This window comes from Lepidochelys olivacea (genome assembly GCF_965140295.1).
Source record: "Lepidochelys olivacea isolate rLepOli2 genome assembly, chromosome: 10".
Classification (NCBI taxonomy): Eukaryota; Metazoa; Chordata; order Testudines; family Cheloniidae; genus Lepidochelys; species Lepidochelys olivacea.
In genome coordinates, this window is record NC_140420.1 from 17155772 (window position 1) to 17272849 (window position 117078).

Here is a 117078-nt window from a genome sequence, read left to right on the forward strand (position 1 = left end):
AGGAGCAATACTGCCTCCAAAAGGGGTGGACTTAGGTATAGGACCAAGTCACTGCAGCAGCTTGTTAGGCATTGGTGGCTAGGTGGAGTTGTAGAAGACCAAGGGGAACTTGAGGCAGACCTGCTGCCACACCCCACTGCATCATGAAGGGGCACTTCAGGGCAGTGTATTTTGCTACTCATAGATGTGAATTTGACTTTGTTGGATGAAATTCAGAAACCCATCCCACAATGTTATTTCACAGTCTGGTCTCTGATTCATTTCTGTAATGTTCTGCCCCCATCCCTGTGTGTCATGGGTTTTCACCCCACATGTTCCCAGCAGCAGATGGCTTTTTACATACTTGGCACCAGCTGTGGGGCATTTCCCAGCTAATAATTACTGAGGAATAACTGTCCTTATGGACTAGAGCCAGAGAGGAGGAAGGAATCTGGCTATCCAAACCAGTTCGTTATCCTGAGAGGTGCCCTGTCTGTTGCTCCTATAGCAGCCCTTCAGGAACGTGGGAACGTGGGAATAATGTGGGAAGCCAGAACAGGGAGAATGCAAGACTGATGAGGAGAACTTGGTTGGGCAAAGGGAGGATGAAGTGAGGTCTTGAGGGCTGAACCTTCTGTTAATCCTGCCTTTCCCCTGTTCCCTGGCCTCGGATTCCACTTATCTGCCTCCATACCTCTGACTCTTCAGTCCTCTGAATAGCCTGGCAAGATGGAAGTTTGAAGAGCCAAGAAGGCACACAGGGGGTAGGGGGAGGAGAAAGCATCCCAGGGAATGAAAAACTCCTTCCCTCCTGCATGGGGTATAACTATTCCCAAGAGTCAAAAAACAAGCCAAAATTAAATTCCCAGATGAAAAGCTCTCAAGATAGTTACTGATCTGCACCGTCAGCTGTATGTTAAGAGTTAACTAAACTGCAGGAATGTAGTAATGATTGGGAAAACATGCATTAGCAGCCCAGGAAATGTAGAATTAAAGTAAATGGAAGAGACTCAAACGTTTGAAAGCATGAAAATACCCAATTAAATTAAAACCCAAACAACCTTCACTCTGCCCCTGTAGTGAGGCTCTGGGGAAAACTGATTTTGTTTTTTCCCCCTCTAAGCAACCATTTAATTTCAGCAGGAAGCAGAGACACTAGAATGTTTTCCATAATGAAGAGTAAACGCCAGCCATTGTACATCCCTGCACTCACTGCAGAAAAAGGATATATTTAACCAGGTGATGGGCCACATTGTGTTCAGCTACTGTGCATTCTGAAAAGGAAGGTGGGGAGAAGACAAAAGGTCTCTTCCCTTCCACACCTGTCCACCCCGGATGCAGCAACCCAGTGCAATCACAAGCCCTGGGCTGCTTGAGCATAAGGATGGCATGAGGCTTGCACCTACTGTGTCACTAGTCTCTCCAGAGGGGGTGGGGAGAGCAGGTCCAGGCCCTGCCTTACTTCCACACCATCCACCAGTCCTAGCCAGGGGCTGGAAATAGAGCATGCTGCATCCTAACACAGGATGGCGTGGTGGCCAAGCTCCCTCCGTATTCAAGAGACATTGTGCCTGCCTGATTCTCCTGGGATGACCCTGGTGCAGGGTAGTGCTTTAAAGGTCCAACTGAGCATTTATCCACCTGCGAATCTCCATTGTATCCTGTTATGAATCCGCATACAATATAAGAATTGCCATGCTTTGTCCTGACTTCACAAATTAATCTTCATGTTGCATCTCACTCCTTAAAAGCTGTTACTTTTATTGATGTCAGTGGTTGAATCTTAAATACAAGAGTTTCCATACACTGAATCAGCTAGGCTTGTGGAGTCAGGAAGAGTAAGTGACTATCAAGCACACACTTTCATTCACAGTTGCACACACAAGCCATGTCTGCCTTGCAGTTCGTGATAATATGCACCACACTTTGACAGTGGGTTATGAAACTTCATCGTAGGATCTCAAGTAGGCTGGCTTGGAAAGCTTCCTCAGCTTTTCTTGGTTTCGAAATGTACGACCACGTTGTGGGGCGAGACCCAGAGGAGGCAGATGAATCTACACACACAAAAATAAAGCTAAATGTTCTTGTGCAGGCTGATAAACTGAAACCCCACTCAGAGATCAGGAGACATTCTGATAGCGGGACTCTTGCAGTGTTTTCACTCACACTTGGAAACCATTTCCTCCCATGTTGGAGAGAACAGATACCTAACCACCAGGTTATTTACTTATATTTCTATCAGAGCCTATTTCCCAGTTGATTACTATTACATTTAACTTTCAAGCCCTATGTGTTTGTTGTAGGCATAGAGCCTTACCAAATTCATGGTCCATTTTGGTCAATTTCATGATCATAGGATTTTTTTAAAATAATAAATTTCATGATTTCAGCTATTTAAATCTGAAATTTCAGTGTTGTAATTGTAGGGGTCCTGACCCAAAAAGGAGTTGAGGGGGTCGCAAGGTTATTGTAGGGGGGTATGTGGTACTGCTACCCTTCTGCGCTGCTACTGGCAGCTGCGCTGCCTTCAGAGCTGGGCAGCTGGAGAGCGGCAGCTGCTGGCCGGGAGCCCAGCTCTGAAGGCAGAGCCACCGCCAGCAGCAGTGCAGAAGTAAGGATGGCCTGGTATGATATTGCCACCCTTACTTCTGCGTTGCTGCCTGCAGAGTTGGACCCTCAGTCAGTAGCCGCCACTCTCTGGCTGCCCGGCTCTGAAGACAGAGCTGTTGCCAGTAGCAGCGTAGAAGTAAGGATGGGATGGTATTGCCACCCTTAATTATGCATTGCTGCGGGCAGGGTGCTCAGTGCCCAGCCAACAGCTGCCGTTTGCTGGCTACCCAGCTCTGAAGGCAGCGCAGAAGTAAGGGTGGCAATACCATGACTCCCCAATATAACCTTGTGATCCCCCTGCAACTCCCTTTTGGGTCAGGATCCCCAATTGGAGAAGCACTGGTCTCCCCCATGAAATCTACATAGTATAGGGTAAAAACCCACACAAGACCAGATTTCACAGGGGGAGACTAGATTTCATGGTCCGTGATGCATTTTTCATGGCTGAGAATTTGGTAGGGCCCTATGTATACAATAGCTAGGTACCCAGTCTAGTCCTTTAAATTATAACCTTTTGTCGCATTGTGTTTTATAGTTTCACATCAAATGATGATACATCATTTGCTGAAATAGTACTGAATAGGATATTCCAGTAAAATGGTTTTATAGGATCCAGATTTACAGTTTTATCAGAAGAGTTGGGACCAAAGTATAGGATCACAAACCAATAGAGAAGGAAGTACGATATATACCATAAATTATAAAGGTGGTTAAGTGGTTGTGTTTTGTTACTAACCACGTAGCAAACAACAAAGCAACCCCAAGCTGTACGTACTCCATCTACTACCTTATTGCTGATTCGGGTTTATAGTGATAATATACACCATATGAAAAGCCCAATTAGTCACTGAGTCTACAAACAGAGAAATGGGTGACAGTCTTTTAGTTTTGAAAGTCTTTGTACCTCAGAGGTAAATATAAAATTGTTAGTGGGAACCATATAGCTAATCCCCTGCCCCCACAATGATTGAAAGAGGTAGGTGTAAATAGCCAAACGTTCCTGTCTGAGGATGAAAGACTTAAAGATAGCTATTAAAATGAAAATATTAGTAAAATCACTTAGTGAAGCAGCAATATTCTTAAAATTTATACACTCTCTAAAGATCCTCTAATCTATATGTATCAGAGCTTTTCTAGGGCTTGATCCTGCAAGGTGTTTGATCCCCTAGAGAATATAAATTTCAAAGCCCTCCCCAGGTTCAGCTAAAAAGGGATATATTAGGGGATTATTAAATTGGATTATGATTTTCTTGAAAGGAAAGAGACCTATGAAGGTGAAATGTAATGAATTGGAATGGAGGGGAAGTCTCTCTGGATGACAAAGGAAAGGATGAAATAAATGAATGATACACAGAAAACACCATTGCACAGTGAAACAAAACACAGGACCCTGCTACAACTCCTTGTTTAAACAAGTCAACAAGCAACCTCAACGTTTAAACAAGTCACTTCCATTAATGTATGATTTCCAGAACAGCAGGAGGAGGGGTGGAAAAGGACCCACAGATACACCAGCCCTGCCTCCCAACAACCAGACTTGATCTAATATAACCAGGATTCAGTGTAGGCTACCAAAAAAACCCCCAAAAACAACCCTATGATATTTACGCATTTGCTCAAAAGTTGACAGGCCAACTATTTCTAATCTTTCATCTGGAAAGATTTTTAACCACTAGATTTGTTAGACAGACAAGATGGGTGAGGTAATATCTTTGACTGGACCAACTTCCGTTGGTGAGAGAGACAAGCTTTGGAACCACACACAGCTCTTCCACTGGTCTGGGAAACAATGAGGGTCACAAGGTGGCACAGATTATTTAGCGCACATTCTAAGGGACCATTCAAGGCAGAATGGCCTGTTAACACCTCTGCATTCATAAGACAAAAGGAAGTTAGTGGGTTACTGATTGTTGTAATAAGCCATAAATGCAGTGTCTCTCTTCAGTCCATGATTTTTAGTGTCTAGCAGAGTTATGAATGTAACCTCCCAGGCTTGTCTTTTCCTTGTATTTAGTGGTGACACTCAAAGTACCTTTCCCAGATATGTAGATGAGCCCTCCATGGTTCCAATAAAAGATATTACCTCACCCACCTTCTCTCTAATGTCCTGGGACCGACATGGCTACAACTACACTGCATACACTAGATTTGTTGTCATTACCAGTTTATGAACACTCATCCAGAAGTCAAAACTGCCTTAACTAAAATATCCACTGCTTGCTGAATAAGGGACTAAATACACACTGTTGTAGACGTTGTCTGGATTCACACTCACAGGTCTTGGGTAGGGAATGTGATAGTGAAGTCCGATTTCTACTCTTGCCTTGCATTCTTCTATACACTGTTTAATCAGCTCTGGATCTGTTAGCTAATCAAACAAATAAATGTAAAAAGGGAAAGTGTAGAAATTAGTACTTGTGAATTAGAATCATGCACATCTACATGATTTACTTTTTTGGTTTGTTTTGTTTTTATTTTTAAAAGTAGGACATTGATTTCCTTGTCCCTAGAAATATAGCTAGAATGATTCTCCAGTTCATTGCCATGTCATACTAGTCCCAGAGATCATGGGACAATCCCAACACTTTGGGAAAGCCTGTGCATGCATTTACTTATCTTTATGTCCAGAGAAGTCATTAAAGGTAAAATTCCCCTCAGATCCATCCAGCAGTTCTTGACTCATATGGCTGACAGCTAGGGGCCTCGAGGAGGAGCAGGATATCAGAGTTTAGATTTACTGTAAGGGTCTGAGGAGATTTTTACTCTAACATGTTAATAAGTATCATCTGTAAAAAGAAGATGCACGTGTACATCAATACACTTATGGAAAGAACACTAGTGGTCAAAAATAAATTGAGCCATTTACATATATCTATATAGGAGCTGGAGAAAAATATAAAACATTTAGGGCCATGGCCTGCCATCATTCCATGCATACAACTCCTTCTGAAGCCAATAAAGGTGTTGTGTAAAAAGTTCAGTGGTAAAATATAGTCCTAAACAAGATCTAGAAAGTGAATGCAAGTGGTATCAATTCCCATATAACAATGGGACTCTAATATGATGAAGGCGAAAAAGCATCAGTTCTAACCATTGAAGTCCACATGTTTGTGCTCTCTGTACAAGGAAGGAGAGGTTTTAAATTCCAAATACTGTATTACTTAAAAACTTTGTGCACACTTTCTATAGAAAAAAAACCTTTTAAAGAAAGTGCCAATAATTACTGTATGATCAGCAAAATCAGCAGGTGAAGGCGCTACGGAATTCTGCCTGCCAGCAGTTCAGAAAGCTAGACAAAAGCATCAGGAAAGATCCAAAGCTGCTTCAGACAACAATTCCACAGGCAGTATACTTGCAGATAACTTTTTTCCTCCTCCTTGGCAATTTCTTGTAAGGTCTCTAGACCTTTCTAACCTCCTAAAGTAACTAATGAAGAAAACTAGAAGGATTCAAGATTTCTTCTTTGGGGAGGTTTGAATTAGATCTTGCATGATGAAATTCAACAAAGACGAGTGCAAAGTACTCCACTTAGGAAGGCAAAATCAAATGCACAGCTACAAAATGGAGAATACTGGCTAAGCAGCAGTACTGCAAAAGAGTATCTGGGGGTTATAGAAGATCACAAATTGTATATAAGCCAACAGTGCAAAAAAGGCTAATATCATTCTGGTTGTATTAACTGGAGTGCCATATGTAAGACATAGGAGGTAATTGTTCTGCTTGGCACTCGTGTGGCCTCCGATGGAGAACTGTGTTGAGTTTAGGGTACCACAGTTTAGGAAAGATGTGGACAAACTGGAGAGTGCAGAGGAGAGCTACAAAAAAGTTAAAAGGTTTAGAAAAACCTCATCTACAAGGAAAGGTTTAAAAAAAACCTGGGTATGTTTCGTCTTGATAGAAGAACAGGTTAGACAAACACCTGACAGGGATGGTCTAGGTGTGCATCAACTCCTGCTGGGGGCTCGACTCGATGACCTCTCAAGGCCCTTGTGATGGATATTGCCACTGCATGCAATATCGAAGGGAACATATTGTATTAAGTTGTTGGGGGGAAGGTCACCACACCTCCTCCAAGAAATAAAAATGGGGGTGGGGGGATTAAGGTGCATCACTCAGGCTGTAAATATCTCCAGAGGTACCACCCTTGGGGAGGCTTGCACTTACTGGTTCAGACGGGGTTTTCAGAGACCAGCAGACAAAGGCCTTTTTGTATAAAAAGCCTGAGTATAAACGGACACTGGACCTTTTGATTCAGTAAGTGGACAGGACCCTGTGTCAAGGGGGGTTCCCAGCCCTTACAGAAGGGTTGGAAGGATTGACTGACTTACCAGGACCCCATAAGACTGATGGCTGAGCTCTGGTAAGCTTTTAGCATGTGTATAGGAACTAGGTTTTTATATGTTCTCTTTGCCTGACAGGTGACTGCTGGGAGCTTAGGTGGGTGTCCTTAAGGAGGACCAGGTCAGGGGTCAAAAGGTGCAGTTAACCCTGAATCTGCAACAGTCCTTCCAGCCCTACATTTCTATAAATTTCCAAACTGGAGACCATTTTGGGAACTCAACTCTCTTGTAAACGTTTTTCCAACCATTGAAACAAAACAGGGTGCAAAGAATGAATCACAGACTAACTCTGAAAGCCAGACAGAGATGCACTTACATCTTTGTTTTTTTGGAATAAGGTTTTGGCTTCATTTATAATGTACTGTTTCTCTTTAATAGTGTCTTCCATCTGTCCTGATGCAGACTGCCATTTTTTGGCTATTCTGAATATCCTGCGGTAAAGGCCAAGAACTTCTTGTCGTGCAACTGATGTCATCTTAAGAAAAAAACAGAAAAGAAACATATGCATAAACATTTGGGTTTATAAAAGGCCACCAAACATATGTATATCTTTCACACAATCTTTAATTAGTTTTACAAATATTTCCTCTCTCTGAGATCTGCTGAGTAATGTGAAAGGAAGTGGAATAGCTGTAAACAATGGTTACCTGCCAACCCTTGGGAACATTCACACTCTATATAAGAAAGGAAAAATGCCTACTCTCTAATGTCCCAATCCAGCAGAACATTGAAACGTACTTAAGCCTGTCCCTATTCAGCAAAGAGCTTAAGCACATGCTTAACTCCCACTGACATCAACAGGATTTATACATGTGCTTAAAGTTAAGCACTTGCCTATGTGCTTTGCTAAATCAGGGTCTTGGATCCAGGACACCTGGGTTCTATTCTTGGGTCTTACTTTGGACAAGTCACTTAAACAAGTCTCATCTAAGTCCTCTCTGTAAAATGGGTATAATAATGCTTACCCACCTTTGCAAAGCATTTTGAGACTACAAATGAAAAAGCACTGATGTTGTGGAAGGCAAGATGTTTCTCACGTGTTCATAACACCATTTCTGATGATGTATTCCAATGTGGCAATAATTAGATTAAAGATAACAGAGGTAGCATGGCGTGAGCACTGGACTAGAAGCTAGAAATTTCTGAGTTCTAATCCTGGCTCTGCCACGTCTGCCTCTGTGGACTCTGACAAGTCAATTATGACCTGATTGTCAAATGGCTAAGCAGCCATGCTGCCCATTGAACTGAACAGAATATGCAGCTACTCAGGACTTTTAGAAATCAGGGCTGAATTCCTAGCCCCGCTGAGGTCAATGGGAGTTTTGCCACTGACTTGAACAGAGCCAACATTTCACCCACGCCAATAACCTCCAAATCCACTGCTGATCAGATCTTCAGGAATAAGACTTCAGCTTCAGGAATTCCAAAACTCTGAGTTGCAAAACTGTCAAAGATACTTTAGTGTCCAAAAATGTAAAATGCTGCAACATGATGAAATGAGTATGTGAAAGCAAAGGCTTATGATGAATACATGGAAAAACCACTATCAGTGGGGAGACATTAACTGTCAGCATCTCGGGATACATTTGATGACCAGGTAGCTCTGTGACTGACTCTACCCTGAAGTCAGAGACCTACACTCTGGTGAGTATGTTCCCACCATGTGTGACAGACTGGTATTTTGGAGAGCAGGAGGATATTCTGAATTACTTTAACTTGCCCATGAGATCTGAAGTGGTTGAGCTCTCCACATGAATATTAGCTACACTGTCAACTAGCTTTTATCAACAATTTTCCAGTGCAACCAAACTGTGCCCTCAAACATGCACTTACTGAGCTCTCTCTCACTGAAATCAATGGGTGCTACACACATTAATCTGAAAGCAGAATTTCACCCTCGGATACTGTTGCCCAGTGCTTTGTCTTTTTATGCTAACAATTTCTGTGAACTAAAGACTAACTTTTTTGTTTCATGACTTGTCAGGGATTCTCAGGAATACAGACATAATGGTGTCTTTCTAATGTTCCTCCTCTTACTAGAGACTATTTTTTTTTGAAGGAATGGATGTAAAATGTTTAACTAGTCATTTTCTCTTTGATTAGAGAGAAAAATGATTCTTTTTGCACAACTAAAAGTTTTTCATAGAACGTCTCGCTAAATATGTGTTTATGCTAATGCTAGAAAACAAGAACACAGATAATATAGGCCTCAGTTCTGCAAACACTTGCATACATACTTAGCTTTATGCACATAAATAGTTCCCATTCAGTTAATGGAAGCACTGATGGTGTCCCTAGCCTCCGTTTGCCAGAAACTGGGAATGGGCAACAGGGAATGGAGCTCTGGATGATTACCTGTTCTGTTTGTTCCCTCTGGGGCACCTGGCATTGGCCACTGTTGGAAGACTGGACACTGGGGTAGATGGACCTTTGGGTCTGACCCAGTATGGCCATTCTTATACTGTAGTTTGTATTAGTTTACATAGGACATGAAAAGACTAGTTACCGTAGTGCATTAAGGCAACGCAGAGCCATAGGCTTATCCCAGCTGGGAGCCCCTCTGCTGTGGCCCCATGGCCTCATCTCTGCTTGTAGGTAGCTGAAGGGTCACCCATGCAAGAGCTATTGGCAGGCTGTGGAGGCCTATCATTGTATTGGATACACTCTGATCAGCTTGTCAGAGGTTATCTTTGTTAGCATGAGGGCTAGAAACATACTTGGGGGCAAAGGGAGGGCAGGAAGGAGGGAGAAGTTGTCTAATTTCATCATGTGACTCCAGAAGCTGGGACCCTAGGCATATACCTTTAATACATATGCTATAAGCTGGCCCTACCAGCTATTATTTTGCACACTGTAGTTTTGGTTTTAGTGTACTCCCAAGTTTGGAAATCTCTTAGCTGTTTACAAACTAATTTCTCTTTCCACTGATTCTAACTTTTTTCATTTAACAAACAATGAATTTTTTCTCTTTTCTGTTTCACATGGAGTTGGAGTTAACACTGTTCTACTTATTTCCTTGTTTATGCATTGTCGGAGTAGAAGTAGGCTGTCGTGTTAACATATGCAATGAAGAAGGCAGAGGAAGGTAGTAATATAAAAGTGTCCTGTAAAAGTCACTGGCCAGATTTGCAAAAATGGTCATTAACCAGCAGCTCCCACTGTTAATCTTAAGCAACAGTTTCTAACAGTTAACAGCCAGATTGTACCCAGCTCCCTGCAGAGATATACAAAATAGGAAGTTGATACTGTACAAGGAAGCCCCTCCCACTTCCCAGAGCAGTTATAAGAACAAATACACCAAAATCCAAACTATGGCTGGATTCTGATTTGAGTAACACCAATGTAAATCTGAAGTAACTCAATGATGGCAAGGGTTAATCTGAATGTACACCACTGTAAATCATCCCAGAATCTAGCCTCAGGTGTAAGAGGGTCCAACCCTTATGAAAGTCTCATAATGATGGGTGTAATTTGGTCAAAAACTAAGACCGAGTGGTCAAGTAATGTAACTTGCACTGATCTAGGATTCAGTGGATGTGCAAAGTGCATTTGTTATACACTGAGTGGATAGAGAGAAACAGCAGGAAAACCACTAACAGGAGAGTGTAAGATAATTGTTTGTAGTGTTATAACCATGTTGGTCCCAGGATATTAGAGAGGCAAGGGGGGGTGAGGTAATATCTTTTATTGGACCAACTTCTATTGATAAAAGAGACAAGCTTTCCAGCTACACATAGCTGAGGATAAGCCTGTCTCTTTTACCAACAGAAGTTGGTCCAATAAAAGGTCATGTAACCTCTTACTCTGACTAGGTGGGTGCAGTAAGGGGACCCTACCTTATTTTACACTTCCTGTTAGTTGCTACTTAACTTCTACTTGTCTCCTTGGTGTGTAAGTCAGAAGTGTTTTGCACACCCACTGTATGCCAAGTGGGAGGAGGTAACACCACTGTACCACTAACACACCTTTTGTGATAGTTACAACCACTTTTTAACTTACACACCATTTACTTCTTTGCAGAATGTGGCCCATAAAGGATAACTACAGGCATGTGTTTTCAAAGTTTATGGCCCCTTGTTGTTTTGGCTGAACTTTATAATAGCAATACAAATCTCAGGTGATGTTCACAAAAAAAGAACCAGGAAAAGTGAGTGTGTGTGTGTAAAAAGCACTAATAAAATGTTGAGTTGCAGGCCAGACCTGATCTGATTCTGTGTCTTTGGAGATGCACCAAATATGTCAGCATGCAGTTTCAAGAAAGAGTTTGTTGGGTGCTGTGACTAGCAGTTTTGAAAACAACCTTGTAAGACAGAGATATTGGGCCATATCATGCCTGTGATCAGTATGCAAACTCCCATTGTTATCAGCGGGCAGATCAGGCACATGAGATGGTCCATTGTATCCAAAACTGCAAAGAAACCTTGAGTAGTTAATGAATTACAGCATGCTGAAAATGTAAACTTTTTTGTTGGCAATTAAAACAAAGAATCTTGTAGATCTTAAAACCTAAGAATACATCTTTCAAAAACAAATACAGATTCCTTTGAGGGTTTAGTACAGTTGACCCTAAGTTCCAAAATTAAATAATACAGTGAAATCTTCAAAGTTTTGCCATGAGTAGAATGCCATGGAATTTAGATGAAGTATTGTATATAAATACATGTAAAAACCCTGTCCTTGAATTGCCCCTATTGCATAGAGCCTGAGCCACACTAGGGGCTAGGGAAGAGGTGCAGGGATGACTGAGGCCTCTCAAATGCAAGCAGCCAAATTACAACTACCTCCTGGGTAACATGCTTGGAGGGAGAAGATACTCTGCATCTTCCTACTCCCCACAATGCACCTGTGTTAAGACAGCCATAATTTAGCTGTACATCTGTTTACTTCTGTCCATCCTTATTAAGTCAAAGATCATCTACTGACTTTAAGTATCAAATCTGTATCAAATCCAGCATGTACCTAGGATTTTAAGAAAGGAAGGGTGTTAAGTAGTATTTTAATAAGAGGAAATAGAAACTTTAACAATGGATCTCTTCTTCTACATCCTTTTTAACCTGGATGCTCATTAATATTGCACAAACGCTTGATTTGGTGCTGACACTATATTTGTTTGGGGAAAAAGTATAACTCTATAGGGAACAGTTTAAAACAGCAGCTTTGATATTGTCAAATATAATGTTTACATTGAAGAGCAGCATAGCTTCTCTTTCACATCATCAGCTATTTGACTGTTTGCTACTGGCAAGGAGTTCTGAAATTATTTAAATAAATTATTCAAGTCAAATAAATTATTTGACAGTCTATTGGATCAAAACTGATCAGATGTCTATAATGGAAATAAATCATTTATTTCAACATCCTATACAACATTGTTTCTATCCAGGTTGAATGTGATGGCTTCTTGTACCACTGTATTTTTAATACCACTCTTGGGCTACTGTTCATTTAAAAAATGCAAGAACTGTGTATCAAGCTTTTTATTTTAGAGCTCAGTGATAACACTTAGCTAAGTGGTAACCCACAATTTCTCTCCAGCTGGTAGATGTGACATGCAATCATTCACTCCATTTCACAGCTATCCATGGTAACAAAGTCACTAAAACAAATTCATCCCTGGTCTAAGTGTATTGAAGTAAAGCCCCTGGATTTACAAAAGTGTTGAATTGGCTCATAATTTCCATAAGGGACAACAGCTGTAACAGTTAGCTCCTGTAAGTCTGTGAGAAGAGGAGAAATCAGATTCTTGGGATGACTGAGAAGATGGCATTCCCCAATAATGTTAATCTCAGAATCCAGCATTCACGTCCTATCTTTCTTCTCCAAAAAAATCAAACTGATTTAAGATTCTCCCATCTAATCTTTTGCATTACAAACATTGTAGGATAGCCACACTGTAAGTGGCTGCATCAGCTGGGTAAAAACAATGCATTCAGCTGGCAACTCAGATGGGTTTTCACTTTTGAAATGTCTCACTCCTTCAATTTTTTTTATTTTCATCCAATCTCCAAATTTACAGCAAAATTCAAAGCCACCAAGTTCTGCCTAGTGCTGGGTGAAAGCCAAACAAAACCAGAGGCCTAAATCCACCCCTATTGTAACCCCATTTACTTTATCAATGGTATAACCCTGTTGACTTCAGTGGGGTTACTCTTGAATTTGACCCAAAAGTTTGTCATGGTTTCCATCTACAATAATACATTTGTGTATTTTTTTGGTGTGAAAATAGCTTAAGTAACCAGTTTGTAATGAAAACTGGAACATGGGCAGTTTTGCCTGGTTTTGAATTCTGTTATAGAAGTTTCAGCTTTAAAACGGATGTGACCCAAGTATTACTCAACACTTCTGAGTCAGTCAGACTCTCTGCACTTGGAACTCCCATTGACTTTAGTGGTAATTCTAAAGGAGGAAGTGAAGGGGGCGGGGGCCACATGTACTATTGAGCCCTTCAAGATCAAACTCTGGTTGCTTTAAACTTTCACTAAGTATTGAATAATCCCTTGACCAGAAAGCATAAGGAACACGGAAAGCAAGAAGAATGCAACTCAAATAGTAAATCAATGGCCTAGATTTTATCACTGGCTTTCTACATAAATTCATCCAAATGGAAAGAACCAAGAATTGATTCTCCAAAACATGTAGCAGTAGCCACACTACAATAGAGCACTGATGTCTTCCTAGGAATTATGACGTGATGGAATAACAGAGACTTGGTGGGATAACTCACATGACTGGAGTACTGTCATGGATGGATACAAACTGTTCAGGAAGGAGAGGCAGGGCAGAAAAGGTGGGGGAGTTGCACTGTATGTAAGGGAGCAGTATGACTGCTCAGAGCTCCGGTATGAAACTGCAGAAAAACCTGAGAGTCTCTGGATTAAGATTAGAAGCGTGAGCAACAAGGGTGATGTCATGGTGGGAGTCTACTATAGACCACCGACCCAGGGGGATGAGGTGGACGAGGCTTTCTTCCTGCAACTCACGGAAGTTACTAGATCGCAGGCCCTGGTTCTCATGGGAGACTTCAATCACCCTGATATCTGCTGGGAGAGCAATACAGCAGTGCACAGACAATCCAGGAAGTTTTTGGAAAGTGTAGGGGACAATTTCCTGGTGCAAGTAGTGGACAAACCAAAAAGGGGCAGAGCTCTTCTTGACCTGCTGCTCACAAACCGTGAAGAATTAGTGGGGGAAGCAAATGTGGATGGGAACCTGGGAGGCAGTGACCATGAGATGGTCGAGTTCAGGATCCTGACACAGGGAAGAAAGGAGACCAGCAGAATACGGACCCTGGACTTCAGAAAAGCAGACTTTGACTCCCTCAGGGAACTGATGGGCAGGATCCCCTGGGAGAATAACATGAGGGGGAAAGGAGTCCAGGAGAGCTGGATGTATTTTAAAGAATCCTTATTGAGGTTACAGGGACAAACCATCCTAATGTGTAGAAAGAATAGTAAATATGGCAAGCAACCAGCTTGGCTTAACAGTGAAATCCTTGCTGATCTTAAACACAAAAAAGAAGCTTTCAAGAAGTGGAATACTGGACAAATAACCAGGGAAAAGTATGAAAATATTGCTCGGGCATGCAGGAGTGAAATCAGGAAGGCCAAATCACACCTGGAGTTGCAGCTAGCAAGAGATATTAAGAGTAACAAGAAGGGTTTCTTCAGGTATGTCAGCAACAAGAAGAAAGTCAAGGAAAGTGTGGGCCCCTTACTGAATGAGGGAGGCAACCTAGTGACAGAAGATGTGGAAAAAGCTAACGTACTCAATGCTTTTTTTGCCTCTGTCTTCACAAACAAGGTCAGCTCCCAGACTGCTGTGCTGGGCAGCACAGCATGGGAAGAGGTGACCAGCCCTCTGTGGAGAAAGAAGTGGTTCAGGACTATTTAGAAAAGCTGGACGAGCACAAGTCCATGGGGCCGGATGCGCTGCATTCGAGAGAGCTAAAGGAGTTGGCGGATGTGATTGCAGAGCCATTGGCCGTTATCTTTGAAAACACATGGCGATCGGGGGAAGTCCCAGATGACTGGAAAAGGCTAATGTAGTGCCCATCTTTAAAAAGGGAAGAAGGAGGATCCAGGGAACTACAGACCAGTCAGCCTCACCTCAGTCCCTGGAAAAATCATGGAGCAAGTCCTCAAGGAATCAATCCTGAAGCACTGAGAGGAGAGGAAAGTGATCAGGAACAGTAAACAAGGATTCACCAAGGGCAAGTCATGCCTGACTAATCTAATTGCCTTCTATGACGAGATAACTGGCTCTGTGGATGAGGGGAAAGCAGTGGACGTGTTGTTCCTTGACTTTAGCAAAGCTTTTGACACTGTCTCCCACAGTATTCTTGCCAGTAAGTTAAAGAAGTATGGGCTGGATGAACGGACTATAAGGTGGCTAGAAAGTTGGCTAGATTGTCGGGCTCAACGGGTAGTGATCAATGGCTCCATGTCTAGTTGGCAGCTGGTATCAAGTGGAGTGCCCCAAGGGTCAGTTCTCAGGCTGGTTTTGTTCAATATCTTCATAAATGATCTGGAGGATGGTGTGGATTGCACCCTCAGCAAGCTTGCAGATGACACTAAACTGGGAGGAGAAGTAGATACACTGGAGGGCAGGGATAGGATACAGAGGGCCCTAGACAAATTAGAGGATTGGGCCAAAAGAAATCTGATGAGGTTCAACAAGGACAAGTGCAGAGTCCTGCACTTAGGACAGAAGAATCCCATGCACCAGTACAGCCTAGGGACCGAATGGCGCGGCAGCAGTTCTGCAGAAAAGGACCTAGGGGTGACAGTGGACGAAAAGCTGGATATGAGTCAACAGTGTGCCCTTGTTGCCAAGAAGGCCAATGGCATTTTGGGATGCATAAGTAGGGGCATTGCCAGCAGATTGAGGGACGTGATCATTCCCCTCTATTCGACATTGGTGAGGCCTCATCTGGAGTACTGTGTCCAGTTTTGGGCCCCACACTATAAGAAAGGATGTGGAAAAATTGGAAAACGTCCAGCGGAGGGCAACAAAAATGATTAGGGGTCTGGAACACATGCCTTATGAGGAGAGGCTGAGGGAACTGGGATTGTTTAGTCTGCGGAAGAGAAGAATGAGGGGGGGATTTGATAGCTGCTTTCAACTACCTGAAAGGGGGTTCCAAAGAGGATGGATCTAGACTGTTCTCAGTGGTAGCAGATGACAGAACGAGGAGTAATGGTCTCAAGTTGCAGTGGGGGAGGTTTAGATTGGATATTAGGAAAAACTTTTTCACTAGGAGGGTGGTGAAACACTGGAATGTGTTACGTAGGGAGGTGGTGGAATCTCCTTCCTTAGAAGTTTTTAAGGTCAGGCTTGACAAAGCTCTGGCTGGGATGATTTAGTTGGGGATTGGTCCTGCTTTGAGCAGGGGGTTGGACTAGATGACCTCCTGAGGTCCCTTCCAACCCTGATATTCTATGATTCTATGCAGCACTACATGTGACTAAATGGAAAAGATCTAGTCCAGGACTAATCCTATAAAGTCAAATAGTTTTGAGTTTGCCAGTTCAGGATTGTTAATGGTTTGTCCAGTCTAACTAGCACATGTGGATCTTGCGTCCTACCTACCCTGTATTTTCTAATAAAAGTGAAACACTGAAGAGAGAAATCATTCAGGTTATTATAGGGGAAGGAATTTTATTGCTTCAAATATTTTTAAACCTCTCCTGACACTGAAAACATACAGTGGTCATAAGCAGTCAAGGGCAATACTGATTTTAACTTTGCTACCAATTCAAAAATGGCATGGGCTTGTTTTCCTGGCTTTTAATGTCTTTTTCCCCCCTCCTACCTTGTTTGGTTCTTAATCGTTATCACAATCCGAGAAGAGAGTTTTAATGCTGTGTGGCAAATTTAGCCCATGGAATAAAATCTCAGGTATCCTTGTACGACCTTACTTCTATAATAGAGGCATATAAGACTGTGAACATGAAGTAAAGTATAGATTTATGCACCTTATTTGCTTCTTGGCTCTAAGCGGAAGGCAACTGAATGCATGAAGAGAAATAAGTAGATTTCCTAAAACTGGAACAGTTCCCAAACACAAGAATAGGTATAAATAATAATGCCATAATGATTCTGACTTTTTTTTTTAATTCTGTGGCTCCTTTACAAGTGAGCTTCTTACATGCACTACCATCCCTTCCATCCTCCACTGCTTGGTTCTCAAAATGTTTCCAAGATGTGCTCTGCAGACTACTGTTGGCTCCTGGGCCACGATAAGAGAACCACAGCACTAGAGAATGTTTTAAAAGCTTAAATATATGCATTTAGTTTTAATGTTTAAAAAAAAAGTCCTCACTTTCATTTATACTGAACTCATCAGAGCTGGCCCAATAACTAGTTCTTGGGACCCTCAGTGGAAGTAGGACTTCAAGTGGGTGTAGTTTTATCCACACGTGGAGGCTGCAAGAACCTTTGTTTGCAGGGAATCTGCTAGCCTTATGGGCCCCAACCTGGAGAAAACGGGAAAAGGAGGCCCTGCACAGGGACGCTCCACTGGTGCAAGCAGTGAGGTCCAAAGTGCAGAACCATGAGTCCTTGGGCTGGGGATGAGATGAGGAATCCCCATTGTGATGTTTGCAGGAAGCCGGCTCTTGGATGCAAGAGCCCCTGCTTCTCTATGATTGGAGTCTCTGTAGGCACCAGGGGTACCCATTACCCTGGCTGCACAGAGACCCGTAGGCAGGTGAAGGCCTACTTTGCTATGACAGGAGGTAATCTGAGTAGGGTTGCCAACTTTGGTTGGACAAATTCCTGGAGATTTCATCACATGACATAATCTTTCATTTAAAATTAATGTTTAATTCCTGGAGCCTCCCGGACAATCCTGGGGGGTTGGCAACCCTACATTTGAGTGAGTGGCATTGGACCTGGTGCACCTGGGCACAGCAGTGCTCAGAGCTGGCCTGGCTCCAGTTCTGCCAGGACTGAGGGGCAGTCGGGCCAAAGTGGCTGCCCTGGGCAGCTGCCCAGCTTGCCTGGAGCTAGAGAGGCCCCTGGGTGCAGGAGAGCAGGGGCGCCTTTACACCAGGGGTTCTCAACCTTTTTGTTTCTGAGTCCCACTCACCCCCAACATGCTATAAAAACTCCATGGCCCAGCTGTGCCCCAACAACTGGTTTTCTGCATTAGGGGGTAGCGAGCAGGGCAGCTGCCTGGGGCCCCAGACCCAGGCTTTACCTTCAGCCCCGGAGGGAGGGCTCAGGGACCCGGGCTTCAGCTTTCTGCCCTGAGCCCCAGCGCCGCGAACACAGGCCCTGCTTGGCGGCCCCTCGGGGGGGCCCGGAGCCCTGGCTGAGACCCGCGGGGCCTTGCTGTGATACTAGCAGAGGCAGCGCCCCCAGCCCCCTTCTCCTGCTCTGGGCCAGTCCGCAGGGAGCCGTCCCAGGGGCCCCCTCAGCGCCCCCGGGCGGAGAGGACAGCACCCCACGCGTTACTCTCCCGGGCGCCTTCAAGGCTGGACTGTACCAATGTAACAGGCTGGGGGGAGGAGAGTTGGCAACACCAGTCCACAGAATACCAGTTTAGGCCTTCTCTTCATCTCCGCATCGATCTCTTTCCCCTCCAACTTCCCTTCATTCTTTATCTTCAGGACTAAGCACCCTCTCGCCCTCCTCCACACAATTCCCCCCTTCCTCACGCAGTGGTTCACTCCAGCCTAGAATCCCCACTCACCACGGCCGGGGTGGGGTAGGTTTCTTGCCCTCTCTTTCCCTCACTGTACGTGCAGCGTCGGGACGCTCTGCTGCGTGCTGCCGCCACACGCAACCAGCTGACGCTTCACCCCCGGAAGTGATGCAGGGGCGGGAGGGGGTCGAAGCCGAGTCTGGCTGGGAGCTGCCGAGGGTGAGTGAATTGGACCCTATCTCTTCCCGTCCGTCTTAGGGAGGCTTTGCCTGTGCTGGGCTGTGGGGGCCGGGAGGGCTAGGTGGGCTGTATGGGGTCGGGGGAAGGAGATAATAGGGCTGGAAGGAAGTATCATCCACTGGAATCATCCTTAAGTGCCCCAGCTCAGGAACTAGGCTCTCCAGCCCCCTGCGTGTGGGAGGGTCTTTGCCCATTGCCCTGCTCCCCAACGGGGGGAGGCTGTGCGGTCTCTCCCCCCCCACCCCCCGAGTGGGAGAGCGGGGGGAAGTTGTGGGATCTCTGTTCCTCTTACAGGGTTGTGTGTGGGGGGGGGGTGTATCCGCAACTCTTAACGATGGACCGCGGGGGGGTTGTGTACATCCCTTTGCCATCTGCATGGGGGCGGTTTCTAGGGTCGAGTATCCTAAAGCTCCTGCAACAATAACTAACGCCAGCGCTCTGATAACAAATAGTTCCTCTGCCTATCTCCTTCTCCCCACCACGTACCCCTCTTAGAGGTATAGGGTACAGCGGTTTCAGGGTTAGACCTTAAACAGAAACAGACTCTTCCTCTGGAGCTATTGGAGGTTATCAGGACCGGGGTGATAGAGAGAACCCCACGGTATTAATGTATGTGAAGTAAAGGGTGGGAGGATTTAGTTTTGTTGCATGCTTAGAAAATGTGGTGCTGTAATCTAGCGTTCCAGTCCAGTGTGCTTTTTTCACCTCTTTTCTTTATATGATCTTCCTACTTGAAGGCTATTTAAGCAGCTTAAGAGAAGTATAGTTCCCTGGCCCCAAGGGGATTAGTGATTAACTCATAGTATCTGTTGAAGTGATGATCATATTTTGTTTGTGGTGCTATGTACAATGATGCTAAAATGTCTTTCTATAAATTATCAACATCGTTACTGAAATACAACCACCTTTAGGGTGAAGGGTGGCCACCAGCTGGCTCATAAACACACTCCACAAAGGTATTCTTTTACAAATATTTAGCAATAATCTAATGCTAAATTATGCGTGTGTGTGTGTATATACACGTTCATAGTATGTTTCAGAAAGTATGTGTGGGTGAAGTTATTCTTGTTTCCAGAATTGTTTCCATTATTTGAAAATGCTGACCTCACCCAGCCAGGTTTTTAGTATACATCATGTGTGTATTGAGCATGAAAGCTGCAAATGTTCCCTAATCACGCCTAGTGCTTAGGTTATATAGACACTGTTATAGGTAAGATGGGAGTAATTTATGTAAACAATGTTGAAACAAACATGAATTGGAAAGACTTTATTTCGTACTACGATTATCAAAAGGAATATTTGGATTTCTTTATGCAGCGTAGCTAAAACGATTGATGCTATGTTTTATAAAAATGCATGGATACCTTTGATTTCTGTGGCAAGATGCCTGTTTTTCAGAACATTCTTCTAAATTAATTATTCCATCTTTAGGCTGTGGTATGGATTGTAACAACATTTTTTGTTTTTGTTTTTTGTTTTTTTTAACCTCACAATTGCCATTGAGTACCACATTCCAATACTAGACATTTGGCTCTTAAGGAAGAGCTTCAAGTTAAGCCAGTACTATATTTTCTGAAGACTCCTAATACTCTTGTGATCAGCCTTTCAACTTCAGGATTGTTCCATTGTAAACTAATTATTCTGCCTTTAAATTTGGGGAAGTAGTTGACTAGAATGGTTAGAAGATATCTTTTTCTAAATACAGATTTCTAGTATCTAGTTTGGAATCTCCATGTTAAACATTTAATACATGGTTAGTAGTTGTTAATATTTGACTTGGGCTAACAGTGGAAAGAAGTAATGTTGAACATTTGTGCCTCTTGAGTGTGCCTCTAATAAAGGCTTTGCTGGGTCTCTGGTCACTCACTTTCCAGGTACTTATCAGGAGCAGAAGGATGGTCTCTTGGCTAAAACATAGGGCTCGTAGTCATGATATCTGTTCTTGGCTCTGTTTTCTTATTTTTTAAAAAAATTACCTCACAAGTGTACTGTAAGGCTTAATTAATAGTCTGTGAAGAGCTTTTATAGCTCCCTCAGATGAAAGGCAACATGCAGTATGCAACTAAGTATCAGTATTATCAGGGGTGGAAAGGAGCTGCAGCAGTAGAGTTCTTGATTTGTGTTGACAAACTAGATCTAAGTCCAGTGCAACTGGTGTTAGAAACTTGTTGGAAAGTTCAGGTTATACAGTAATTTTTTTATTCTGATTATTTCATAATAGCTAATGTTGAGCTCAACATTCATAAATTTGTTTAAAGATTGCTGAGATACTAAGGGTGTACTTGTAGCAGTAATACTCTTTGACAGCTCAACTTGATGTTCTTGTGATTCCTTCAGTCTTGAGGCTGATAACCTGTATGATCTCTAATTTGCCACTAGATCCCAGAAATGGGGTTGGTGGCCTTCAGAATGCAGTGTTTTGCTTTAGCTCTTACTTAAGTGTTGTCTTGTTCCTGATAAACTTGGCTGATTTGTTCAGTCTCTGATTGTAGCAGTAGTTTTTTATAACTCATTGGGTTTTATAAATTTTTGTAATACACTTTGGTGCTATGATCTTAAGCACTTAACATGAAGGAGGGCAACAATAACAATAACAGGACAAGAGGGTGATTTGGGCAACAAAATCTAGGGCAGTTACTTCTGCAAGTCTGGAAAAAAAGATTACTTAGAGGTGGAGCACTGTCCAAAGGATAGAGGCTGCCAGGCTATCTGACTGGCTTCAAATTCAAGGACCACGTTCTGACCTCTCTTCTGTATATGTCAATGAGGGTAATGAAGAGAACTCTGCCGCCTTCTTCTTTGTAGCCCTATGTAGGAGATAGATAGAATCCTGTACCTTGTGCTCCATGAGTATGTGTATGGAGTGGGAAGAGGGAGGATAGATGGGGAAAGTAATATTCTGAGCTATCATTTTAAAAAGAATCTTAGCCTCTATAGCTGTGACTATAACACTCTGAAAGTGAATCCACTGTAAACTGGCCCAGTGCTGTCTTCTGGACTCTGCAAACAATGTCACTGCCTCTGTTGCCCCATGCTCCGGCAGTCTTGGTGGTTTTTGCTGCTGTTGGTGTAGGAGGTATTGGTTAGTGTCACTACTATTATTGATATCCCTGTGGGTAGTGGTGAAACTGACACACTTTCATTCTGCTGTGTTTGTAAAAGGTACAAACAGCACAAACAATTGAGGTGTTCCATTAAGCATTTAGGTACTGTAGTAATGAGTATTCTAGAAATATTTTAAGTACATTTTTGTTGGCTGGGATGGAAGGACACCAAAAGTGGAGGCTGGGAATTGTTAGAGTAACAGAGATTCTTTCCACTCCCAACACTAAGGCTGAAGAAAGATCTTTCCTATCCTGGATCCTGAGGGGATGAAGGAATAAACTTGAGACATATTAGAGGCTTACTAGCCAGTTGATACAAAGGAGACCTGTAGCAACCCTGCTAGGAATCCCAAATCCTGCTTTCTTCCATGCAGGTGGGGTTCACATTAAGGGGTTGCCTCTTATCTTTCGGTCGCCTTCATCTTTATTTGCCCCTTATTGGCAGGCTTTGTCCTCTGGCTTTTGGGTGTCTAGAAATTTTTTCAAACAATATCTTAAATGGTTTTAATGTTTTGTGGATTATCTGCACTGGTGACATGGATTAATTGTATACTTGACTGTAGGTTATTCTGCAGTAATGACATAGTAACTCAACTTGAAACAATGGTAATTGCATAGTAACTTACGTTAGCATGTGTTCTGGTAAAGAGCCAACTGCAATTTACCCTCTTTAAACAGATCCTAGTAAACTGAAGCTCTCTTGAAGAGTGTACAAATGCTAGGCAGCCTTCTATACAACTGAGTTATCTTGGCAGACAACAGACTTCTTATCTTGTCTAGAAGTCTCATAAGAGTCAAATACTTAAAGTGCTGGAATGTTAAGTAGTTACAAATTAAGGTCAGAAAACCCAAGAGTCCTAACTATAATCCTTTATAGCTGACATCTACTGTAACTTCATGCTGCCATGACATAGCATCTTGGGAACTGCTTAGCAGTGGCAACTTTTGTTATTCAGAGAGTCTGAGAGCCCGAGGGATGATGATAGTTGGAAAACCAAATATGAATTTGCGGCTCTGATACCATGGCAAATATACCCAGTATGTGGTGTTTATGCCTACGTAAAGGGATCACCTGTAGAACAGGTGAGATAGTTGTATAGCCTTATGTACCTCTCGCTTGACATTCTGTGTGAGGTTCTGAACTTCACAGTTCAAACACGATAGAAAAATTACAAAGCAGGGCAATACAGGTGATCCAGGAATTGGAGGCTAAGACCTGAAGAGTCTGAGGGAGCTATGCTTCTGTAGAATGGAGAACCCAACATACTCATGTTGTCTATAAATGCCTTCAAGCTAGATATATGAATGGGAATTATTTAGAGACTCTTTTAATTATTTGTGTAAGCGATGGGAGAAGAACTGATATCTTGAAGGAAAATAATAGGGTAGGTATTAGAAAAGTGTTCTTTAATGGGAGCATTTGGGCAGTGGAAGAATGATGTTTGAGGCACTATTGCTCAGATATAGTCAAGAACTGTTTGTTGGTCATTTTAGGAATACTGAGCAAAATGTAGGAGGTCAGACTAGATTTAAGCATGAGCTATGATTAGGGCCCTACCAAATTCACAGCCATGAAAAACACATCACGGACCGTGAAATCTGGTCTCCCCCCCCATGAAATCTGTGTGCTTTTACCCTCTACTATACAGATTTCACGGGGGAACCAGCGTTTCTCAAATTGGGGGTCCTGACCCAAAAGGGGGTCACAGTATTGCCACCCTTACTTCTGTGCTGCCTTCAGAGCTGGGTGGTCGGAAAGTGGCGGCTGTTGGCCGAGTGCCCAGCTCTGAAGGCAGCGCTTCGCCTGTAGCAGCACCATACCATGCCACCCTTACTTCTGCACTGCTGCCTTCAGAGCTGGGGGGTCCTAGAGTGACGGCTGCTGACTGAGAGCTCTGCAGGCAGCAGCGCAGAAGTAAGGGTGGCAATATCATAGCATGCCATCCTTACTTCTGTGCTGCTGCTAGGGGCAGCTCTGTCTTCAGAGCTGGGCTCCCAGCCAGCAGCTGCTGCTTGCCAGCTGCCCAGCTCTGAAGGCAGCGCCGCTGCCAGCAGCAGCGCAGAAGTAAGGGTAGCAGTACCGCAACCTCCCGACAATAACCTTGTGACCCCCCCCTCACAACCCCTTTTTGGGTCAGCACCCCTACAATTACAACACTATGAAATTTCAGATTTAACTAGGTGAAATCATGAAATTTTACAATTTTTAAAATCCTATGACCGTGAAATTGACCCAAGTGGACCCTAAATTTGGTAGGGCCCTAGCTATGATACTTTACCAACATTTCACAGAATAGTTCTAAATGCCACCATCGCTTCTGTATGTATATGTGCTTTAGAGCAGGCAAACCTTTAATAACCAGTAGTGCTACTATTGAACTTCTGTCAGTTTTTTCCATTATAACCAAAAAGTTAAGCTGAAAAAGTGAGCAAATTGATATCTAAGGCTGTCATGCTGCTGCTAATATGTCATTGGGTATAAATATTAAACAGATCTCAACAGGAGTGTGTGATGCACAGATTCTGTTTTTTTTATTTGTGCACAAAAGTGGATGAGCAGCAATTTTTACTCTGGATTTCCTAGCTTTTACAATCTAATTTCTTGTTACTTTCATGTATCTAAGCCTCAGTCTGACCCTTTGTTAGCCTTGTGGGGATGGGAAAAGGCCAATCTCTTCAGACAAACATTAGAGATTACTAAAAAAAAATCAAGTGTGTGTTTGTCTTCTAGAGATGGGTTCAAGCAAACAAGTTTGAATCCAAATCTCCTATAGTTTGTGGGTATTTGTATATGGGGCAGTGGTACTGTTCCCAAGCTAAATATTAAATGTTTGCATTACAGAATTTTCAATATAGCAGGGCCTCTCAGTACTCTTGTTCAGTATATAGACACTAATGTAATAGATGCTTTAGAAATGCTGAAGATAAAGTGCATAAAGTATCCAAGCTTCATGTATCTGAAATTGTATGTTATGCCTTCTGCGCAGTGAGTGTAGCTATTATGGTTGGTACATTTTAATTTTTCAAAAGTGAGCAATCATCTAATGAATTCAAAGGTGAAGTGAAAGCTGCCTTTATTTATTTATTTTTTTTAAGTGCCAAGCTATTATCAAAATGCGTGTCGGCTCAAGCTATTAAAAAACGCACAAAAACCAACCAACCAAACTAAACCTTCTAAAGGAGAACCAAAAGGCTTTGTTATTGGTTATAACCTGAGTTCAGGCACTCAAAGGTTCTATATTTCTAGTGTAGCTATTGATGGTGATATTGCTAACTTCTAAACAGAGTCATAAGTTGCATTCCTTATGCTGCTAACAGTAATAAAGAAAGCAAAACTTGGGAAATCAGGCCTTTGCAGGTAATTTAATATTAGTTTCTCCTTTACTTACCAAAAAAGAACTAGATAATTCATGGAGGATAGGTCCATCAATGGCTATTAGCCAGGATGGGCAGGGAGGGTATCCCTAGCCTCTGATTGCCAGAAGCTGGGAATGGGTGAAGGGGGATGGATCACTTGATGATTGCCTGTTCTGTTCATCCCCTCTGGGGCACCTGGTATTGGCCACTGAAGGAAGACAGGATACTGGGCTAGATGGACCTTTGGTCTGACCCAGTATGGCCATTCTTAGGTTCTGTTTTAAAAATAAATAAACTGTATAGAAGTCAAAATATACTCTGTTAAATTTTTATTCTTAATCACTTCCATTTACCTTAAGATTTTATTTAAAACAATCCCGTATACATAATTTAAATACTGCCCCCATGCCAATGAAGGAATTTCCTTGGGAGTTGACTGTGCTCAGAACAAATAATTCCTGTGTGGTGCTAACATGTAAATTTAAATATAATAATGAAAATATTAAGGTGGACAGCAAAGTTTTTGTAAAATTTCTATGAGCATCTGAATTCTAAAACCTGACTTCATTAGGTATTTTGGCCTCTTCCTCTTTTTAGAATTTTACAACTTGTCCAACAAGTTGCCAAAGTTACTATCCTACAGGTTGGGGCTTTCCCACTCATGCCAAGATGTCCCACCATGCACTGAACCTGTGTCATAACACCATTAATCAGCTGAAGCAGGGAATCTGCTTTTGGGGAGAAAAGTCCAATTTTATACATTATTCGGCAGTTGTTTGCTTTCATATTCTTATTTTCTACATACAGAATAAATTAAGTATATTTACATTGACAGATCTACCAAAACTAGATTTAATTTTCTTAAAAAAATGGAAGCAGTCTCACAGCTTCCAAGAATTCTTAAGGAAAGTAAGACAGGTTAAGTCCCACAAACATGTTTAATTCACATTGCAGTCTAAAAAATTTGTCTTACAAGTAAATTTGCTTATTGCTGGGAAGGAGGGAGTTGTTGTCTCCTACTCAAGCTGATTTGACGATAGTCTGGGCAGAGTTTTCTACAGATTCTATTTTGTCCTGGGCAAATTGATAATGCTCAAAGAGATTAAATGCTTGCAGGCCAGCTACTTCCAAACCAGTCGGCTGGAAGTTGAAGCAGGACGAATTCAGACTGGAAATAGGCGTAAATTTTTTTTAAAGTGAGGGTAATTAACTGTTTGAACAATTTACCAAAACGTGTGGATCTTCCATCACTGGAGATTTTTAAATTACAATTACGTTTTTCTGAAATCTCCTGTAGGAATTTTTTGGGGGAAGTTCCCTGGCCTTTGTTATACAGGAGGTCAGACTAGATGATCAGAGGGGTACCTTCTGGCCTTAGAATCTAGGACTCTGCATATCAGTATCTTACCTTACATTTGTCATTTACCCTGCAGCCTTATTGCCTTTAGCTTGTGCAATACGATGGCATCACAGCTTAGCATATTTAAACTACTTGTTAATTTTACTAGTGGCTATGCTGGTGTGCTATTTTGGTTATTCAACTTCTGTATTAGAAACCTCAAGTAACAATGAAGTTATGCTAAAGCCAATAATGAACTCTGGAAACAACATGCTTGGTTATTAGTATTTTAGCATTTAAAAAATCAGTAGGCTTACGGCTTGACTTTTCAGAGTGGCTAAGTATCCAGAGTTGCCAGTGAAGTCAATAAGGAATTATGAAAATTAGACGTTTAATCTTTAAATAGCTAGTGTTATCAGTAAAAACATCTTTGCTTCTAAGCAAAGAGGAACAAATCTGAGTATCATGCAGTGAAAGAAATATTCATTTATGTGTTAAAATGTTGTCATTTTAAAGTAGCTAGAGGATAGGAACTGGACTGGGAAGCAGGAGAGTTGGGTTGTGGTTCACGCTCTGCCACTAACTGACTCCATATATTTGAGTGGTCACTTCATCTGGCTGTGGCTTGGTTCCGCTCCACCCACTGTCCACCTATTTTGGTTGTATAAACTCTTCAAAGCAAAGTCTGTTTCACACTATGTGATTGTACTGAGCCTAGCTCAGGCTTAGATGGGGAAACTGTAGTATACATAATAAGAAAAGCTAGTGTGCTAAGCAGGCTTCTAGGTTTGCATGATGGGCTTCTTAGGATTGTAGCTTGTATGGAGAAGACCAAAGAAATCATCAGCTCACCACCTACAAGTACAGGATATACCCCATGATATTGTACCTGTGTCCTAAAGGATTTATAAACTTTTTAAAAATGATGTTCAATAGAAAATGAAAAGGAACAAACTCTGCGGTTACTTTGTGGTTCAGGTCATAAAAGATAGAGGTTTGGAAGAGGGAAAACATCCAAGAACCAATGCAAGAGTAGTGTGACGGGCTGCCTTTGCTGAAAAAGCAAAGGGATCCAAAAGCAACTTCAAGCAATGGGTCTTTTAAAGAACAAAACTAGTTGTGAGTACCTGTGACGGGATCCCCGGGATGGAGCCTGGGACTGTGGGACCGCTGTGCCCCCTGGGCTGTCTCTCACAATGCCTTGCTAGTGGCCAGCAGCAAACCCCTCCAGGTGCTGTTATCGCTCAGCACGACTGCATGTGGAGACTCCGCACCCAGCTACATTGCATGAATGCTCCCAGAGCCGCTCATGAATCTCACAGAGAAAGGCCCCAGAGCCCAAATTCCCCCAGCTTCCAGCATTACCAGCTTGCACTCTCAAGACGAGCAATGCAGATTTATTAATTGGTTCACCACTTCATCAGTGGAAAGTGGGCATATACCAGCCTTTACAAAACCTGAGCAGATTTACCACACATTTTAGGCAAACTCACTGGTAAAGATAAACAGTAAAAAAAATCTACCTTTTGTAGTCAGTAGATTTGAAGTGATATCAAGGGCATGGCTACACTTGCAGATGTAGAGCACTTTAAGTTAAACCAGCCTTTGGAGAGCGCAGTAGGGAAAGCGCTGCAGTCTGTCCACACTGACAGCTTCAAGCGCGCTGGCGTGGCCACATTTGCGGCACTTGCAGCAGCATTGGGAGCGGTGCATTATGGGCAGCTATCCTAGCATGCAAGTGGCTGCAACGTGCTTTCCAAATGGGGAGGTGGGGTGGAGTGTGACTCTCTTTCTCTCCAGTGTTGTGTGTATGTGGGGGGGGAGAGAGTGGGTTTTTGGGGGACTGAGAGCATGTCAGCATGCTGTCTTGTAAGTTCAGACAGCAGCAGACCCCCGTCACCCCCCTTCGCCTCTCTCCCACACACAGCATTCCACACTAATGGCTTGCTTTGTCTCGGAGCAGATAAGCAGCCAGTTGTCAGAAACGGAGCTTTCAAAGGGCATTTCCGCATTCCTACAGCTGATTCCAAATAATGACAAGAGTGGCCACTTGACTTAAGGGGATTATGGGACCTTTCCGGAGGCTGGTCAGAGCGCAGTAATGTAACACCTCGTTCACACTGGCGCCGCGGCGCTCCAGCGAGGGCACAGCAAACGTTATTCCACTCGCCGAGGTGGAGTACCAGCAGCGCTGTAGCTGCGGACTCGGAGCGCTCTACGTGCCTTGCCAGTGTGGACGGGTAGTGAGCTAGTGTGCCCAGGGCTCCTTTATTGTGCTGTAACTCGCAAGTGTAGCCGAGCCCTAAGTGATAGGCAAAAAACTCTCTACCCTATTAGACTGGGCAACAACTAGACTAAGTAGTTTTTCTGACCACTGGATATTGCAGTTCATAGTACACAGATTTCATCCTTGAAATCTGGGCCAGTCCCCTCAGTTGGTGTCTTCAGAGTGTCCTTGTTACTTGCAGCGTAGGTGGGTGAAGGAGAAAGGCCCAGCATGTGGCCACTGTGTTCTGTTTTATATCCTCAGCCCCATATGCTTGGGGAGCACAAGTCCAGGCATGTCTGGCGGGCATTGCTGAGTCTCCAGGCAAGGTCGAGCAATTCCCCTGGTGTGGTCTCATGCAGATGAGTCATTGAATTGTAGCTCTCGTGCTGGACAATGGTTGTTGAGGGGTTGTTTGACACCCTGCCCGGGCGGGCGTTGGTTACTTTCCTTGCTGTTGCCTCTGGGGAGATAATAGCTGGCTGATTCCCCAACTTACAGCATGTTTTAGTGACAACCATACAACACAATTCTCATAACTTCCTATGCATTAATTATATACATATATGGATAGAGAAATGACTTTCAGCAGATCCTAATCTTTCCCCTGTTACCTTATAAGGCATGCTTTATATGTAATATCATAATTATATACAGATGAGAAATATGGGGGTGGGGGTACAGGGTGTTCCCCCAGGGTATAGAATGTCTCCGTGTTTTTACTCCAATCTTTTAGATATGTCTTCCCCTATCATCTTTCACTTTGTTCTTCAGTCTGTTTTCTTCAGTTAGCCTTGTTCTAAAATTAACACAGCATGATGGGCTGAAACACCTACTTGTAATTTTTTTAGACTGTATTTATTGCAGTTTGGAAACGTTTGACATTTTATACTGTTGCTCTTTCCCTTTCATAGTATGCATTTGGATAAAGAACATAGCAGAACAGGTGTCTTCTGTGCGGAGTGCATGGAAGGAAAGAACTTTCTTTAATGGTACATTCCTAGACTACGTCTTTTGCTAACACAATGTCTAGACATGATCATTTAACAAATTCTTAACTACTTCCCAGCTATTATGGGACTTGCTGCAGGGTAGCTTTGGATGTTGGAAGACGGTCGCAGGTCATGCTACGACGAAGCGTCTGAAATTCTGATTCTTGGCACAGCTAATTGGCCCCAAACCATGAGCTGCAGTCATAGTGAGTTTCTGGACTTGCTGTAAACTGGCTTCTAGAAATATAGGGTGACATTTCAAAGGTGGGGGTTTTGTCCTCTGATTCTACACTTCATTTCCCTGTCTAGCTCAACTTTAAACTGACTTTTCTTACTTAAATTGAGGATTCCCTTGAGAGAGAGCTTCACCTCGGGGGAGCCGAACAGTTTGTAGGCTTCAGAATTCTAACTCGCCTGCTGATTGAGCAATGTGTTCATCAGCTCTTCCATCACTTGATTACGCTATAATTTCGCCCACGAGCAGCAGCAGCCAAAAGTGTACTCAGTCACTTCCATACAGAGCTGGCTGCAAAGACAAACTAGGGAGGTTTGTGTGATCCTAATCACTTTTCTATTTTAATAGGCCTCATGCACAGGGTGTGTGTATGTGTGTGTTAATCCCACACCCCAAAATAAAATATTTCTGTTTGCAGAAGTTTGTGCAAACTTTTTCCAGTTTTGATTCATCTGGGTTCACATCCCCTGGGTTTGGACCCAAAACTCAAAGCAAAATTCATCTGACACTAGAATTTTACTTCATTTTGTTTGTCTTGAATTTGTGCAAAACCAGAACTTCAGTGGTTTCACTCATGTTCATAACATTTCTCTGGTTCACTGAAAGATTCTTGAACCTCAACATTCCTGATTAGAGCTCCTCAATTACCACAAAACCTGGAAAACCTTTCCTTTTTCTAGGCTTCCTTGTGAAATATTTCACACATATCTACTTCTGCCGTGGATGGGACTAAGGCCAGTTGTACACAACACATTTTTTTAGGCCTAGCTATGTCCGGCAGGGATGTGAAGATGTGTGATCCCCAACCATTATAGCTTGGCTAGCAAAAGCCCCTAGTGTAGATGCATTATACTGCCAGTTTAGCTTATTTCACTTGGTGGAAGGAGAGAGGAGGACTGGGGCTGGATAAGCTATGCTGACAAAAGTGCACTTTTGCATGTATAAGCTTTGTCCACAGTAGGAGTGCTTTGCTGGTATATCTGTACTGGCAAAGCCTTCCAAGTGGAAACGTGGCCCAAGTCCATTTCTGTCCACCTCTATCTGTTCGTATATAAAGCCTGCTGAAGAGGGCAAAAAGAGTATGATCATACTACTGTTGTTTTCCTCACAAAGATAACTGTTTCCTCCTCAACTGCAGAAGCTCTTGCACCTGGAAGGAAAGTGACTAGAACACTAGTTATTCTGCTTCTGCAGCCTTTCCATATTAAAATGATGCCTTTCTTGCAGAGATCAAGAGTTCCAAAGCACCAAAATGGGGAAGTATAGGAAGCCAGAAGGAGATGCCAAAAAGTCTTAAAACCACTGCATGATATCCAGCAGAAGGGGAGGAAAAGTGAGGGAAGATATGGTGCTCTTGATGGCTTTTTGCATAATCTTTTTTTCCCACAGAGTATTAAACCACTAAAAAGTTAAGGGCCACCTTCTAAATTGCTTTGGTGTAAAATTTCTGTTGACACCAGTGAGGAAGATGCCATGAACTGACAATAGCACATGGCCACCATAACTTTGTAGCCATGACCCAGGGACCTAATTAAAGTGTACTTTGGCCCTCACCACAAAAACTCTGATCTTCTGGAGGACCTTTTAAAATATATACTTGAGTAGATACGACTTCCCTAACTGCTAGCTCAAGCTACTTCTTTATTTTGAATCCCACACGTTAGCGTTGTGAGGTGTGGTAAGTCTAACCTTACAAGTTTAGCAAACCAATGGTAAGAACTTCTGTTAAAATACCAGCTTTGAGTAGTTCTGAAACCAACTATCCCTTGCTGTTTGGAGCTATTTAGAGATTGATACAAGCATCAGGGTACTTACTATAGAGTCTGAACAGAGCAATGTGCAACACAACTGAATTAAAAATAACTAGGGAAAGGTTGGAGCTAACTGTTTTAACAGATGTTAAAATTGCTGGCATCTGGCCTTCAGCAGCATTTCACACTTTCCAGCTCTAGTCTAGACATACCCTACCTGGGTTTTATCTGGAAGTCCATGAGACACAATAAACGTGGAACCTTACAATGCTCTTTTTGGGGGCGGTCCCTTTTCAGAGTAGAGCTACACTCAAAATGGTATTTATTTGGTTCTCCTAGGGTAAGGGTGGGCAAACTTTTTGGCCCGGGGGTCACATCTGGGTATGGCAATTGTATGGTGGGCCATGAATGCTCACGAACTTGGGGGTTGGGGTATGGGAGGGGGTGCGGGCTCTGGGGTGGGGCTGGGGATAACGGGTTGGGAGTGCAGGAGGGTGCTCCAGGCTGGGACCAAGGGGTTTGGAGGGCAGGAGGTGGATCAGGGCTGGGGCAAGGGGTTGGGGTGCAGGAGTGGGGCAGGGGTGCAGGCTCCAGGGAAAGAGCAACAGTATAAAATGTCAAACGTTTCCAAACTGCAATAAATACAGTCTAAAAAAATTACCTCAAGCAGCTCCCAGAAGCAGCAGCATGTTCCCCCTCCACAGCCAGGTAGCTCGGCTTGCTGCCCTGTCCGCAGGTGCCACCCATGGTTCCTGGCCAATGGGAGCTGCAGGGGCGGCGCTTGGGGGTAGGGGCAGTGTGTGCAGCCTACCGGCTGCCCCTATGCACAGGAGCTGGAGGGGGGACATGCCGCTGCTTCCGGGAGCCACGCTGAGCCACAGCACATGTGGAGCAGGGCAAGCCCCGGACCCCGCTTCCCAGTGGGAGCTCGAGGGCCAGATTAAAGTGTCCAAAGGGCCAGATACAGCCCGCCGGCTGTAGTTTGCCCACCCCTGTCCTAGGGACTGGATGTCCCCTTACTCACTGCTAATTGCTGGTTAGTGCATATACTAGAGTATTCACTCTAACTTGTCTTGAGTGCAAGAAATGAAGCACCTCGCTAGAAGTCATAAACGCGCAGGCTAGCGAAATGGCTGTAAGCTGAAACTTCCATTGAGATAAAATAGTGTTGCTGTTTCCGATACCTTATTTATATTCTAGGTACAAATAACAATGTAGCAGCCTGATGCGAATTGTCTCTGAAACTGAGCTAGTGCTGGCTAATATCGCTCTAATCGCTTACTAATGGAAAGGCTGCATAGTTTGTAGAAATGTTACTATTACAACACATAGATTTCAGTTGTGTGTGTGTGTGTATGTATATGTGTATATATAATATATATATTGCAAATTCCTTAGGTGTTCTCATGTATAGTGGTAGTTGGTTGTATTTTTAAAGGTGCATTTTACACTTATTGCAGTCTGCTTTTAAAATGTAAAGATTTCTGAGTAGTCCTCTTGTTTTACAGCATTCCATGTGGAGACCTGGAAGTCTGCAGAAAACTTAAAAAAAAAGAAATGATCCCCCGTGGATTTGAGATTATGTAAGTATTAAACTTTTTGTGATGCTTAATAGACATTTGAGAAGGTAAAACTGCTATTAGAGCAGCCTGACCATTCCCTTCTGAGTAAAATAACTAGAGTCGACCTCTGTAAAGTTTCCAAGGTAGAAACCTTGGATGGGTAGGAAGAAAAGTGAAAGAGCCTGAAGAGGTCGCAGGGTAATACCTGTCTTAGATGTATCCTAAGACATTCTACGCATTCCAGAGCATCTGCACAGAGCTGGAACATCCATGGTACTCCCAACAGCCTCTCCTCAGCCTCCAGCCTCTGGTCCTCTGGATACTATGTTGTCATGCCATACAGCCAGGATTCTGTAGGAGTCTGGATTAATTTCTGTTGGAAACTTTCTAGGGATTTGCTGGGAGATGCTGAGACAGTGAGGATATCCTGCAGAACTTCAGCCATGCTGTCGCCATGGAGTATGCTCCCTGTGTTACGATGGAAGGGGATATACCAATTAGCATGGCTGAACTTCCATTTGCAGTGGGAATCCCTAAACTTTTCATTTCTTTCATGCAATGAAGGGAGATCTGTTTTGGGTTTCCTCTGACACCTACTGCCATTTTGTCCTATTACTCTCCTTTGAATTTTGTAAGTTCTAGTTTAAATTAAATTAAAAACATTCTGGTGCTGTTTATTGCTCCTGACTTCATTATTCTTCAGGTGTTAATGGATTCTTGTCTCACTCTTGGTTCCATTATATTAGTGGTTGCAGTTAAACTTACTGAGCAGTAAGGCATTGTCTAACTTAACCCTCCAACCCCCAACAAAACCCTCAAACCCGCTTGCTTTTTTCCATTCTTATGGAATATTCCTATTTCTTTGACTTCAAAAATAATTGCTATGGTGGAGTCAGTTCATCAGTATTATTCCCTTCAATTACTTTCTTACCTACTTTTTAAAATTAATGGCTGTATTAATAAGATCTTCCTAATGGTTTCTACCTCTTTAATTTTATTTCATGTATAATATGGAAGTCTGCAAATCTTATTCTTAGTGGTGGGCTTTTACTTATTGGTAGTGACTACTAGCTGCTGGGTTCTCAGTTGCTTCCTTCTGGTTGGAAAAAATAGTTTCACAATGGTGCTCTGGATTCTCCATTTTCTGGTTCATGAGCCTGTCTTTCTTATAACATAGACATCTCTAGATGATTCATGCTTAACTGTCAATTATTGCTCAACAGCTGTCTGAGTAGTCAAAATCCTTCAGGAGTACAGTATCCTGTGGCTTTGATTTCCTTAGATTTTGGTCCAGATTTTATTCTCTAGTAGTAGTCTATAACGAATGGTATCTGCAGCTTTTTCCTCCTAGTTTTTATCATTATTCACTTGTCCTGATGTTTTGATCAAATTGCAACTCACATTTATAAATACGTTTAGTGTATATTTTTTTACTCTGTCCATATGGCTTATGGCAATTACACGGCCTTCTAATGCAAAGATCTTAATATTTGGATACATCTGAACTTAACCATTCATATTAACGTTCTAAGTGAGAATACTCTCCTTGAGTTTCAGTTATGCTTGCTTGGTCATACTAGATGATCTAAATCACTTTGAGATCATGTTACTTATTTCCTATACTTACTTTATAATCAGAAGCAATTTTCTTCTGATCCCCCACTAAATTCTGAACTCTCACCAGAGCTCCTGATGCTGCAATTGGATCTCTTCTCCCCCGTCTCTCCCAATAAGAAATATAATTCCCCATATGCACAATTGTTTCTTTTCTTCATCCCATTCTGTTGCATCTTCCACTTTTGAAACACGAGTGGAATGGGAAGCAAAAAAGACTAGCAAGCAAGTGGAGTGGATCCAGCAGTGTGAGAACAGCATTCCCACACTGAAGCAACACTGGAAAACAACCAGAAAGTTGCAGAACAAGATATGTGGAGAAATTGAGTGTGGAGGTAGCTGGACAAGTTATTTAAAGCTGGTTTTGCTATTTTTGGAGCAAGAGTACTTCAAAAGAATTGGAATGTTGCCTCAAGTTTCCTGTACTACAAGAGAAGTGAGGAATTACAACAGTGGTACTTTAAATCTCTTCTGATGTCTGCTTGTAGTAGGTAGGATTACGTTTTGGAACAGCTACTCAGTAGAGAGAAGGGAGATGTTCCACTTCTGGACAAATAGCTGACACTGTCTGGGCTCTGCTGGTGTGGGTGTTGTGCTGTTGTTAGTAAAGCACTGCTAACAGACAGCAAGTCTCATAATCAGACAGATGGTTTGGAATATAGGAAAATCCTTTCTGAAGGGGAGAGGTGCGTGGGCAGACGCTTATTTGAAACTTGGCTAATTTGCACAATATAGGCTAACCTAAAACTAATTTCTGAAACTACCATGAAGATAAGATCTTCTCACCTACAGCGTCTGTTGATAACACTGATGGACGGAGACCTTCATGCTATGTAATATATTCACTGTCATTAGGAAAAGTAGTAATGAGATCAACATTGTCATATTGTAAAAAGTGACTTAAAAATGACTTAAACCAGACTTAAAAATATCAGCAATCTTTTTCTGTGGTGAAACCAATCATTACTTAGGAAGCGTGAGAACAAAAATCACATAGGTAGAGAACATGTACAGCTTGATTATGTAAATCACAATCATGCAATGTGAACTTTCTTCTCTTGTTTCTAGATATACATGAACATAAAAATTGCCATATTGGATCAGATCAGTGACCCATGTAGTGATCCATCCAGTATCCTGCGTCTGGCTTGGGCCAGTACCTGCACTAAATCCTGCACTAGTAGGCAGTTACGGATATCCTGCCCAGAGGGAAATTTTTCCTAACCCCCAACAGCTATAGGTTGTCTTACATCCATATGCATGATGGTTTATACCAGAGGTGGGCAAACTGCAGCCCGTGGGCCTATCCTGCCCAGCCCTTGAGCTCCCGGCTGGGGAGCCTAATCCCCGGCCTCTCCCCTGTTATGCCCCCTCCCCCGCAGCCTCAGCTTGCTGTGCCACCAGCACTCAGGGCTGCGAGCTCTTGCTGGGCAGTGTGACTGTGAGAGTCGCTGTCCTGCCCTGGTGCTCTAGACTGTGCGGCGGCATGGCTGGCTCCAGCCGGGCTACGTGGCTGCTGGTCCTGGTGCTCTGAGCGGCATGGTAAGCGGGGAGGGCGGGTTCTGGGGGGCAGTCGGGACAGGACGCAGGGGGCGGTTGGATAGGTGTGGGAGTCCTGGGGGGCCTGTCAGGGTGCAGGGGTGTGGATAGGGGTCGGGGCAGTCAGGGAGCAGGGTGGGTTGGATGACTCGGGTTCTGAGGGGGGCTGTCAGGGGGTGGGAAGTGGGAGGGGGTGGATGGGGGCAGGGGCCAGGGTGTTTGGGGAGGCACAGTCTTCCCTACCCGGCCCTCCATACAGTTTTGCAACCCCGATGTGGCTCTCAGGCCAAAAAGTTTGCCCACCCCTGGTTTATACCCTGCCAGAAGCCTACCTTTCTAAAAAAAATATTTTGCTATAACACTGGATTTTCATTTTACTCAGTTTCTCTTGCATGCTTAGAAACAAAAACTTAATCTGTGGAGCTACATTATTCAGTTACCTAAGTATGGCGTATTACTTCTGGAAGGAGCTATTAGCCATCCATTCACAAGTAAACTGGGATTCAGACTCAGATCAATTTAAGCAAATCCGGGAGAGAGTTAGTATCGTGGAATTTGCATTCAGTACAGCAGTGTTCTATTCACAATTGATTGACTTTCAGTAGAGTGAAATTACTGTGATGCAGACTGCAGGGGAAAGTGGCAAAGTGGACCTGCAGGCAAATGGGAGCAATGGCACCAGACAGATTGTATATTTAATTATCAAAGAGCTATAACAGTAATGTCAAGTAGCATTTGGCTTTTTAAACAAGCAGCCCTTTATAGTATTTGGGGGAAAAATAAACACAATTAAGCGAACCCTTAAAAAAATGAACTTGTGAAGATAGCACTGTTAAATCAGAGCTGGTCTTGACAAACGTTAAATGGATACTTGCCCCCATATACAAATGGTATGTCAAACGATGCAGATTACCTAAAAGATGTTAAGGATTTGGAATGTTGGAAACCACAGGATGCCTGCTCCTTCTCATGTCCAGTATCTAAGAAGTCTCTTCCATCTCTAGATTCTAGCAAACTGAATGGGATAATGAGGGGAAAATTTTGTTTTTTTCCGAGGGGGAAAACCAGAGCCATAATGGCTGAGTTGCAGTATATCATGTGAACTGTGAAACTAACCGCCTTCCCTACCACCGTCAGAACAAATGATCAAAGCAAGATAAACATATATGAGTTTATTGCATGTGGGATGAGAGAAAATATATTGATTAAATTGTTGTGGCTTAGCCCCAGCAGCACAGGCTTCGGTACTGGCTGTGCAAGCCTGCCTGCTACGCTGGGTACGTATTTGGACGGCCAGCAAACACTGCAGTTTGTGCGTCACTGCTATTGGTACCTGTGATAGCTAGACTAAAGCTAGCTCCAGTATAACTAACGTGCTGCAGCCACACCTCTGATTGCAGTGTAAACATCCCCTTCGTTTCTGAAGCAATCGTTTGCCGTTGGTACCACTTCTGGTAGTGGTAACTGGCAATTGCCTTACAATTACAGGTCCAAGTCCTGAAGCACTTACAACCTGAACAGACAAGGAGCAGGAAGGAATAACACATACTTCTCTATTTGCCTTTTTTGTATTTTACATTGGTTACTTACTCTTCCTTTTTTCATCTCTCACTGGTTCCAGGTTGTGGAAGTAAAGTAACAGGGAAGCTGTAATGAAAAGGCACTAAAAGTCCAGTTTCTCATTGGAGGCTGTTGCTTAATTGGCAGAGGCAAGATACAAGCCAATAGTTGTGACTGGAGGAGCAGAAATAAGATATACAATTCTGTACTTTGAGTTACTCTGATTTTCTAAAATGTTTAAGCCCTAAAACTGCTGCCCTTTGGCATGATAGTTGTCAAGGGATTTCTTTTAGTTTTAATCTGAATCTTTTTGCATTGGTAAAATATGCTCTGTAAAAAAGTTGTAACTTTCATAATTTGATTAGAATGAAGTGGCTACAAAAGAAATTATGGTGTTTGGTTTAAATTTATAAACTGAAATTGGGAGTATTAACTCCTTAGTATGTGTGTGAAACTTTCTTGGAAAATCCCCCCGCAGTCCCTCACACTCCTTCTCTCCCAAGGGACTGGGATAGGTACTTGAAACCATGAATAATAGCTCCTCTATTAAATACATATTATTATCTTCCAGGAAAGATGCATCTCCAGTTTTAACCACCTTCCCCCTCTGTAAACATGCATACATGCAAACATACATGGAAACAAAAAACTAGATTTTGAATGTTGGTCAGAAACTGACCAAAGCCAACAAAAAGCCAAAGTTAATGCTGGGGCTTCCAACAGAACATAGTGTCCTTGGCTGATGTTGCTTTGTTTCACAGTCTTGTATTCTGTATGTTAAGTGTATCATGGTTTTTTAAATGATTTCCTCTAAAATATTTCTCGGTTGGAGTAGTCTGTCTTGATGAATTCTGCACATGAATCAACCTCTTTGTAACCTATGTTACAGTAAGAATTTTAGGAATTTCCTTTATTAGGACGCGTTAGTGTACTGCAGCTGCTGAGTGAGCTGCATTGATTTCTAGGTAAAGCAACAGACCTTAGTTGAAATTGCCTGTATTTATGGCATACACTAGCTTTCTGTACATTATTCCTCTTCAGTAAGCAAAGCTTAAACTCCTGAAGTTAGTCTCTTGTTTGTTCTTCTGTGAATGTTACTTAACTACTTAATATGGTCTCTGTGGGAAAACAGTGATTTGATTTTAAACCTTATTTCCAGGTTAGTCGACTCCCACTGATGGCATGTTGAAGTTCATTGAACAGCAGCTGAGAGGGCGTCTGATCAGAAGGGGACTGCTCTAAAAGCTGGGCTTGCAACAACATGGGCCAGTGTGTCACTAAGTGCAAGAATCCTTCTTCCACCCTTGGCAGCAAAAATGGAGATAGAGAATCTAGCAGCAAGTCTCATGGCAAAAGAAGTGCAGTTCACAAAGAAGAACATACCTCAGTATGTGTGAAATCCTCTGGCGACATACTTGTCAATGGGACAAAGAAAACGGATACTGCTTTAGACTCTAGTCAACCTTCAACTTTCTCTGGGGATGCAAAGAAAGAGCCTGTTTCCGGCACAGAAGAATCTTCAGCCCAAAGGATTGGGGAATTGTTTAGGAGATACAAGGACGAACGGGAAGATGCCATACTGGAAGAAGGCATGGAACGTTTTTGCAATGACCTCTGTGTTGACCCCACTGAATTTAAAGTGCTAGTCTTGGCTTGGAAATTCCAGGCAGCTACCATGTGCAAATTTACAAGGTTAGTTCCTACAGCACTTGTAAATAGAATATATTTGAACATATAAAATATCTTCTATATACTGGTGAGAAACCCTGTTAACTTTGAATGCTCATTCCTTTTAAATATGTAATTTGATTGAACTTAAGCAAACAAAAAAGTAGTTATGAAAGGAAATGCCATTCATTTTCTGCAACACGTCAGTCTTCTGTGCTTGAAGGCACACTTCAGAAATTTTGCTGCCTATGGTGAAAAGTGCATTAGAAATCTCCGAACTTCAGTATAACGCTGACATATCACAATCAGTCTTATCCTCTTGAGTACCAACTTGATAGTAATGTTAGATACTGCTGAAACTGATCTCTACTTTAATGCAGATAAGAGAAATGTAATGTAAAGTTAGCTACTAACATCTGTGTAATCCACTGCACTTACTTGCTATTACCGTTCCGATAAAACAGCATGCTAAGTAAATTAATCTCCTGTACAAGGTTCCCAGACTGCCAGTGTTGTACGTGGCATTTGTGCATTCTAGGAGCTAGAGACCAAACCGTTTTTCCTTGTTTTTACATTTTTATATAGTGTCTTTCATGCTGGTCAGCAGCAATGCTTTTAAACACTATATATTTACAGCACCACTGAAATGTAGCTTTCTCTGAGGTGGAGGGTGGCAACCAGTTGCCTTTTAGCACATTTCACAGTATTGGGGAGAAGGGAAACTTATATTTATACTCCTGAGGGAATTCTGCACCCAAAAAAAAATTCTGTGCACAATATTTTAAAATTCTGCAAATGTTATTTGTCAATAAAGTGTGGAGGCTGGTTGCACAGAGGTGGGAGATCACCCTGCAGTCTCCTCCCCCACCTCCAGACACAGACTTGGCAGTGAGGTTGCACGCGAACCTGACACAGTGCAAGGGCTGGGCTTGTCCCAGAAACACCCTGGGGCCCTGCCCCTCTGCACCAGGTGTGGGCAGGCAGGCTCAGCTCAGCAGGATCCAAGTGTGGAGGGGCTTAGTGTGGGGGGGGCAGGTGTGGTGTGAGAGGGTTCTGTGGGGGGGGGGGGGGGATCTGGATGCACAGGAGCTCATGGGGTGGGAGAGACTTTGCAGGAGGGTCCAGGTGAAAGTGGTTGGGTGTCAGATGGGGAGTCTGGGTGCTGGGAGAATGGGGTTTGGTGGGGTGGGGGTCCCGGTGCAGCTGGTTGGGGCTTAGTGGGGTGGGGATCCAGGTGTGGGGGGCTCAGTGGGGTGGTCAAGATGCATGGGGAGGGTTCGAGTGCGGGGTGGCTCTGTGGGTGGTGGTTTTAGTGCAGGAGTGGGGGTACAGATGTAGGAGGGAGGGGCTCATAGGTAGGGGCTTGGTGGGATGGGAGTTTGCAGGGGTTCTGGATGCAGGATTGGGGGAGTTCAGCAGGGAGGTCTGGGTGAGGAGGAGTCCGGATGCATGGGGTTGGGCTGAGGGGCGACCTCTCCCCCCACGGCCAAGGAGCGATGGGGGCAGGAAGTGGGGCAGGGTGTGGAGCCGGGGAAGGTTTCTGGGGGTGGGTCTGACCCAGCCCCAGGGCCTTGGCCACTCTGTGCAGGGGAAGTTCACTCCTCCCCCCAACCCTCAGCCCAGCTGGGAGCAACAGGTGAGCCTGGTGCAGGGTAGGAGCCACAAGCTGGAAGCTTGTCAGGGGCAGTTTGGGTGCAGGGGGTGGGGGGATTCTGGGAGTGAGGGGGGTGAGGCTCAGTGTGGGGGTCTGGGTATGAGGGGTCTGGATGCATAGGGGTTGGGCAGATGTGGGGTGGGTCTGACCGGCGCAGGCTAAGGCATCCCCAGCTCCCTCTGCCCTGTGATTTACCTCTGTGCCCGCTGCTCTGGGTGCCCAAAACCACAGACTGGTGCTGCTGGGGAGGGCCACAAGACCGTTCTTGCGGCTTCCATTTGCTTCCCCATCAAAAAAAGTCATTTTTTTGTGGGGAAGCAAAGAAATCTGCAGATGACATGAATTCTGTGCCCACGCAGTGGTGCAGAATTTCCCCACAAGTATACTTAAAAACCCAACCAACCAAAATCCTGAGGCTTTTCAATGCCCAGTCAGAGAAGACAGATCCTCTCTTCCGAATATTTAGATATGTAGTCGCTTTAATGAAATAGTTAGTGGTCATAATTTCAAAAGATTTAAACTGTTTGCATAGCACACTAATGGGTAGCCTCCCATTAGATGCTGGAGGTTGGGCTTTCCAGTCCTACACTACCAACAAATAATCCCAGGATTATTGCACTTTGTCCTAGGAAGTTCCAGTGCCCAGTAACTTCGCTGTGTCTGTGCAATTCCCTCATGACTACTAGCCATGGCCGCTGGGAAGTAAAGGAGTTGGTATATCAAGTCTTATGCATGGCACTGCGCAACTGACTATTAGGCTGGCTCCATTCAGCACCAATATAATGCTCTTCCTGCTGCAGACTCCCTGAGTGATATCCTTTCACCAGTAGAATAGCTACCATATGTAGCAGTAGGTTTCAGGCAGCCTGGCTTGCATTGGGTGGATTGTTTCTCAAAGTACAGCTTCTAGTTTTTTCTCTAAACAGAGAAATTCAAGATCTCATTGCTGTCTTCCCCCTGCCCACAAAGAAAAGTCCGCGATCCGCTCATTATCGTATGAAAGCTAACCATACGAACTGGATGGGTCATGGCGCTAGTAGAAGAACAGATCCTTCGAACTGTAGATTGTCAGGTTAAAAATGGCCCTAGATTGTAGGAACTAAAAACCATTTGTATATAACTGTTCAGTAGCCTATGTAAATTGAGCTGGTGATCTCTGTTCAGTGCCTGGTGAGCAGGTGCCTGATCATTGACTCTCACAACCAGAACTCTCGTTTCACAGTCTTGGCAGAGGGACCGGAGACTGAAGGATCACTACAGTTGAAGTTGCTCCTTGACAGTGATGTCTGCAAAGCATTATTTAGGACAGGCACCCAGGGTGGCTTGCATTGATGTTGCCTGTACGATGCTTTGGTGGAAAAAACAGACTGAACCTTCACACCTGCCAATCTGGCATTTCTCCAGTGTTAAATTCCCGTAGAGGTAAAGATCAGAGGAAGGTGAAGCATTGCTCGTTCAGGGAGTAGTGAAGGCCACACAGAATAATCCCTTTCAAATGTTCATGGCACCGCAGTGGTGTAATTTACCAGTGCTGCAAACTTGGATTCAAAAGTAATTACAAACTTTTAAAATGCAAATTTCATCCTGAACAGGCTGCTTCGCAGCTCTCACTGCTGACATGTAAATACTTCAGATGAAAGGTGGGTGTGTGCTGAATTTGGCAGTACCTAGCCTTACTAGTCTTATCAAAGGAGGTAAATTTTTGACTTTAACTAGCTATACTCAGATAGGGTTTTATAGTCTGTGTGTGAAGGTACTAACAGATGGTTTTTCTTTTGCTAATAGGAAGGAGTTCTTTGAGGGCTGCAAAGCAATAAATGCGGACAGCATTGATGGCATTTGTTCTAGGTTCCCCAGCCTCTTAAATGAAGCCAAACAAGAAGATAAATTCAAGGATCTGTATCGTTTCACCTTTCAATTTGGCCTGGACTCTGAAGAAGGACAGAGGTCTTTACATCGGGAAATAGCCATTGCCCTTTGGAAGTTAGTCTTCACCCAAAATAACCCCCCTATATTGGACCAGTGGTTAAACTTCCTAATTGAGAACCCCTCAGGAATCAAGGGAATCTCCCGGGACACATGGAACATGTTTCTAAATTTTACTCAGGTGATTGGACCAGACCTTAGCAACTACAGTGAAGATGAGGCCTGGCCTAGTCTCTTTGATACCTTTGTGGAATGGGAAATGGAACGAAGGAAAAAAGAAGAGGAAACCAAATGTATTACATGTTCAGACACAGAGGGTCCGTGTATAGAAGAACAGACTTAACAGCATTTAAGCAGCAGTGACAGAAAGAACCTGTTGCCCTTCATTAAATGTAAACTCTGGACCTTTCTGGAAATTACTGAGGCTCCAGATTTTTCTACTTTACACCTTTCTCTGCCTTGTATTTGAAAGGGCTCTAAAATGCTGTATCATGGTTTAGGCACTTTCTTAATTTTGGTTATACCTTGCCCTGAAATATTTGACCCTGGCTACAAGTTAAAAACAGTTGTCTTTTTTTAAAAAAGATTTCAGATTAGTATAAATCTGACATTTCTTGCACAATGTAGATCTTTTTGTTAGGTTTAAATTAACATTGCTAAATTATACAGTGCCAGATTCAAGTTTTGTATACTACATCTATCAGGGCAGGTCTGTACTGTGTGTAGTGCTGTTTACACTGTTTAAATTTTAGGTTATATTAATTTTAAGGTTTTATACCAACATGAATAGCAGTGTTAACTGCTAGCTACAAATGCATTAATTCCCAGATAAGGCTCTAAAAACAACGTAAGTGACTGCTTTTTGTAATATGGCTAAAACCCATTTTAAGCTAACTCTCAGAAAACATGAGTTCAGGTCATTCTATTTTTGGAGTATTGAACTAAATGTTGGATTTTATTTATGAAAACATACTGTACCTGTCAGTCAACTGAATTGTAGTTAACACTTTGTATCTAAATTAGTTAAGCATCACATGCAAAAGAGCAGTGCTACCTCAGTTTTACTGGAAGGAGACTTCCTTTCTGCTGAAGAGTCATTCATATTTTTATGGTTATGTGAAAATACTTTGGAGCCAAAGGTTCTGCTTCTTATGGCTGTTAAACATTAACAGAAGCGCAAAAGCTGCTTTCAAGGAAAACTGTGGTATGTTAAATCTGCTTTAATTTACACTTGATCTGTATCTTAAGTATGATCAACTTACTTGTCTGGCAAGTGCAGTATATCTGTGTAGGGATGATCTCTTGTATTCATGTTGACAAACCAATTTTTTAACCTATACTTAATTGTTAAAGCATAGTTACACCCCTCCAAATTTTCTGGGGCAACAACAACATTGGCACTCAATGAAAAAGTGAGTTCTTTAATGTGTTCTTAATGACAACACTGTAGACAATTCATTTTTAGTCTGATTTAATAATGTTTAAATAGGACTCAATTTATTGTTTTAAATTACCTGTACTGGGATTATTTGCCTGTTAAGACCTAAAAAGGGAGTTTTATTAACACTGGTTGACATTTTTTTGGTTATTGATGCTACCTTTTTTAATTTTAATATATCAGCTTTTTTATACTTCTTGGTAAAAGGGATAACTGCTGAGGCTTTCTATTAAGCGAAGCATTGGCTCCATATATTTGATACATTTCTATTATACAACTTTATTTTCAGAGTTGTAATTCAGGATCATAAAATGGCTTAAATTAAAAAAAAAAAAAAAGGAACTGCTGACCAATTAGTTCATATTGTCCAATGGTTTTTGTGCTGTAGGGCTCTTTAAAACAAATTGTAAATTGCTACCATGCATCCCAGTGCCCAGGAAGAGCCCCTGCGGACTCTCACAATGGTCACTGCATGCTAGCAAATCCAGTGGCAAGATCTGTTTTGAGATCCTGCATCATTAACAGTGCTTGTGTAATTAAACTAAAGTACATATCTGTTTAAGAAGATATGCTCAAATTACATCTTCTCACCATGATGAGAGGTCAATGTTCTATTTCTTTAGCAAGTGCTGAGTGCATTAGGGATGTGTAAAAATTATGGAAAACTAATGTTGCTCCCATTTCAAGTATAACAGAGGTTGTCAACTTGCAGGAGAAACACAAAATTTAGGACTTGGTTCCTGGTAATTAAATATATGCTGAAGCTTTGTGTACATTTTGTCTGTATACTGGCAAAATCGTCTTAGTGTAGACATTTATACCAGTAAACAGGTGCTTTTGCTGGTATAAGCATTCTGGTTTGGTAAGCAAATTAAGCAAGAGTACTTTTTTGACAGTAAAGCTGTATCTATATTAGGCCCTTTGGTGACACAGCTATGGTTGAGGGTGGTGATGTGAGAAATCGCACCTCAAACCAACATTTCTATGCCAGCAAAACCTTTAAGTGTAGACTGGTCTGAGCATAAATGGAGAAACCCTTTATTTATAACTTTAAGGCTACACATGTATTATGTTAATGATCTAGTATCTTGGTTTTTTTTGTTGGTTTTTTTTTGGTTAAATCACTTTACTTCCTCTTAAAAAGAACTTAAAATGTCCAAAGTTTGAAAATTGGTTGCTCATTGTATACTTATTGCATGCACGTAAGTACTGAATTGTGACAGTCATTACTTAATAGACTGTAATGGCTTCAAAGGATTATGGCCTAGAAACTGAAGAGTGGTTTTTAAGGTCTGATCTAAATATGGATTGGGGTACAGAGGAAAATTCTACAGCACACCAAGGGTTAGCCATTAGGTGTAATTCAGGGTGGTTTGCCAAGGCAGGATGGTGACGGTAGTTGTGTGAAAGAGGGGAAATTCCGGTTGAAAAAAAATGCAAACCTGGGTGGCTTGGTGCCATGCTGTTGTAACAAAAGGAAAGCCCTGTTCTATAGTTATTTACTCTACCAGGAATCATTCCAGCCTATTGGATACCAAACACTTATAATGCTAGCCAAATCTATCTTGAAAAAAAGCCATTTATTTTTGTTCTATACTAAATTTCACTTTTGGATTACAAAAGAGAAACAATACAAAAAGTCAAGGTTGGGATTTTAAAACTGATACAAACCCAGGACTACAAAGACTAACAATCTGTTCTTTGCTTGCGTTGTGCAACTTTACACGACAATGTGAGTGACAGTACTTGTTCTGGATTGCCTGACATTTTGATGATCCTAAACATCAAATATAGCTTGCTTTTTAATGCTCACTATATTGGATTGGAGTTTTGTACATGTTTCTGGGAAACCTTTATTAATCCTGGAGCCTCTGAGAGTGTCCTTATTTAATGGTTGAACTGTGAACTTCCACGGAATAGACCAAATATATTCATATTTTTCATAAATATATATAAAATCTTTAAAGTGTAGATTAAGGGTTATAAATGGGCATGATGCTGATGAGATTCTTGAAACCATTAGGATTTCTTTGTGTTGCTGATCTTTAAAAAAGTATAGCTACAACTTGATGATGTTGTGAAACTGCTATATCTTGAGGTAAGTAGCTGCAGAGATATGCATTGCAACTTTGTCATCAACTGGGAAAATGGTCTGATAGCCAAGCTTCGTGTCATTTTATTGCCTTCCTTTCTACACCTAAAGAATGTGACTTATGTAAAAACACTGAGTTTCAGACAGCTACATAGTATTGTGGCTCAGAACACATTTAAAATTTAGTATCCCAAATTAATTGACACTCCATCCTGCAAACTCCTTATTCATGTGAGTAATGCCATTGAGGTCAAATAGGACTAGTTTCGCAAGTAAAGGATCCTTTGCAGGATCATGCACATTTGGTGATGGTCATGAGCGTGACTGAGAATACATTAAATGAGACTAGATGGTGAATATGTGAATCCATTTGCTGCAGGTGCTATTCTAAATGGATTAATATTAGTGCAATTCTACTATACAAACCACAGGAAAATAAAACTAGAAACAATAACTCAGCTTATCACACATTCTAGGAAATGGTTATAACCCAAGAGAATAGTTCTTGGTATTGACATGAGACGGTCTCAATATGAATATCCCTTTCATTATATTTATATAATGTAAATAAAACTAACCTCTTAGTTTATAAACAATTTATGAAACTGTGTTGAACAAGGAAACTCCATCTCTAGTCTCTGGTGATTAAAGTCACTTCAGCTCTGATATCATGGCAGCTGAAATTATATCCTTCTCATTCATGGCATAGCCTTGTAAGTTTCCAGGTCTTGCAGCTTTGTGTTCTACAGTATGATGTCACAGACAGCCTTAATTAATTGGGTACCAGACTCTATTCCTGGGCTGAATTTTATGGAAAGGTGTGCATGTCTGTGGGCAGAATTTAGCCCTTCATGTTTAAAAATGAATCTCAGACACTACCTAAAGTGTCTTTAAAAAAAATTCTTCAGTTTAGTATTTCATTAAAAGACCAAACACACACACACTGAAGAATATGTACTCTAAATTGCTGTATATGTTTAAAGTTAGGTGTCTGCTTAATTTTGTTGTAGTCAGGCGCGCACACATGCATGTATGTAATAATCTTTCTCTCTCCAAACTATTGACAATATGAATCCAGAGATTCAAATTTCACTCTATAACCGCAATAAAATACATCAGACTGTAAGACAGAAGGCTTTAATTCATTCACCATGTAATACCTGGTTGTTGATCTGTTCTTAGATTTACTGAGTGGTTAAGTGTCACCATTCTTTCCTTCCAAGATTTTATATCCGGATAACTAATCTACTTCATTATATTGACATTAGGTATTATCTGTCTCCTTAAGTTCACTGCAGTCTTCAAAATACTGCTAGTAATGTGCATGCAGCTTCATTGAATCTTATAAGGGACCATTCCCATGTATCTAAAAAACCCAGAACCATGTCAAACTGCTGAATGAGTTTAGGTCATTCAGGATGTTAGCTATTCTACAATGTTGGAGAAATACAGTGCACTGCAATGCAGTGATCAAAGTCATGCTTGTGGAGTTGGGGTTCCCCTCCGCTCCCATTTGGGCTAGAGTATATCAGTAACAAACAGGCCTTCCCTGGGAGATCAAAAAGCCGTTCCTTAAGAGCCAACAGGGTGGCCTATTCAATTTGTTTCTTAGAATGTGTTAACAACCCACCCAATGCAGTACCATGAGAAATGTTTGTATATTTCATTGCCCTCCTTCCATGTTAGGCTGTAACTCGGGTGGGCAAACTATGGCCTGGGGGGCCACATCCAGCCCTTCAGACATTTTAATCCGGCCCTCAAGCTCCCGCCGGGGAGCAGGATCCGGGGCTTGCCCTGCTCTGCGCATGCTATGGCTCTTGGAAGCAGCAGCATGTCTCCCCCCCGGCTCCTACGGGTAGAGGCAGCCAGGGGGCTTTGCATGCTGCCCCCGCCCCAAGCGCTGCCCCCACAGCTCCCTTTGGCCTGGAACCATGGCCAACAGGAGCTGCAGGGGTAGCATCTGAGGACGGGGCAGCACCTGAGGACAGGGCAGCACGCTGAGGTGCCTGGCTGCGCCTCTGCGTAGGAGCCAGTGTGGGGAACATGCTGCTGCTTTCAGGAACTGCTTGAGGTAAGTGCCACCTGGAGCCTGTGCCCCGACCCCTTGCCCCAGCCCTGATCCCTCCTGGCCTCTGAACCCCTTGACCCCACCCCTGAGCCCGTACCCCCAGTCCGGAGCCCCCTTCTGCACCCTGAATTCATTTCTGGCCCCATCCCAGAGCCCGCACCCCAACTCCCAATTTTGTGAGCATTCATGGCCCGCTATATAATTTCCATACGCAAATGTGGCTGTCAGGCCAAGAAGTTTGCCCATCCCTGCTGTAACTAGCATTTTAATCAGTTTTGCACCTTCCATTTGTTTGGACCAATTCAGCTTCAATAGCTGTGTCCATTCTCCTGCCTCTCAAGATCAACATGTAATTTTATGTTCAAAGAAAAGCTAAGAAGTTCTTAAATTGTTAGAGATGGTGGCATGCCAGTTTAACTCTTGCTTTGTTTTAATCCGTTTGGATGTTGTCTTCATGAGCCACAATTTATTCCCTCCCATTCAAAATGTACAGCAGAATTGCTCTCTGGGTAAGCCTGATGTAAACGTTACACAGCAGCTAGTGCAGCTATAAGACCATTCTTCCAAACTCAGAGCTGTTGTGGGTTTCCCCCTAGTGAGTATGTAATTCATTTGACCTCTTGCACTATCTGTGAAGAAGCAAAATAAAATAAAAAATCGGGAATTTGTGAAGCAACAGGCTTGAACAGACTAGTTCTGCAAACAGCTTGCCTTAAATGATCTATGGAATTCATAGCAATTCCTCTCTAGTATAGTAATCAACCTTTGTCTTCAGTTTTATGTAAGTATAACTGTTTTTTGTACAATTTTTAAGCTCTTACCTTTGCATAGTTGCACTCTTCAAATAAGTTCCCTCTGGATATTTGCAGATAGCTCTATACACAGGCAGAAAAGCATTTTGTCTTTGTTCATGCTAGAACTTTATTTTTCCTTAAATTATATTTTTGGAGCTGAAAGTTACCTGCTGTGGAATACATATTTACTTGAATATTGCCATTTATGCAGAACCAGCACTGAAACTTGTTTTGCTCTCCCTGGTTTACTAAACAGAACAAGTCCTGCATGACAGAAATGACAGATCTGCATGAAATTCCAGCAGAGCTCAAGGCTGGCTGCTGTTACACTTATGGGAATACAGTACTAGCAGTAGAGGACTTTACAGCATAGTGCTTAATATTTTAAGGCTAAAATTTCTAGAGTACCTGTAAACAGTGATCTGAAAAGTGTTTGCTCTTTAAAGGATATTTTAACTATCAGATGATGAATGAAAGGGAAAAAGGGAGGCAGGAGCAGATTAAGGACCTAATCCTGTTTGTTGCGGAGCATCTTCAGTTCCTGGAGAAATTGCTGCTTGAGCTTTTAGGACTGATGCCTAAAGCTGGATATTTGGGATCCATGATGGCTCGTGTGAGGGACTGTAGCAGCAGTGAGTCAGTGTGTGTGAGGGCAAGGTCAAGGAATATTGTCTGGAAGTGGACTGCTGAGTAAAATAGTTTGTAGAGAGCAAGGTTTGTTCTTTTAATATTTGGATGGATCTGAGCCCAGCTAAATTTGCCTGTGACAGGAGGAATCTTGTTTATATCGTTTATATACCCCCAGAGAAATAACCTGATCTGTTCAGCTTTGGACAACTTCATTTGGCTTTCACTCAATCATATGTGAACACAATTGGCTTAATATTTGTTCTCCAGTATCTATGTAACAAGTCAGTGCACTTGATTCCCTTTAAGAGGCATTCCTGCTTAAAACCAGCAGGGAGAGATAAAAAACTTGTCAGAGGAGAACACTCCACCATAGTTACACAGATGGGAATAGTCATAGGATTCATGTTATTGCCTTTGGATTTACCTAAAAGATACCCAATGCCCCATCCAATAGTCTTCTGAGTGTTTGAAAATACTAATATGTCATGTCTACAGGGCCATGCTTTCTCTCATATATGTATCAGATGTGCCATGCTTGAAATTGGTTGGGATGCATCCTGTTTCATGCTGTTCCTTTTTTTTTTTTTTTTTTAAGGGATAGAGCCAATTTGAAACTTTTTATAACATTCGTTCCAGGTACTATACCTGCTGCTTTGAGTCCCCTTGCCGATATTTGTGGTTTTACAGTTACACTTTTTCTCACCAGTTGTTACTGTGCGAACGTCCCACAGAGTGGAAACAGTGAAAGTGCTCTACAAAGTGCTGTCAAATGCACAAAGCAAACAAACTAAGAGATTCTATTTGGTTATAGTAGTCTTGGGTGTGATTTGTTTTTGCTTTTAAGCTGACTGTGTCCCTTATTAAATAAGAGCATTAAATGCAGTCTGGTTTTTCCTTTCTCTAAAAAGCAAGGTATTGGTTTGTCCATTACCAACTTCTTGTAGACCTTGTGCCAGATGTATATTAAATATTTTGGTGCTTTTTTCTAATCTGATCTGCCGTTCATTTACCTGTGAGACTGTAAAAATATTTCTGTATTTAAATTATCCCTTTAAAAAAATTCTGTAGTCACAATGTATTTTGACTACTGTAGCTCTGTAAATGTTTCAAAGCTTCTGGATTTCCTGTATTCCAGTAAGATTTGTGTGTGTGGGGGAAATAGCTACAGAAATTCAATCCACTGGAAAGGGAATTTGCAGCATTGTTCTGTGCATTACTGAACAAATGAACATTTTGGTGTTTACATAATGCACCTTTTGGCTGGTGTTCACTGTTTTGTGTTCAAGCTTTGTACAAATGTCTTATTTAAAGCCGAAGTCCTTTTTACATAAATTTTCAATTAAAAGGGGAAACTTTAATTTTTTTTAATGATTACAAATAGAATTGTTGCCAGCATTATTTGTCATCTCCATAACTTTTCAGACAGGATTCTGGATGTTTACCAACTAAATACTGTCTTCACTATTTGCAATGAAGTGACTGCTCCATTTAATTGCATGATGGAGAAACGAGCCTTTTACTTTGCAGTGCAGGAATCAAAGGCTATGTCCACACTGCAGCTGGGAGGGCACTTTCCAGCGCAAGTAGAAAGACCGTGCGTTAGCATGCTAGCTCGAGCAGAGCTAAAACTGCATTGTGGCCACAGTGGGAGAGACAGTGGCTCAGGCTAGCTGCCGGAGTATGTACCCAATGGTTTGGGCCAATTGGTACTCGGGCAGCTAGTCTGAGCTGCTGCTCATGTCACTGTGGCCGCACTATTTTTAGTGCATTAGCTGGAGGAGAGCTAACGTGTATAGGTCTACCTGTGCTAGGAAGTGCTATCCTAGCTGCAGTGTCAACATACACCAAAGCATGGCTGGGTACAGCCAGCTATCAGTGGGGCCTCTATTTCCAAACAGTTCAGTCCAGCTCCCATTGGAGTCAGAATCTTGCTATTGATCTCAGTGGGAGCCAGATCAGTCTGTCATAGATTGGTCACCTGGCATCTTCTTCCCCTCCTATATTAAAATATGATGCAGCAGAGAAGTTGGGCCAAGGTCTGCTTGGAGTGGGGGATGGGATCCCAGGCAGGGAGCCAGTTTCAGCCATCTGATTCTCATGCTGCCGCTCCCCTGGTTTGGCTCTGTGTGTTCATCTAGATGTGTAGTGTTGGCAGCCTGGGGCTCCAACTCATCTGGAGGGGAGGGCATTCCATGTTCAATAATGTCCTTAGGGATATACTTCAGGAGTTCATAGTTTCTTCAATCCACAGCAGATCTCCCACTGATGTTAGTGAGAGCTTTGCATAGAGACTGCCAACAGTAGAGTCCTTGTCGTAATTAAACTTGTTGCTGTTTATTTGGCACCTTTGTCACATTCAGTATTGCTTCCCCTTTAGGCCACTGCTCTTTCTTTCCTTCTTTCAACAAATCCTGTCTGTACGTCTGGCATCCCAGGTATCTTCACTGATAGTTCTATGGTATTAATGCTTTCAGCTGACCCACAGAGGAGAGTTCCACCAGTCAAAGCACTGCCAATTCAGGAGGTACAGAAGGGGACAGAACTGCTTAATGGACAGTGGGAATCTTGCTTTTTCTTTCCTCTTAGCACAGACAATGGCTCTATTAATTGTTTTTGTTGGCACTTCCTTGGATGTATCAAGGTAGAGTGTAACTCACCTGATGAGTAACTTGAATTCCGTTGTCCCTGTGGAAAAATGGTGAGTGGGATGTGGTGGGGGGTGTTCTTCTAGCGCCATTGATTATTTTGGCCTGTCCTTAATCATGGCTTTACAACTGAATGCCTCTTCTCAGGACTGTGAGAGAGGAGAATTAATCAGACTGAACTCTTTCTAAAGTCACTTTCTCCAAACCATGCACACTTAACTGCTTTCTCTTACTGGAAAAAATGTTCCTCTTTCTACTGGAGCATTACTGTCAAATGAGATCTTGTTTAGTTTTTTGGGGGTCCTGATTTACTAACAGTTAGCAGCAACTAGTTAACCTGTGAGGACATAAAGCAAGCCATGATGGGGCGGGGAAATTATTTGTATCCTGCTAAAGACAGACCAACATCCTCTGCTCTCAGATATGAAACTTCCTCCAAAGCTGGGCCTAACCCAAAAGGTTACAATGCTGTTCCTCCTGCCTAGGAAAGTCTGCTGCTCTTTACCACTTTATGTAGGTGTGGGGTCCTGGTTTCCTATCTTCTGCCCAGTTTAACCTCATCATTATGCCTATGTGAATTTCACCCGTTAAGTACTTTTTCTTTGCTCCTGCTGCAGCCTGAGTTGTAATTTTTCCTCTTATGAGGAAAAAAGTGGAAATAGCCCAAGATGTGAATCATACTTTTATCTTCCCAAGGGCAAAGTAAAGTACTTTTCTATGCAGTACACAGCTACTTCATTGACACTGAAAAGCATAACACACCATCTATAATAGACTTAACATGAAATGTTAATTGAGGCCCAATTTCCAGAAGGCTCCACAACACCAATGTAGAGCTTCTACAACCACAAAGAAGCTTTCTGGGGGACAGATGTACATTAATTTTGCACAGTGCGTCTGTCAAGAAGAGGCCAAGTTAAGTGGAAACAGCCCAGCTGACAAGTATCCTTACAAGCCCTTTACAGACTTAAGCCACCTCTAGATAGGGGCCATTCAGCTTCTAGAAAAATGGACCACCGTGGCTTACCACGTTTGCCTTGGCAGTATCTGTGCACACAGAGCTCACTAAGCTGGCTCCCAGCCAGCCAAAAGTACCAAAGATAGAAGCATTAATAGAAGAAAGGTTTGCTGCACTAACCATTTTGAATTTTTATTTTTAAATGTTAAAAAAGTACATGGGCAGAGCCTATTGTTCTTGGGGGACAGAATTAATTTAAAAAAGCCTTAAAAGACGTTTGTAGAACCTGGCAGTCTAACAGGCACTGTTCCTGCTTTCTTCCTTTATTCCCATCAGACCAAGGCCAGAGAATGATCCATAAACACTGCAACATAAAGGAGAGAAATCTGTTACTTCTGTTCTTCAGAGCAAATGGTCAGTTGCAGTAAGCTCGCAGCTAATCAACATTCATCATGATGACCCCAGCTAGCTTCAAGAGGCTGAAAACTAGGCTGTGGTATTGTAGGGAGCTAGGCAGATTTACCCAAGAAAAGCTGTAGTGTATTCTTTATAACAATAAAATGTATTTGGGGCTAGATTCTCCCTTAGGTGGGAAAGGAGGGTCAACGCTCCTTGGTATGAGAGGAAACTTCTCCCAAGACTGGACAGTGACTCCATTCTCTGGAGCTAGGGGATACGCTGAGAGTCATGGTCTAAGGCTGCCATTCGGTCCTTGCTGGTGGAGCTACCTCCCACAGCCTGTTCTGCCAATGGGTCTGATCCTTGCAGCAGGCACCCTTGTTCGGGACCACTGGTTGCCTTCTCCCTTTGCTGTGCATGGGACCCAGCAGGAACTAACAGTTTGGAACTAGTGAGACTGTCATGTGCAGGGTTGAGGGGGGAAACGTGACAGGGAGAGTGAATCCAACCTCGAGTCTGGACCCTGCAGTAGGTTTCTCAGGGGGGCCATGTACAAAGAGCCCTTTTCTACACTCCTCCACTTGAGCTCTGATGAGTAATTAGGGAAAAAGGATGTGGTCTTCATCAGCAAATCACATAGAGGAGAAAATACAGCCATTAATTCACAGCTGCCCACAAGCAAATGCTCTCTACAACCCCAGGCTTATCTGCAGCAAAATGACTGCTTATACCCATAAACCCGCCTTCAAACATGATTCTACACCCAGGGTTTATGATCAAAGGACAGAGAAGAGAATTCAAAAATAGAGACTACAGAGGCTTATCCCAAAGTTCAGGCTTCCCCCAGGCCCAATTAGATAATATGGCATTCCATGTTGAGCTGAGCAAAAAATACACTTGCACTAGACTGCATATACCAACTGCTGGAGCAGGCTGAAAGAAAGACCGCACTGTGACTCCCTTGCTGGCACTCTGAACGGCCAAACCAGTCTATTTAGTACACAAAGGGGCTGATATGCAATTGAATAATAAATTGTGATATTACAGCAAGGTGATGCAGGATATCTTCACGCAATAAACAGAGCTACAAAACTAAAACAAGATATCATTGGAGCTAGCCAGTCTCCTTACTGTTACCATATAGCTGAATGAACAACCAATATATTATTAGTCAATTTATGTGACAGGGTAAGCCACTTTGCTCAAGTCAGGGCTATGTGAGCATTAAGGTAAGGGCCATACCAAAACTGGACGGAATGAAGTAAATTGCATCTGTGCTCCTGGTTAAGGACCCGATTAGAGGCAACAGACTACCCAAGATAGAGCAGCAATGTCAACAGGACCCATGTGATCCATCCTGACTCAAGTAACCAGAGTCAACAGAAGCAAGACTGTACTGTTTTGGTACTGTTGTAATATGTTCTATTTTACCCTGCATTAAGTGTTAACGGAGCGAGCAAACACCAGCAGAACTGCAATCCATGAGCTGCGTAAGATGCTCAGGCAAGTGAGGATATTCAGGGGTTAGAGCACTATCCTAGAACTTGGGAGACAAGGGGTTCAATTCCTTGCTCCCCCCAGAGTTCCTGTGGGACGTCAGGCAAGTCACTTGGCCTCTCTAGACCTCTGCTCTCTATCTGTAAAATGGAGATAATCCTCCCAGTGGTGATGTGAAGATAAAGATGGTCAGGTCAGCCGTGTAGCCAAGTGGAGGGAACAGGGGAGGCGATCCAAAAGAAAGGCGCCACCCACTGCGGTGCTTTTACTCAGCCGGCGGCGCTCCCTCACTCACACCGGGTGTCTTCAGCGGCACTGAAGGTCGCGCCGCCGAAGACCCGGAGCGAGTGACGGTCGCGCCGCCGAAGACCCGGAGCGAGTGACGGTCGCGCCGCCGAAGACCCGGAGCGAGTGACGGTCGCGCCGCCACAGACCCGGAGCGAGTGACGGTCGCGCCGCCGAAGACCCGGAGCGAGTGACGGTCCCGCCGCCACAGACCCGGAGCGCCACCAGGTGAGTAAAAGCGCCACAGCAGGTGGCCCTAACCCTAACCCTAACCCGTTCCCTCAACAGAGGAATATTGACACGGTGCCACTTGTGCTCAGTGGGGGAGTGGCCGCTGCCCCGCACCCCCCCAGCTACGCTACTGGGTCAGACACTCAGGTACTATGTTGATGGGGGCCATAAAAGTACTTTAGGCCACAACTATGTGCAGCCCTGATCTAAATTCATTTTTCTGAAGTCCAAGTTAAACCCAAGTATGTATTTGTCCCAGTATCACTCTGGCAGAGAATAACCTTCAGGGACAGCTGTTTGGTATGGAAGATGGTGCAAACACATCATTGACAGCACACCGATCTCTTTACTTTCAAAACCTCTTTCACAGATGGTATAGAGCATTCATGGTCAGACAGGCAAGAGGTCATTCAGAGAAGTCTCTGACCCATTTACTTTCACTGTATGCCCTTTTTTCTTATATAAGAAAAAGTAAATATTAAATGTTCTCTGCATCTCCATGAAATAATCATGCCTTTTCTATTGAAGATGAATGAAAGCCAAGAACATAACTGAACAAAATGGTCCAATCTCTATCTGAATGGAATAGGGGGATGGTGAATTAGCTCTGGAGTGGAGGGAAGATTTAACTGAAATAAGTACATAGCCAAGGTCTCTGGCTAACAAAAGTGAAGTTTGAATGCACCTGAATTTTTCTAATTCATAATATCAAGTTACCATTCTAAGTAGTTTGAAATTCATTACATAGCCTGTTTAGAATGCTGAAAACCCATCATCTAACAGCACCCTAAAAACTGGCTTTGAGAACACATGGAGCCTTTCAAGTCCAGTATGTCCTGTTACCACTCGATAGGTATTCAATGGCTTAGGAAGAATACACTGGTTATAAAATCATAGAAATGTACTGGAAGGGACCTCATTATGTCATCTAGTCCAGTCCCCTTCTCTGAGGCAGGACTACATTTTATCTAAGCCATCCCTGACAGGAGTTTGTCTAACCTGTTCTTAAAAATCTCCAATGATGGAGATTCCACAACCTCCGTCGGTAATTTGTTCCAGTGCTTAACTCGTATGTTTTTCCTAATGTCTACTCTAACCTAAATCTTCCTTGGTGCAATTTAAGCCTGTTGCTTCATGTCCTATCCATAGTGGTAAAGGAGGACAATTTATCACCCTCCTCTACTCACTAGATGTGGTCCCAAGTCAAAGATGAAGCATATAAGTAAGGACGGTGTAAGGAAGTGCGCACACCTGCTGCCTGGGCTGTAGCTGTTATATGTATAAATGCAGGACTACAGTTTCCAGAGGTGCCAACCTGGCCCTTTACGGGAGTGCTTGAAACTCATTACTAGCAAGACTGGAGGGCATGAAACTACATTCATTTAAAATAGGACGGGGTGGGAGAAGAAACCCGTAACAAAGACAGCAAGGCAAGTGAAGGATGACAACTGAAATGAGAAGAATTTCCTTGGCAGTTTAGCAAATTGCGGTATAGAGGCCTAATCTGAGCCTCCAACATATCACAATTGGTTTCAATGCTCTGGCTCAACTAGAAGTTATAGGCCTGATGCAGTATTTACTGAATAAAATTTTATCCAGTATGCATATTATGCAAGAAGTCAAACTAGATGATCCTCATAATCCCTTCTGTCTTTACAAGCTATGATTCTATGAAGAATCCCCTCCGCCCCCCTTGTCCAGTGTTAAATTTCATTGTAATGCAGGAAATACTAACTTGCTTGGCAATACGTTGTTCTCTGGCTACTTTGAAAACTATTTGTAAATATTACCTGTTCACACCTGGCAACAGAACGACACAAAGTGTATTATTCTCCAGACTTCTATAAAGCTTTTTGATACTGCGGTCTAACTTCTTCAGCTTTTTCCTTATGTCTTGCTCCTGTGTAGAATGGGAACAAAATGGTACTAGTATTAGATGCGATTGTCCTAGGTTTTATCAGCAATTCAAGTATGACTGCTGTCTTAAAAGCAGCTGGACTCAGTTCCTACTGGATGTGAATGTACAACATGCAAACCAGCAATCTTTTGTTGGCAGTCTCTGTGACCAGTGTCTGAATGGCCATGAATAGATAGTTGGTACCTTATCTTGTCATTCCTAGATGGTCTCTCCAGGTTGGAGTTGAAGCATGGCGACTGGGAAGCTGCGGGGAATCATAGGACTGTTGCAAACTGATTTGCAATTTTATCAAGTAAAGATTATTTGTTCTTTTCTTCGAGGTACTCAACCATGGAGATCCCCATCAATCTATACTCTTTATTAACAGCCATTCCCATTGCATGTGACCCCCTCTTTTTCATGTTTCTCCCCATATATTTTATTTTAACACTGGGTCTTTTTGCTTTTGAAAAATGTAGGTCTCTGCTTCCTGTGTAGCATGCATTCTGCTGAAACGAATTGCACTGGTCTTTTGAATGTCTGTTTAACAGATTCTATACTAAAACATGTAACACATTCCATCTTTAAGCCGCTTTACAAATATTAATTCATTCTTAACCACCCCTCTGCCCCAGAAGGTAAATCCATTCTATAGACAGGAATCTGAAGTTAAAAATTTTGTCCAAAGCCATAGAAGGTCAGTGTCTGACCTATGATTGGGAAGTCTGGTTTCCCAGCTCCCAGAGCTGTACTCATTCCACTCTACCTTGCCTTATGATTTATTGTGACAAAGATATTTAACTCACAGAGGTAGATAGTTGTTCCTTTTTTATGTGTAGGATGTGATGTACCAGCTGAATAGGCTTCCCATCATTATAGTCCATGTGACAAATCCATCTGTGGAGGTGGCTAGAAGTGAGAGCTTTCCTACTTTGCAGTTGGCTGCCTTTAGCTCCTTGCCTGTTTATATCTTGAAGAGCCTCTTGTGCACTTTCTGAGGTTTGAAACTCTTTAAAGAAAAAAGAAAAACAAAACCAAGTACCCTAGGTCAGTAGTCATAGTTCAGAAAGCAAGTGCTACTCTGCTTTCTCAGCACCCATAGGGCAAAGCTATGGCATATGGGAGACTAGGTCTAGAGTCACTGTTGTAGCACAGTCTCACAAGGGGATTATTGTCTTCTGCTTCAATCTAAGCGTCGGACTCTACAGAGCCACAGGTTCAAATTCCAGTGGAGTTTGTTCAGCATTTCAGCTATCCCTGGGTTGGTCAGCTGAATTCAATACAGCTTACTGGCTGGATGTCTTTTTAGATGAGACCATAAACAGAGTTCCTGACAAACAAGCCACGGCACTTTGTCAGATTGCAGCCTGCATGGCAGCCATCTTCTACCCCCGAGGAATTTCAGTGCTGGAGTGGATATGTAGTTTGAGAAGCACTTCGGGACTCCCCTAGATGCAGGAGCTATTAATATCTAAAGTAGTATTAATTTTTTAAAAACTCCTGTAAGTTTAAAGCAAAATGTAGCTACATGGGTGATAGGGATTAGGCAGCTGGCTAGAAACCATCCAATGGCAACGCATAGTGTCACCTTACTCTGAGCTACAGGGAGTATAGTCCCACTAACTTCAACAGGAGGCCCAGGTGAGAAGTGTCTGCAAAATTAGGCCTATTGGGTGTCGTGTGCTACATTTACTTACTCAGGAAACAGTAATTTCTGTGCTTCCCACTTTTGAGATCCCTAGGCCAGAAAAGAGCTTGCAGGTCTTTCAAATGACTGAATTTCTCTTGCAAGTCTGTATCAGTTAGGGTTTTCTTCACCCCTGCCACATAAATCACACCTTCATTTTCAATATCCATTTCTAGCTCTTTTATCAGCATGTCACAGTCTAGCATCATCACAGTGACGGGTCTCTGAACCTGGGAGTATCAAATGGAAATATATGTAACATTCCAGTCTGAGCTGTTTTAGGGACTATGGGTCTCAGGAATTCTACCTTCTATTTACAAATTACATTTTTTTCCCCAGAAATCTGACAAACAAGTTTGTCTAAAGAAAACGAATGCAGCTGCACTTCTCTAAACATTCCTTGGGTTATGTACATCTACCTAGAGGGGTTAAGGTCACTAGCTGAGCCAATTAACTCCCCAGGCTGCACCTGGAGGAGGAGCCAGGGAGCAGGGATTAATTAGATGAGGCTCAGCTGGATGGGAACAGAAAGGGCCTGTACAAAGCCCAGGAGTTGAGAGTAACTAGGGGCTGCAGAGAAACAGAATACCATCAACCCTGGGGGGAGTGTTTGGCACTATAGAGGGTAGTGCACAGTTACTCCCTGGGAGGAGGGTGTTTGGGCTGGAGAAGGGGAGAGAGCCAGAAAAGTAGGAAAGGCTATAGGATAGGGCAGACCTAGGCTGCTGATGAGAGGGCCCTGGGACTGGAATCCAGCGTAGAGGGCGGGCCTAGGTTCCCCTTACCAGTCACTGGGGAAGTGGCACAGAGCAGGCAATGGAAGCAGACTGCCTGGGACAGTTTGTGCTAAAGATTTTGATACCCCAGAAGGGGGAAACATGCATGGTGACCTTGCTGGTGGGCCACATCATGAAGAAGGAGCACCTGCAGAGACAAGCTGAGCAACCACCAAAGCAGCACGCAGCACCTGGAAGGCACTAATCCACCAGAACAGCCAGGAGGTGGCATCCCTAGCAGTGAGTGGACCCCATCATGGGCAGATAATCTTAAATGCATCGCTTATAATTAGATGGTAAGAATCTAGTACAAGGAATTACTGACTATATACCATTTTAATAGATAACCAGGTCTAGACATAGTAAGATTGAGACTAGGGTGCCACGGCAACCTTAACTAATACAGTCATTGAGGACATCTAGCAATCTGAACCCTAAGGAGGGTTTACATTCAGAACATAGGACTGGGTTCTTACACTGACGTGCTGTACAATCTAGGGGAAGTCACAACCTTTCTGTAACCAAAACTCTCCATCTGTAAAATGGTTTTAATTACTTCTGTAAACTTTACAGGTGTTGTGAGGTCTAGTTCATTAATGCTAATAACATTCTTTGAGATCCTTTGATGAAAAAGGCTATAAAAGTACTTCATGTCCTATGCTGAACAAAATTCAGGCTTTTAGCACGTGCTTATATACCTTAATGTGGGACCCTGCAACATCAGCTCCATTTAGACTTTCCATAGCAAGTTGAGCGGCTTCTAATACTTCATACTGGATACAGATGTGGGGCTTTTAAAAGGAAGAATATTACGCTGAGTCTTCTATTACAATTATAGCATCCCTCTCCTTTCACAAATAAGTATTTATCACGTTGTTGGAAAATATCCTAAGAAGCCTTTTATATTCTATATGTAATACTTTAAACACACAGCATTAAATAGGATGTTTCATTGCTTTAACTTAACTCCCAACCCATGGTTTTGCCATTAAGGGCCTTAATGCTCTTCCCTCCACTAAGGAGAGAAAATCTCCATTGCCCCAGCATAAGGCTTCTTATCCTGGACTCTTATGCTACAGTTTCTTTGAAAGACCAGTCTTTTAGCTAGTAGCACAATAAAGGTGGAGTTAAACCATACTGGCTGTTTACAATAGCATTTCCACAATGCGTTCTTGGTGGTGCTGACTGCACTGCCAAACAAGCAGACCAATCCATGGTTTAAGTTGTCCTGTCTCCATCCCTCCACTGAGCCACATCTCCTAGTAAAACTAAACAATGACTTTGTATGTCAGCAAGTTAACACAGTTAAAAGGATTCTGTTATTCACCTGGTGTGTTTCAGTGAGCACAGTAAGTGATTGGATAGGACCACACTTCTTAAATTCTCTCCTTAAAGACTTCAGGCAAAAGTCTTTATCAAATGGACCCGCATAGACAGTCAGCATGTCAGCTAGCTGGATTCTCATCTACAGGAATACAAGTTAGTGCAGGGATTTTACAAAACAAAGAATCTGAAAAGTCCTGGGTCCCTCTCCAAGCTCAGCCTTAAAGAATGTTCTAAGATATAGCTTTACCTTTTCACAAACTTCAGCAACAAGGTCTGGTGCATCATGCGCTGAACGCAAAGTGAACTGAATGACACTGAATGAGGAGAGAGGAACTTCTTGTATAGCTCTTTTAAGTATCTACCCGGGGGAAAAAATTCACACAGTGAATTGGTCAAGGTGTGCAGTCAAGTGGTTAAAGCAGGGGACAGCAAATAAGAACTTTTTTAGTTTCTAATTCCCAACTTTCCCTCTCGTTCTGTGGGTGACCTTGGGCAAGTCACTTCACCTATTTGTAGTTCCTGTTTACTTGCCCATAAAATGGGCATATTTCAGGACAATACAGGATCAAAATGTATTTCCAAAGATGACAAAACTGATTCATCCAAGGAAGCATTAAGACTGTTGCTGACATTTAGCATTTTAGGTTACTCAACTATTTTAAACGCAAAAAAACACTCAAGAATGTGTAGAACTTCTATTTCTTAGATACATATTTATTACAATCTGTTCTAAAAAGAAAAGGAGTACTTGTGGCACCTTAGAGACTAACCAATAGTACTCCTTTTCTTTTTGCGAATACAGACTAACACGGCTGTTACTCTGAAATCTGTTCTAAGTTCACTTACCTGTTTGTTTGAAGTGCTCAGACTGTTCTGACACAAGCCAGAGGAGGCTAGTTCCTTTCTGCTCAAAAGGAGAGTTTTTTGGCCAGTAGCATTCAAATGGTCTAAAAAACTAAGAGAGTCATGGTAAATATCAACTCCTCTTTAAAACTAACTCTTAGTTTACACTGAATTAGAAACCTTTGAGAAAATATTTGTTAAAGAAAAATGCTACAGTTCTCCTTGGAAGATAATTTTAAAAACTAAAACTTCCTACTGCCTGAAAATAATCATCTTGTGTCCTGAATATATTACAAAAATGACAATAACACAAAATTCACTGTTGTGAAGTAATCTAAGCCTTTTAATTTTTAAAAACTGTTAGATTAGGTGTGACTCAATAGCAAGTAATATATTTTGAGAGGAAGAGAAATATAATTTTGATATAAAACAATGTATTAATGATTTCACAAAGAACTGACACCAACATTATGGCTGTGTCTGCATTGGGAAGTCCTCCTACCATGGTTTGGGTATGCTTGGAGGTTCACTTGAATGCTTCTGGACTCCATTCTGTTGCAGTTGTAATGCAGATTTTTGCTGTGACGACTCCATCAGATTTGGGGCTGACAGCACCATCTCCAAATTTAGTTCTACTACCTAGAAAGACAAAAACACACTAATTCCTTTTCAAGCACACTGCATTCATGGGCATCAAACCAGCAATGTGTCTCCATAAAGTCCTCTCTGATTTAGAATTGGAAGCCAAGGTTTGGGGAGATAGAGTTGTGCATAAGAGCCAATCCACTGCAACTGTGAAAGTGTACACGTGCCTTAAATCAGCAAAAGGCATGAAAAAAGAACTGGAACCAAGATGGGTAATATTGAAAACAGGGAAAAGACCAGTAACATGAGCATAATGGAGAGACTGGAGGGATTAAAATAAAACAACCAGGATATATTTTGGAGCATTCCTCAAGATCAGCCAATTTCTACCAAGACTAATAAAGTGTCCAAATCCTTGTACACTCCACAAGTGGGGAATGCCACCCCCCAGAAATGATGATAGCAGTCCTGATTCAGAAAAGCACTTTAACGTGTGCCTGACTCTAAGCACATCAATGGTCCCACTAAAGTCAATAGGATGCTTGCATGCTTAAAGCATAATTATCTTCCTGGGTCAGGGCCCAAGTGCACAATTATTCTAATAAAAAGAAACCATGAAACAATTAACTTATTTTTTTTTCTTTAGGAGGGCTACAAACTATATATATTGAGATTTTAAAGGTTTTTTTTAATAAAAACTAATGAAAATACATTAATATCCTACAAAGTTACATACTTTTCTGGGTCCCTGGTCAATAAAGTACTGAAGCAATTCAAGTGCAGCTTCAGCATCTTCTGTTGGATCATGACCAACTTTATTTTCACTTTGAATTTCCTTCCTAAAATGTCAAAGTAAAACATACAGAAAGGTTATCAGTTTTCACACCCTAAATGATATAGTACCTAGTCTTTCAGAAGCCCCGTAGTTTGTTCTTTTCAGGTGGTATATTTATCCCTGTGCTCAAAGACTGCTGTATTTCAAGTATCTTTGAATCCGTGTTCTTCTGAAATGTTCCAAAAGCCATTGAAATAGATAAAGAATTTCTGCAATGTTCAATATTGCTTACAACTTTTAAAAGATTTCATAGATGCCTTGGGCTATATTGTGCTTTGACACACCTTAGCTATCTTTATCTTCAACTCTGCTAGTTTCCCCATCTCATCATTTGCATGTAGTACAGCAGTCTCTCCTCCCATCTCACCAAACCATTACTAGTAAAGAATATATTATGTCTACAAAACATACTATAGAATGTTTGCTGGCACGCTATGGAATATCATTAATAACTCAAAATAAACTTGTCAAAGCACTCTTTCTGAAACATTACCCTGACTTTCTGTGTTCACTTTCTTGCTAATTTGAAATAAGTCTCCTAGTCATTTGTGTGAATTAGACACGCTGAAGTGTTGAAAAAGAGTATTCTGGCCTCTTAGATGTAAGATTCAGCATCTCACAATTAACAGAATTAGAGGAAGCATAGTCTTGTAGTTGCGGCACTGGACTGGGAGTTAGGAGATCTGGGTTCGATTCTAGCTGTGCTACATAGTCACTGTATGATTTAGGGAAGTCACTTAACCTCTCTGCCTCCATTTCCTACCTGTAACACGGAGACAGTAATCCTTTCTTTGTCATGTCCACTTCAACTGTTTAATTTTCAGGGCAGGACTCTTAAGGTAAGTCTACACTGCACGCTCACTGGGAGCAACATGGAGTCTTTCCCCACTGCCTCCTCCTGCTTGGGTCTTTCCCTGCTGCCTCCCCTCTGCCAGAGCCTTTCTCCACACCAAAGAGAGGCTCCAGCAGCAGAGAGGCAGTGGGTCTCTACACTGCTAAAATAGCAGCAGGCACTGCTTGGGTGTGTAGAGAGCCATGTAGGGTACGGTATACTCAACTCAGCTAAGCAGTGCCTCACCATCTACACTGCTATCTATACCTGTGCTTGGGGGGGCTTGTAATGTCTGTACTCAGCACATCGCCATAAGGAGTATGCAATGTAGACATACCTTTACTGTGAATACATACATCACCTACTATTATTCGAATTCACATTACGTGTTATTTCGTATACATTATATAATCTGATTTTCTAAACATATTAAGTTTTAGATAAAAACACTCATGCTCTTGGTGTAATAATTATGATTGGTAAAATATTACATAGTAGTACTGGTTATCCGTTGGCGTAAACTATGACAATACAGTTTAAAAAACAAAACAAAAACAAAACCTTACCCTAGAACAGCTTTTGCTAAGAATTTTAGCTTGAACCGTCGACCTTTGTGTCTGGCAAAAAGCAAAGAGGTGTCAATAACGCTGGGATGTATCATCTGGAGAAGAGAGAACGTCATCAATAATATGAGTAAAGAACATCAGTATTATGGAATTGTGGTAGTAACTCCACAGTTAACACTGTGATGGGCTTTCCACTATTAGCCCATTCTCAACCCTGTGATAGCTTCTTATTTTCCCTGGGGGATAAGGAAGAATTGTGGTGAAATACAAGGAGAAGGGGTCGCAAATGCGGAGATAAATCCTCCTATGGGCTGGGTTCCCCAATTGTTTCCCCACGGACCCTCTGACTATTGGCCTAGATTCCAGACATAAAAAGAGGTCAACTTTTTGCACGTTCATCATGTACATAGAGGCCATAGGTGCTCAACAAAATACCCTACACATTACCACAAGACGGGTCTAAAATCCCCCTCTACTTAACAAAAACTGGAAAAATGGGCACAGATTATGCTCTTGAGTTGTAGGATGATAGGTTATGGTCGTTTAAATTTATCATATGAAAGATCTGTCTTTACCACAACACAATTAGGTGTACCCAGCAATGACTGAAGGGAAAGGAAGATATAGAGTTAAGGCTGCTGGTGAAGACTTTTACAGCTTTCTTACCTCTTGACTTTTGTGTTTTTTTAGAAGTCCTCATATTTTAAACATATATTTTTACACCCTTATGCCATCTTAACAAAAGCCTGGTAAATAAGTGATTACAGCTCTAAACTAGAATTATTTTGTCTTCAAGTATGAAAAGCACCAGACAAAACAGGTCCAACATGGCTGGGGAAAATCCTCATAAGAGCATGCTCACTTGTAAAGCGTGGAGGTCAGCATTTAAAGAGTGACCCACTAATACCGCATCACAGGGAAGCAATTTCTTTAGTTTGTCCTGAATCTCTGGAAGTTTTGTTTTCACTGGAAGAAGAATCTTCCTTGTGATTCCTGAGTATCTTCAAAAGAAAAATGGCAAATATAAACCAACATATTAGCAATTTCATTTACTAGAGATCATTTCAAGCAAGACACATAAAATACATAGATTACAAATGTGACCATGTCAGAATTGTAACTGTGGCTTCCTGTGTATATTATTCTGGTGTAAAGAGGACATAGTACAGGTGATTTATTAAACTGGTAAGGGAACATTCTGGGGCCTGTTGGGAGAAGGAAGGCTGCTGAAAGTAGCAGAAGGGATTTTCCAGATGTGCAAAAGCGTGAAATTGGGCCCAATCTTAAAATTTTGGGGATGAAATGTAGCTTAAATTTTGCCTGGTTTCATTATGAAAGTTCCACACAACTCGGCTCTTGGTACCCCTGAAAGTCAGTGAAATGAAATACTTATTTTATAGAGCAGAGGCCTGGATTGCTATCTCATGCTCTTACTACACCATGTCTTCTATAACTAGCAGTAAAAGAGTAACCTGTACCGGACAGTAAAAGGGTAACCTGTGCTGGATCATTAATCTGCAATCCAGGCTTTTCTTGGAACAGTGCAGAAAGCTACGTGCAGCAGACATTCTTGAAAGGCCACATGGACCAGACTCAGTCTGAATGGCTCTCAGTTTTACAGGAGAAGCATGAAGAAGTTTATATGCTGGATACCTGGTGAAGTAGTTCAGTATCTGGGTTTCAGGTTTTATAAGCTCATCCATGATACACTGACCCTCTGCATCCACCAATGAGACTCGAGTTACTTCATTCCCCTTCTCAGTGAGGCACTAGCAGACATAAAAATAAAAAGTCAGATCAGAAATCAGCACTGGGTTTATTGCCAATCAGTTGTCTCAAGAATACCAGTTAATTATTGCAATACAGATTTTAATTGCTATCACCGTTAAAAAAGTTACTAACCTGGAAGACTTACCATCTATTACTAGTTTTTAATAGTGCAGACAGTTCTGATTAATTTTTGACGTTCATTACAAATGTAGCAGGTGCACATGAAAGTGTAACACACAGTTAATCTTTAGGAGGAAGAACTGATCATACAGAATAACTTAGTACTTTACACCCAGATTGCCGCAACTGCTCTGCCAAGTGCTAAAGCAAGAGATGGGCCCACCTATTTAAAAAGGGCGCAGGTAATGCCAAAACGAGGCTCTTCTTCAAGAACCAAAGTGCATGAAGGGACAATCCTCAGCGTGGCACAGAGCCTGAACAACTGTGTTGGCATTGGGGAGACGCATAGGGAGAAGGAATCCTCCCCCTTCCCCATCTCTAGTGTGCAAAGGCTGCAGCAGCCCCCATGATCCTCCTCATGTCCACTCTGCAGGGAAAGGGACAGTCTGCTTAGCAGTGGATCCGTCTGTCCTGTCTGGTATGTGGGGAACCACTGTGGAGCTGAGTGCTGTGCTGGGGGCATTTAACGCATACGACTTGGCTATGCTGTATTTTTTTTGAGCTCTCTCTCACTGGGGAAGCCGCCCTCATGCTACTGACAGAAGAACTGCTGATGTAGATGGGCAGCTGGTGTCTTTACAACTGTGTTTTTTTGGATAGAAACGCTCTCGAACATGCAGAGGGTGGCTGGCTTTATTTTTGGAGCCAGTGGAGGTTGTACAACTCATTTCCTAGCCTCCTTTAAGACAAGAAATATTTTTATACCATTTCACAATCCAGCCCAAAGAGGGGACTGCTGTCTGTTCTCGGGCTGTCACATTGTGTGTGGACATAATTCCCACACCCAGGGGATCCTAGAAAGAAAAATAAAGAGATTTGAGAACAAGAAGAAGAAATCTGTCTTATGTAACTCATCAGGTACAGATGAGGAGAATGAAAGTTTGAGATGACTTTGGTAAAGAGCCTCCACTCCTTGTGCAACTAAAACTCCCAGTGAAAACCAATGGGATTTATTGATTTATTTAAGTGTATTAGGCTGGGATTTTTACCAAAATGTATGTGGCCTGACCTTCTAAAGGATAATCATATTTTCTCATCTCTTCCAAGGTTAGAATATAGCTGGTCAGACCATGCTTTTCCTCGCCATATTTCTCAATGATAGGGTCTTTTTGCAGGTCTGAGTTCTTAGGAATGTGTCCACTATAGGCAGAAGCTGAACCTATAATAAGAAATTGCACTTTTAAAAGCTGCCAACAAGTTCATACAGTATTGCTTTATCACGTATAAACTACTGTAATTAACATGCACGTTTCACTTTGAAGGGTGGCAGAGTTGACTAGCGGTCAGAGCACTGGACTGGGACTCAGATGACCTGGGTTCTATTCATGGCTCTGACACTAACTTGCTAGGTAACCTTAGGCAAGTCGCTTCATCTATCTCTGCATCAGTTTATCATCTGTAACATAGTGATAATGATTCTGCCCTGCTTTGATACATGCTAAATATTATAATTGTTTAAAATTTCATCTGATCTGTGAGAAATTGTTGCTATTCACTCCTCAAAGCAAGCAGAAAGAGATCTCTCCACTAAGTCAGTGGGGCTCAAACTGTTTCAGTGCCCCTCCCACCCTCTCAGTGCATAGCCAAGGCTTCCTCGGCAGCAGAGCTCGTGCTGAAGGTGAAGCTGGGGCTAGAGACAGAGAAGGAATGAGGGCGGGGCCAGGCAAGGGGTAGAGTGGAGCTGCAACTGGGGCTGGTCTGGGGTTGGAGAGGGAGTGAGGGCAGAACAGGACTGAGGGGGTGAACAAGTTTTGGGGAGGAGTGAGGCTGGAAGCGTGGTGGTCCCTTCCCGACCCCGGTGGGGGCTGGCCCCCGACAAGTTCCTCTACACCCCCGTAAGGAGGTTCACCCCACAGTTTGGGGACCACTGTACTAGGTGATACTAAGGGTAAGCGTTACACTAGGAAAATACAAGTTCTAACAAAGGTGTTTGTTACAGTGTTTGTTGAACTATCCAAGTTATTTTTTATCTATCGTTATAGTACCTGAGCTCACAAACAGAATGGATTTTATCCACACAATGCCCCTGGAAAATAAGGCGGTATTTGCCCCCTTTTAAAGGGAATGGAGGCACAGGTTAGGGTAAACGACTTGCCTGAGGTCACAGAGGAAGCCTGTAAATTAGGAACTGAACCTAGGTCTCCTGACACCCCGTCCAGTTCCCAGATCACCAGACTAAACAAGCCTTTCTACCGTTATGTTTGAAGTCACATAAAGAAGCATAACTTCAGTAAAAACTTATCTGAAACCCCAATCTCTGACTGCAGCTTATTGTCCAAATTTTAGAAAATTTTATCTATTCATACATTATAAAGTAAAACTTGCTAATTCATCCACTAAGGGCCTGATTCAGTATTCTTTGCACTGAGAATTTCCACTGACTAAGTGGAGTTTTGAGTATGCAAGACTGATCCCTAAAATTACAATTAAGATCATAAGGGATGTAAATAATGAGAAGTCAGCTGTCAACACACTGTAGTTTATCTAGTTCACTGTTCAGCATAACAAAGAATTATTACTGAGAGTAATGCGGAAGTCAAGAAATGAATACTTAACGAGCCTGAACCTATTTCAGAGATCTGTTTCTCTTATTAACTACATTTTAGAATGATAGTATAAATGCTTGCAACAGTTTCATAAGAGAAAAATTTGCATCTTTATTATCCCTTTTACAATTTTGTTGTTGTAAACTTCCTTCACATTTACTTTTGGTAATAAGCAAAACAGACTAATAGAAATTAGTTAGTCATTTATTTCAGAGTTAAACCAGTGATTCGTTGCATCTTGTAATCCTGCATAAATTATATTTAGTTTAAAATTGATTGCATGTGATACAAACAGACTCAAAACATCCTCTGAAATGGGTAAACAACTGTTGAAAATGACAGTAAAAAGTGAGGTACCTTGCATGCTGTTCTGATGTTTCATACTTATTCCTTCTCCACACACACTAGCTATAAAATTGGCTGAAGTAGGTGGTAAACTGAATCTCTGTTAACGAACAGAAAAGAAAACATGTTAAAGGACTTTGCTGCACAAACAAAAGTAAAATATTTCAAAATTAAATTCACAAATAAGGAACAGTATTCCTATTACTATGGAAATTCTGACACTTTATCTTCCCCCATGCCAAATTTGCCACTAGTGTAATTCCACTGAAGTCAAAGGAGGGTAAGTATACAAGACTAACTTAAGTTAGAGACAGCGGTGTCCTCAGGGGACATTGAAAAAATTCAATGCAATTTTTTGTGTTAAAGTGAGTATGATTTGCAACTAACTTCTTGAGAAACTGTTCATTACATGATGCTCCATAAATTCACAATCTGCAGACCATATTCTTAAGTAAAATGCTGTTAATTGTTACAGCAGTAAGAGTTAAGGCACAAGCAGCTGTGAAAACTAAAGTGACCTTTATTACAAAAATATTATCATGATTAGCTTTGCAGCTGCCTGATTGCACCCTATCTTCCTGTCACAAGCTTCCACCTCCGTTCCAGCTGGACCACCCCTTTCTCTCTACTGCCGAGGAATACTGCTGTCTCATTATTCACTTATTACTTCTCCCATCATTTATAGAGAACAATACATTTTCAAGGGAAATGATTCACAATGATTTAGCTGAATAATACAGGACTCTCTTGTAGCTACTCAATTATCATATTATAGCCTTGGCTTTCCAGAGGCAATCAGGCTCATCTCAGTGCAGCATCTCACTGGCAGAAGCAGAACTGATAGTTCCTTGTTCCTGAAAAGTTAGGAAACTGCTCTAAATTAGAAACATATGTTTGCTGCAGCTAAGGGAGAATTTCCTAAGATTTTACTGATTCAAAGCACACTGTTAAAATAAATAAGATATATAAAGGGGATTAAATGTAGCTGGGCAAATTAAAAGAACTTTATTACATTCTGCCCCAGCAATAATCTCTTCAAGGAACAAGAGGAATTCTTACCATAAAACACAGCATGGTCTGCAAACACTAAGGACTAGATCATTAGCTGGTGAACCTCTGCCAACTGATACCCGCTGAGAACAAGTCCTAAGTCTATTGAGATATATTTATTTATAACATCCTCACCCTCTTGAAGATACAAAAATATTATACATGTAGTGTGGAACTGTTGAGGTATTTTATTTCACATTTTATTACTTCAAAAACTGGAAATCTTTAATCACTCTGCTTCTAACATCAGAGCTTGGTCCTTTGTCCTGGGCTAACAGCAGGTAAGAAGGGAGGGATTCTCTCATATTGCCCCTTGGGATTCAGAGATGTCCACTTCCCATTGGGAGGAGAATAATTTCACTGTAGCAGTTAAACCACTGGGGTATTGTTGGCTGAAAAAGCTTACTTGGTAGAAACACAGTTTGTGGACTTACATGTTGAAATGCCCTTCTGAGATGTTTGAACTGCAAATAGAACTTGTAGAAATAGAGCTGGCTCACTTCCTGCAGAACAATAACCACAACCTTAGCCAGGTGTCTTTGGTGATAAATACGGCACCAGCTGCATTAGAAAACAAAGCAATACAGTTATCAATACTTTAAAATTAAACAAACATAGGACCAGTTCTGTTCCCAAGTAAGTAAAGCTCCCACTGACTTCAGTAAGAACAGAATCTAGCCCTTTATCTTACATATTGGTCCATATAAGCACATCATCATGTAAACAATGTAAATGGGGAAGATAGAGCTCTGAGCTTTTGGGGCTGTCTGTTTGTTTGTTTGAGGGAAGCCTGGCTGTTTAAAAATAGCCAGAGCTCCGCGAACCAGCTGAGCAGCGGGGAACAGCAGAGCAGCACACAGCAGGAGTTTGCCTGGGAGTTCGCTTGGAGTGAGCCCAGTGAGGCTTACATCTTGCCAACTTCTCTGAGGAAGCTCATAGTAGGAAGGTGATATGGAAGGGGGGGTTCAGCTATTGTGACCTGCACTGCATGTGCCATGTTTGTCTTTCTTCCACAGGACAGAAGCGACTTTGTCTGTACAAAGCGCAAGCTAGTATCCATATTGGAAGAGAAGATCAAAGGTCTGGAGCTACAGATATCAACCCTGCATTGCATACGAGAATCTGAGGATTTTCTGGATAAAACTCAGGATATGCTTCTACAGGCACAAAGCTCTAAAGATTTAGAGCAGGTTGCACAGCGGAGCCAAGAGGCCAGTGAGGAAGCTCGGCAATATGTGACCTCCAGAAGAAGAAAGGGGAATGTCCGGGTACAGCAATGCGGACACAGGTAAGTAACCGTTTTCATGTTCTCTCCACAGGTACCATTGCGGAGAGTGGACCAGATGATACATCTGGGGGGAGAAAGCAGAAGGAGACTCCGCTGGTTGGAAGGCATGAGATGCGCTGTCCTGAAGTTGGGGGTTCCACGACCACCACTCCCAAGAGAAGGAGGCGGGTGGTGGTGGTTGGGAACTCTCTCCTCAGGGGGACTGAGTCATCTATCTGCCGCCCTGACCGGGAAAACACAGAAGTCTGCTGCTTGCCAGGGGCTAAGATTTGCGATGTGACTGAGAGACTGCCGAGACTCATCAAGCCCTCGGATCGCTACCCCTTCCTGCTTCTCCACGTGGGCACCAATGATACTGCCAAGAATGACCTTGAGCGGATCACTGCGGACTACGTGGCTCTGGGGAGAAGGATAAAAGAGTTTGAGGCGCAAGTGGTGTTCTCATCCATCCTCCCTGTGGAAGGAAAAGGTCGGGGTAGGGATCGTCGAATCGTGGAAGTCAACGAATGGCTACGCAGGTGGTATCGGAGAGAAGGCTTTGGATTCTTTGACCATGGGATGGTGCTCCATGAAGGAGGAGTGCTGGGCAGAGACGGGCTCCACCTATCGAAGAGAGGGAAGAGCATCTCTGCGAGCAGGCTGGCTAACCTAGTGAAGAGGGCTTTAAACTAGGTTCACAGGGGGAAGGAGACCAAATCCCTGAGGTAAGTGGGAAAGCGGGATACCGGGAGGAAGCACAGGCAGGAACGTCTGTGAGGGGAGGGCTCCTACCTCATACTGAGAATGAGGGGCGATCAGCAGGTTATCTCAAGTGCCTATATACAAATGCACAAAGCCTGGGAAACAAGCAGGGAGAACTGGAGGTCCTGGTGATGTCAAGGAATTATGACGTGATTGGAATAACAGAGACTTGGTTGGATAACTCACATGACTGGAGTACTGTCATGGATGGTTATAAACTGTTCAGGAAGGACAGGCAGGGCAGAAAAGGTGGGGGAGTAGTACTGTATGTAAGGGAGCAGTATGATTGCTCAGAGCTCCGGTATGAAACTGCAGAAAAACCTGAGTGTCTCTGGATTAAATTTAGAAGCGTGAGCAACAAGGGTGATGTAGTGGTGGGAGTCTGCTATAGACCACCGGACCAGGGGGATGAGGCTTTCTTCCGGCAACTTGCAGAAGCTACTAGATCACACGCCCTGGTTCTCATGGGCGACTTTAATCTTCCTGATATCTGCTGGGAGAGCACTACAGCGGTGCATAGACAATCCAGGAAGTTTTTGGAAAATGTAGGGGACAATTTCCTGGTGCAAATGCTAGAGGAGCCAACTGGGGGACAGCTTTTCTTGACCTGCTGCTCACAAACCGGGAAGAATTAATGGGGGAAGCAAAAGTGGATGGGAATCTGGGAGGCAGTGACCATGAGTTGGTTGAGTTCAGGATCCTGACACAGGGAAAAAAGGTAAGCAGCAGAATATGGACCCTGGACTTCAGGAAAGCAGACTTCGACTCCCTCAGGGAACTGATGGGTAGGATCCCCTGGGGGAATAACATAAAGGGGAAAGGAGTCCAGGAGAGCTGGCTGTATTTCAAGGAATCCCTATTGAGGTTACAAGGACAAACCATCCCCATGTGTCGAAAGAATAGTAAATATGGCAGGTGACCAGCTTGGCTTAACGGTGAAATCCTTGCGGATCTTAAATATAAAAAAGAAGCTTACAAGAAGTGAAAGATTGGACAAATGACCTGGGAAGAGTATAAAAATATTGCTCGGGCATGTAGGAATGAAATCAGGAGGGCCAAATCACACCTGGAGCTGCAGCTAGCAAGAGATGTTAAGAGTAACAAGAAGGGGTTCTTCAGGTATGTTGGCAACAAGAAGAAAGCCAAGGAAAGTGTGGGCCCCTTACTGAATGAGGGAGGCAACCTAGTGACAGAGGATGTGGAAAAAGCTAATGTACTCAATGCTTTTTTTGCCTCCGTCTTCACGAACAAGGTCAGCTCCCAGACTGCTGCGCTGGGCATCACAGCATGGGGAGTAAGTGGCCAGCCCTCTGTGGAGAAAGAGGTGGTTAGGGACTATTTAGAAAAGCTGGACGTGCACAAGTCCATGGGGCCGGACGCGTTGCATCCGAGAGTGCTAAAGGAATTGGCGGCTGTGATTGCAGAGCCATTGGCCATTATCTCTGAAAACTCATGGCGAATGGGGGAAGTCCTGGATGACTGGAAAAAGGCTAATGTAGTGCCAATCTTTAAAAAAGGGAAGAAGGAGGATCCTGGGAACTACAGGCCAGTCAGTCTCACCTCAGTCCCCGGAAAAATCATGGAGCAGGTCCTCAAGGAATCAATCCTGAAGCACTTACACGAGAGGAAAGTGATCAGGAACAGTCAGCATGGATTCACCAAGGGAAGGTCATGCCTGACTAATCTAATCGCCTTCTATGATGAGATTACTGGCTCTGTGGATGAAGGGAAAGCAGTGGATGTATTGTTTCTTGACTTTAGCAAAGCTTTTGACACAGTCTCCCACAGTATTCTTGTCAGCAAGTTAAAGAAGTATGGGCCGGATGAATGCACTATAAGGTGGGTAGAAAGTTGGCTAGATTGTCGGGCTCAACGGGTAGTGATCAATGGCTCCATGTCTAGTTGGCAGCCGGTATCAAGTGGAGTGCCCCAAGGGTCAGTCCTGGGGCCGGTTTTGTTCAATATCTTCATAAATGATCTGGAGGATGGTGTGGATTGCACTCTCAGCAAATTTGCGGATGATACTAAAGTAGGAGGAGTGGGTAGATACGCTGGAGGGCAGGATAGGATACAGAGGGACCTAGACAAATTGGAGGATTGGGCCAAAAGAAATCTGATGAGGTTCAACAAGGATAAGTGCAGGGTCCTGCACTTAGGACAGAAGAACCCAATGCACCGCTACAGACTAGGGAACGAATGGCTAGGCAGCAGTTCTGTGGAAAAGGACCTAGGGGTGACAGTGGACGAGAAGCTGGATATGAGTCAACAGTGTGCCCTTGTTGCCAAGAAGGCCAACGGCATTTTGGGATGTATAAGTAGGGGTGTAGCCAGCAGATCGAGGGACGTGATCGTTCCCCTCTATTCGACATTGGTGAGGCCTCATCTGGAGTACTGTGTCTAGTTTTGGGCCCCACACTACAAGAAGGATGTGGATAAATTGGAGAGAGTCCAGCGAAGGGCAACAAAAATGATTAGGGGTCTGGAACACATGACTTATGAGGAGAGGCTGAGGGAACTGGGATTGTTTAGTCTGCAGCAGAGAAGAATGAGGGGGAATTTGATAGCTGCTTTCAACTACCTGAGAGGTGGTTCCAAAGAGGATGGTTCTAGACTATTCTCAGTGGTAGAAGAGGACAGGACAAGGAGTAATGGTCTCAAGTTGCAGTGGGGGAGGTTTAGGTTGGATATTAGGAAAAACTTATTCTCTAGGAGGGTGGTGAAACACTGGAATGCGTTACCTAGGGAGGTGGTAGAATCTCCTTCCTTAGAGGTTTTTAAGGTCAGGCTTGACAGAGCCCTGGCTGGGATGATTTAGTTGGGGATTGGTCCTGCTTTGAGCAGGGGGTTGGACTAGATGACCTCCTGAGGTCCCTTCCAACCCTGATATTCTATGATTCTATGGTAGTATTCATCTCCATAACCTGCCTCATTTACATATTCATCAAAATGAGTACACAATCAAAATCTAGCTATGACTCATCTATATAACAGGTGGCTGATATGGTGACAATGTTGCAAAAATAATCAGAGGATATTTAAAAACAGTACTTATGTGCCTTTAAGTAGGTTAGCATATGTACAGTAGCATGGGATGTGATTGTGTCCAGAATATAAACATATACTATACCTGGGTTGAGTTGCATTGTGACGTTTTCCCAAAGCTGCGTACTTTAGGAACTCATACACCTGTTCATGTCTGATTTCACAATCCTCACCAAACAACCCAGCTGACAAGCGGGATTTCTTCTCCTACAAAAAGTAAGTGCAAGCAAAGAACCATTTACATGCCCTACTAAGTAAATAATGTAGGGGTTCAGTAGCAAAATGAAGGGGATTGTATTGCAAAAGGGCATCTTAATGCTATTGGGGTGATAGGACCAAGAACATTTAAAACATTATTTCCTATAGCTATGTTTCCCTAAATCATTAGGCAACATTCTTCTTTCGGATCACATGATATTATTATTATTAATTACTAGTTACAGAAGCTTAGGTGCCCCAGTCAGGGACTCGTCTGTCTAGCTCTGGACAAATATACGATAAAGAAACTTTCCTTGGTCAACAGAGCTCACAGTCTAAGTTAACTCAGCTATGGTATTCAGCCCTCCCTACACATCTCCCATTGCCATCAGTGGAGATGTGCCCATGTAAACCAGGGCTAAATCTGGCCTTTCATGCAGCTTTACTTCTTTAAACTTTTCTATTCAGTTCACACTATCCTATCTGTTCTGGGCAGATGGGTTTGCTGTTTACTTGCAGAAAAAACAGCACAATCAAAGGAAAACAGCAGCAGGAAAAGTCACAGAGATCACTTTATTCGAGTCAGAATGAAGAACTCAACACACACAATTCAGTTTAGCAGTTTATGGAGCCTGCATATGTCTCCTACTTTGCTAGAAGGGAGCAAAATAAAAAAGTTTTGGCAACCTTCATAGGCAATACAACCAGTTGCAATGGAGATTGCATGATCCATTGCAATTTTATAAAATATTCTACATTATATGCTGGTAAGGGAAAGGTGCCATGGCTGCAATTGTTAAAACAAAAGGGGGCCATGGAATTATACTATATAGAGGAGAAAAGTAGCTATGGAATTTAGTGTGGTGAGCAATGATCATGCCTTGAATGCCTATTGAAAGTATGGAGAACTCTGCCACACACTCTCACAGGACAAGGAAAATAGAAAGAGCATATAGATCCAAATATAGGAGGCACTGTGAGACTCCTGCAAGGAGCTAAGTCCCCTCAACTCACACTCACTTCAGTGGGAGTTGAGGGAGAGATCAGCACCTTGCAGGATGGGGCCTTTTTTCATCATATATAGCGTTATTCCACACACTGAAAATATTTCCCCTACCCTATATCGTGGATGCGATTCTGACACATTCTGATTGACAGTCATGACCTTATGAGTCATGAACACAAAATGCCATGTGGCAAAATGTAGGTACCTTTAAGGCTTCTCTCATTACATTAACACGCCCTTTGTTAAATTGTATTTAATGATCTGCTAATATAAAATTGAGCTAGTGTACATATCGAAGTCATTTAAAATCAGATAAAAAAAGTCTAAAAGAAGGTCCCAATTTTTTTAGGTCCAAGTATTTTTACTAAGGTTATTCTTAAACACTACGACTCATAATAATAGTTTCTCATCTATCATGTGAGGTTGGACAAATATGTAATGACACTTTTAATGAACCCTAATGAAAGATCTACAAAATAGTCCAGCAGCAGTGTCCATTAACAAAGTCTACCTGGCAACTAGCAGTATTTAGACACTTCAGTCTCTAATCAGGTGCAAATAAGAGTCAGCTCACATGTTTGATATGCTTATAATTTCCCCAGAGTAGACATCAGACTAATTTTAACTCGGGTAGCTAATGTATTGTGCCATTATTGCTTTGGGCTGACTTGCGTCATATGACCTTGTGTTATGTTCCAGCAGATGTAAATTTACTAATGTAATCTGATGCAACGTTGCTCTAAGACGTACTTTTCTTTAGGAAGCATGTAGTTGTTCAGTGTAGATCATGTTTATTTTTATGAAACTTTCTTTAAAACATTAGTATTTTCTAGCAGAAGATTTTAAAGTGGAGATTCAAGGTTTCAGGTTTTTGCAGCAGGAACCAAATTTATTATTACAGCTACAACTAATATACAACATATACTTTATTATTATTATAGTTAATTCTTAGTACTGCTACTAATAAAATGCCTATACAAGGCTCTAGGTGCCCTAACAAGAAATTAGTAATACAGTAAAATCTCATCAGCATTAAAATAATCATTTCAAATAGCCAGCCACCTACATCTATCGTTTCATCATTCTACAAAACAAACTTTCAACCCTCTTCAAAAACTCATAGCTATTGAACAGCTGTGTTATTTCACAGCTGGCACAGATGTGAAAAATTACAAATCTCCCTGAAAAATGTGGAATTCAAACTTTCCACGAGTTTAGCATGTATTGTGCATGTGCTGAGAAAAGGTTGAGAGATGCAGATGTGAGTGACTAACACTGAGATAAGTTTTGGAGGCAGGCTGGGCTGAGACCTTGGCTAGAGCCACCTTGCCTACTTCTGGGTTCTCTCAAACTGAGCCTGCAGAACAGGCCATCTAAAGCAGCTAGGTGAGAAGGGAAAAGAACATGTAACATCTTAGGAGAAAAGGGATGTGACTCTTGAAAAGAAAACAGGATAGGTTTTTTTAAGGGATGAGGAGAGCTGGGTGCTTTTTTCTCCTAAATTCTTAAATCTTATCCCTCCGCCCCCTGCGGAGGTCTCATCTGCAGGCTCATCCTGAGAGAAACCAGGCGTAGGAGACTAGAGACTAGTTATACACGCTGGACTAGTAATTGTAAAAAAGGTCTGTACAGCGTCATATATAATAGCAGGGAGTTTGACTTTTGCCCCACCACTCGTGAGGAATAAAAGCAAAAATACCTCTCCAGAAGGAAGTGATCATGAATGGAATATGAGCTAATCAATATAACTATGATAGATCTCCACCTACATACATGTGTAATATAACAAATTATTGGTTACATTGATTACCTTACGTTTGTGCTGGTTTTGGCAAGTGTCTTCATCTACTTTCCTTTTCTTTTTAGTTTTCTGTGGTTCTTCCACTTCTTCATTACATTCATGGGGCCTTTTGTGTCCAATTACGCAGGCTGCCTCAGCCATTTCATTTGCAAACATTGCTTAGAACAGACTGTACCTACATTTAAAAAAATAGAAATCAGTCACACTCTTGGTAATGGGTTTTACATTTAAAAACAAATCCAGTCATAATTTCATTTGTAATATGATATGAATTTAACTGTGTGACCCAAGAACTTATTAATGCCAGCCGGAATGTCCTGATTCTGGTACGCACATTCTGGTTCACCAAAGAATACTGTGTGAAAAGCTGTAATATAGCTGTTCAATAGAGTTTTTAAATAAAAGCCAGGGTCACAATGGTCATTAAAATCATTGTGCAATGTACGTACAGCTACTAGGTAGGGAGTTATGTATATATACTGATAATATGTTCTTCACGTCTGTATCAAGGTATGAGTCACCAGCAGAGGATTAAAAAACAGATTTATGTCAAACAAGAGACATTTATTCACTTTTCTCTCTGTCAGGATGTAAATTAAGCATTGTAAGCTAACACAATGGAAACCTATGTATATACAAAGTCAAAAAAGAGATGTGTAATCAATAGGGAAGCAGCATGCAGGAAAAATAAGCCACAGGTAGTTATCCTTTCTGCGAGTTCAGACAATGAAGTTTGGGGAGCATAAGTAAAAGGCAAAGAAGACACCCCCTTATTCTGCACCTAGGAATTAAACAGACAGTGAGTTTACATTCATGAATATGAGATCTCAGCCAATTTCCTGAAGTGCTGCCGAGGACTTTGGGGTGAGATAAACTTCTTCAGACAGGACATTAAACTGTTAGCTAAATTTAGCCTCTAGAAAGCATGTTATAATTTTGTTTGATATGTACCCATTTGTTTCCAAAATTCTCATTCACTACCCCTTGAATCTTTTGTAATAAACTTATCCTTGGTTTCACTTTATCTCAGTGCTGTAGTATTAAGTTAGGCACTGATCCTGAGCTGAATCATACAAGCTGGTGCATACACTGTTCCTTTGGGGACAGCAGACCTGGTATTTCTGTCAGTGTTCAGTGGATAAGGGGCTGGGCACTACATGGGAAAGCTTCAAAGGGACTCAAGGACTGAGGAGTACTTACTATTAACCTGCTAAGCAAAATAAGGGCTAGCATGGCCCAGAGGAGAGTGCTTGGGTGGCTAACAGGCTGGTGGGTGCAGGGAGCAGACACTCAACTAAGCACAAGCAAGTTCCCCTCACACTGAGGGTGGGGGGAAAACAAGGTAACTCACAGTCCTGGGTACCCCAAAAACCATCACAAAGTATAGCACTGTTTTAAGGATGTCTTGGTTCCCATTTAAACATTGATATTTCTTGGGTTAAGCACAACAATGGATTGGATCAGCAAGAAGCTAACTGTGCAACAGCATGATTTTCAAAACCCAATTTCATTGCACTGCTGTTACTAATGGAGAGGTTTTGTCCAGTCCATCATGACTCTTGCTTCTTCAACTGGAACAGGGTTTCTGCCGAGATTCAACCTCAGAAAGGCTGACTGGGAAAGTTTTCTCTCTGAATTGGATGAATCCATCTGTAATGTTACTCCAGCACACAAGCACCATGGAGAATTTGTCCCCCTGATGCAGAAGACTGCCCAAAAGAACACCCCAGTGGATGTTGGACATTATATGTACCTGGGCTTTCAGAAAAGACAAGTCAACAATATAAGAAATATTCAGAATGGTGAAGAAACCACTGGGCTTGGGAAAATGCTTACGAGAGAGATTAGAGAGAAGCGACACAACCGCTGGAGGGAATGGAGTGAAACAACAAACCTGTGCCATAATAGCTAAAAAGCATACGCCACCATTTGCTAGCTGAACCCTGATGGACAACAAGCAAAGCACATCGCCAGTCTCTCCCAACTAAGTGGCACACCAGCTCATCCTAAATGGGAAACCAGGCCACAAACCAAAGTGAGGAATGAAACAAGTCAAGCAGGAACTTTGCTTGCTAGGAGACAGCAAAGTCCACAATGAGCAGCTCAACTCTGAGAAGTTGACAATAGCCATGAAAACCCTGAAATGTAGAAAGAGAGTTGGACTCGATGGTATAGCTAATGAACCATTATTACTACATGCACCTCAGGACGAGAGTACAGAAATGGATGTTTGACTTTAACTCTTGGATGGAGATAATGCATATACCCAGGGTGTAGAGACAGGCCAAAGTGGTTGCAGTACTTAAACTACATAAAGACCCTCACTCTGCAAAGCGTTACCTCCCAATATCCTAACTCTGCTCAACCTACAAGCTATAGGAGCAGATGATAATGGGTAGAATAGCACCAATAGTGGACGGGAAACTGACTGAAGACTAAGCCAGTTTCTACCCAGGATGTTCATGCTGCAGCCAAGTTGCAAACCTAATTCAATAAATCTAAAATGGCTTCAAAATCTGCAAAATTACAAGGGCTGTGTTTGTTGAGCTATCAGCTTCTTATGACACTGGGAACTGCTATGCACTTCTACTGAATTGGCAAGAATTCTGAGAAATAACATGATAGTAGTCATCTCCTCCTTGTTCTCGAATTGATGTTCTTGTCAAGATAGATGGCAGAAAAGTCAATGGCGTACTCAACGGAGTGGATTGCCCCACGGTTCAGTGCTATCACCCTTGCTGTTAAATGTCTACACAAATGACCAGCTAGAATTCCCCAACATGCAAAGATTTACTTATGCAGATGATCTTTGTATCGCCACCCAAATGGAAAGATTTGAGGACACTGAACGCATTCTAACTGTCCCCATTGAAAAATACTCTTTCACATGGTTCTTGAATGCCAACCCTAGCAAGACACAAGTGTGCACCTTTCACCCAAAACACCATCAAGCCAAACGAAAACTCCAGATATTGTGGGATGGTACAATCCTTGAGCACTATGAATATCCGGTGTATCTTGGGGTCACATCAGACCAGTTGTTCTCAACCTATTTGCCACTGTGGACAGCATATGGAGCTCTCTATGTGTTATGTGGGTAGTATTCACACAATATATATATATACTACCTATATGGCCCTGAGGTTGTCACACGGGCCGCAGTTGTGAGCTGATTGGGCTGCAAGCAGAACCACTGCATTAGGCCAAATGCTGACATTCAAAGAGCACACCACAATTTTGAGAGTTCACTTTCTTTTTCAATTTCTTGTTCTCCAGAAACTGGCCAACATAAAATGGGGAGCTGATCCCAAAACTCTGAGCAATCTGTTTCACCCTCTATTACTCAAATGCAGAGTACTGTGCCCCAGTCTAGTTACACTCAAACCATACACACCAAATTGATACTCAACTCAATTAATCCTGTAGGATTACCACAGGAACTTTGAAACCAACTCCCAGACTGTCGCTATACTGCCTTGCAGGGACTGCACCACCATCAGTGAAGTGGGATGCCTTCAATAAAAGGGAACATGCACCTGGTTGTCTCCCCAAGACACATACTGCATGGACACATTCCACCCTGCAAGAGGCTGAAGTCCAGAAAGAGCTTTGCCTCTGAAAGTCCCTTGCCCCAAAATACTACTGTGGAAGGCTACAGTGTAACAAAATGGCAGGAAATGCAGATGATCTTGGAGAATCCAGTTTCTTTAGAACAACTCCCACAGGCACTAGCCTCAAATGACAATACTGATATGCTCTAAATGGAGAGAAAGCTAGAATGGCAAAGACTGGTAACAATGTGACCAAGTGGAAGCTGAAGAATGAACCCAAATGTGATTGTTGAGAGCCTAGGCAAACACATCCTGTACTCCTGAGGAACTATTAGAGGTAAGTGACAATACCAGGACTTGGCTGCAATTTCAGATGGACAAGCTATGATGAGGAACTCAAACAGAAATGGTTTCTTATTCCACCTGTTTCTAAAAACCCTAACTTCTATTTAAACTCCTGTACTGACCTCTGTGACATTGGGGGAGTGATAGCTCAGTGGTTTGAGCAGTGGCCTGCTAAACCCAGAGTTGTGAGTTCAATCCTTGAGGGGGCCATTTAGGGATCTGGGGCAAAAATTGGGGATTGGTCCTGCTTTGAGCAGGGGGTTGGACTAGATGACCTCCTGAGGTCCCTTGCAATCCTGATATTCTATGATTCTATACCTTGGGGGAGCACCCTGTAAACCCCATGTTCCTCATTTATATATAACCGTGATATTGCATATAAAGCAGGACATGTGAGCTATCAGGAGAAAGGTTATGATCTGCTGAAAGTCACTGTTCTATCAAAATATGTACATCGTTAATGCATACGAAGTTATAAGAATCATGTAGTCTGGCTGTCACTAAAATATGCTGTGGATTTGGGAAGCTCCCAGATACTAGCTCTCCAGAGACAATGTCAAGGAAAGTAACCAATGTCAAACAACCATTAACAGGCATTGTCCAGCAAGGGAGCTACAATTCAATGACTCACCTGCATAAGGCCACACCAGGGGAATTGCTCAACCTTGCCTGGAGACTCAGTAATGTACACCAGACATACCTGGACTTGTGTTCTCCAAACACATGGACTAAGGCCCAAGGTATAAGACAGAACGCATTGGCCACATGCTGGGCCTTCCTCCTGCCCCCACCCATGCTGCAAGCAACAAAGACACTCAGAAGAAGACTGAAGACTCCAACAGAGGGGACTGGCCCAGGTTTAAGGAACAAACCTGTATATTAAGGACTGCAACATCCAGTGGGGTGAGAAAAGCTGCTTAATCTAGATCAGGGATCTCAAACTCAATTTATCTTAGCATCAGTCCTCAAATCCTCCCAGCAGGCCAATAATGTCACTGAAGATGGTAAGCAGAAAAGAAAACATTTATATTGTATTTTCTATTTCGAATTTCTTAGAAATAATAAAACTATCATACAGCTTTACGCAATTCTTTGCCTGCCAGACAGTTTTTAATGTTTACCAGACACCTGGCAATGCATCAGTTTGTTGATGTTTGGCCTCAGTGACTGAGCAGTTGAAACCTTCAGGATTGCAGCAAGGTGTGCGTCAGATAGTTGTGTTCACTATTTTGACTTGTTTATATTCATTGTGGAAAAAAGCAACATAGCCTCCATGACTGACTCTGCCCGGCAACTAATGATGGTATCTCTGTCCCTCTCCTCCAACCAATGGAAGCTGAGGGGGGGGCAGCACCTGCAGCGGACAGAGCCGGCAGCATGGCTGCATGCGTCTCTCCTCCGTAGGCCGCAGATGGCCTGTGGCCCGGGACTTTGAGACCCCTGATCTAGATGTTGCCCAGTGTAACAGGGTCCCAGGCTGCATCCCGGGATCCCGTCACAACCTCATACAGCATCTCAGGGTGCAGGAGCTTGTTCCTTACCTTTTAACTGGTGATGGTACTAAAATTTGCCTGTTGGGACTCCAGTCACATAACCCAGCTGCTCTTGTTTAATGACTTTCCTCCAGCTATTGCACAGAAGAGGTGAATTGCAGAAATTAGAATACATAAAAAACAATAACTCTGCTACACCATCTAGTCCAGTGGCTCTCAACCTTTCCAGACTACTGTACCCCTTTTAGGAGTCTGATTTGTCTTGTGTACCTCCATTTCACCTCACTTAAAAACTACTTGCTTACAAAATCAGACATGAACATACAAAAGTGTCACAGAACACTATTACTGAAAAATTGTTTACTTTCTCGTTTTTACCAGATAATTATAAATCAACTTGAATAGAAATACTGTACTTACATTTTAATGTATAGTATATAGAGCACTATGAGCAAGTCATTGTCTGCATGAAATTTTAGTTTATACTTATTTCGCTAGTGCTTTTTATGTAAGCCTGTTGTAAAACTAGGCAAATATCTATATGAGTTGATGTACCCCCGGAAGACTTCTGCATACCCCCTGGGCTACATATACCCCTGGTTGAGAATCACTGATTTAGTCCACCCTCCTCCTCCTCCCAGTGCAGGACTATTTCCAGGCTTGGAAATTTTACCAGACTCCTACTGCCCAGAGGTCAAAAGATGAATGAGGTCAGAGGGCAACAGCCTCATGAAATGCCAGCCCATGGGTGGCAAGTTAACCTCCTGCTGGGGAAGCCTAGTGCCTTCCATCCCCTATTCTGCCTGAGGCCCTGCCCCTCCTCCACCCTTTCCACCCCCTCTCCTCCGCTGGAGTACCAGACAGGCGGCCCCAGCACCCACAGCGCCAGAATGCTGGGCAGAAGTGAGCACTGCCACAGCTGCCCCAAGTCCCAGCCGCAGGCCCGCCAGCCCCAGCCCAGGCCACAGGGGAAGAGCAGGCACTGGAAACAGGCAGGAGGCAGTCTGGGGGTGGAGTAGGGGCAGGGCTACGCTGGGCTGTTTGGGGAGGCTCAGCCTTCTGTGGTCCGTGTGATACAGGCCACCCATACCAGCCTGCTTCAGTTTATGGGATTTCTTCTAGAGCTTTGTTCTTTGATGCCACTCAGAGGCTCCATCTTTTATATCAGCCAGTGAGTCAGAAAAACATGAAGCCTTCTCTCTCACCATCTGTATCTGGCTTCTTTCTTTGAAGCTTCCACAGCAAAGCCTCCTGGTTTCTGTGGGAAGGAAGGTTTCCATCACAGTCTCCTGGCTGCTGGGGGCACTGGGGTATTTCCACTACTCCGGCGCCATACTTTGTTTTGTTAAATTCCCTTCTCCCGTAATAGTTACAGCTGCTTCCCAAGCAGCAGCAGAATGAAACTGGGATTATTTTAGGCAGGCTCAGGAAGAGCAGCTGTGAAACTGACTGAAGTTGTGTTAATTTTACTGAGGCACAGCGTGGCAGAGCCCTGGGCAGCAGCGGAGACACTGATACCGTCTGGCTGCAGACTCAGGAAAAGAATGGGTAAAAACACGGCCTTTCTCCAGGGGGTGCCATGCTGGGGGGGGTCCCCCCACAATGCCCGCCCATGTGCCCCGCACGAGGAGGAGGGGATTCCCCGGGATGCCCCCCTCCATGGCCACTGGGGAGGAAGAGGGCCTCCTACAGCTGCCCCAGGGTCTCACCCAGTTCAACCGGTGTCGGCTGCTCGCTCAACCGCCTCCTCGGCTATCGACTCGTTCTTCCTGAGCCCCGAGCGGCGCGGCCCGGATCCCCAGGGGCGGGCAACTGCGACTTCGGAGCCAGACCGGAGCAGTGGATTCGCCGATAGCATCGATGGGGGCGCTGACGGCTCTTCTTGGGAGGCGGAGGGAGGTTTGAAATGGCCGGAAGCGCCGAGCGGCCGGGGCGGGCGCCTCCTTCCCGTCGGGTGCTGAGGGCGGCGATGGCGACCAAGCAGCTGGCCCGGTGCGGACCATGCCCCAGGCTGCATTGCGGGAGGGGGGAGGTGGACAGAGAAGGGGGGGGGGCGAGGAAGGCGGGGGGAGGAATGGAGCGTGTGTTGGAGGGGGCGGAGATGGGGGCAGGGCGGCTGGAGCAATGTGTATGCTGGGGGAGCTGAGAGCCATTGAACCAAACTGCAAACCCTGTATGTGATAGAAACCACTTCAAGCACCCCAAGCACCTGTGTGTGAAGGGAAATTAGGGGGACTGTGTGTGGAAGGGTGGGGGACAGGTGAGGGGAAGGAGAGGGGTCCACTTAATTGAGCCTGATTTTTAAACACTTCTGTTTGAGAAACTTATTATGACTCGTGCCATGGGTTGAATGGGTCAAATTGTTCCCTAGGCCGATTAGACTGTAAATGAATAAGGTACATTCATCACTGTGACGGGCTGAGTGTGAAGAAATAAATGTAGGAACAATATACAATCAAGATTACAATGGAAGTGCATTCTCGAGACTGCCCCTAAAGATTCTTGAGATGCAGCCAACCTAGAGATGAATTGATGCTGCCATTATAGTCAGTTTTTGTGTTTTTAGTTTGCAAATATACCCAGAAGCTTAAGTAAATGGGTGCACGTTTTTGTTTCTCAAACACATACGTTTTAGTGTACCTTGACGGAGAGAAACCCCAAGGAGATCAGCCCTTAAAAGAAAAACTCTGTACTCCAGTGTGATTAGAGATTCCATCCCCACCAACTGATGGATAGTTCATCAGTTGAAACAGTTCATCTTGTACGTTATTGGGTTCAATTGTAATAGCTAATTTATTCATGATTCTCTTTGTTAAGGCAACTTGGATTAATTAGAAAAAGTTCCATAACTTCCTCAAATGGCAAGAATCACACTAGAATCAAGTCAAGTAAGTGGTATGTTTCCTTCTTAATGTAAATATTTTAATCTTATAAACAGTGATACAGATTTACAAGGTGCTTTTATGTGTTGCAGGGCAGCTGTTTGACTATTTAATTATTATTGACTTTGAGTCTACTTGTTGGAAAGATGGTAAATATCATTACAGCCAGGAAATAAGTAAGTGGAAATGTAGTAATGTCTGATAGCAGTTGCAACTAAAAAAAGTTTGGCTTATTTAATTCAAAGTAAAATAGGAATAATTTAAGTGCAGAATTTTTCTTTTAAAAGGAAAACAGGAAAGAAGTGTCATTATTCACTTATTAAACTGTCAGAAACTGTATATCCAAACTATCAGTCTTTTGCAACTTGAAATATAGATTATTAAATGTCATGCTATATCATGTAATACTATATATATAGACAGTTTCATTAAAATTAGATCGGGCCATCAACTACACTGATATTAGTTTGCAAATTAAATAATTTAATCTTGTGTTTCTATATGTAAGTGTTCTTTGATATAGTTTAATTTAACACTCTGCTAGAATGCACTTTGTTTGCTCTGAAATAACATTCATGCTCTGATATATTGAATTAAGTATTATTCAGAATTGTATATTTTATGACACATAGGAAATGGAGAAATTTTCCCTTAATATAAAATCTCTGTCTGGGCGCACATTTTGCCTTATGTATGGTATTTATGTTTGCTTAACAGTCATTTAATTTAAATCCTAATATAAAGCAACTTGAATCATTTATACAAATAACTTTTTTTTAATCTAGTTGAATTTCCAGCAGTTTTGTTAAACACTTCAACTGGAGAGATTGAATCTGAATTCCACATGTACGTCCAGCCTCAGGAACATCCAATTCTTTCTGAATTTTGTACTGAACTAACTGGCATAAAGCAGGTAAAGTCTTTGTACGTACTGTACATTACAGGAGACTTATAATTTAGTTAAGAATTTTTAGGATCTTAATTTTGGAAACAGTTCTGTTTACAGCTGTTAAAAGATATTTTTTCTGACAGTCTAAAAGTGCATATATTGTTTAAACATGAGATGAGCACACTAACCGATGTTTATATGTGCCTTTTGTTCTATTCTATCAAGAATCAAGTTGATGAAGGGGTTCCTCTAAACATTTGCTTATCACAATTTTCTAAGTGGATTCAAAAGATACAAAAGGAGAAGAAAATTATTTTCAATTCAGATGTTTCAAACCATTCTGTTTCTGAAGCAAAATCAAGTACCTTTGTTACTTGGTCAGGTAAAGAAAAGTTTTTCTTTCTTTTAGTTTTTTTGGGGGTTTTTTTGCTCGAATTTAGTGTTCATAAAAGTGAAACAGACTCTGGCATAGTATAGGCAGCTGTAAATGCAAACTTTGTATCACAGCTCCGCAGTGTGTCACAGTCCTAACTTCAGGCCTCAGTCCTACATCATCCCTGCTGTCTCTATGCAGAGTCTCTGGGAGCATATATTTCTGATCTGTACCCCGTTGTTGTGTGTTTATGATGATAGTATATATTGGTGGGACTAGACCAAAAAATCCATTTTATTTGTGATTATTTACCTTGAGATGCTCCCCGTGTCTTTGTTGCCAGGCTCTGAGGTTCATTCTACATTTCCTTTGCTTTATATTCACCATGGCATGTCACCATACTTCTAGGTTAAGACAATTAGCCGGGAGGTCCTTCAGAACCTATCCAAAATGATTCTTTAATCAGGTCATTGTCAAGTGACATACATCATTTGTTTTCTCTGATGCCAAATTGCAGTAATCCTAATACTTTGGACTAAAAACAAGATTAACCATTTAGTTTGTATTTCTTTCATGGGACTGCAGGACACTACTAACAGGCCAGTGTTCTGTCCTATTTACATATGATTTAAGCCAACTTTGAATCCAGTTCTTGACAGATATATTTAGTGCAGGGGTGGGCAAACTACAGCCTGGGAGCAGGGTCGGGGGCTGCTCCACACAGCTCCCGGAGGCAGTGGCATGGCCCCCCTCCGGCTCCTATGTGTAGGGGAGCCTGCACCCCAACCCCCTACCCCAACCCCCTGCTCCCACCCTCCGAACCCCTCGGTCCCAGAGCACCCTCCTACACCCCAAATTCCTCATCCCCAGCCCCAACCCAGAGCCCGCACCCCCCAGCTGAAGCCCTAACACATACACCCTGCTCCCCAGACCGGGATACCCTGAACTCCTCAGACCCCACACCCTAAACTCCTCATTTCTGGACCTACCTCAGAGCTTTCACCCCCTCTCGCACCCCAACCCCAATTTTCTGAGCATTCATGGCCCGCCATACAATTTCTATTCCTAGATGTGGCCCTCGGGCCAAAAAATTTGCTTACCCCTGATTTAGTGCCTTCAATTACTTGGCCAATCAGTTCCCCATATAAGGAAAACAAAGCATTCTGCCTACAGTGGTTATTTTATAAACAATTGTGGTTAGTTTATCTTGCTGATCTATTAAGTGTTTTTATCAAATTCTAGTTTATTCAGATTTGATCAATACACATACTCAGTAATCATGAAAATAAAGAGTGAAAAGTTTGTTGTTCTCTTGTGCAGACTGGGATCTGGGAGTTTGTTTGCAGTATGAGTGCAAAAGGAAGCAGCTGCGAAAACCTGATATTTTAAACTCCTGGATTGATCTCAGAGCAACATACAAGGTGAGAAAATCAATAGATAATATGGGTAAAAATGTTTCACCTACACCTCAAAGGATGTATCCTTCAGAACTATACACATTTTAATTCTAGAAGGCTTGATTTTCCAGACAAAACCTGGTAATAATCTGTATCGCTTGTTATACTGTCAGTAGGCCTATGAGAAATTTTCCAGCTGTTTTGACTTTCCTGCCGTCTCTTGCTCTTCCTGCTTTCTTCCCTTCCTGGTCTGTCATGCTTCCATTACTGCTTTCCCTCCTTGGCTAAAACGCAGTAAGCTTCCTCTGCTTAGACAGCACTTCTGAATCTGGCACAAGAATTGGGGTTTTCCCAGTTAGTGCATTCTAAACAGCATGACTGGTATTGTAAAAATGAATGACGATAGGATACTCTTGACTGGACTAAAATTATTTGAATAGAGTCACTTTTCATTTACCATAGCAAAATACATATTCTGTGTTTCTCAGCAAACAAGAAATATTAGGTGTTTTTTGGAATACTTTCTCTGTGTTCCATTTAAAAGGAATTTACACCACATACTACAATTTAAATGAACAGACTGATGCAATTTATAGTTGTATTCCCAATAGGCTATTCAGTTACTTCTGTCTTAGATGCAAACTGTACATATGTAACTGAAGAATTTGCCAGGGTAAGGCAGCAACAGGGAATTGGTTTATAAAGTATAACATTTTAGAATTTTTTTTTTCTTAGCTCTTCTACACTAGAAAGCCAAAAGGGCTAAATGGTGCTTTACAGGATCTGGGGATAGAATTTGCTGGACGGGAACATTCTGGTGAGTACAACATGACAGTTCTTGTTAGAAAATTGCTTCATGAAGCTAATCAAAATACAGCAATTATAATGCTAATTATTTCCATGCTATGTAATGTTCGGCATTACAAAAAAATTTGAATAAGAGGAACTGGATGATTCAGGACACTGGGTTTTTGATTTCTAAGATCTGATTCTGCAAAGTCTCCAGGCACAGAACTCTCACTGAAGTCCATCACAGTGCTTTGTGTAGAGGACTTGCAAGATTGGGCTCTAAGTTACTAGTGCAAAAAAGGACCAAAAGTTGGTGCCATGTGGTAGCTGTTAATTCACATCACAAAAACTATTAGCATTGTTTGATGATCATGATAAATGGCTCAGTAGAGAGAGCCCCAGAGTTTTGAAGAATCATGGAAGTTTCCACCCACACAGATTGTAATTTTCATAGTGTGATGTAGAGGAGCTTGAACTGCCACAGCCTATCCTGTACCTGTACTGTGAATTAATATTTTTCAGTGTTGTATGTATCCCTTTTAAAAAGCACTAAATTCTCTTAACTCTCCCCTAAGTAAGTCATTAGGCCACTTATAATTACTATTGACAGTAGTATATTAAAATTACAAAGAGTTTATGATAATGTCTTCTGAAGGGTTGGATGATTCTCGGAATACTGCCCGTCTTGCTTGGAGAATGATCTGTGATGGATGTCTGATGAAAATTACTAAATCTTTGGATAAGGTTAGTGACTTCTTCATATCTTCCTTTCTTCTTGCCTCAAGTCCCAGAATGCAGACAAAAAGTGAGTTCACTGAAAAAACAAAACAAACACTTTTAAACTTGAATTTGAGTTAAAGCATCTTTAGCAGACTCTCTCATTTGTCTCATACATTGATTTCTAAAACCTGTTGACACCCAATTTTCAAAATCTTGGATTTGCTTATGGAATCCCTAGGTACATCCGAAGAAGAATTCAGTGTCCAGATCTTTGAATGTGAACCCCATTGAAGAGAATCCATTGGGAAGTAATGATGGTGCTGAAACTTCAGATAAAGATAGAATTTGCAATAGCAGCTGTCTAGCTGAGACTGAACACAGTAAAATTGATAAAATGGTTATAAAGTCCAATGTAAAGGGAAAAGACCAGCAAGAGTCCAGTTCTACAAGTTCCTCTGCAAATGTCCATGTTGGGTCTAGAAGCAGTACAAAGATTGATGAATGTGGTCAAACCCAAAGCTGCTTACCTCCACCTATTGGCAGACTTCCTGTTCCCTTTGGACAGCTACAGGCTTCTCATTGTAATTTACTGACGGGCATCCAGAATGGATTAAATAACGGACATCTTATTTCTACTTCCAAGTACAGCTCTTCAGTACTTGGTTCAGGGCTAGTGCTTGTCTCCACTACTATTTCCTCTGTTAATATCTCTAATGTAGATGTAAGTACTAGTTCTGACTGTTTATCTATGTTGGCTGATTGGGAAGATGTAGCTTTAATACCAGAATCACAGCATGAAGAAAATACAGACTCTGTGAAGCTTAAAGATGACCCAAATACAGAGACTTCATCAGTCCTTGGAGAAGTGATGGTTCTGAAAGAACCAGCTGTGATGAATTCAGACTTTGAACGTTTGGGGCAATTGGAGGCTTCTAAGTCTATTGTGTACAAAAGTCCTAATACTACTATCTATGATGTAGGAATAGCCCAAAGGCAAGCTTTAAATTGTTCTGCTTTTAAGTTACCATCTGTGAAGGTAAATGCTACTTTATCAAGTACAGTGTTAACTGGAAATCATTCCACCCCTTTCCCTCAGACTCCTAAAAGGAAACCATCTAGTCCAAAAACTTTACCTCCATCAAAAAAACATTCATTCACTGTACATGAAGATGAAGCTGCATCTTCTGATCAGCCCCTATCTTTGAGAAATTCAAGTTCATACAAAGTTCCTACTGTTCTCTTAAACTCCACAGTCAGCCTGAACCAATCTTTAAAAGCTGTGAAAAGTGACAAACTGACTCCACCCTTATGTAACTGTGGTCGAAGGGCTAAAAGACTAAATGTGTCCAGTGCTGGTCCAAATCATGGCAAAGTATTCTATAGCTGTCCTGCTGGAAAACATGAAAGGAAGAAGAGAGGCTGTGGATATTTCAAGTGGGAGCATGTACTTCTAAAGGAAAAATCCACAAACACTATTTCTACTCTTTCCACTACTGCAGCTGGTTTAACATCTCCTAGAATAAACTCAGATTTTTCAGGAAATTCTCACAGGAAATATCTGGGTCTCAGACCTACTATGAGAACTTGAATGTTAATTAATTTTTTGTCCAACTCTTAACATATGCTAAGTGGTCACTGATACTACGAAAAAAGATAAATAAATGATGCCACAGATTTCAATTTTATGAGGATTGGGCATAAGTGACATTGCTGGGCTTACTTCAGATCAAAATAGAACTAGTGAAGCATAAGTGGAGACAGTCAGACATTAATAACTTGAGAAAATTTGAGGAGGTGAGCGTGACTAACATGGAAGTATAAGCAGCTGGTATCCCAAGTTTTAATATTTTTATTCTCTTATCAGGTATTTTAGATTTTTTTTACCAGCCCAATCCTTAAATATCAGTGTTAGTGATACAAATTTTGTTTGTGACTACCTTTTTCTAAAAATACACCTCTATATAACTAACTCTTTACAATGTATGCGTATGTCTTTAACACTTTCTGTCTAAGAAATGATACTTGAAGCAGTAATTATGCTTTTAAAATGATTTTATACAGTCTTTATTACTGAAATGAAATAAAGATAAATGTAAATTCCTGTGACATTTTGAGTATATAAACTTAAAAGTACCATAGCAAAAATGTTAACCCTTCAATTGATGTAACATTTATTTTTCTATCAGTCTATCTCTATTCTCACACCATGCTCATTACCACAGTATATGGGACAGTCAAATGTTGTGTCAAGGCAGATATTTATATACCTGTACTTCATTTAATAACAGAGACTACCTTGTAAATCCACCCACTTTCACTAAATGAATACTTATATTCCAGGATAATCATAAGTGAAAACTCAATTTTGGGAAAATTTTCCTACCCTAAAAGGGAATTTTAGGGAAAATATTTTTACATATCCGTTCCAACCACTGCTTGCTGTGAACATAAATATGAATGCTGAGAAGCAAAAGCATAAGTCATTGACTTGAAAATGTATACGTAAGCCCTAGATTACCAATTTACCAGGGTTAGGGGTACATTAAAAATCTATGATAGAAAGAGAAATGGTTGTAGTAGAAAGGATTAACCAAAAATCATCCTAGAGCTGTGAACCAGGAGTATGCAAGCAGTGAGTAGAGATGCTCATTGAATGTGTATTATTTAAAACTAACAGATACAGAAAACTGCTTATGCAGGTTAATTTTCTTTACAACATTTTTCATTTATAAATATATTAACACTTAAACTGAGGAAAGCCTTGCACCACACTTGATTGCCCACAACACAGGAGGAACTGAAAGCAAGCAAGTACACTCCAATTTGTTTGCTCCAGGAGCTTGGACGTGAACGCTGTTGAATAACTAAGCTGGAAGAGCATCTTGGATATTGAAATGCACAAGAACACATGAACTTTGCTATTAAATTCTTATATCCAACCACTACTACAGTAGTAATTTTTAAACAGGAGTAGGGTTTATTTGGGCCAGGCATGCAGTCATGGATCCTGGTTCATCCTGTCAGAACTTAACAACATGTTTAGTGACCTGGTCTTGAAATGTGGACTATCTTGAATAGCAAGTTTCAGTGTTTAATAAACACTTTGAGTTGGACGATGCCATAGAAATAAAAAGTGGTGTTTTTGTTTTTGCATGTTTATTCCTCAGCGTGCTTTTCTAGTTAATAGCTAGTTCATAGTAATGCTAAGGTTTGACTTTTGGAAACAGATGGGTTTGGGGCTTACTACTATGTAAACTGTTCTTTCCTGTGTGTTTTTATAACTAGACAATTGGAGTTAGTTAAAAAAACTTGTTTTGTTATTCTATGACAGGGTAGGCAACCTATGGCACACGTGCTGATTTTCAGTGGCACTCACACTGCCCATGTCCCAGCCATTGGTCCGGGGGGCTCCGCTGCTGGCCTGGGGTTCCATCCGCCAGCCCCACTCAGCCCTCTGCCAGTGCCGGCCACTGGTCTAGGGGGCTCTGCTGCTGGCCTGGGGTTCTGGCCGCTGGTCTGGGGCTCTGCAGCCGCCCCCAGCTGTGGCCCTATGTCCCTAGCCTGGGTCAGTGAGGGGTGCAGACAGGGCCAAGAAGGGACGCAGCTCAGCATGGATCTCATGGATTCTTATTACTGGTACGTGAAACCTTAAATTAGAGTGAATAAATGAAGACTCGGCACACCACTTCTGAAAGGTTGCCGACCCCTGTTCTATGACAAAGTGCTTTTAGACTTTTTATGCCTAGAACAAACAGGAAAGGAAAGCTCACCTAGGATCTAACCCTGCATTGCTTGCATAGCCAAAATTTTCAATAAAATCAGTAAAGTTTTAGTTGTGCATACAATGCACGATGATGCTCTCAATTTGTAACATATATAATAGGTCAAGAGAACAAAAAATTGCACCATATATCAGCAATATATAATATTTTTGGAAGAACAAATTATGAAAAATAAACGCTAGATAATTCTAAGCTTTTCCCCACTCCTGCTTGTGCAATTCATTTCTTCTTATCTTCCCACTGACTGTCTTTGGCAGCTGTTGAACAAACTCCACCTATTGGAAAAGAGAAGAAATTACAACTAATATAATACAGTATATAGTAGATAATCTGCTCTATGTGTGTACAATATTTGCTGTCTTGTACAGACATGGAAGACATTAAATTGATCCAGTTATGGAAAAGGAAGATTTTTCCATGGGATCTATTGTAAGGCATTTAAATGGATAAAAGTACCAGCAACGGAAAGTTTAGCAAAGGAAAAATAGATTCTTTTTGGATAAGCGATTCTTTTTGGATTATAAAAAATCTTTGACTTTATCTTTTAAAAATCTGTTGTAGGCCCATCACTATGAGAAATAAATTGATGTTCATGATGTACTGAAACTTTCGTGTCAAACTTAAAGATTCTGTTCCTCAGTTTCTCAATGTCATATTCTTTACGCTGGAAATATGTTTCTGGATGGTTCTCCACCATAGGAAAATGTATAGTTTGCATAAAATTATTATTTTGAAGAAATTCCAAAACTGGATTAACAGTTGGTAGACTTTATAGTTATAAAACATCAACCAGTTATATTTCAATGCATCTTGAAATAATGAAATAATTAGTTTATCCATTTTTCTGAAACTCTTACTATAAATGTTCCTCATTTAGTAATTTGCTCTTTGAGGGGCAACTCTTGTTCCCTGTACCCAGCCAGAATAACTAAACTTTGTGTTGGGAAGTGCTTTAGGACAGGAGCTTCTTCTAGCCACTGCAAGTCACTGAGTGTCAGTGTGGCATTCTGTAGCTTGCTTTTCTGCCTCAGTAACCTCAGCAGCTTTTCTGCCCTCCTTATCCTGAGGGTGATCTGTGTTTGGGGAGTCCATATTACGACAAATCACTCAATGCCACCACCCAGGAGTCTTTGCAAATCTGTGTGGGCTTTTAGTGTTCTGCCCTTTCCATTGCAGCAGAAATGCTAAAGGATAAGCCTTCTGCACCCTGCAGGAAAAGTAAGATTCGTTCAGTGCAAACATCAAAATACATGCATGTGGGCTAAATGGATTAGAGGATTAATATGAATGGCAAATATTCCCCCAGAGCCTATTATAGACACTCTAGAGTCTGCAGCACAGGGTTTCTCTGCACTATTTCTATACCATAGAATCAAACTTAACATTGCTATAAATTCTTTAATATAAAGTGGAGACAGGTAGAGCTATGAAATTCAACAAACATATTTGCTATTGACCTACTATTAAATGTAGCGGAGAGGACAAAGAGTGAGGATTTCTATTTAAAATATCCATTGGCCCTTACAGTAGAGCAAAAATGAAACCCTGTGAGTCTGGAGAAGACAAAAGGATAATTTTAAGAGAACCTCTTTAAGATAGGAATGCTGTCATTTTGAGGCAACACTGGAACTACAGCTCCCAAGTGAGTGTGTATTTTTTCAGGGTTCTGTGTCCTACTGCTCTCCCTTCCCCTTGTCTCCTGTGCATTTTTCTTGGTTTCTATACTACCCTCGTCACTCTGGTATATGAACATCTACAAGGGGCATATCATATGTTTGCTAAAAATACACGCTGAAAATGTGAGCTGTTAAAATAATTCTATTTACCCACGTGTCCTCTGTTAGAGTCTTATGATTAATCATGGCAGAATTTGATTTGTATTTTTTATAATTTTGATGGATCAATGCTTAGTTTTAAGCATTTTTTTCAATGTTTATCAATTTCAGTTTTCACAGGGCACAAAAGTATTGGTTTTAAGCTTTTTATTTTTATTTTTACATTTTTCACAGCTGTGGGAAATTATGGGGGGATTGGACAATAATTATTCAATGACAGTAGATGTTGAGATTCAAAAAGTTAAAGCTTTATAACTGTTAAAAACAAACTGTCAATATCACATGTCGAAATATACAAAGTAAATATCCTTAAATCAAACTCATTCTCAAGCAGCATTTTTCTTTCTTTGCTTGTCTTTAAATTTAGATTGTTTTCAATGGAAATGTTTTTTGTTTGGTTTATGTGTATGGTGAAATCAATGTTTACTGACATTTACCGATAGAAATCTAAACCTCTCAAGCCTGCTTATGATTTGTATGGTGTGTGTGTGGGGGGGTATAATAAAGCTTTTATACATGGAAGTTCTCTTATGCCAATTGTTGACTAAATGTAATTTATCTAAAATACTTATGGTTAAGCACTTACCTTTCTAGGATACTTGTAAGGGGCAGTGACCTTCTTAACATGGTCCTGTAGCTCTTTAATCAGTTTTTCTGGATCATGTGAAACATAGTCAGATGCCAAAACAACAAAGGCTTTCACTACCTTAAAAGATTAAATGTTGATGAAACAAAATGCACATAATACAGTACAAGGTCTTAATGTTTAACAAAATTCACTTGCTGACAAATTACAAAGTAACTAATTTACAGTGCAGGTTCAAAAAACTTCACCAAGTTAAGTCCAGCAGCTGCTTATATGTGTAATATGCAGGAAGTGGGGTAAATTGCAGCTATCCTTCTCTTTAATTTGCAATTTCAACCTATAGGAGCTACAAGTCCCAGTATGAAAAACTACTTCAGCAGTATGGCTGCTCAAATGAAGATATGGCATGTTGAAATGTGGGGCCTCTGTGGGCTGCACTTCCATATTCATTGTAGCGAACATCGCAGTCACTTTGCAATGCAGCGGTGGCCCCACTTCAGCCACCCCTATGTTTAGATGAACATTAAGAATTTGCTGAGGGCTTTGCTGTGAATGGAATGTTTCAACAATTGTTTGGAGTAGCCAGCTGCCTTGGGATTCTGTTTAAGGCTTTTTTAAAATACATATTTCTATAAAAAATCCAAGCACATAAGATATCTTAAGTCCTTTACCTCTCCTCTGATGGGATCTGGGCTGCTGACAACAGCTGATTCTACTACTGCTGGGTGCTCTATCAGTGCACTTTCGACTTCAAATGGTCCAATACGATATCTTTAAAATGAAGAACAGTCTTTTATTGTTATACATTTATTAGTTAGTGAAGTGCCAACTGTGTGTTGGCATCATCTGCATTATTTGAGTCCTAACGTAATGAATGCACATGTAAATTGTTACCCAGCAGAATTGATGACATCATCAGCTCTTCCAACAAACCAGAAGTATCCATCTTCATCTACAATCCCCCTGTCCCCAGTGACATAGAAATTCCCTTGTAACGTTGAGTCAGTTCTCTCTGGATCATCCTAGTAAACATTAAATTGTATTTGACAGACATTAACCTTCCTGCAAATAAAAAATTATACTCTAATGTATGCAAGAAACTGATCTCATTTCATTCCAGCATTTAATTTATATTACAACATAATTTAGCATGCAAAAATTCAGCCTTGCTGAGTAGTCCATATCATAGTGATATGTATTAAAATACCAGCAGGTATGAACAACGTGACTGGAAAACATTTTTTTCAAACATTGTTCATATTCATAATTGTGGATTGACTACAAAGCCCATAATGCATGAAATAAACACAGCAAAACTCAACAGATGTGGAGAATATATAATTGTTGGGGTTATGTCTTTAACTAGGTTTTAGACTTGTGTTTTTAATCATAATGAACTACTCAAAATATGCATCTTGGCCCACCATATTAGGAACCTTTGAAGATTATGGGCTGAGATGTCTATGTTATGTAGTATTAAGTTTATTTGGGGGAAGATTTCCTAGCTCTTGTTTTCCTTTTTGTCTCTGCTCCTCCCTGCCTCCTCACCCCCACAGTTGTCAAAAAAAGATGTGTTTTGGGTTGACCAATCCTGACTAATAAAGGGGATGTATGTAGTTCCCTCTACAGCTAACTAAACTGACTCCTGGATTGGCTGGAGGGGATAATTAAACATTGATATTTCCTCCCCCTCCCTCATTGCACTGTTGGGATGGCCTGGTCACAGCTGGTTTTAATAAATGAAAAGACTTGTTAGCTTTAATTTAGTCTGCAACAGTAGTAAAGAGGAAGTACATGTACATTGCTTCTTATCTAGTATTACTTTCCTTTCAACCATATAATGTATCATATTCATTTTTTCCAGAGAGCGGGCCCTGTTAGTGTGACAGCCTTCACCTTTGCAGCACCTGCCATCTGTAACAGCCTTTCCATAGCTTTTCACTTCAGTGAAAATCTGGTCTGAAAACAAATCTCCCTTGCCAATTCATCTTAGTTTCCCTCTTGTAGCCTGACCCAAAGTTGGGTATATGTAATTGTAACTTGAGGATTAACAGGTTTTTGTCCCAAGATCAGGACCAGTAATTATTATATAATTTGGGAACCCCGATGTACCCAGGTGCAACACTTACACCAAAGGAACTTTTTATATATATTTACAAATATATAGTTTATTAATAATTTAGCAAAGTTATATTCACACAAACTTAACAAGGCAAATAGAGATAATACAGAAAGTATATTTGGATGGCCACACTTATACCCTGGAATGTTAACCATTATTTTTTTATTACCGTTATTGTTTTTATTTTCCCCGGTGGTCATTATTTTGCCCCTCCCGCCCCCCGAGGTTTACATTTTTTCAGCCTATTTGCTGCCCCTGGGATGTTACTTTTATAGTAGGTTATGCTGACGCTGCCATGACCAATGCATAGTTAATAAAGGTTTTTATTTGTATTTTCTCCCCTTAAGGTGTCCGTTTTTTATAGGTTGGTATATGTATAATGTTCCCCTGTTAGCATGCACATCTATTTGCTGTCATGGCACCTTTGTGGTCGGAGGTTCTGTCTGGAACCTTTCGGATGCTGGTGTCAGCTATGTTCTGTGGGTGGCTAATGTCAGTATTTTGAACAAAATTCCCCCTCTGGCATACTACTTTCAGTTCCCTATAACTTATAAGTTACTTAAGTTTATTTATACCAACGGTTATAGGCCTCAAGCCTCACACTATCTACTAAAGCCAAATCTTACAAAATAAAAGCCTGTAGGTTCCTTGCATTACTACTAAATATAATAAAGCAGAATAACAAAGCAATAAATATAATGCAGGTAGGCTGGCCCACTGGGCTACACTCTTTTGCTGCTACTTATCCCTGTAGTTGTAGTATTTAGCTTTATAAACTTGTGGGGTATAGTCTGTACTAAAGAGACTTTGCAGACACTTAGATTGTAAACTCCTTGAGGCGGGGATCAACATTCTGTGATGTCACACATCAACATTATGTGTTAGTATGGCACCTGTGCATAATGGGGATGGAATCTCTAGGTGTTACCACAATACAAATATTAATGTCTAGTTTCAGTTGCTGAATAGTAATTGAATTTTATAATTTTTGGTTTATATATATGTATATATAAGGAATTTAACACGTGTGCAATTTAAGTTTGTGTAGTTCCTTACTATATATCGAGTGAAAAGACAAAAAGGTCTTGTAGGTCTTGCTTTGATGGCGATATCTCCTTCTTCTCCAGGAGGCAGAACATTGCCGTGTTCATCTATAATCTAAACCCCAACAAAATACACAATGGTGTTATCTTGGTGTTTAATTTAAGGCATAATTTTCATTAAACTAATAAAATCTGCATGTTTATTTTGACATACTGAATTTAAAAAGTCAATAATAGAAGTGACTATAACCAGCAAGAGAAGCTTCCCCTCTGAAATGAAACAGAAGAATAAATTTTCATCTGAAGATTCCAAAACACTATGCAAACATTAATTAAGCTTAGTAACACCCAACTGAGCAAAAAGGAATATAGCAATTGATCAGGTGGGAAAACTGAAGTGCAGAAAGTTGCCCAACAATTTGCCTGCATTAGCAAGTCAGGAATATTCCTTTCCAACATCCTCTAACTCTTCCACTCAGACTGGTGTAAGGCAGTGGCTTTCAAACTTTCCAGACTACTGTACCCCTTTCAGGAATCTGATTTGTCTTTTGTTTACTGAAAAATTCCTTACTTTCTCATTGCTACCATATAACTATAAAATAAATCAACCGGAATATAAATGTTGTACTTACATTTCAGTGTGTAGTATATAGAGCAGTATAAACAAGTCATATGAAATTTTAGTTTGTACTGACCTTGCTAGTGCTTTTATGTAGCCTGTTGTAAAACTAGGCAAATGTCTAGATGAGTTGATGTATCCACCAGAAGACCTTTGCGTACCTCCAGGGGTGCATACCCCTAGTTGAGAACCACTGGTGTAGGGAATGTAGTGCAATCACTCAGATAACATATATATAGTTCAATGTATCATCATATGCATTTTTCTAGAGAGAGTTTCTCATTCATTGTCATATCATCCTTCTCTATGGTGTAACTATTGAATGCAGCCTGGGTTTGTTTTTGTTTTTTGTTTCCCCTACTGATTGGCTTATCTCCACCTGGTACGCAGCAAGAAATTTCACAAACTATCTAATGAAAATTTGTATAATGTAAGAGGAATCTGACTTTCTGGAGAGCTAAACTGAAAACAATTCAGCCGGGGGGGGGAATCCTCTCTTTGACTACCCTAAACTTGCTTTGAGCCTCTCTGAGGAGAAACCAAACCTTCTTACTTAGAGAAAAAGGTCCCGAGGCTTACAGATATGATGCACAATACCTTGACGTCATACGCTGGAGACGGCATTCCCATTGAACCTGGTTTAATTTTCATTCCCTTGAAAGTTCCACAAACCAGCACCTACACCAAAAGGTTGTTAAAAGTAAACTGTACAATCTCATGTATTCAGTTTTTAATTTATATTTAAGATACTCAACTAGTCTGGCAAACAAAGTTACAATATATAGCAACCTCTCTGAGAAACAACAGTGAATGCTTCATTATAATCATACATTCACCTAGTAAACTTCTAGAAACCAAATTCTGCCCTCAGAATTGTGCTTATAGCTCCAATTGAAGGGAATGTGAGTTGTAAATGTAAATCTTTTCCCATCCGAAGCCCACTGAAGTGGGAGTTCTTCTACTGACTTAAATGGGTTTCAGAGTAGCAGCCGTGTTAGTCTGTATTCTCAAAAAGAAAAGGAGTACTTGTGGCACCTTAGAGACTAACAAAGTTATTTGAGCATAAGCTTTCGTGAGCTACAGCTCACTTCATCGGATGCATTCAGTGGAAAATACAGTGGGGAGATTTATATACATAGAGAACATGAAACAATGGGTGTTACCATACACACTGTAACCAGAGTGATCACTTAAGGTTCAGTGTGTATGGTAACACCCATTGTTTCATGTTCTCTGTATCTAAATCTCCCCACTGTATTTTCCACTGAATGTATCCGATTAAGTGAGCTGTAGCTCACGAAAGCTTATGCTCAAATAGATTTGTTAGTCTCTAAGTGCCACAAGTACTCCTTTTCTTTTTGACTTAAATGGGCTGATAAAGGCCTTAGTGTTCTGGGTGACTTATTAAAATTAGATTTTTCCATCATCATTTATTATTACAATTGATTTTTCCCTATGAAAGATGACATGACTATATTATTTTTTCAAACTTATTTTCTTAGCAGTCTGAATGGAATTTACATCTGTTTTTTAAAGCATCTGACTATACCGTTTCTGTCTGGCCATAACCTTCATAGATATCCAGGCCGGTTTGCTTTTTCCACTGCTCCATCACTTCTGGGTTGATTGGCTCCCCTGCACTCACACAGTGCTGCAGGCTCTTGAATTTATAGCTTTGTATGAAAGAGTAAAAGGCTGATCAGATTTTAAAAGGGGTTAAAACTGCCACAGTAAGGAAATACATATAAAAGGCAGATTAGATTCTCTCTCTCTTATTTTAGTAGAAATGTGTCAAAAGGAGTTGATTCTGCAGAGGAATTGAGAGTGGGGTGAAAATAATCAGATCTTAAATGACATGAGTTGCTGAGTTGGCTTATGCCGTGAAGCGTGAAGGTTTATATCCTTCCAGAACTCTTCTTTTTTTTTCTGTGTGTGTGTGTTTTAAATCCTCACTACTGTAGCTGTGGAGCCTCTCATATCCATAGCAATATAAAGTCTTTTTTTCATCTCATGGCCTCAATGATATCTTGTGGCAATGAGTTCCACAGGCTAATTGTTCACTGCATGAAAAGTAGTTCCTGTTGTTAGTTTTAATGGTCCAGTCCTGCAAGTGACACCACATGAGCAGACTCCTGTATCTATGCAGAGCCACACTGACTTCACTGGAGCTCTGTGTACGCAGACCCCTGTATCCATACACAGCTCTTCTCAAGTCAGTAGGGCTCCATGTAGGTGCAGGATCTGGGTGGAATCACTTACATGATCAGAATCTCAGTTTGCTGCCGATACATCCGATGAAGTGAGCTGTAGCTCATGAAAGCTTATGCTCAAATAAATTGGTTAGTCTCTAAGGTGCCACAAGTACTCCTTTTCTTTTTTAGAATTGGCTAATTTACCTTTTGTCCATTCACTATTGTATACTTTTATCATGTCTCCTTTCTACAGACTATACATAAAATATTTACTGAGCCCAGTTCAAACTGAAGATAAATTTGGCACATTGTGAAAGCATGTATGTAAAACTGCATGTTCTGTATTTTACAAGATGTTAAAGGTAAAATAGTCTTTCTTAGTCTAAGCTTTCAATAGGATTTTAAAATACAGAAGAGTCTTGCCATTCAGCCCTAATGATATTATCAAAGGCTTATTCATGCCATAGTAGCATTATCATAATCACCAATTCTTATACATTTCAGTCAAACCGATTTGATACAAACATACCCTTGTAGTTATTGTATTCCAGGAACACCAGTAATGGGGGAAAATGTTTTGATTGCCCTACCAAAGTGGTCTTCCTGTAAACTCAGACTATAAGCTTAAGATCTGATTATAAAAGTATATTTCCAATACGAAAACTCAAAAGTACTGTCAGTGCTCCTAAACTGCTTTTCAAAGTCTTATTCCATTTCACTGTAACTTGCTAAATTTGTAGGAGTTATTTTATCCCCATGGCTCATACCATGGTACTCTGACTTTATTTCTAATACGTAAAATACAAGACATCGAGAAATACACAGCAAAATTTATTTTCTGTTGTACCATTGTAAACTTGAGTAACTTAACCAAACTAAAAGCAGAATTTGGCTACTGTTTTGGTAAAATATGATGATCTAATATGATAAAATATTCTGATCGTTGTTTACCTGGTCAGATTATGCTGCACAAGCATTCGATAAGCAGTTGGAGCAGAACAGAAGGTTGTGATGGGAAATTTGGATAGAGTCTAAAGAATGTAAAATAAAAACTGTCGAAATGTTGCAACCAAAAATAACAGTGCTTCCCACAGTTATTTGACTCCCAAGGAAACCTAACTGTAAGATATTTATGTATTTACTAATGTAATAGCTGCAACCAATTTATGAAACACATGAACATAATGTTGACAAACCTTGAAAACACAGCTAGTGTTGAAGTCATAAATACTTTTTCATCTTTAAATAGCTTTTTCGTAAAAATTGAAAATTATTTTATAGTTAGCGTCACATTCCAAGCGTCCTGTCACAGAAGGGTTTGCATTCTTAAAGCATTTCCTTACCGTTACAGCTCTTATTACTCAGAAAACAATTGGAACCAGAAGTATCATCTGTAAAACATTTCCCAAATATGGATACTAGCTAGTGTTTTCCAGCCATCAGAGTAACAAAAGGATATGCAATGTTAAGGACGCTACATTAGAAGTATAGCTTCAATAAGGAGACCGTAGTAGTAGGGATGTGGAATATCCCACGTGAAGTGAATGATGCTTGGCTGTTTCTCATAGCATCCAAAGTTGTATGTGCAGGATATTATAAAATATAATACCAATGCCAATTTATAAGGTTAAAAAACTCAGTTTTGTATCATCTCCACTCTTCAGTGTTGAAATATTTACAGTTCATGATTGAAATGCCATACAAGATGCTCATGTATCCACTACTGTTGTTCACTGTGTAATAGTAAAACTGCAGAGGATCCAAAAGTGCTTTACAAACTATGGTTTCAGTCCTGCAAATGCTTGTGTGTGTAAGCTTCACTTTATGACGAACAGTAAATATTTGCAGAATCTTGCACTGTAACTAGGGCTTTTGTTTTGGGGGAGTATTTATTTCATTTTTCAGGGTTTATTTTTAGCAATTTTTGAGTTTTCTGTAGATATTCAAAAATCAGGGTTTTGGCGGCTTTCTCTTTGTATATATTGTAATGAGTAATGTATATTATATACATTACTCAGTGTTAGAGCCCCATATTTTTTCAAATGCAAAATAACAAAATTTTAAAAAACAGCATATTGTACTTACTCCTGTGACTTCTGTCCATGGGGCTGGGCCTAGCTCCCTGCTTTGGGCATTGCAACCTGGAGCACGGGGTCACAGCACCACTCAGGTGCTGCCCATTTGCCCTTCCAATATGACAGTGGGGAGACAGGCCAAATTTGAGTGAGTGGTATTCTGACCTGGCATGTGGGATTGCAGCACTCCTCTCTCAAATTTGGCTGGCAGTCTCCCTGTCATGACGGAGGGGTGTCTGAGCCAAACCTGAGTGGCGCTGTAACCCTCTGTGCACGAGCTTGCAATGCACAGAGCAGGGAGCTGGGCCCAGGCCTGTGGGAGAAAGGCTCCTACTGCAGGGTGAGTGCAGGGTGAGTTCTCTCTGCAACACCGCTCACGGCCTCCCACCCCCTCAGGGAAATATCTGAGACCCCCAGGACCTCCCATCCCAGAGGGAGGATCCAGCCCCCCACCCCTCCCAGGACTCCCACAATAAAACAAAAGAAAAGAAAATTCCCTCCCAAAAAATAAAATGAAAAATTATAAAAATTAAAAAGAATGTCATGGGCTCTGCTCAGTATAGCGGTATAGACCGCAATGAGTAATCTGTTTGTAATGTTCCCTAATGCACTTTAACATAGTACTGTTTCAAACGGCACTACTTTAACATGCACTAAGAAACCTTTAGTGTGCACCGGCAGGGGCTATACAGACCAATTCATCATAGAATCATAGAACTGGAAGGGACCATGAGAGGTCATCTAGTCCGGTCCCCTGCACTCAAGGCACGACTAAGTATTATCTAGACAATCCCTAACAGGTGTTTGCACAATACATAAGCGTGCTTTAGAAATCACATCCCCATAGTCCACATGACTGTTCCATATAGACAAGCCCTTAGATACAAGTAAGCATTTCCAGGGTTTTTCTGGTGTTTACTGGATAAACACCGATATCTTCTTATTTTTTTGTTTTTTAAATCGGGGGTGTTTTATCTGTGTTTATTGGTGAAAACCTCAAATCAGAAGCTCTCACTATAATGTCTGCTCAGCAAAGCACTTACGCACATGCTGACATTTGATGCCAATGTGATTCAAGCTCCTAATTGAAGGTAAACAGGTGCTTAAGCAATTTGTTGAATCAGGACCTATATAAATATATATCACTACTAAAATGTGGTTGGTGACCTCTTCGGTGAAGGGCTGTAGCCAAGAAGCATGCTGTCTGCTGTACAGTGGGAGAGGTGAACATCTGGGCAAGAGCAGCAAGGGAGGAAAACCATGCTATTACGAAAATGCCATTGTTCTCGTAACTTACATCTAGGACAGTGGTTGGGTCAAAACGTGGCATGCTGTGTATAAACACACATGCCCCCTGAATCCATGGTGCAAAAATGCTACTCCAAGCTGACTTTGCCCAGCCTGTGTCTGATGTATTCCAGAGTACGTCGGAGGAGGTTAAATCCAGCCAGTACCTGGTAAAGAAAAATCTGTGAACAATTCTTTTAAACAGAATAAATATAAAAATATCAGCAAAAATATTACTGGGACAAACAGTGACTGTCTTGTCTTAATTGAGATTTGTGAACAGCTGAAACCCCCAACAAGAGTTAGCCACCAAACATGCCCACTGTGTCATTATTATAGATTAGCTTTGCATTTTTTTCATTAAAATATTGTACCAGTACAAAGGCTTATGATGTCTCAAAACAGAGCATCTTGAATTCATATTTGTGAATTTGTAGGGGATTTTGTTTAGTTTGTTTTTCAGGGGGTAAGAGTTTCTCATTTTATTTCACATTTATTTGGTGTTCTCTTATCTATGATTACTTGCCAGTCATAGTGGAATGTACTACAGTATCAATGTTATTTTCCCAAGGTAAAATATTCCACGAATCAGTACAGGCTTTGCAAAGTTCTGAGCTTTCATAAAGTTATTTTGTTTTTGTGGGAGATATTCAGTGCATTTCTCATACACGCTGATAAACCCATGACTTTATAAACCTTACGAAACCACAAACTTTCTCTTTTTATAAAGGTCCTTACAGATGCTTTATAAATCACCTGATCTTCTTTGAAGATCCATTAGGAGAGGTTGGTTTCCTTCTTAATAGATAGTGTTGGATTTTTTTTTTTAAGATAAGTAAAGCGACTACATACCAGTGCTCTGATTCAATCTACCATAACTGGCTAGTGGAATTACTCAAATTAATTCTTGTCTCCTGGAACAATAATCTTGTCATGAATTAAATGAAACTTTGATATTTTCTAAGCTATTGAAACAGAAAGATATTAGTGAAGTGCTATGCTTCCTTCACTTCTGCCGTGTGACGCTTTTGAAGAAATACCCACGTGGTTTAAAGCAGTTATGATCCATACCTTCCATTTACAGTCTGTCCAATGCCATAACTACTGTGGGAATGTTCAGTCATTTTTGGGGACCCTGTTGTTCCACTGGTAAAAAATATGGTCATTGGATCTTGATTCCTCGTGGTCACACAGTTGTGATCAGCATTAGCGTTTCTTTAAAAAATACAAGATGGTGAATAAAGTAAGCAAAAAAATATAACGTATGGATCCCAGATGATGTTCAAATAAAACAAAAACTGCAGAGTTACAAGAGATGGTGCTTATCTGCACTGAAGGAAGTAGCTTTTCCCCAGATTTATCTTTAGAGAAGTGGGACTATATATCAAGGAGAATGCACAGAACTTGGCTGCATATTAACAGGTCAGATGGCATGAGATCTGGCATAAAAAAAAAAACTGCAAACTTTACATTTCAGTTTTCCCCTTTTTTTCTTTCTCTCACCATCTGCATTTAAAAATTTCACATTAAAAGAAAATCTTGTGATAATAATCAACTGAAAGGGATGTCTACATTTGGAATTAGGGGTGCGATTCCCAGCTCTATGCACTAAAAATAGAATTTTAGGCTAGCTGCCCTGAGTATGTGCCTAAGGTTTCTGATAGGCACTTATTTGGGATAGCCAGTCCATTTTACCACTCGTGCCTCAGTGGCTATGTTCTATTTTTAGCACGCTAGCTTGATGAAAGCTAACGCGATTATGTGTCCTCAAACTGGGGATCACACCCCTACCCTCAGAGCTCAGCAGTGCACCCCTGCCGTATGCCAAGGAAATAAGTGGGAGAGTACTTGGCTCCACCCACCCACAATACCAGTAAGCACAGCTGAGCTGGGGCAGTGAGATATACCAGGGAAAGCGTTAGCCTAATTATGAAGAACTGAGTGTGAGCTTTTGATCAGTTTGTCCACACCATTGTGAACTGGGACCATGGAATCAATGTTGTTATTTGAACACAGCATTTCCTAAGCTTTTAATAGCTGAGCCCCACCCTCTTAAGAAAATAAAACCAATCACGTCCCCATTTTAGCCCCACTATATTAGCAGGTCAGCATGGGGGAAACTAGGATTACCAATGTTCTGTGCCAACAATCCCCAGCTAGTCCCTTGCATCTTCCATGGGGGGTGTTCCACCCCTGGGAAAATGCTGCCTGAACATGTATTTTATGGTTAAATACTAGTTCGTACACACTAAATACAAACAAAACGGGCACTGGCCTGTTTCTTGTTCCAGCCAGTCAATAGAATTACATGCTCATTGGTATTTTTTTCCAATGTTCATTTCTCCCCCTTCTAAAGAGATGAATATGTTTCACCATATTCAGTGTTAACACTTATTATTAACAAACTAGCCGCCAGGCTTTTCTTTCACGTTACTGCAGCACTTTCACAGTGGCAGCTACTCACGTAAATAGGTCTTTAAAGTTCAGCCATCCTTCCAGGTGGTCCTCTGACACAATTAGCTTGAATTTCAAAGACTGGCATTTGGACACAATGCAATCTATAGCTGGTGCCAAAACATGATCAGTGATAATACACTTTGCCTTTGATGTTTGTACTCTATGAAGAATATCTTTTGCTGTCAACTGTGTTGTCCCAGGAATAAGGACAGTTCCTAAAGGAAGAGCCAAGTTTAAAATTTAATAATAGGATTGTACAAATCTATGAACTAAATTCTTCCCACCTCACTCTTAATAATAGATCCACGAGCTTCAGAAGTTATGTCTGTGAGTAAGTGAATAGGATTTGGCCCTGTGTTTGTACATATATTGCTTTTACACCGACTGAATTATAAATTAGGATCAATATAAATTAGCAAGTACTATCACACAAAATGTCTTTAGCATGGTGGGATAAGAGAAGCCAGTAATAGAAAGATTTCCCTCATGTGGAAGTGATATACTTGTAAGAATGATGGGTTGAATATTTATTAATAAGAGTCAATGGGTTAATGTCTCTTAGGAGTTTGATAGCTTCACCTTCTTCCTTCAAATGGTCTCTTCCTTCCATTCCCACCCTTCATCATGTATCTCATGTGTTTTACTATGGGAGCCAATTAGCAACATAGAGAAAACTTCAAGCCCTATGTAAAAGACACTATTCTACAAGCAGCCTGTGTCTATATGCACATATATAGAGATACAGATTATTAGCTATATGATTGGTTGTACTAGAGAGGGAGGATGGACTTGTGGATAACGGTCTGGACTTGGACTCAGGAGATCCGAGTCTAAGGGCTTGTCTACACTTACTGGGGATCGACGAATGGCTCCTGGACGCCACTGGATTGAGAAGATCCTGTCAACATCGCGTAGTAGATCTAAGCTACATCGATTTGAGTTACGCTATTCACGTAACTTATCTTAGTTAAGCTATTACCAGCAGGACAGTGGGGTGGGAGGAGGTATTGTTTCATATTCTCTGTGTATATATAAAGTCTGCTGCAGTTTTCACGGTATGCATCCGATGAAGTGAGCTGTAGCTCACGAAAGCTCATGCTCAAATAAATTGGTTAGTCTCTAAGGTGCCACAAGTACTCCTTTTCTTTTTGCGAATACAGACTAACACGGCTGTTACTCTGAAACCTAAATATTTAACAAATCCCGTTGGCAAAAACTTGGCCACACAAATATAAATGTGTGCTATTGCTCTTGCAAGCAGGTAATGGGCACGTTTGCAGTTTGTCATGAGCAGTGGAGGAGGACAGTGATAGTAGACACATGGGATAGTAGGTTTTGTTAATGGGAGAAGTAAAGTATGCCTGAAAATCCAATAGTACAAATGAAGACAGATCTTGATGTTACAAGCATTTTTTTAGCTGTACAGCATTAGTGTTTCTCATCCTGGATGTGTTTGTAGTTTTGACCTCATTAATTACTGATTATTGATTATTTCATTCATAATTCCTATTATTTTTACTGACCTGTTCGCATACAAGCCACATTTATTAGCCACCATTCTGGTATCCGGGGTAGAATCAGCATAACTCTGTCTCCTTTCTGCAGACCACATACCTCAGAGAGTACATTGGCCACTTTTCTGGAGCGGAATCCAAGCTCCTCAAAGTTCCACCTCACCTCATCGCCTTTATCGTTTACCCACCACAGGGCTAGCCTTGTAGACCTCTTTCCTTCCTAATGAACAACACGTCATGTTGTAAGTACTTAGCTTGATATGGATGTAACTGTCCCTCAAGTCAACTTTCCAAGACAGAGGAATGTTCATGACTTATACACAAAGGCGGAAGTCCTGGCCCCACTGAAATCTGTAGAGTTTTGCCATTAACTTCAATGGAGCTAGGATTTCACCCCAGATTTAGAATAGTCTATAGATGTCAAATTCCTTTCCTGAAGCTAACACATTAGATAATGAGCAAATGCTGCACAATGGCTAGCGCAGAAAACCGACGGTCACTTTGGCTCTGGCCATGCCTACGTTTTCCAAAGTGGCCTGTAATTTTAGATGCCTCAATGTTTGGGGGATTGTACCCAGATAGATACCTACAGCCTGGGTTTCAGATGGGTGGAATACCCACAGCTCAGACTGACTTCAACTGCAGTGGGGGGAGGGGAGGTGCTCAGCACTTCTTAAAATTAGCCCAAAGGTCCAAATATCTAAACACCCAAAATCAGAAACTCCTTTTGAAAATACAGATCTAAACCTCTCTGAGTCTGATTCACCATTTGTCAGCAGAGGTTACTGTGTGTGTCGGGGTGTCGTGTGGCTAAAGTAACTGATGCTTGTAAAGTGCATTGAAATCCTTGGCTAAAACTTGCTATTGAGGGACCAACTGTTATTTATGAATAGGGTGTAGGTAATGTGCTAGCTGAGATCTTCAACGGTGCGTCAGAGATCTGTACATACGAAGAACAAGTTCCATTTCAAAGTAATATAATGTGTAATTGTCAGGCATTGGTAACAAGGTGAGATTTTTATTTGTGCATTTTAAGGAGAAATCCTGCGCCTCCTTCTTTGGCCACAGACCTCTTCTTCAGATGTTGATTCTTGAAAAATGTTGCTTGCATCCTGCGAAAAGTTGTCTTTATTGCCTAGGAATGATAACCTCATATTATGTGATAGTGATGATTCATCCCCATACATTTTAGCACCCCATTTTTCCGACAGAAAGACTGAGACACAGAGAATTTGTGATTTGTCTCCAGGTCTAATCCAGCATCTCTTCTACCTATTACTAGTATTTCTATTATAGTCATGTCCCCAATCCAGACTGAGGTCCTTCTGTGCTAAGTGTTGTACATACACATAGAGATAATTCCTGACTTGAAGAGTTTACATTCTAAGTAGACAAGACAGATGAAGGGTAGCAAGTGAAATTTGCAGATGGGAATTGAGGCACAGAGAGGTTAAGGTTTGGTCTACACTACCAACTTATGTGAGTATAACTATGTCGCTCAGGGGTGTGGATTCCTGAGTGATGCAGTTATACTGACCTATCCCATGGTGTGGACAGCACTATGTTGACAGGAGGTCTTCTCCTGTTGACATAGCTACCTCCTCTCAGGGAGGTGGTGTGCCTACGCCAACAGGAGAAGCAATCTCATCGGTAGGTAGCATCTTCACTAAGTGCTATAGCGGTGCAGCTGCCCCGGCGCGGCTCTGTAAATGTTGACAAGCCCTCTGTGATTTACCCAAACTCACACAGGAAGACAGTGGCGGAGCTCAGATCTTCTGAGTCTCAGGGCATTGTCTCAGTCACAAGACCCTCTTTCCTCTGTTACTCATGCTCACAGTCTCGTTGCACTCAGGAAGGCTATTTAAGTAAGCAAGAGCTATCAGACTGGGCCCAAAAGCAGTGGAGCATCTAGAACTTGGGAATTCCTGGCTGTTAGTCCTATACTCCAGCTGCATTGCCTCTCTGAACTGAGCGGGTTACCAATCTGTAGCCCGAAAGGAATAACACTTGCTTCTGCCAACTATGTTTTTCCTCTGATACCCAACATGAAAAATCTTAGGATAAGGAAGTTAAAGGACTGTTACCTTTTCCATTTCAGTCCATTTGTCCAGCACATCAGTTGCAAAATTGAAGTATTCTGGCACCTCTGGTTTGTACTGTTGTTTTAAGGATTCATAGTTTAAAAAATTCTGAGGGGCCAATACCCTGTAGCCTTTTTTAGAGAATCGGAAGGATGCAGTCAAGGGAGTCCACAGGAACCTAAAGCTTTGGGTTTTCAGTAAAAGCTGCACGACAGCACAAGCCATAATGGGTCCTTTCAGGTTATTCTGCATTCAGGATAGTCTTTGAGGACCATCTATCTGAAAAACTATACATCAAAATACACACACAAAGTAAAGAATTGCCATGTGGTTTCAAAATAGAATTAAAATGTCCTTATAGGTCAACTATGAAATAATTGAACATTATAATGCACTTTCTTAATACCCTCCCCCAGATTATCATGTGCCCCTCACTTTGAACTGTTAAAATATTGTTACAAATGTATAATCTGGATGTGCTATGAGGGTCTTTTACTGCAATTGTTCTGCTTCACACCAACCAGAAAACAAGTAGGGCTGAAGAGCCCCTATTACAGGCTCCAGCTGTCCCTGATAACTGCCACCCCCTACCTCACTGGTTTTGCTTAAAAAGTATGTCAATGTTTAGGGGGAGAAGACTCATAAAATAGCATTCTGCATTAATCACCAAAGCAGGGATTAAACCATCGCCACCTAAATAAAACAACCCCATGTAGTCCCCTCAATGAACTATGTATTTATAGGTATTTCACAGTCAAGAAGAATATAAGATCATGGCAAAACCCCAGCTGTATAGGCAGCATCACTCAGCCTGTGTCTAGAGGTGGAATGACTCAAAGAGATCAGTGCATACTTGCTATAATGATTGTATTGTATTGTATAATGATTGTTCACAAGCTGAACTAGCTATTCACAGAAAGCAGAACTAAGTAACAAATCTTCTGTCCTAAACAGGTTCATATACTGCCCTCATCACTGTAGTAGCACAGTGAACCTCCCAATAGTGCAGTAAGCAACATTACTAACATCTGTCACCTGTGGGCATTCTTTCTCTCTGCCCCAGGGAGTATATTCTGTTTGAGATATAGTGTTTTGTTTGGGCACGTTTCTTTCTTTCTTTCTTTCTTTCTTTCTTTCTTTCTTTCTTTCTTTCTAAACTGTGCTATGTGTCTATATATTTGAAGCCCTGCACTTGGAATGAAAAGTGGTGATAAGATAAGAATCTGGTTCCGCTTTAGAATTGAAAATCACAATAAAAATGCCTAGCAATAGATTAGGGGATGCAATGTGCACATGAAAACAATTCTACTTGCAGGTAGAAGGAAGGAATTAGAATAGGGAGAGGGGGCTAGCCACAGAGGATGCACTTTTTAATGCATTTATATCTGCAGGACAGCCTGGAGACAGTCATGCTCCACCCTTGGCATTGCTACAGCAGTGCCGTGTAAATCCTGGAACCATGGGACACCATCACAGGGAGGCCAATAAAGACCAGTACCCAGAGACAGAAGGAAAATATCAGCATGAAAAATCTGAAACAACCACGTGTTTAAACCTTGGATACAAAACAGTCTAGGAGTCATTTATATTCATTAGTGAATACGCAATTGGGACCTGATTCTGCATCCCTTGTGCACTGAAACTTTAATCTCCAGAGCTGTCAATGTGGCACTGTTCATGTGCATTAATATTCACATTTAAAAAAAATACTCCAGCTGCTAAGTTGCAATGTATAATCGAGAGGCACTAGTATTGCTATACTCTTGCAAATGCATGAACATACTTTACAGTCCAGTCACATTAACCATGGCTTTTGGCTGAGTGCAATCTTAATAAACAATAGACAATGCAAAGCCAGAATGTAAGCGATTAAAAAATAGCAGGGAACACATTGTTCTGCAGAGTGCACCAACAGTCTTGTGTGAGTTACCGCCTAGCCAGAATGTTACCTGGTACAGCAATATGTTTAGTAACTCGACTATATTCTGCAAGGAGCAGCATTGCCAGGTGCAGCCTAATAACCTTTGGCCATACTTCTGATGGACACAACTCCTCAATGAGGCCAGCAGAGATGTCAAGCAACGAGATTTTAAATGTCTCCTTGAAACACATGCAGCAAAATTAATCCTCACAAGAGGGAGAAGATTTAAAAACTTCCTGATAATCGATCCAACGTGAAGGACTCGCCCACATCCAAAGAGCAAAACCTAGCAATAAATCTGTAAAGGTTGGAAGCTTCTAATTGGATAAATATTTACCCAACAGTTAAACACACTATGCAAAGCCGAGTTTGTTCAATGATATTTGTACTGAGTAAACAGGCACCAACTAAGGAAAAGGAGGTGGTTTGGGGACAAAACTGATCTGTGGCATTCAATCTCCATGTGAGCTATAAAGAGACCCAGGAGAGACTCACCTACATAAAAGAGGGAAAGCCGGAAAAGGACGACTGACATGAGCGAGGCAGAGAAACACAGATGAGAGGAAAACTAATATTGGCACTATACCAAAAATGTCCCTGGCAGCTGCCCAGGGGGTTCAGTCCCCCTTTGCCATCCCCAGCACCAAACCTGATCTGCACCTCTTTCAATCATCCTCCTTATAAAAGACACCTGTCATTTCAGACCCAAATGCCCCACTGCCTCGCACAGTTGGGGAGGGCCTCTCAGAGCTGTCCTAGCTGATCTCCATCAGAAACCTTAACTAGACCACATCAGCCCTTAACTAGATTTAATGTAATAGACCACACTGACTGTGCTAAAGTAATGACTCCCACAACATCACTCACAGTGTCCTACTGTCTGCACTGCGTTACTGTGCCTAGGGCACCCAGTACTAGGGTCCCTGCTATGCACCATGTCCCTCAGAGACACGCGGGTAACAGCGCGCTGCTAACACTGAGCGTGGCAAGAATGCTCCAGACTCACACAAAGGGCTGCCAAATCCTGCACTCACAGGAAAGAAGCTGATGTTTTTCTGCACAACTCCGAAGCAAGGTGGAAAGTGCAGGATATCCTGTTCCCTCCCCCCAACTCCCGAGGCTGTGCACTGATAAAGCACAGCTAAGAGCCAAGGCACACCCTCTCTGATCTGCTTGGTGCACTCACAGCCTCTCACTCCAGCCCCAGGGAGTGCACAGGTTTCGTAAACTCCTCCTGCTGCTGGATGATCAACCCACAGCCCCCAAGCGGTGGCTCTGGGGCCTGGGACCAGCAGGAAATTTGCAGAAACGCTCATCAGAAATATTTGGATCAACTGATTCTGTGGTTGCGGGATGCACGGAAAGAAAACCGATGTCGCTTTTATGCATTT

General features: G+C 41.8%; 5 protein-coding genes across 18 annotated transcripts; 2 read left to right on the forward strand and 3 right to left on the reverse strand.

Moving 5' to 3' along the window:
* Nucleotides 1-1720: 1720 nt before the first annotated feature.
* Nucleotides 1721-18732, reverse strand: LYRM1 (LYR motif containing 1). Of its 7 annotated transcripts, none has more exons than XM_084642084.1 (4): nucleotides 18625-18732; nucleotides 7246-7404; nucleotides 4834-4957; nucleotides 1721-2033 (listed from the first exon to the last, which is right to left on the reverse strand). In XM_084642084.1, the coding sequence occupies exons 2-4, from the start codon at nucleotides 7402-7404 to the stop codon at nucleotides 1927-1929; spliced, it is 390 nt and encodes a 129-aa protein (XP_084498210.1). In that variant the 5' UTR covers nucleotides 18625-18732; the 3' UTR covers nucleotides 1721-1926. The 7 variants fall into 7 exon arrangements, with proteins under 7 accessions (XP_084498210.1, XP_084498208.1, XP_084498206.1 ...); XM_084642082.1 differs by lacking the exon at nucleotides 18625-18732 and adding an exon at nucleotides 18470-18537; XM_084642080.1 differs by lacking the exon at nucleotides 18625-18732 and adding an exon at nucleotides 18019-18421.
* A 26-nt stretch (nucleotides 18733-18758) lies between these two features.
* Nucleotides 18759-51396, forward strand: DCUN1D3 (defective in cullin neddylation 1 domain containing 3). Of its 3 annotated transcripts, none has more exons than XM_084642077.1 (4): nucleotides 18759-18795; nucleotides 33369-33443; nucleotides 39295-39827; nucleotides 43243-51396. In XM_084642077.1, exons 3-4 carry the CDS (start codon nucleotides 39397-39399, stop codon nucleotides 43724-43726), a joined length of 915 nt encoding a protein of 304 aa, XP_084498203.1. In that variant the 5' UTR covers nucleotides 18759-18795; nucleotides 33369-33443; nucleotides 39295-39396; the 3' UTR covers nucleotides 43727-51396. The 3 variants fall into 3 exon arrangements, with proteins under 3 accessions (XP_084498203.1, XP_084498202.1, XP_084498204.1); XM_084642076.1 differs by lacking the exon at nucleotides 18759-18795 and adding an exon at nucleotides 18869-19772; XM_084642078.1 differs by lacking the exon at nucleotides 18759-18795 and adding an exon at nucleotides 30056-30080.
* Nucleotides 51397-54174: 2778 nt separating this feature from the next.
* Nucleotides 54175-86949, reverse strand: REXO5 (RNA exonuclease 5). 3 transcript variants are annotated; one of them, XM_084641555.1, is made up of 22 exons: nucleotides 86833-86949; nucleotides 85172-85257; nucleotides 84503-84625; nucleotides 79744-79909; nucleotides 76815-76936; nucleotides 72093-72219; nucleotides 70621-70708; nucleotides 68727-68876; nucleotides 68423-68511; nucleotides 67421-67536; nucleotides 66630-66768; nucleotides 65768-65862; nucleotides 64271-64373; nucleotides 63452-63588; nucleotides 62953-63061; nucleotides 62354-62464; nucleotides 62108-62245; nucleotides 61479-61571; nucleotides 60015-60234; nucleotides 59124-59326; nucleotides 58211-58320; nucleotides 54175-54372 (listed from the first exon to the last, which is right to left on the reverse strand). In XM_084641555.1, the coding sequence occupies exons 4-22, from the start codon at nucleotides 79888-79890 to the stop codon at nucleotides 54303-54305; spliced, it is 2367 nt and encodes a 788-aa protein (XP_084497681.1). In that variant the 5' UTR covers nucleotides 79891-79909; nucleotides 84503-84625; nucleotides 85172-85257; nucleotides 86833-86949; the 3' UTR covers nucleotides 54175-54302. The 3 variants fall into 3 exon arrangements, with proteins under 3 accessions (XP_084497681.1, XP_084497680.1, XP_084497679.1); XM_084641554.1 differs by lacking the exon at nucleotides 84503-84625 and adding an exon at nucleotides 86329-86381 and having other exon boundaries at nucleotides 86833-86922; XM_084641553.1 differs by lacking the exon at nucleotides 84503-84625.
* A 65-nt stretch (nucleotides 86950-87014) lies between these two features.
* On the forward strand, nucleotides 87015-96135 carry ERI2 (ERI1 exoribonuclease family member 2; the record flags this gene model as incomplete). 3 transcript variants are annotated; one of them, XM_084641557.1, is made up of 9 exons in its annotated part: nucleotides 87015-87115; nucleotides 87941-88018; nucleotides 88098-88181; nucleotides 88791-88918; nucleotides 89120-89276; nucleotides 90588-90688; nucleotides 91400-91481; nucleotides 92109-92197; nucleotides 92412-96135. In XM_084641557.1, the coding sequence occupies 8 exons, from the start codon at nucleotides 87982-87984 to the stop codon at nucleotides 93759-93761; spliced, it is 2028 nt and encodes a 675-aa protein (XP_084497683.1). In that variant the 3' UTR covers nucleotides 93762-96135. The 3 variants fall into 3 exon arrangements, with proteins under 3 accessions (XP_084497683.1, XP_084497684.1, XP_084497682.1); XM_084641556.1 differs by having other exon boundaries at nucleotides 87030-87115; nucleotides 87941-88011; XM_084641558.1 differs by lacking the exon at nucleotides 88098-88181.
* LOC311527505 (acyl-coenzyme A synthetase ACSM3, mitochondrial-like) lies at nucleotides 92191-116789 on the reverse strand. Of its 2 annotated transcripts, none has more exons than XM_084641560.1 (15): nucleotides 116722-116789; nucleotides 113770-114053; nucleotides 111695-111905; nucleotides 110179-110386; nucleotides 108786-108929; nucleotides 107725-107881; nucleotides 105304-105383; nucleotides 103710-103833; nucleotides 102758-102838; nucleotides 101555-101656; nucleotides 99271-99398; nucleotides 99048-99147; nucleotides 98377-98496; nucleotides 96160-96230; nucleotides 92191-92267 (listed from the first exon to the last, which is right to left on the reverse strand). In XM_084641560.1, the coding sequence occupies exons 2-15, from the start codon at nucleotides 114016-114018 to the stop codon at nucleotides 92234-92236; spliced, it is 1809 nt and encodes a 602-aa protein (XP_084497686.1). In that variant the 5' UTR covers nucleotides 114019-114053; nucleotides 116722-116789; the 3' UTR covers nucleotides 92191-92233. The 2 variants fall into 2 exon arrangements, with proteins under 2 accessions (XP_084497686.1, XP_084497685.1); XM_084641559.1 differs by having other exon boundaries at nucleotides 116694-116778.
* Between the last annotated feature and the right edge of the window lie 289 nt (nucleotides 116790-117078).

What these genes read in the sequence shown, in the direction of transcription:
- LYRM1 (XM_084642080.1), bottom strand. Translation starts at nt 18,078, where the DNA reads ATGCAGAAAACCAGTTGTTGGGGCACAGCTGGGCCATGGAGTTTTTAT. An exon ending in TATTCCAAAAAAACAAAGAT is followed by an intron (nt 4,958 to 7,245) that starts GTAAGTGCATCT and finishes TTGTTTGATTAG; the next exon opens with CTAACAGATCCAGAGCTGAT. An exon ending in TCCAGACAACGTCTACAACA is followed by an intron (nt 2,034 to 4,833) that starts GTGTGTATTTAG and finishes TTGTGTGTGTAG; the next exon opens with ATTCATCTGCCTCCTCTGGG.
- DCUN1D3 (XM_084642077.1), top strand. Translation starts at nt 39,397, where the DNA reads ATGGGCCAGTGTGTCACTAAGTGCAAGAATCCTTCTTCCACCCTTGGC. An exon ending in ACCATGTGCAAATTTACAAG is followed by an intron (nt 39,828 to 43,242) that starts GTTAGTTCCTAC and finishes TTTTGCTAATAG; the next exon opens with GAAGGAGTTCTTTGAGGGCT.
- REXO5 (XM_084641553.1), bottom strand. Translation starts at nt 79,890, where the DNA reads ATGTTTGCAAATGAAATGGCTGAGGCAGCCTGCGTAATTGGACACAAA. An exon ending in TTGACCAGGGACCCAGAAAA is followed by an intron (nt 63,589 to 64,270) that starts GTATGTAACTTT and finishes TTGTCTTTCTAG; the next exon opens with GTAGTAGAACTAAATTTGGA. An exon ending in CTGTTGCCAGGTGTGAACAG is followed by an intron (nt 54,373 to 58,210) that starts GTAATATTTACA and finishes TTTATGTTGCAG; the next exon opens with TGTTTATGGATCATTCTCTG.
- LOC311527505 (XM_084641560.1), bottom strand. Translation starts at nt 114,018, where the DNA reads ATGCAGAATAACCTGAAAGGACCCATTATGGCTTGTGCTGTCGTGCAG. An exon ending in GTTATGGCCAGACAGAAACG is followed by an intron (nt 102,839 to 103,709) that starts GTATAGTCAGAT and finishes CTTTTGGTGTAG; the next exon opens with GTGCTGGTTTGTGGAACTTT. An exon ending in CAGATCCCATCAGAGGAGAG is followed by an intron (nt 98,497 to 99,047) that starts GTAAAGGACTTA and finishes TAATCTTTTAAG; the next exon opens with GTAGTGAAAGCCTTTGTTGT.